Raw genomic sequence first — 144,179 nt, 5'->3', positions numbered from 1 at the left:
TCCCATGAACATTAAAATCTCGTAAAACTGTTCCCAGAAGTCTCAGTCCTGCCAAAATTCATTTTCAGCTCTTCTATGTACTTGTAAAATCAAACCCTATATACATTATAAGTATTGTAAATCTCAAAATGTTGGTAATTTGTGATGGTGAATTAAACATTAAAAGCTCTTCTTGATTTGTGAGTAAGAGACCTACATCACTCAAAAATTTATCTATTTTTTTTTTGTTTCTGAATTTGTTAGCTTTTTAATGTACGACATATACTCAGCTTCTAATATAATCCTTACCTTAGGTCCAAAAGGAGACCAAGGGGTCAAAGGAGATCCAGGAGTCAAAGGTGACCCTGGGGTCAAAGGTGATACGGGGGTCAAAGGTGACATTGGAACTCCGGGTGCTCAGGGACTCATTGGACCAAAAGGTAAGAGCGGATCTGGGAGAAATCTTGTATAGAAAGAGTTCACTTATAAAATCCTCAATGACTGAGGTATATTTGAAGACCGTTGCATAAGAATTGAGTAAATGATATTTCTAAAATATAATGTGGTACCAATCTTACTTTTAAATCTCTCTCATACGTTTGGGCGTTTAGATATTCTGTCAAATAAATTATCTGATGATCTGTGATCATTATAATAGAGTTATAATAGGCTCGACTGTGGAACCCTCAAGTAGATACGGGGACGAATTTTGTTTCAATACCTATGATATGTTTACCACTATTGAAGGGTGAAAGGTTTACAACCTACTAAGCGTTTTTTATTCCTTTCCTCAGTCTAATAATCGCTAGATTCGTAATCCGGATAGTTTGTGCTTGGAACGAAGGTGTCCGTATTCTCGAATGTCGGCTGTATTACATTTTATTCTGCTAGGAGATACAGGTCTGCCGGGTCCTAAAGGAAGTAATGGACAAAATGGCGCCCAGGGACCTAAGGGAGACAATGGTTCTGTAGGGCCTATGGGATCGGCTGGGCCTGCTGGTGCAGCAGGTGCAAAGGGCGACATTGGAAGCATGGGCCCAAAAGGGGAAATGGGCCCTGAAGGCAGACAAGGACCGACTGGACTCGCAGGACCTCCAGGGCCACAAGGCATTCAGGGATTAAGGGGACTGCAGGGTCCTGCTGGTCCCTCGGGTCTCGATGGGGCTATAGGCCCAAACGTAAGCTGATTTTTAACCATTCTCTATCTAACTGTCCAACAGGATAAATAACACAAACTCTTGAAAAGTATTTTTAGAGCGACAGAGGCACTGACTGAATCAAGTATATTGTTAATTGAATTTTAACCATCAACTAAATTAAAAATAAATATCCCGTAATGGTTATCACTAGAGAGTATAAAGCTGCAATAATTGATAATAACAAATATCATAAATAATTCATTGTTTTATGGATTAATGATCGATAACGTAAATTACCATATCTATAAAACTTTATTTATTATATTTGCGTTGATTTGATTATACTATTATAAAAAAATAACCTGATCGTAACTTGTTATACCCCTCAACTACAATGCTCTTCGTTACGCTCCAATACAATTAATATAATGGAGTTGGAATGTATTTTAAAATACGCTTATCAAGAATGCTCTTCTGGTTTTTTTTTTTTTTTTTTTTTTTCTTGTTTTTTTTTCTATGACTTCATAAACCCAAAATATATTGAAAATAATACCTTTTTGATTGTATTATGGATCGAATTTACTTAAAGGTTCTTCTAATTTTTAGCAGTCAAATTAAAATTGATTTTTGTTTTAACTTATTCCACTGAAATAAAAATTGATTTTATTTTGAAAAATGATATTTTATTTATACTGATTTACAGGGAGAAGCCGGAAGTATGGGACCACAAGGAGCAAAGGGTGAACCTGGGAACATGGGACCCATAGGACCTAAAGGGGAACCAGGGGACTCCCGCCAAGTACCAATCGGGGATAAGACTTCATGTTGTGAAAGCCTAGGTAGGACGTTATGCACCCTCGATACCCCAATGGTTACTATCATTGACATTATCCCCACCCCTGGACTACATGTATATCATAATAATACTCAAGTCAGTTCAGGAGAATAAACTGACTAAAAACATGATTGCAGAGACTTCCTATGAAAATTACAGAAAGCGACACTCAAATTCAAAGTCACATTTAACCACAGTGTGCCGTTTTTATATCTTTTTTATATATATCAAAGGACAAAATTATTTCTGTATTCCAGTTTTACTATGACACATTCCAGGGATGGATATAACGCCAGCGATAGTAAGCCGTGGATTATCGAGATTGGGCGTTATGAAGCGACATTCTTTTCTGTCATTTGCACAAAAACAAGATAATTTAAATAATACTTCCCAGTATAAAACCAAAACACTCAGTGCACATTTACAATAAACATAGAACACACGTGTACAACTAAATATGCGGCACACGTACACAACAAAACATGGAACATAGGTGTACAACAAAATATGCGGCACACGTACACAACAAAACATGGAACATGCGTGTACAACCAAACATGGAACACATGTGTACAACAAAATATGCGGCACACTTACACAACAAAACATGGAACATGCGTGTACATCCAAATATGCGGCACACGTTCACAACAAAACATGGAACAAAGGTGTACAACAAAATATGCGGCACACGTACACAACAAAACATGGAACATGCGTGTATAACCAAACATGGAACACATGTGTACAACAAAACATGGAACACACGTGTACAACTAAATATGCGGCACACGTACACAACAAAACATGGAACATAGGTGTACAACAAAATATGCGGCACACGTACACAACAAAACATGGAACATGCGTGTATAACCAAACATGGAACACATGTGTACAACAAAACATGGAACACACGTGTACAACTAAATATGCGGCACACGTACACAACAAAACATGGAACATAGGTGTACAACCAAACATGGAACACATGTGTACAACAAAAATATGCGACACACTTACACAACAAAACATGGAACATGCGTGTACAACTAAATATGCGGCACACGTACACAACAAAACATGGAACAAAGGTGTACAGCAAAATATGCGGCACACGTACACAACAAAACATGGAACATGCGTGTACAACCAAACATGGAACACATGTGTATAACAAAACATGGAACACACGTGTACAACTAAATATGCGGCACACGTACACAACAAAACATGGAACATAGGTGTACAACAAAATATGCGGCACACGTACACAACAAAAATGGAACATGCGTGTACAACCAAACATGGAACACATGTGTATAACAAAACATGGAACACACGTGTACAACTAAATATGCGGCACACGTACACAACAAAACATGGAACATAGGTGTACAACAAAATATGCGGCACACGTACACAACAAAACATGGAACATGCGTGTATAACCAAACATGGAACACATGTGTACAACAAAACATGGAACACACGTGTACAACTAAATATGCGGCACACGTACACAACAAAACATGGAACATGCGTGTACAACAAAACATGGAACGCATGTGTACAACAAAATATGCGGCACACTTACACAACAAAACATGAAACACATGAGTACAACAAATAACGGGGCACATATATGCCACAAAATACGCAACACACATGTACAAAAACATGGGACACACGTGCACAACAAATCACAGAAAATACGTGTACAACAGTACATGTGTCATCCAAGATGATGTTTTCAACTGCTTTCATATAAAGAATGCTACCTTGCCGATGAACATATGATATCCAGACTTATAAGTATCAGATACCATGTATTAAATCTGATATGATGCCGATATCTAAGGAAGTTGATAGGGATGAAACTTCGTAAAAAATGTTTTGCCCTCCTGCAAAATTATAGAAATTGCTTTCCCAATGTGCCATCCCTCTTACACAATATCTATGTATAATATGACAAATATTATAATATAAGTCGACTTCACTCGACCATATACATCTAAACTCTATGTTTAAACTGACTGCAATCGTTAAACTCTCCATGCTATGAATTTCCGTTAGCATATCTAGTACTAGAACGAATATACGTACCTTTCGGCCGGGTACGAATTGGTCCCTATGTGTCGTAGTGGAGCATTGCCTCCGAAAATCACTCGGGCATAGTTTTCTAAACGTTTTTGTATGTTTCTAATTATTTTATGCGTATACATGCATTTACATATTGTTTTTGTCCAAAACAAACATAACTACCATTCTTAATATCTACCGTACCGCTCACAAGACGTCAAATTCACAATTTGTGGACTTGCCGTATAAATTCCCTTCAGAAAGACCTGCATATGTATTATGTACAAAAATAATGCCTCGATGAGAATTTGATATTTTATTTCGTTCAGTTTTATTGCCTAGTAGGTAAGCGATATCAAACACGTACGATAAAAATGCTAACAAACGTTTTTAAATGGTTTGCATAATCATTACTTTGCTCCATTAGCAGTAATAGGCACCAATTGTAGCTCTAAAGACGACACCATTTTCTGTCTAAAAGTCTTTTGAGCTACAATATTGCAGCTAATCTAGTACTGGAATTGGTATTTACTATAGAATGAAAAACAGTGAATGGATTGTGGCGATCACTGGCTCGATCACTTCTTTATTGAAGTGGACGCATTTATTAAAAATTTCTTTTAAAAATTTACATCAAAATTACCATAAAACAATCTTTCTTTAGACATAAAAATAACTTAACATATAATCAAACTAAATATGTAAAGATGAGTGGATTATTCGCCTATGTTAAACCAAAATATACACTTAAAGGGACATGGACCTTAAATAAGTTGTTCTGTATGCTTAGATATGGTTTTCAGATGTTTATTGAATATTTTATTACAATGATTGGTTATCTAAAACGACAAGAAAACGTGGGGAATACCTACCTCAAAAATGATAAAAATAGACGGTCATATTCTATTTTTGGAACACAAAACGAAAGCTGGCCGAAAGCGAGGTTATACTGAACAACAAACTTGCTGACATGACAAGGAATATTAGTTTTCCACATTTTAAGATTATTTTCTAATTTACGATGGTTGACAAATGAAGTTTAAGCCATATTTGTTATAAAACAATTTGTACTTAGCGTAAGAATTATAAGTCAAAAGTCAAACGAGACTTTTCATTCGACAGGGCACCGCGAAGGGAGGACTTATTGCACATATGTACATCACGCAAGTATAAAGTGGGGAGTTGCTTCTGTCTCTTGCATTTCAGCGATCCATTTATATGTACTTACTTTCAAAATCGCGCACGTAACTGATTCTTGACGTACACTGTTTTCTATCAGAATTCGTTTGTGTTCCCTTGTTCGCTTCACCCACGTTTTTGACCCACCATTTTGTTTACATTTGTGCAGTGCATTGTGGGAGGTCACTAAAGTTCAACACTTCTATACTATCGTTACAAAATTCGACCGGGCCGGTTCAAAATACAGAAAGATGGAATTTCCATTATAATTATTTTATTTGACACATTTGCACAATAACTGATATATATTACTTAGTAAGGTATCTGACAGGTCTTAAATATGTATTTTACTCAAATTTACATGGTTTATTTAGGTTCATGTCCCTTTAAACAAAAATGTAATACACTATTGAGTGTCAAGCAAAGATGGCGATCATTGAAATTATTTTCTTCTTGTGACATGATGCCTGTGGTATTAAATGAAAATTGACCTTTAACTTATGACCCGGATATTGATACCTTTATGGCATGTAGGGGGCGCGAAATTCAAACTGGTTAAGTGGTATGCAGTTTACAAAAATACGTTGGTTGTTACAAACTTCAATAACTGCCATGTCTGTTTTTTAATTTATAGCGATCCCTAGCTTCACATCATCTAGTGAGAATATCAAGGTCATTGAGGGCACTCCAGTCATTCTCCGTTGCAATCCAAACGGTCTACCAACTCCCACTATCAGTTGGACTCCGTCAGTTGCAAACCTTGGTACCACCCATGCGCAAATGAACGGAAATGACATCATCATTGGTAGTGCCAGTAGTGCAGACAGCGGGACGTATACTTGCACGGCAGGAAACGTTTTAGGCAGTACCCAGAAGCAGATCATGCTTGATGTGTATAGTATGTTGTTTCGTATATTATTAATTGCAAACATATTCCGTCTTTGCATATTTCAGAGTTAGCTCCCTTGCGGGTAGGTATCGATTGTTACGTCATTATTTTATGAGCGCAATTTACGTCGTTTTCTCCGAAACGTATGACGTTGCGCTCCCAAACACATGACGTCACAATCAATACCTACCTGCAAGTGCAGATAACTCTATAATATGCAAATTCGGAATACGCACGTTCCTTTTGCAGATTAGCAACAGTGGTACAGAGTTGATACGGCACCGCTTAAAGCCACACTATACGTAACTATCAACAAAATTTCAAGTTAAATTCGACTCCGATATTGTTAGTATTTGTAGTTGAAATTAAGATATATTAAAGAATATTTGTAATGATTTTTTTAATAACTTTAGTACAGCAGTTGCTGAAAGTCGATACATGTAAACATGCCTTCATTTTAAACTGGTCGCCATAGAAGTTACGATTATTACCGAACGGAAGTCGGAAAGTTCATGACCCGTTTTCGGAAGAGTTCGGACAGACGTTACGTAGTAACGGTAGTCACATGACGTTCTCGGCAACGACGTTACAATGTCGGCTAACTTCGGCTTGTTTGACTAAGTGGGACCCACCTAGCGATGTTTAATATTTATTTGATTTTTATCAAAGTATTCCGAATCATAATCGCTCATCTTGACTTCGATTTAGTCCTGTCTCTGCATGATTTACAACAGGATTTTTTTTCAACATTCTCCTAAATCATGAAAAAAATAAGAAAGATGCGGATATTGGGCCTTTAATGAAACGCCGGCGTTTGGGTCTTTCCAATATGGCGGCGCCCATATAAAAGATACGCTTCGAATAGAAAAAAACACCAGTTTCTTTTTCTTAATACATGTAGCATTTCTGATATAGAAGCAATATCTTAAAAATTAATAATGCATACGAATACATAATAATTAAAATAGTAACGAATACAAATTCACTACGTCTTGTTTTTATCAATTAAGCGATTTCGATGACAAATGCATTACATCAGGTCCGCCATTTTGGATTCAAGTGGTACGGTTCAATGAACATGTACCGGTTCGGCTGGTGCAGCGCGTTCCATCACAGATAAAGTTAATATGTACCTGTGCAAGTCGGTAACTGATCTAAGTGGACCCCCGATAATCAGAACGCCGATAATCCGGAAAGTTCAGACAGAAGTGTTACGGAAATTCGGCAGTCCGGAAAATTAGTCATCCCAATGATTTAAGCTCGAATCGAAGGTGTCCGAATTATAGAGGGTTCACTGTACAAAAATGATGACAGCAATTCTAAATAATCATTTAATAAAAATTACAGAGCATATTAAAATTGAGGAGCGACCACTGAACCACACGGTGCTGAACGGAGAGTCGGTGACACTGGAGTGCAAGTTTGAGGGGACACCAACGCCTTCTGTCACGTGGTTTCACAAGAATCTCGCGGGAGTTTCTGAAGCTGTGACGTCAGGGGTCACTACTATTGTGAATGGATCACAGCTCCATCTTGACCACATTTCCCAGGGGGATATTGGGGAATACATCTGTTACGGATCGAATGGAGTGGAAACTGTAGACTTGCATGCTTATCTATATTCTCAAGGTCAGTAAATTCGCGAATTTAAGACTTGGAATAAGTTTCAGATTAGAAAACGCGAAATTTAGACTTTGCGAAAACTTACGTAATTTATAGGAACCTAAAATTGGATACTTTGAATATGGTCAAAATTTGGCTTATTTGGCGTATGACACGAAAATAATTCGATAACATTAAGAATATTCCTTGTTTCTTGACGAATAACAATTATATTTCATCAAGTGGGTGGGTGAAATCTTGGCAAAGAATGAATGAAAAAAATCAAAGCTGCCAACTCACGAGATGAAATATAACTGTTGTTCATCACAATGATCACAATGGAAAAAACTTAATAAAGCTAGTGTATTAATAATCCTTAATAAAAGGCCAAACAAAATTCAAATAAGATAAAAAATTATTTTTATGGAATATAATCAACCACTATAGGGCCATCTTCAGGCCAAAATAACACTATCACAACGTGTTCATCTACATGTTTGTTTACATCTATTTTGCACATCTATTGTGTACTTATTTAGTTCCACACATAGGGCACAAATTTCGTGGAAAAATAATCTTCTTGACAATCTAATGGAACAACAATCAAATATGAGAAATTAACAGGCAAAATGCACTTGATATCATATTTTTGGTTTAATATATCAAAAACTGGTATTCCCGCCAAAACGATATATATTTCCCTCTGAAAAATGTAGTATATCTTACCTATATATATATATATATATACCGAGTTTATTACTCATGTGAACAAATGCTTTCGGGTACGATATTTAGTGTTATTACGTAATTATGAACCGAAAAATCACCGCTACCTGTGTCAGGTCGTTTTTCGTATGTGAACATACGTTGATAGGTTATCAATCCTATTGAACACTAGGGTCCGGTTGTTCAAAGCATGATAAGCTTAATCAAATGATAAGTGAAATTTGCATTTCTCATTTACTGCAACATTTGTCATTATATATTCACTAAACTGAGTATGTTAGTAAAGAATACAGTTTTTAAGATTCTTTTAAAATTTTGTAAAATTTGTTTTACCAGAAATTATGTTATCTTGATGTTAAAACTGTCATTACACTATGATAATCCTAATCATGTTATGAAAAGCATGGCCCAGGGCTCGGCTGTTCAAAGGAAGATAAGTTATTTCGCATTATTAGTGGAATACTTAATTTTGTTTGCTGCAAAAACATGAAATTATATCATTACTCAAATTATCAAGAAGGTAACGAATGGAGTTCTTAAAGTTATATGTGTCGCAACTGGGCTAACATTTTGACATGTTATTTTTTCATCATTATTCTATTGAAAGCCATACGGTTTAATGAATCAAGCCATGAAAATCATTCAAATGGCTTAAGATACCTTATAAACATTAGTTAAAACACAGAGATTATGTACTGTAAAATTGTTTTTTTATGCCTTAAGAATGTTTAGATGGAAACTCTCCTACAGAAACCACTCTACAATTACAAATACCACTGTGGTAATATGAAATGAATTTATAGACCACAATTTGGCTTCATGGTCTGACCGCAGGTACTCATTTCGCTTAACTATATATATATACATTTAATGATTTTTGGCAGAACTATGCTAAAATTATTTTCTGCTCTTATTTGTGGTTGTAAAATTAAAACCAATGCATTGAAAGTACTGTAAATCTAAAAAAATGTTAGTAACCTTTGGTGATGAATAACGTATTCAAAGCTTATTTTATTTACACAGTTCCAACAAATATCATCAGCATCCTTGTTTATATGAGAGAAGTAAAATAGGTGAAATAATATATTTTACACAATTCTACAAAAAATATCAACAACCCTGTTATATTGAGAGAAAGTAAGCAGGTAAAATAATGTTTTTTACACAGGTCCACCAAAAGTCATCAACATCCCTGTGTATTAGCTAGAAATAAAATAAGTGAAATAATGTTTTTTACACAGGTCCACCAAAAATCATCGACGTCCCTGTGTATCTGAGAAAAAAAATTGAAATAATATATTTTACACAGGTCCATCAAAAATCATCAATATCCCTGTGTATCTGAGAGAAATTAAATAAGTGAAATAATGAATATATTTTACACAGGTCCACAATAAAATCATCGACATCCCTGTGTATCGGAGAGAAATAAAATAAGTGAAATAATATTTTTTACACAGGTCCATCAAAAACAATCATCATCCCTGTGTATCTGAGAGAAATGAAATAAGTGAAATAATATTTTTACACAGGTGCACCAAAAATCATCATCAACACTGTGTATCTGAGAAATAATAAAATAAATAAAATAATATTTTTACACAGGGCCACCAAAAATAATCAATATACCTGTGATGACAGCATTTGTTGGCCAGACACTTAATCTTCGATGTGACGCACAAGGCAACCCGCCGCCAACCAGTTCTTGGCTTACACCGGTATTTTCAAGTTTCAATCAATTATCTATCTATAATTTGCATTTTTTTCCAAAGACAACATATCTTATAATAAAGTGTAATACAAAAAGTCGCCATTTCCAATTTCTCGGATATGTAGTCGAGGAAACTAGTAAGATGATGACTTTAAAAGTAGTTAATTGTTTTCCAGACTATGATAATGCAGCTGAAAATTTGGATATAGAGACTCTTTGTATTGTATATATTGACAATGCGACTAATTCACATACCACGTGATACCCAATAACGTTTGTGCGCGACTAGTATCTCCAGAGGTGATGAAAAGTGGCCATTTGTAAACTTCCCGCTTAAATGAGGTTAGCGTGAGATATCATATTTTCACTTCATTTCATCATCAATAAAAACAATAGTCCCGCACAAACGTTATCAGGTATCACATGGTACGTGAATTAATCCCGATGTGGTCAGTTGTGTGTGTTTTTACACCTTGTTTATGAATAACAGTTTTATATTTCATCAAATAGGATGTAAACTAAATGTTTCCTCCTCTCGAGATGAAATGTAACTGTTATTCAATATATTTACATATTTCACCCTAAGAGCATGTATCTGAATCTGCCACGATTTCACACCACCTCCCCCCCAGCCTTTAATTATTTTGCTTACTAATTTTGTTCCAAACAAATTTGATACACATGCACGTATCATATAAATATATTGTCGACATTTTCGCTTAAATTCCGTGCTCTGATTGGTCAATATTGAGTGACATATCTGAACTGATGTCTTCTACTCAGGTGGAAAATATTACATTTCACAATAAAACGCTTACGAAGATTAAGATGGCACTCTGGCGCTAAGTGTCATTAAACATAGTGACTTTATAATTACCATTTTAGCCCAGTGTAAACAATGCATACGAAGATAAAGACGGCACTCTGGTTATATTGAGTGTCACTAAACTGGACGCTGGACCATACATCTGTAGGGCGACCAACACTTTCGGTACAGATACAGCAACTACAACACTGGTCGTCAAAGGTAAAGCGACGAGATCACTCGAATAGACACTACACAACCATACTGATAAAAAAGAGGTGTTCTAAAAATAATTAACGTAAAACAATATAACAGTAGTGATGGAACATTACAGATATGTTCCGATTAACAATAAACTCAATTGATACTGATAGGAAAATACTGATATGTTCCGATTAGATATAAAATCAAGTACGGTGATAGTGAAATATAGGTATATTTCAAATAATCAAATTTTTTAATAAATTATCAATAATGATCGCAATGATTATGATGTGTTGCAAGTCATGAGTTACCTCCCTTTCGGGTAGATATTTTTGTGACGTCATTATTTTGTGAGTTGTGTAAATGTGAGGGGTTTTTTTTTGGTGAAAAGTATGACGTTACACTCGCACAATTAATAAACCTTTCTAACAGAGCAGATAACAATAACTAATATAATACAGAAATGACAGGGGTTTTTAAGTGATTTGACTTTCGATTACAGAGGCAGCCAAAGCAGAGATAAAGACGCCGATGGTCGGAGTGACACAATACGCCAATAACTTCGCTTTGGATTGTAAGGCGTCTGGGGAACAGCCTCTGAGTGTCACGTGGTACCACAATGGACAAATTGTCTCCCCTGATCCCACCCACGTGTTAATGCCTGACCACACCCTGTTGGTCCTCAATATGGCTAAACCCCAGGAGTTTGGCCGGTACACGTGCAGAGTCACTGATCCTAATGGATCTGCCAATCAAACAGCACTAGGTAAGATGTCACTTTACAAGGATATCTAGTCAAACTATCCCATTTATGATTTTAATAACTCATTTCACTGTAATCTGAGTTAATGACCAGCTACCAAACCGTTGAATATTTTAATTTTCCTTACGAATAAATATTAACGAAGTTATTTGGTAAGTGAAAGGTTCATGGAAATTCTACCATTCTAACATTCATCCTCGAAACACATGCGTCTCAGAGGTCTTAGCTGAAGTCATTTGGTGGGTGAAAAGTTCATGGAAATTCTATCATTCCATCATTTCAAATCTGTATTTGCAAAATAATAATTATCTGCCCTTGCGGGTAGGTATTGATTGGGACGTCATCTGTTTTTCCCGCGTAACGTCAGACTTTTCAGAGAAAACGACGCGAACTTTTCTGACAAAATGATGACGTCTTAATGGATACATATCCGCAAGGGAGGTAACTGTATTATGCAAAGACGAAATTAAAGTGTAGTTCTCGTAGATTTATTTTTGAAAATTAAGATTTTCCGCGAAATTTCATTATACGCGAAAATCAGTAGGTTTATAGTCATATAATCGGAAGATGATCACATGCTTATATCATTCCGCTAATGCATATTACAGAGTTATCTCCTTTGGGGAACAGTTATCCATTATGACGTCATTATTTTAAAAGGTATTATTAAAGTGAATGCGACTCACCTTGGTTTCTTTGAAGAGTATAAAGTTACCCTCGCGAACACACGACGTCATAATCAATAATTACTGCAAAGGGGAATAACTCTCTCATGGACAAATGCAGAATAGATTACACTCTGCATTATGGTTGGAGGAATCTAGATTAATTATCGGTTAAGGATTTTATGATGCAATGGATGCAAATATTTGTGGTCATTCTCCATGAGGGAATGTATCTCAATACATTGAAATTTTATATAACAAATATCAGAAACTTCAATAATATGACATATGTGTTTTTCAATTTTATTTCATTTTATTCAGTGTATGAAGATAAGGGTTCGATGTCGTGTTCCTCGCCATTCACTACATGTGAGGTTATATGTGGGTAAGGTTTGATTTCTATCGTCATGGGATCTATTTAATGGATTCATTCCCTACCTTATCACAAAGAGGTAATGTATGAACCTCCAAACCGAGGCTTGCTTCATTAACGAGGATTTCCATTGGCTTAAAATAGCGCTTTATCAGTCCATAAAGGAACAAAATTGCGTCGCTATTGATAACGCCGCTTCTGGTTGGCCGAGATAACGGCGCAATGATTTTATGATTTCATAAGGAAAACAAGAAATTTGAAGAGGTTTTATGTTGTAAATTGAATGAACAGGATTAAATGAAATATATTTTTGTATTTTAATGTAAACATAGCACAAAAATCTGTGTACTCTCGTGTTTAGCGATTCAACGTTAAGTCTACTCAGGTTTTTATGTTACATGTATATCTCCATACATGTACAAAGAAAACAAAACCCATTCAATTAATAATTAAATAATACATGCTATATTCCGAATTCTTAAGATTTGTTGAAATAATCTATCATAAAATGTTTTTATCTTAAAAGAAACGCTTTTTCAATATTATTGTTCATTTCCATATTTTGAGTTGACATATTTTGCGTTCTTCAATCTGTTTATAAACCACCATCGATAATCCAGAGACCTCCGATCCCAGCCTAAATCGTCCGTATTAGGATTTTTCCGGACCGCAGAATTTTGTGTTCTTATTCACTATCTAATGTTATGGTAATCCGTTTGTAACCGGATTGAGAACTTTGCGGACTATCGGCGTCCGGATTTTTTGGGGTCCACTGTCCATATTTTCCTTACAAAGAAAACAATTTTGCCCTAGAACACAGATATTTGGATGGACGAAAAGTTCATAGAAATTCTACTATTTTAACATTCGACCTCGAAACGAGATATTATTATTCAATTCTGTATTTGCATATTACAGAGCTATCTGCCCTTGCAAGGATGTTTTGATTGTGACGTCATGGGTTTTCGAGCGTAACGTCAAATGTTTTTAGAGAAAATGAGCAGATGAATTTCGCTCACAAAATAACGACGTCAAAACGGATACCTACCTGCAAGGAAGACAACTCTTTAATATACAAAAACGGAATATAAAACTCTTGATTACAGTTACTGTATGTTCATTTGTTTAATTCATAGGGCTACCTGTCCGGCTAACTGTGTCAGTGATCCGTCCGCCGTGTACGGTACTTCGCGCTATGATTTGGTGAGTATAAACTCTACCATCCTCGATACTCCAGGGGTTACTATCACTAACGTTATACACACCCATTGACTATCTTGTAGTAAAACTAGAGGCAACAGATCAGAAAGGGTAATGAAGTCATTCGATGTACATCAAAAAGGAATTTATAACTGTACACTGTGGTTGATTGTTGCTTTAAAGTTGGGCGTCGCTCTCTCTGTAGTCTTCAAAGAAAGTCTTTGCCGGCCTGTGATTGGTCAGATTTTTTTCTCTTTATCCGCCTTCACTATGAGATAGTCCATGGGTGCATATAATGTCAATAATAGTAAACCCTGGAGTATCGAGGATGAAACACCACGAATAAAATAACACTTTCGTATATCGATAAAACATTTTACAGGATAAAATAAAGGTACAAGATATTAAACAATACATACGGTAGGATCCCTGTCCTGGCCGTTTACAGGAATGGTACATCAATAAAAAACAATAATTGAGCGTTTTTATTAAAAATGATGTAAACTGCTACAGTCTAAATGTACACGATCCAAACAAAACAGAAAAGGGAGTAAAGGGACCACAACACATTGTCGTAAAAGGCAGTGGTGTAATGGGAAGAGTTCAGGAATTAAACTTCAATAAAATTTATTAATTTTAGATTATGAATGTATCATTATAGAACTTATTGCCATATTAACATTTAATTTGATCTGTCTTATTCTATTATTTATAAAGTTCATTTAATAGGCATAAGTCACAGTACTTTCGGTACTTTGATTATTTTAATTAATTTTCAGGTTATATCTTCTTTAACATATTTAATTCTGTTTTGGGGAACAGATCAAAGCTTTTGTATGGAAGTAAGACATCGCTAGATCAACACTAGCGTAGAAAAAATGAAACGTTAAAGGGGATGGGGGGGTTGGCAAAGGTCCTCAAGATTTTCTAACACCCCCCCCCTACTCCCACTCCACTTGGTGTTTTTGGGGGGGTCCTGGGGTCTCCTCCGTAGAAAAAAACGCTTTAGAATGACTGAGATGGGTTTTACGGTGTATTTTTTTATTATTTTAAAGCGTTCTTAACATGGTAATTTTTCGATTTAAAGTAGCCTGCATTTGGAAATGATAATTGTGAATGTCGTCATATCATTATCATCTTTGTTCAAATTGAATAATAAGCAAATAAGGCATACGTTCGTCTTTTCTCCCATCTGAAAAAGCAACCCTGGCACATTGATTGTGGAAACCGGTTGTAACTCAACAAATGCCAGAGATAATCAAGGTGATGTAAATGATATTTTCCAACTATCGATCACCATGTCATAAAATGAAATTACCCTACGACATGCCTTTGATAGACATTTAATTAAATTAGAAACTTATGGTTTTAAAGCGGAAGATTATTAGGGTGGTTTACTAAATTATCTTACTGATAGAGGGCACGTGTTTTAAAACGTTTTCTCTACATTTAAAACTGTTAACACATTATATATAACGACAGAACATAATATTTGTACTAGCCGAATTGCAAAATTGTTTGCAGATGACACATCGGCACTTTTCTGATTGTTGTATGCTGATGTAACTCAAAATAAATTAATTGTATTGTCTTGCTAAGACATATAAACAAATTATATAGTAGAATACCTTGATAGACATTTTTAGTTCGTTCGTACATTTGTTTTTCATTATTAAAGGTTTGAACACGATGTGTTTTTTTTCTTTCAAAATGGGGAGGGGGGGGGGGGGGGCAAAAAGACATGTTTGTCCTCTCGTCATGGGGAAGGGGGAAGGGGGCAATTGCCCTCCTCTGTCCCCCTCCCCCCTGCCCCTCGTGTCCTTCGCCCCTAATTAATCTTATTAAAATAAAGATCCTTATAACCACTCCGTGAAATAGAGGATCTGACATCACCCCATAAGGGGTCATGTTCAGATGACCTTTAAACAACCTGTACTTCAGATCACATACATTTTCTACACATTGCTACATCAATTGAAAACGTTGAAAGCTTTTTTGCGCTATTTGGGCGATATGACTACATACACGAAAATAATTCTGACAGGTTTTTCAAAGTATTTCGTCCCCTAAAATTCGCATATAAGATTCCGATGGTATCATTTTGATTTGCCATTTCCAAAGGTCACCTGGATATGACCTCTAATGGGATGTTTTCAGAACCTCTAACCAAACGTAGTGATAATAAGGATTGTTGCTAGATATTCTTGTGCTATAATGATGGCGTTAAGGTATAAGACCCTGTTTAAACTAGTGATATTTTGTATTCCTATAATCCCTTCTTATGTATACTTGAACATAACTAAGTTGATAAGGCCTAACCTTAGTCGTAGATTGTTGTGTTGCTTGTAACTGTTGGCAAAATATGCAAAACCCCTGTATATCTTAGTTTGATAAGTCCACAGGATTCGGAACATATTTCTGTCACCACATAACCATACTATTACGTTTATAGTACATTCTATGTACAAGGAGAACGTGTTTGACCAGATTCGACTTTACAAAACCATACACATCGAGTCCTTTGACCTTGTCATGCAAATGTTTATTATCCGTGCGTTCCATTTGCGGATTCGTACCAGTTGTACTAACTTGATACGGCACAGCCAAATGGAACGCGTTTGGATTTTTCCATGATGGCGGCACCCATATGAAAGATACTTTTCGAATATAAAAGCCAAGTATTTTCGATGTTAACAATAAAATGGATATAAAAGTAATACCTAAATTGTTTCGACATAAATTGAAATAGATAATTCATGTTATTTTATCGAATATAAATATCCTCTATCTTGTTTTCAACAAAGAAAACATTTCGATCAAAAATAACAAAAAAAATTCGAGTATGCCATCTTGAATCAAAGTGGTACGCTTCTGAAAACGAACCAATTGTACCGGTACAGATCTGCTGGTACGGCGCGTTCCATTTGAGAAACAACAGATTCGTATCGATACAACTGGTACGAATCTGCAAATGGAACGCACGGATAAGATGATGAGAATAAAACCTTAAAGGGACAATTCAGTCTAAGAGTACATATTTATACAAATGTACACATATATCGGAAACAGAAATTAGATTAGTTGGTTTTACTATGATATGTCAGAAAAGCACACTGTAGTGAAATGTTCAAACTCGCATTACTGTCCGCCATTACACATAGTGGACGGATGTCTTGTATGCCAAACCCTGGCCCTTGCCAATGTAGTAAAGAAATGTTTGCCTAGAACTACTCAAATTGCTCTTACAGTAGCGTGTTACCTTATTAGATGCTTGTTCTTGTTTAAAAATAATTTTTTCATCTCCTCAGTGGTTATGCATTGCATTTGTTTAACGTGCGTGTTTTTGGCTCGGGTTAGGGTACAGCGTACATGTTGTACTTGCTCAACGATTTCGAATTTCAACTGTGTCAATCAAAATACTTAACAATGTCGTGAAATTTGGTAATAGTTCTTGTTATATGTTTCATAAGGAATATGGAACAATACATTTTTCGCCCCTCACCTTTTTGAGAGCACAACCTCCCTCACACTTCAAATTATATGCAGACTGAAAATATAGACATCATATTTATTGATTTGTCTCCCTTTGAAGAGCTCTTCATTGTGTAAGAGTGGAATCCACAGTGGATACGTTCAACCGGTTGGTGGGACCGTTGTCTGGCAGACGACACAGCAACAGATGCCATCTTACAGTGGCTCAACTAAATATGGAGTGACAAGTCAGAACCTGGGGTAAGTTCAACGTCAAAAGAATCTGAATATGATACTGCAAATCTACTCATGTTAGTGGTAGATTTATTTTAGTGCTTTTTGCGTTGTTTTTGAAGCGCTAATTCATGTAAAGTGCTAAATTTTAAGAGGTATTTCCGGTTTTGAATCTTCAAATTTCGCTAATATATACTCGTGTTAATAAATAATATTTTACAGCTTTTCCACATTTGCGCTAAAATTTGACCGCGCTAAAAAGTACATTTACAGTAAAATGAATAACATAATTTTGTGTTGTAAAACATAAATTAACATATTTCAAAACGTATTGCTGGTGTTACGGTTCACGTGTAATAATACTTTTATTATGTATCATGTAGTTGTGACGTCATCATCTATATATGACGTCTCATGGTTGCTTTTTAGTGGACGAGAAGAACATCACATCCGACTTATATAAAGCCGAAGTTAAAATTTTCATTTATATTTCTTTTGATAAACGTTACGTGGTAAAAAGAATATTATACTCGTGACTATGTAACTACAAGCCTTTGGCATATCAAATTATTGAACTCGTTTGATTACTTTCATATCACATTGTCACTCATGAAAGATTTTCTATTTAAAAAATGCCTTAGTGGCGTAATATGTAGGTGGTCTTTCAAAAGAGGTGGTCTTTATACAGAGGTGATGTTTATACAGAGGTGATTCTTATACAAAGGTGTTCAATATACACAGGACTTTATCAGAGTTGGTCACTAAGGCAGGTTTCACTATATTTAGTCAATCTTAAATGTCGATGCTTTCCTAAAGCTCATCTGCCAGTTCACATCTGTTTTCAGATCACCGACGTCAGCATTTGATGGTGTTCCAATTTCGAACCAATAACGAAGTGGTATTGTTTGTATAACCTGGATGATTAAAAGGATTTTAAATAATTTGTTTGTAATTATTTTTCTATTTCTATTTCCGCTTGCTACGAACTTCTGGTGGTTTTCGCTAATATGTTTTTAATTTTTGCAACAAGATACTTTCAATTGACAGAGGTGCTATCGCGACATGAGGAGTCACCTGTTTTCTTATTTTCTGAAATTGAAGTTTGTAGTTATCGTTGGCATAACTATGTCGATGTTAAATGCATTAAATATGGTACAAAACATCACTATGTCGATGTTAAATGCATTATATATTGTACAAAACATCACTATGTCGATGTTAAATGCATTATATATGGTACAAAACATCACTATGTCGATGTTAAATGCATTATATATGGTGCAAAACATCACTATGTCGATGTTAAATGCATTATATATGGTACAAAACATCACTATGTCGATGTTAAATGCATTATATATGGTGCAAAACATCACTATGTCGATGTTAAATGCATTAAATATGGTACAAAACATCACTATGTCGATGTTAAATGCATTATATATGGTGCAAAACATCACTATGTCGATGTTAAATGCATTATATATGGTACAAAACATCACTATGTCGATGTTAAATGCATTATATATGGGTACAAAACATCACTATGTCGATGTTAAATGCATGCATTATATATGGTACAAAACATCACTATGTCGATGTTAAATGCATTATATATGGTACAAAACATCACTATGTCGATGTTAAATGCATTATATATGGTACAAAACATCACTATGTCGATGTTAAATGCATTATATATTGTGCAAAACATCACTATGTCGATGTTAAATGCATTATATATGGTACAAAACATCACTATGTCGATGTTAAATGCATTATATATGGTACAAAACATCACTATGTCGATGTTAAATGCATTATATATGGTACAAAACATCACTATGTCGATGTTAAATGCATTATATATGGTACAAAACATCACTATGTCGATGTTAAATGCATTATATATGGTACAAAACATCACTATGTCGATGTTAAATGCATTATATATGGTACAAAACATCACTATGTCGATGTTAAATGCATTATATATGGTACAAAACACTCATTGTGTGTAAGCATTATCAATTGTCAAACCACTAGTCGATGTTAAATGCATATATATGGTACAAAAACATCACTATGTCGATGTTAAATGCATATATATGGTGCAAACATCACTATGTCGATGTTAAATGCATTAATATATGGTACAAAACATCACTATGTCGATGTAAAATGCATTATATTGGTCAAAACATCACTATGTCGATGTTAAATGCATTATATATGGTACAAAACATCACTATGTCGATGTTAAATGCATTATATATGGTACAAAACATCACTATGTCGATGTTAAATGCATTATATATGGTACAAAACATCACTATGTCGATGTTAAATGCATTATATATGGTACAAAACATCACTATGTCGATGTTAAATGCATTAAATATGGTACAAAACATCACTATGTCGATGATATATGCATTATACATGGTGCAAAACATAACAATCGACAATAAATCAACCACAAAGTGTATAGCTCGGTATTACTTGATCCATATTTTGTAATGAAATATCTGTTTGGGATAATTCAGTCTTCATTTAATTGTTTTAAAAGAAAGCAATATGATATATACGAAATATATTAATTATGATGACAAAATAAATGATAGGACGAAGTATATAGAAAGATAAATATGAACAGCCATGGTCATTTAAGGTCGTGCCAGATTTGTTGGTGAAGGAAAGCCGTAGTCCCGGAGAAAATATTTGCCCCATATGGTTGTAATATGCCGGGGCATCTTCACCAATTATCCGATCATTGTAACGAAATCAATACATTAGACTCCGATAATACGAAAGTCGATAGTCCGGAAAAGACTTTCGGACAGAACTGTTTGAGAACAAATTATCGTATCGTTACAAATTGACTTAGAACACAAAATTTAGCTGTCTGGAAATTAAGTAATCCCGATGGTTTAAGCTGGAATCGAAGACGTCCGTATTATCGAGGGTTCACTGTACATCCCATCCTCGATACTCCAGGAGTTCCGATCTATCTCATAGTAAAAATGGAGGCAACAGAACAGAACAGATAATTTATTTCTTTGATGTACATCAAAAGAGTCGTATAACGCTACACTGTGATTGACTGTGTGGCTTTGAAGTTGAACGTCACTCTCTCTGTAGTCTTCAAGAGGAATATTTGCAGGCTTTTGATTGGTTATGATATTTTCCCCTGAGCTGCCTTTAGTTTTACTTTGAAATAGTTCAGGGATGGTGAGATCGAAAGTGATCGGAACCCCTGGAGTATCGGAGAAAAGGTCCTACACTTGTGAAAAAAACCATGAAAGTTTCCACCCCCACGCAATGCAATATACCCGTTATTCTTGAAGAAACTAGGACAATCATGTTTATATTGATTAACATTTCTGATTCCTTATCTTATTCTGTTAAAGCGATATTTGTATATTTTATTCATGAAAACAAAGAAAATAATTAGTTTAGGTCTTGCTTCACCAGTTTGCTCGCTATCCATTCCATTTGATCTTGTGTACTGTTTATATTCCAGGACGGAAAGACAAGTTTCCACAGAACCTAGCTGGGATGTTTTTATTAAACATTCTCTATTTCGTTCAATTTTACATACATGGACTTGGTGCATCCTCATTTAAACGTGTTTTGCATGTGAATATGGGATATGACGAACATGCTGCGATTGGTACGTTTGTCGATAAAACAAACCTTGGTGAGTGTGCCAAAATGTGTTCCTCCGGCTGCTTGTCATTCGCCTACACCCAAGACACTGAGGAATGTAAGACATTTTCAGAAAAGTTCTGTGCTACCGCTGTATCACCGATATCCTCAGCTACCATGTATTTTACAAAGATAAAAAGCAGTAAGTTCAAATCGGCTTTTTTTCATTATTTGAGAATTAACTTTAATGAATAGATTTTTTATGTTATGGAATATAAAACAAAACTCTGACTGTAGTCTAAATAAACACCGAACCGGTTTATGATGTGAGTGTTATTAGATTTTGAAAAAAAAAATCTTATAGTTCAATTTATTCAGATAATGTCTTCAATATTTAAAATTAATTTTGGGATTCTTTTGTCTCTGAAATCATAACGCCGTCATCTTAGCCAATCAGAAGCGACATTACAAAGGCGACGCATTTTATGCCCTTATGGCTGATAAAGTAAAGTTTTAAGGCATTGAAAATGCTCTTTACAAGCAAAATTGAATTATATCACACGACAGTGCACTTGATGTGGTATGTGAAATATACTGTTACTGAAATTATCAAAATTGTATATGTGCTATAAGGGGTTGAAATTTTGACGTGCAAGTTTTTCTCTAGTAATCAGTAGTTTAATGCATTCATATGGACAGACAAACATATGTATGGTGTCCTCTAAACATTAGTTACAATACATAATACATGGACTGTAAAATTCTTGTTTTTATGTTTGTTGTATGTTCTGGTGGAAACATGTTTGTAATGTTGAAATCACTAGAATTACCAATAACACTATAAATGTGAAAGAAAAAACAAAACCTTATACGGTCTGGCCGCATTTTGTTTTACTCAGAATTGTCTCCTATTCAAAACATTCAAAAGAAATAAAGATAAGGCATTGAAAAAAGAACAGTTATCTCTTTATGTCATATTTCGTGCCTTTGGCACGGAGCCATTTTACTCCTATATAGATTTTGCCTAACTTAAGCTATGATCTGCGCAATATTGCGACCATTAAGAAGAATTATTTTCACTCAAGAAATTGAAATTTGAAGTAATGTATGCTATATATTGACTATTTCTAGACCCCGCCGACTGCAGTGACCTGGATAAATGTGACCCTCCAGGTGTCTACCGAATCACTCCCTTAGCAGGAATCAGTTTTGACGCTTACTGTCACATGGACTCTCCTGGAGGACCCTGGACGGTGAGTTATCTCCCTTTTTGTCATGGATATTTGTCAATCTTAGCTGCCTAGTTTAGTTGACTTAAAAACTGTAAAAATTGATGCATTAAGTTTTTTTTTTAGTTTGATTTGATTTTATTAGTTTAACGTCCTATGACCAGCAAGAGTTATGTAAGGACGTACCAGCTTTGTTGGTGGAGATAAGTCGGAGTACTCTTAGAAAAACCACCGACCAGCGGTCAGTACCTAGCAACTGTCCCACATGGGATTCAAACTTGCGACTCAGTGGTGGAAGGTTTACGGTAATATGTCGATACATCTTAACTACTCGTCCACCACGACCCCATGTTGATTACAGATGACCTCAATTTATGTCGATAATTTTCTTGCTGAAAAAAAATGAGTTTTTGATTGAACAATTACGTGTGACTTTTTTATAAGTGTCATTCTTATATGTTTTTGATGTAATAACTGTGTGAGCACAAATTACGCCGAATATTCTAAAAGGTATGAGTTGACAAGTTATTTCTACCCACAAGGAAAACGTACTTTGTACTATGCAAATACAAATTATGCAATCTACATGTACTAGTCTGAAAAAAAATATTGAACTCATTAGTTGATTGGCCTAAGGATATCCACACCAAAGACGTCAAGTATATTTCAGCTTACCCTACAACCGGCTAAAATATTAAAAGTTTGACCAATCAGAAGCCGACATTTTATTGCCGTGTCAGCATATGTTATTGGAAGTAGAATTATTCATACTGATTTCTGCTTTCGACTAAACAGATACTATTAAAAATTTGTTACCGTGGTTATGAAGTATATGTATTAATATGACTGAAGGCAAGGCCTTAAAGGGCGCAGCCAGACGTTTCAGTAACATTTGATTATGCAATGTTAAAAAGTGCAATTTATGGAAATAACGGAGCCGAATTTTGTGTTTATTTTTTATTCATATATTCGCACTCTATCCTTTTCCCAAAACCCTCTGAGAAGGAAACCCTCATTTAGAGAAGAAATTTTATTTCCGTAACGAATATTCCGATTTAGGTCAGCTGATTATATTGAAAGGTGGTCTAAATCACTTGAACATTTGCAAATAAAGACCGATAGCACTGAGCCTTTGCCGGATGAATATTACGTTTGTCCGATCATAAGAGCGTTTGAACCGCTCGATTACATAATGAGCTTACTTCAAAGCATCAATTCCATGGTGATTACCCATAATTCCCCTCCCCATATGTATACAGAAATGGCGGCCGCAAACTGAAGCTGTCAGTTTGTAGGATTAGATTTTGAAGAATGTTTTTTTTCTTATATTTTCATGTATTTGTTACCTTAGAAGTGCTTCACACTTCGTGCGCTGCGCCCTTATGATAGTATTCGTCATTGTGAAAAATCTGCGTAGCGCTTAAAATTCGCGGGTTCAATATTTCACGGTTTCCTATATGGAGATTAAATTAATGTTTTTAGGTACGCTGGTGTTTGAAATTGTAAACCGTGAACATAAACCATTCTCGAAATGTAGCCGTTATCCAGTACACAGGCAATGTGCCTTCAGGTCCATTTGACCTGAAAAAAATCTTGACCTGAAAATGACATGAAATTCACCTGAAATTGAGGTCAATTTTACATGAAGATTGTTCAGGTCAATTTCACTTGAACTTTACCTGAAAGATTCTTCATGTGAAATTCAGGTCAATATCAGATGAATTTCATATAAATTTCAGGTCAATTTCAGGTTAAGGTTTTGACCTGAAATGACTTTTTATTGCTCTTTTCAAGTAAATGTTCCCTAAATAATTTCACCTGAAATTCACATAAATTTACCTGAAGATATTATGCCTGTATATGTACATGTAATTTTTCACTGAAATCAGAAAATATCTCAATTTGTTCCAATCAGATGCCTGAAAATAGTGACCATGCAGTTTGACGATTCGGAGAAATATATATTGCATGCACACATACTGACCGTGCAGAATCTTGATGCCGGGTTTCATTAAGTTCCATTCAATGCCAGATTTTTCTCTTGCTTGGATGAAATCAGTGGAGATGGAGATGTGTTTTATTCTAATACCCTATTTCATGGGTAAAACATATTATCCTTAAGATTGATTGTCAGTTATTTGATTAAAAATAGACAAGGACAATTTCGAAAAGAAATAAAACATATTGATCATGATCGTTAATCGAACTTTGGAAAATCAATGAGCAGTTCTTATCTAAATTACCTGGTAAATACATTTTATATTTGTATGATAACATTCTAGAATCGAGGAGATTATTTTTTCTGGTTATTGAAAAATAGTTATTTACTGTCGTTTAATCCACACCTTTGCGGCAGTATCACTCAGTAAGTCAGCGCAACAGGAAAATTATCCAGGTTCAAATTTTAGTGAGCTTTGTGGATATAGTGAAAAAGATTTCAGACAATTCGATTCTCCTGTTCCGCACGACTGATTCCTCGTTAGAGTATAGCTGGATGTTTTCGCGAGTGATTACTCGCCCCCCTCCAGTATATTACCTATTCAACGTTCGATCCTTATACATATAAATACTATATGTGTATTGATCTGCCAATCACATAGTCAATCATCGTTTGTAGTCATTTACAACTTTTTAATAATTCACAGAACCAGGCACTTAAACTTGGTCTCAGAAAGTACCGGTAATTAATCTTCGGTACAAGTCGTATAGATATTATACGCTCTGATGAAAAGCTCATATCGTAAAAAGTAGGAATAATTATTAAATTGTGTTATTAATTGATGACGTCTAAAAATAGAATACAGATTACCTCCGATTATCCTGACATCGATAGTCCAGAAAGTTCTCAGTCCGGATGAAAATGTTTGGGAACGGGTTACGGATGATATTGACTTAGAATACAAAATTCGACAGTCCGTAGATTTCATAATCCGGACGATATATGCTGGAATTGAATGTGTCCGGAATATCGAGGGAGCTTTTTATTCTGTTTAACGTTTACTGCATATCGAGACATAGTCACTTCCGATATTACCATAATTACTTATATGTATCTTTGTAGGAATTGTTTTTTGAGATTTTAAGAAAAAATTGAAACTTTTTGACCTAGGATAAGCTGAGCGCAAAATAATTGTCTTTGAACTGCGGATTGCAAGATATTTTATCCGAAAAAATAACATGATTTTTCAAATCCATTATCACGCGTGTTGGCCAAAGCGGGAATAAATGTGGGGGGGGGGGGGGGGGGGGGCGCTGCCAACCCTACATGCGTCTATATGGTTGTTATATATTATTTTCCAGGTCATACAAAACAGAGAAAATGGCCAGGAGAATTTTTACAGAGGATGGCAAGACTACAAAAACGGATTCGGGGATCTGAATGGAAATTTCTGGCTAGGTATTTTAAGTTTGTACTATCTAATCTATCATGACGCAAGCACTTCGCCACAATATTTTTCTACAGCAGGAATATCGGTCACATTTTATTCACCAAAACGTTATAAATTGTAACCATTTGCTGATGGTGGGTTAATAAGTCATCTTTCAAGATCAGAAAATTCAATAAAATTATATTGACGGCGTATCTACTTGAGTTGCATGAATGCGTAGATAACGAGTTCCTGTACAATGCTGCAATATTCAGTTTACGTAACTTTGGATGTGACCGTTACCCGCACAGTTCTTAGTGTGACCGCGTTATCACTTTCATAATTTCTAATTAAGCACCATCTATGTTTCTCCAATAGAAGATATAATGAAGGAAACGTTTTCTTTCAGCATACATACATTGTATATTACATATTAGTAAACGGGAAAGTTTTGTGATAGTAAACTTTGTTTGTATACAATTTAAAACGTTTTGGTTAATCATATGTGACCGATATCCATGCTGTCGAAAAATATTGTTTGCTTTATCTGAGCTAATTTGACGATATTAAATAGCTCCATAGAGTCTCTAACAATAGGAGATTTCAGAAAAGATGGCGTGACGTCACAGAAAGTTTACATCCGGGTCCTCAAAGGTACAAACACAGTATGGCGACTGATAAAGACAATAACAGATACGTACATCCCTGCTTCATAATCGATACTTTGTCAAAAGTTTACACTTTCATACTTGCAAATTCTGATTTTGAAATGGTTTCTTATTGTTTCACAGGTTACGGATGTTAACATTTTTATATTTTCATTTGTTTATTGCTAAATTTTAGTGTCGAAGCCACCTATCGAAGCGCTGCCGGGCCATCACACGTAGGCCTACCCGATTTTGTTCATACGTATAAATTCAGGTTGTGAAAAGGTGTATGATCTATTTCAATGTATAATGTTTCTGTTATACGTGAAAAACTGTTCACAATACGATATGATATAAACAAAACGTGAACCACCTGACCAGACTACGGCCGCTCGTGTATGGCTTCGTCGCTCGTAGATCACCGCAGGCCACAGCATTGTTGGGGAAATAAATCATATTTATAAATACCAACACTTTTATCTCAAAAAGTACTTGTTTAAGATATATATTCGTTATTTAATATGTACATGTTGTTTTAATGGAATACTCTTGTATCATAACAAAATTACGAATAGTAATTAAACTACTGTTTTACACGTACATTTGTACACGTATGGCTGCCGATCTCGTAAAATAATATGGTGAATTTCATGCTGCAGATTTCATTTTCAATATTTCATTTTAAACCGCTTTTATGCCATGGACTGCTATGTTAAGTCTCAAACTGAAGTGGTATTACTTTTAGATAAATGGAATACATATTAGGTAGACTTCATTTAAATTGATATAAATTACTGATCGTAGTACTGTAAATGCCGATACATTGAGCACGGCTTCGAGAATCCTAAATACTCAAAGTTTTAATTAAAAATATGATAAAAAGAACCTACAAACTGACTCATTTGTATGTTATAAACTAAATCCCAAAATCGATGACAAAAAAAAAATAACCAAAATACGTAATTTAATGACACTGAAAATGGACGAAATCGGGTTCTCGGCTGTACTGTAATGGCTGCCGTGGGCTTGGGGTAATCTACGAAAGCAAATGTTTAATTTTGCACTAATCACACATCGTAAAGTGTTTTATCAAGAAACACTTCGAAAACAGTGATTGCTTATAATTATATTTTGAGGGACTTTGAATTTGATTTGTAATTTCAAGTTGATATTTGCAATATATCTGTCAATGTTTATACGTAATGGCGACCGTGTGTTCTCGTAGCGGTAGAAAATGGAGTATAAACAGAGTAAAATATATGAATACTATATGTTTAAATTTGTATATTATTGTAAAATATTTTTATTTACACTTTTTGAAATGTAAATAACGCAATAGTTCTCGGATTGGCGTACTTTTTATTACAATAAAATGTAAACAAACATCACAAGCGGCTGTGTTCACACAATGTTTATGTGTACAGATATATAAGAGTTGTACCTTTGAGCGCCCGGATGTACCTTTGTGTGACGTCATCGCCATCTTTTCTGAAATCTCCTATACGCTGTCTTTGACGAACGATAGATTTAGAAGATGTGTTGCTTTTACGTCATAATTTCAGCAAATTTTCATCTTGAAGCAGGCGGTTTTTCATTGTTTTTGTGTGTTGTACATTGTCCCTATTGTTCATAGGGAACCAAAATACAAGTTGTGTGGGAAAAAACCCTTATTTGACCTATTTCAGTAGGTGCATTTCCCTTTGTTCTCAATAAAACATGGGGCAATCAAGTTGATACACATGTGTTAAATGAATTTCAGTTAATATTTGACAAAACACTGAAATTTCGGATGGGAACTTGAGGACTAAGGGAGAGGGCATTTATATAACGCCTCATGCTTTACAATTGAGGCGAGGTGCTTATAGGGGGAGGGGCGCTAATGAAGGACAATACGGTGTAATGATCGAGCCGTCATTCTTACAGTCTTTCAAAATCTTTCGTCGTTCTTCCCAAAGTAAATCACAATACATTTTTTATTAAACTCTTTTTACGCGGTCACCTGTTTTACGTGGCCACCTGTCCTACGCGGTCACCTGTCTTACGCGGTCAACTGTCTTACGTGGCCATCTTTCTTACGTGGCCACCATTCTACGCGGTTATCTGTCTTACGCGGTCACCTGTCTTACGCGGTCACCTGTCTTACGTGGCCACCTTTCTTACGCGGTCACCTGTCTTACGCGGTCAGCGACTCTGAAATAGTATCAAAACAATACCTGTTTCTGAAAATGAGGTCAAAGTTTGGAAATTGAATAAATCTTCTACTTTTTTACGATTGTAATTGAAACTCATATACGTATGCATATGACAAATGTTAAATATTGCAGACCTTTACTTAACATTACATAAAAGTAGTAAAGAATTTGAGAATATATATAAATGTGTGTCTTTCTATTAGTGGTATCATTAGACTGCAAGTATATGTATGAAGGAGCCTATTATTGTCAGACAGTCCGGAAAATTCGTTATCCGGAAGGTTTAGGCTGAGATCGAAGGTATCCGGATTATCGAAGGTTCAGTGTACATTCGACCAGTAGTTTAACTTGCATGGCTTCGCCTGACTCATATCGGGTATAGTCACTGAACTTGAGTGAAGACTGTTGAGATATTTTATAAATGAGACAATTGTAGCTATAGAAAACTACTCTGTGATGGTAGCCAAATCGCATAAAAAAATCAGGAATCTGAGTTACGGGACTTTAAAATCGTTAAAACAGACAATTTCTTGGTTTCCGTGCGATAACATTAATATTTAGTATCCGATTTTAACCAAATGTTGTATGTTGCTTGATATCAATGAGATCTTGGATGGGTTTGATACTGGTCAAAACCCGTCAATATTTGCAAGAGTTACGGGACTTGATAACTTCACATAGTTATTAACAATATTTTCAAATGTAAATAACTATTTTTGTGATGTTTAAACTGCTGTACAGGCGACGCATCCACTTCCGTGGAATTATTGTTTCTCAACGGGGTATGTAAGAAATTTTGTTTGCAAACTGTGTGAATCCGCGTTATTAATTTTTCAAACTACTTGATAAAATCAAATACATTTACATGTACTATTCCAGTGTTTGTCCAAGGGAATATTTTTCCAAATCAAAAAGCAAAGTAATATTCGTGCATTAGGCTATAATGACATAACTTAAAATTTGTTATTCAATTGTTTAGGCAACGACAAAATCCACCAACTCACTGCTTTCCCGGCTGTACTCAGAATTGAAATGACCACGTGGTTAAATGATATTGGACATGCGCAATACTCCACATTCAGCATTGGAAATGAGGCTAAAAACTACAAACTGACAGTATCTGGATACAGCGGTAACGTTTCTTGTAAGTATGACGTCATAAGACAATGGTATGAAGAGCACACTGACCATATTTTTATATCGACAATGGTGTTAAGTTGATAAAGGGCCTAGCTTATATTCTATCACAAAACAAACTTCTTAATGCTAACACGGGTTTTACATCATACCATACAGTGGACACCTGAAGATCAGAAAATCCTAATTTTAAATTTTCGTACTTTCTTTTAAAGCTAAAAAAGGCGACATTTTCAATGGTTTTGTTAGTGCAAGGGGCAATAACTCCGTAAATTATAGTCAAATTAAGCTGATTTTCAACTCATCAGAGATCGTTCCACTGTTAGTCTACATACAAATTTTCATTAAAGTTTGTTTTACATACCAGAAACCTTTCCAAAACAAAAATTAAAAGGTCCTTAAAACGAAAATATTAATCAATTACACCAGACGAGATTACAACACCAAAATGCAGACGATTTAGTTTTTTTCTTCAGTTTCAAAAGTTACTTACTTTATACCATTAGCGCCATAGAAAAGTTTGAGCTTCTTATTTTACTTCAAGATAAAAATATCAAAAATAATCAATTGCATCCCGAAAAAAATTCGCGCGGCACTATGTCCTATATGGAATGCATACTGATTGGCGCATGCACCGAAACGAAAAATAAATTATTAAAAATTACTTTTTTTATGTGTTAAAAGTAGTCTGGTAGACATAATATACCACGATTAAACACGGCACAATTATTGTTCAAATGATGAACGTCATTTATGCGGTGCATTGATTCAACTAATGCAGGGTAATTAGTTAATGGTTTATGTTGGAAGCATAACGGACAATACCGCGTTAAAAATGTAAAGAATTTTTTAACTTCATTTACCTGAATAGTAGCAAACGTTTTTTCGGTCCTCTATAGGTTCTGTGATCTCAAAACGGGGCGTGTAGTTTTCTCAAATGCGCGGTGTCACAGGTGACATTCACACAATAAAAGGTTTTTAAACCTGTCATTTTGGGTTTGTGCATTAAACAATTTTGAATCAAATTTGTTTGTTTGTTCAAATGTACGTCCTATTAACAGCTAGGGTCACGTAAGGACGGCCTCCCATGTATGCGGTGTAGCTACACATGTACGTGTATTTACGCAAACATGTGTACATTGTTCATATATACGTGTACATGTAGAACTTAAAACATCCCGAAACTATTCAAAACTAAATGAAAAAAGACCTTCGAAACGGCCCGTGTGTATATAAGATTGAGCCCAGGACAGAATTTTAACCCGGCCGCTGATTGGCTGGCTTATTATGAATTTCAAAATTAAAAAGTTTTCTGACAGGTAATTATTCCTTGATAACCGTGATATAAATTTGGAAATTCAGATAATGAGATTTAGGTTCAAAATATCAATTTTGATAATGAATAGGTAAAAGGCACATTAGAATTTCAGGTTTTTTTAAAGTGCAAAAAATTACTCCTTTTCGTAATGGAGATCCATTGGACCAATGCGAATAACTCGTACAGTTAGAGTTTTAGTATTAGATACGGATTATCTGTCCCTTTGGCCACATGCCACATCAATGTAATCACAAACTCAAAATCGCTGAAAGTTCTATACCTCCGCCATTTTGAATCATATGACATTGAAATTGGTCATTTTATGTGTCTGAAAGCATGATCTTTCACATCCAATTGAAAACATTTCACCTTTGAATTTTCATGAATTACGCTAAAATTTACGTTAAAAAATGAACGAAACGCCATATTCGGAGGTCTATATTTCCGCCATTTTCAAATTCATGTCTTTGAAATTTTAAAAACCTGTACAGACAATAGGCTAAAGCTTACATTTACAAAAAATTCAACACTCAACATGAGATGATAAAGGCCCTACGAGCTCACAAATAACGGAAAAAAAATAAGAAAATGAAACAAATTGCCATATTTGGAGAGCTATATTTCCGCCATTTTTCTATATAACCCCTTAAAATTAAATAACTTTTGAAGACAAAAGTTAATACAACACAGGTATGAAAAAATCAACACTGTACATACAGGTTTAAAGGCGCTGAAAAACGTCTCGTGCAAGGACAAATATAAACTAAAAATTCGATTTTCGATGTCCTATATCTCCGCCATTTTGAATCTTATGACCTTGAACTTGGTCATTTTATGTGTCTGAAAGCATGATCTTTCACATCCAATTCAAAACATTTCTCTTTGAATTTTCATGAATTACGCTAAAATTTACGTTAAAAAATGAACGAAACGACATATTCGGAGGGGAACTATATTTCCAGCCATTTTCAAATTCATGTCATTGAAATTAAAAACCTGTACAGACAATAGGCTAAAGCTAACGTTAACAAAAAGAAACAATCACCCTAACATGAGACGATATAGGCCCTACGAGCTCACAAATAACGGACAAAAATAAGAAAATGAAACAAATTGCCATATTTGGAGAGCTATATTTCCGCCATTTTTCTATATAACCCCTTAAAAATAAATAACTTTTGAAGACAAAAGTTCATACAACATAGGTATGAAAAATCAACACTGTACATACAGGTTTAAAGGCGCTGAAACGTCTCGGGCAAGGACAAATATAAACTAAAATTTCGATTTTCGATGTCCTATATCTCCGCCATTTTGAATCTTATGACCTTGAACTTGGTCATTCTATGTGTCTGAAAGCACGCTCTTTCACATCCAATTCAAAACGTTTCTCTTTGAATTTTCATGAATGACGCTAAAATTTACGTTAAAAAATGAACGAAACGCCATATTAGGAGGGCTATATTTCCGCCATTTTCATATTCATGTCTTTGAAATTAAAAACCTGTACAGACAATAGGCTAAAGCTTACATTTACAAAAAATCAACACTCTACATGAGATGATAAAGGCCCTACGAGCTCACAAATAACGGACAAAAATAAGAAAAAGAAACAAATTGCCATATTTGGAGAGCTATATTTCCGCCATTTTTCTATATAACCCCTTAAAAATAAATAACTTTTGAAGACAAAAGTTAATACAACATAGGTATGAAAAATCAACACTGTACATACAGGTTTAAAGGCGCTGAAACGTCTCGGGAAGGGACAAATATAAACTAAAATTTCGATTTTCGATGTCCTATATCTCCGCCATTTTGAAACATATGACCTTGAAATTGGTCTTTTTATTTGCCTGAGAGCATGTTCTTTCACATCCAATTCAAAACATTTCACCTTTGAATTTTCATGAATTACGCTAAAATTAACGTTAAAAAATGAACGAAACGCCATATTCGGAGGTCTATATTTCCGCCATTTTCAAATTCATGTCTTTGAAATTAAAAACCTGTACAGACAATAGGCTAAAGCTTACATTTACAAAAATTCAACACTCTACATGAGATGATAAAGGCCCTACGAGCTCACAAATAACGGACAAAAATAAGAAAATGAAACAAATTGCCATATTTGGAGAGCTATATTTCCGCCATTTTTCTATATAACCCCTTAAAAATAAATAACTTTTGAAGACAAAAGTTCATACAACATAGGTATGAAAAATCAACACTGTACATACAGGTTTAAAGGCGCTGAAACGTCTCGGGCAAGGACAAATATAAACTAAAAATTTGATTTTTGATGTCCTATATCTCCGCCATTTTTGATCATATGACCTTGAAATTGGTCATTTTATGTTCCTGAGAGCATGATCTGTCATATGCGCTATTCAAAACTTTTCTGTGACAAATTTCGTTTTTGACCTTTGTTTGACCCCTTAGCGAACTCTTGACCTTGACATAATCTCTGATAACATGGCATGGGAAAAGCACGCGCAATGTCAAGATCTGTCTGCATTAACTAATCGTGAATCATGTACAGCGTACGGTAATGAAGTAATGAGCGTTTAAACTTCGTTCCAAAAAATTTGTTTTTTACGTCTGTGACCTTGAACCTTGAAACCTTATCGTACAAAATCGAACTTACGTTTCAAGCACTCATGTACATACATATAAATTTGAGCGTCGTACCTTGTTCCGTTCGTGAGAAAAAAAGTGTTAAGAAGGTTTTCGTGGAAATAATAAAAAATAAGAATAAGAAAAAACAGAACAATAACAATAGGGATTTTCCATCCTTAATGGAAAGCCCTAAAAATTTCAACACTCTACATGAGATGATAAAGGCCCTACGAGCTCACAATTAACGCACAAAAATAAGAAAAAGAAACAAATTGCAATATTTGGAGAGCTATATTTCCGCCATTTTTCTATAAACCCCTTAAAAATAAATAACTTGTGAAGACAAAAAGTTCATACAACATAGGTATGAAAAATCAACACTGTACATACAGGTTTAAAGGCGCTGAAACGTCTCGTGCAAGGACAAATATAAACTAAAATTTCGATTTTTGATGTCCTATATCTCCGCCATTTTTGATCATATGACCTTGAAATAGGTCCCATTTTCTATGTTCCTGAAACAAAATGGTCTTTCATATGCGCACTTCAGAACATTTCTACGGTAAAGTTCATATTTTGACCTTTGTTTGACCTCATTTATTTGACCCTCTAGCGAACTCATGACCTAGACATAATCTCTGATAACATGTAATGAGAAAAAAACTTTCAATATCGCGATCTACCTGAATAACTAAACATGGACGATGTACAGCGTATAGTTATGAAGTTATGAGCATTTAAACTTCGTTCGAAAAAAGTAGTTTTTTATGTCTGGTGACCTTGACCTTAGACCTTTATCGTACAAAAATCGAACGTACGTTTTCAAGCACTCATGTACCTACATAACATGTCCAAATTTGAACGTCGTACCTTTGTTGCCGTTCTTGAGAAAAAGTTGTTAAGAAGGTTTCGTGGAAATAATAAGAAGTAATAAGAAAAAACAGAACAATAACAATAGGGATTTCATCTGAATGGAAATCCCTAATCATTGCATCCCGAAAAAAATCCGCGGCACTATGTCCTATATGGAATGCTAGTGTAACTGATTGCGCATGCACCGAAAGCAAAATAAATTATTTAAAATAACTTTTTGTGTTAATTAGACATATATATACACGATTAAACACCAATTAATGTTCAAATGATGAAACGTCATTTATGCGGTGCATTTGATAGTCAACTAATGCGCGGTAATTAGGACGACGGTTGGAAGCATAACGCGACCCGCGTTATGAGAAAATTAAAGATTTTTTTTATTTATTTGAATAAATTTTTTCGGAAATGGTGATGATAAATGATATTATTAAACGGGTTAAGCTAATCAACTCTACAAAATTATAAATTTCGTTTTACAACCCATTTTAGAGAATCAAAAGCTGTTACGTAAAGGTAGTGAGCATTTAAAGTGCATGATTCAAGATATTGTACGAATAAATTGTTTAGAGGGGTCCTATATATTGATTTATTTTATGTTCTAAGAGCTAGTTAAAACAGGGATTTGAGAATTGTGTTACAGATTATATCATTTTGGACCCACTAGAGTGCCCTTACCCTATTTTAGAGGAGGGCCGTTTTAAGGGTCTAGATGAAAATTAGTAAAAACTCATACTCTACTAAATCATGCTCTACGTAGTAACTATGTAGTGCTATGTAGAGTATTATTTTTTACGCGACTTTTGATCTGTGTCTGAAAAAGGTCTTAGGGCACGGCTGGGGTGATGCTTGATTATATAATCTGTAAACTAATTCTCAGTGTCCCTGTGAATCTACTTAAAGGGCCACTACCTTTCCGAAATGGCTTTTTAATTTTCTAAATGGGATTATTAATACGAGATCGATATTTTTGTAGAATCACAAATGTTATTAATCTTATTCTGTAATACTACATTATTATGGGCGTTCTGAAACAATTTGCTTAAACAATCCCGCCCGTCGTCCTATAATACCGCGGCGGGTATTGACTATCAATCTGCGCAGACGGCAAAATATCGCTGAATATGACTCTCTACTGTTATTCATATTATTTCGATTAGAAATTTTGCATTTGTTTTGTGTTGTTAGCTACGGCATCATCTTATTTTCTGACTGCTAATAATATGTTTTACTGTGGAACAGTAATGTTGGCCCCTAAAGTAACTTGCGTTTTCGGGAAGCACACGATCGATAGCAACAACACTTAACATAATAATGAATAACATATCCTAGTAGGCCGCTGAAACCTGCCTATATTATTAGTTATTTTTATTTTTTTTGCCTAAATCTATATATTAGGCAAACAAAAATAATAAAAAAGCCTAATAACTAAAGGCAGGTTTAGCGGACTTCCATCCTCGATACTCCAGGGGTCAAACCCTGTCTTGACAAATTGAAAGCTCTGCGCATGACCACAAATCGGTAAGTGGTATGACGGTACAACAAAAGAAAAATAATAGTAATAACAGTATACTGTATTTGACTGAGTGGCTTTCAAGATTCAAACAGTTTCGTCCTTGTCAAGATTCTGGAGGCAGCAATTTGATTTGGACATTTCCAAAGGTCACCTAAACGTGAACCCTAAATGAGAGAATTGTCATAATTGACATTGTTACCTAATCAATGTTTCATCTTTTAGCTGATGCTATGGCCAACCATAATGGAATGAAGTTTTCCACCTTTGACCGCGATAACGACCTGTATATCCGCTCCTGTTCTGAGGACTTCAACGGCGCATGTGGTACAAGTTTTGTTTATGGCGCTAACCTGAACGGGCGTTGTACACGTCAGAACCTGGCAATCTTCAAAGCATGGTGTGGTGCCGCTTCTACAACCACACTTACTATACAGGGCTACGACAGACACGTATGATGGTGAAACGTCAAGGGAGGTAAATTCTGTAATATACAAAGAGAGAATTCAGGGCTCCGACAGACAAGGATGATGGTGAAACGTCAATTAGAGGTAACTCTGTAAAATGTAAAGAGGGAATACAGGGCTCCGACAGACACGGATGATGGTGAAACGTCAAGGTGAGGTAAATGCTGTAATATACAAAGAGAGAATTCAGGGCTCCGACAGACACGGATGATGGTGAAATGTTTCCATTCATAAACAAGATCATTCTGACAAGTACAGTTAACCCTCGATAATCCGGATATCTTTGATCCCAGCCTTAACCGTCCGGATTACGATTTTTTTTTCGGACTGCTGAATTCCGTGTTCTTTAGTCAATATGTAACGTTACCGCAATTCGTTCCGTAACATTTCCGTCCGGACTGAGAATTTTCAAGATTTTCGGCGTCCGGATTATAGTAGGCAATTTTCCACGAGCATAATATTTTCGAGAAAACGAAAATTTAAAAACCACTAAAATCAGATTTTTTCGTTTTTAGATCCAATTAAATTTTTAAATAACGTGTTTATGTGGTATCACATAGAACCAAACAAGGTGTTTTTTTAATTGAAAAAAGGTAAAGTTTTTCTAAAGACATGATAAATTGACGATGTAAAATTAATTGAAATGAATGAAAACAACTTTGCTTGGATTAAAAGAAATGTTTCTTTAAAAATTATCTAGATTTTGTAATGAATTAGAAAGCTAGTTAAAGTAAAGACAATTTAGGAAAGAAGAGCTACTGTTCTGTAGAATGATTTGGGCAACTCAAAGATGTTTTCCTGGTTAGAAATAGGATAACCTAATATCATCATCATCATCATCATCATCATAATCATCATCATCATCATTTTCATCATCATCATCATCATCTTCATCATCATCATCATCTTCATCATCATCATCATCATCAACAACAACATCGTCATCATCATCATCAACAACATCATCATCGTCATCATCATCATCGTCATCATCATCATCAACAACATCATCATCATCATCATCATCACCAAAATCAGTAGGTCTAAAAATTATCAAAGTACTCCGAGAATTAGTTGATTATGTATATTTAGACCCATTAGTGTGTCCATATACCAGTTATAGATGCATAGGGGGTCGAGATCAAAAATCATTTAATTCCAGAGTCTTAATAAGAAAAAGACAAAAAATAAACGAGCCTTCAAAACTTTATTTAAGCTCTTTACAAAATACATTATAAATAGAATGCCATTATAATGTACCACCCACATGTGTGTAGAGAATATGCCATTATATCATTTGTCCACCCACATGTGTAGAGAATATCATTATATGTGTCACCCACATGTGTAGAGAATACCCACTTGTCTGTATTTCATAATGTGTGTTGGTCAAATATACACCCACATGTGTAGAGAAATATCATTGTATTGTACCACCCACATGTGTAGAGAGAATACACTTTACATGTAGTCACCCACATGTGCTCTATAATATCATTGTACCCACAATGTGTCACCACTACCCACATATGTACCACTCACATGTTGTAGAGAATACCATTGTAATGTGTCACCCACATGTGTAGAATTGAATGAATACCATTCTATGTGTCACCCACATGTGTAAAGAATACCATTGATGTGGTCACCCACATGTGTAGAGAATATCATTGTATGTGTCACCCACATGTGTAGAGAATATTGTTATGTTTGTCACCCACATGTGTAGAGAATATGTGTCACCACACAACATGTGTATTGTATGTGCCACGCCACATGTGTAGAGAATACCATATGTACCACCCACATGTCGTAGTATCAATTGTAATGTTCCACCCACCCATGTGTAGAGAATATCATTATAATGTGTCCACCCCACATGTGTAGAGAAATACCATTGTATGTACCAACCCACATCGTGTTAGGCAGAATACATTCATTGTATGTACCACCCACATGTGTAGAGAATATCATTGTATGTGCCACCCACATGTGTAGAGAATACCATTATATGTGCCACCCACATGTGTAGAGAATACCATTATATGTGCCACCCACATGTGTAGAGAATACCATTATATGTGCCACCCACATGTGTAGAGAATACCATTGTATGTGTCACCCACATGTGTAGAGAATATATAATATGTATGTACCATGTGTAGAGAATATCATTATATGACCCACCCACATTGTGTAGAGAATAGTATGAATACCCACATGTGTATAACCATTATATGTACCACCCACATGATGTAGAGAATATCATTGTATGTGCCACCCACATGTGTAGAGAATACCATTATATGTGCCCACCCACATGTGTAGAGAATATCTTATATGTGCCACCCACCATGTGTAGAGAAAACCATTGTAGAGAAACCATTATGTACCATTGTAAGAATACCACCCACATGTGTAGAGATCATTATACCATTGTAGAGAATATGTCACCCACCCACATGTGTACCCAGAAAATATCATTGTATGTGTCACACCCCACATGTGTAGAGAATACCATTGTATGTGGTCCACCCACATGCTGTACCCACATGTGTAGAGAATAAACATGTGTAGAGAGATATCCACCCCCCACATTGTAGTAAATACCATTGTATGTACACACAATGTACATGTCCACAAGTGAAAAATATCATTGTATGTTCCACCCACATGTGTTAGAGAATACCATTATGTATGTGCATTATTAATGTAACCACCCACATGTGTAGAGAATATCATTGTATGTACCACCCCAATCCATTATGTGTAGAGAATACCATTATATGTGTAGAGAATACCACCCCACATGTGTAGAGAATACCATTATATGCCATCCACATGTGTAGAGAATTACCATTAATATGTGTCACTCACATGTGTAGAGAATACCATTGTATGTGCCACCCATGTGTAGAGGAAAATCATTGTATGTACCATCACATGTGTAGAGATACCATATATGTACCAGCCACATTGTAGAGAATATCATTGTGTCACCCACATGTGTAGAGAATAATATATGTTGCCATTGTTAGAAATATCATGTATGTGCCCCACATGTGTAGAGAATATCATTATATGTGTCCACCCACATGTGTATAGTATCATAGAGTAAGTACCCAACCCACATAGAGAATATCATTATATGTGCCACCCACATGTGTAGAGAATTTACATTATTGTACTCGCCAGCCACATGTGATAGAGAATAACATGTGAATATCACCCCCACATGTGTAGAGAATACCATTATATGTGCCACCCACATGTGTAGAGAATATCCATTATATGTGTGTAAAGAAACCACCCCACATGTGTAGAGAATATCATTGTGCCATATGTGCCACCCACATGTTTTGTAGAGAATACCATTATATGTGTCACCCACCACATGTGTAGAGAATATCATTATATGTGTCACCCACATGTGTAGAGAAAATAATACCATTAGAGCAATATTCAATATTATTTGTCACCCACATGTGTAGAGAATACCATTTGTATGTGCCACCCACATGTGTAGAGAATGGTAAGAGAATACCCATGTGTAGAATATATATGTGGACACACACATGTGTACCAATAAATGTGTCCCCACATGTGTAGAGAATATCATTATATGTGTCCACCCACTAAGTGTATAGAATATCATTATAAGTGTCACCCACATGGGTAGATAGAATACCATTTATATGTGCCACCCATGTGTAGAGAATATCATTTGTATGTAGAGCATACCACCACACATGTGTAGAAAATACCGATCATTGTATGTACCACCCACATGTGTAGAGAATAACGATTGATTGCATAAACTGAGTCACCCTGTGTATGAGAATATCCACCCACATGCACATGTGTAAGAGAATATCCATTGTATATGTTCCCACCCACACATGTGGTAGAGAAGACCATTGTATGTACCACCCACTGATGTGTATGAAAATTATATTGTATGTACCACCCATAATGTGTAGAGAAATATCATTGTATGTTTCTCATCCCACATGTGTAGAGAATACTCATTGTATGTATCCATCCGACCCACATGTGGTAGAGAATATCATTATCATGTGCCCACCCACATGTGTAAGAGAATACATTATAAGTGTCACGCCACATGTGTAGAGAATATCATTGTATGTGTCACCCACAATGTGTAGAGAATATCATTGTAATGTACCACCCACATGTGTAGAGATATACCATTATATGTACCACCCCACATGTGTAGAGAATACCATTATATGTGCCACCAACCACATGTGTGTAGAGAATACCAATTTGTTATATGTGCCACCCACATGTGTAGAGAATACCATTATATGTGCCACCCACATGTGTAGAGAATACCATTATATGTGCCACCCACATGTGTAGAGAATACCATTATATGTGCCACCCACATGTGTAGAGAATACCATTATATGTGCCACCCACATGTGTAGAGAATACCATTATATGTGCCACCCACATGTGTAGAGAATACCATTATATGTACCACCCACATGTGTAGAAGAATACCATTGTATGTACCACCCACATGTGTAGAGAATACCATTGTATGTACCACCCACATGTGTAGAGAATACCATTGTAATGTACCACCCACATGTGTAGAGAATATCATTGTATTGACCACCCACATGTTAGAGAATATCATTGTATGTTCCACCCACATGTGTAGTGGGGGAGAATACCATTATATGTACCACCCACATGTGTAGAGAATATCATTGTATGTACCACCTCCACATGTGTAGAAAATATCCCATCCCATTGTATGTACCACCCACATGTTGTAGAGAATATCATTATATGTAGCCATCCACATGTGTAGAGAATACCATTGTATGTGTCACTCACATGTGTAGAGAATTTATTTTACAAAGACCTCATTGTATGTGCCAATATAATGTTTGTGCCCACAACATGTGTAGAGAAAACCATTGTATGTACCATCCACATGTGTAGAGATACCATTATATGTACCAGCCACATGTGTAGAGAATATCATTGTATGTGCCCATCCACATGTGTAGAGCATACCATTATATGTACCAGCCACATGTGTAGTAGAGAAATACCATTATATGTACCAGCCACATGTGTAGAGAATATCATTGTATATGTGCCACCATCCACATGTGTAGAGATACCATTATATGTACCACCCACATGTGTAGAGAATACCATTATATGTGCCATCCACATGTGTAGAGAATACCATTATATACCATCCACATGTGTAGAGATACCATTATATGTACCAGCCCACTGTGTAGAGAAATCATTGTATGTTGCCATCCACATGTGTAGAGAATACCATGTGTATGTGTATGTTGCCATCCACATGTGTAGAGAATACCATTATATGTACCACCAACATGTGTAGAAAATACCATTATATGTGCCATCCACATGTGTAGAGAATACCATTATATGTACCAACACACAATGTGTAGAGAATACCATTGTATGTACCACCCACATGTGTAGAGAATACCATTATATGTGTCATCCACATGTGTAGAGAGAATTATACTGTACCAATACCACATGTAAGAGAATATCATTATATGTGTCATCCACATGTGTAGAGAATACCATTATATGTGTCATCCACATGTGTAGAGAATACCATTATATGTACCATCCACATGTGTAGAGAATATCATTGTATGTGCCATCCACATGTGTAGAGAATACCATTATATGTACCATCCACATGTGTAGAGAATATCATTGTATGTGTCACCCACATGTGTAGAGAATATCATTGTATGTGCCACCCACATGTGTAGAGAATACCATTATATGTACCACCCACATGTGTAGAGAATACCATTATATGTGTCATCCACATGTGTAGAGAATATCATTATATGTGTCACCCACATGTGTAGAGAATACCATTGTATGTACCACCCACATGTGTAGAGAATACCATTGTATGTGTCACCCACATGTGTAGAGAATATCATTATATGTGCCACCCACATGTGTAGAGAATACCATTATATGTGTCACCCACATGTGTAGAGAATACCATTATATGTACCACCCACATGTGTAGAGAATATCATTATATGTGTCACCCACATGTGTAGAGAATACCATTGTATGTACCACCCACATGTGTAGAAAATATCATTGTATGTACCACCCACATGTGTAGAGAATATCATTATATGTACCACTCACATGTGTAGAGAATACTATAATATGTGCCACCCTGCTATAGCCAGATCTTAGGACCAGTTTTATATGGAAGCATTGTATGTATGGAGAAAGCCACCTATCGCACGAAATGTGACGAACTTTTAGAAAAGTTGAAAGTTTTAGATTGTGATAGAATTTTAAGTGTCGACTGTATTGGATGGTGCAAAGTTTCGTTTTAATTATAATGTATAAAAAACATGTTCAAACGATTGTAAATAACATATACACCATTGGTGTTGTATCCTTTCTCTATATCTGTCTATCTCTTTCTTCTCTCTTATCTTTTCCTCTTTAACAAAAATGAATATGATATAATATTTAAAATATAAAGCCATCTGGTGATGTAAATATTATATGTATAGTCAATTTTAATGGAGAGGGCGTTTGTAAATTATATTTAACTTGTGCTCAATTCTGTTGCAATTAAAGGAATGAAAATATGATTAAACTAAAAATAATAACACATATTTTCTTTCTTTGGTAAAAAACGGGAACTTTAACAAACAATAAATCCATCACCTATATCATTGGTATCACAATAAGGGCAAACTCTATTTTGATAATCATATTAATCTATTATCAGATTCCACGGTGAATTTATGGTTACTTTACAAAATAATCTGCCCCACCTAGCTTAAAGATCACGTTTCTAGTGAGTCGTGGAAAAAAAAACCGGGTACTACTGATGGAAGGAGCGATACTTTTCATTTCAAAATCATTTTAAACTAATATATAAAGTGTTGATGTCGATAGTACCCGCATTTCAACAAAAATGACACCAAAATTGTATTTTGTAAATCTTTTAAATCACTTTAAATTTACTTGTTTCTGATGAAAATAAACAGTTGCGATAAAGCAAAAGTGATTTCATAACTGATAAAAGTTTTTTTTTATTTTGTAAAAAGTCTTTAAAGGTGGTCCAGCGCCAGCGAATTATGTTTTTCTCTATGAAAAACCGGAACAGTCGAATTGGTATTCTTCTTCAGTTAAAAAGTTACTTACTTTACATCATTACCACCATTGAAAAGTTTGAGATTCTTATTTTTTTTTCAAGATAAAGTTATTAAAAAGAACTAATTGCGTCCCGAAAAAAAATCCATGGCACTGTGCCCTATAAGGAATTAAGTACTGATTCCCATGCAACAAAACAAAAATTATATGCATTTTTGTGGGACACTTATAAACACGATTATAAATCAGTTATTGTTTAAATGATGAGTATAGTTCACGCTTTGTTGACAGTGGGGCATCTTTAAAGTAATATTTAGCACAAAAATATATTGAAAATGATACATGCATTAACGAAAATGTATGTATATACACTGTATGTATGTAACAAGTGTTGGTCAATGTCAATATGATATATATGTATATAACTTTTCTATTGCTGTTGTGAAGTTTACAATAAAGCTGCATAACGTAGTGGCAAATATATTGGGTTTTTTTTATTTGATCTGATTGAAATATTTTTTTGTATAGATCCTCGAAAGATAATCCGATTACCGAAATGTCTTATTCCAAAAATGTTTATGAAAATAAAAAACACAACAGCCGTTTTTAGAAAGCGGACACAAAAGCTTGACAGACAGACAAATAGAAAAGACAGACAGACGGATATACATACAGATAGAAAGACAGACAGACGGATATACAACCAGATAGAAAGACAGACAGACGGATATACATACAGATAGAAAGACAGATAGACGGATATACATACAGATAGATAGACAGACGGATATACATACAGATAGACAGACAGACGGATATACATACAAATAGAAAGACAGACAGACGGATATACATACAGATAGAAAGACAGACAGACGGATATACATACAGATAGAAAGACAGACAGACGGATATACATACAGATAGAAAGACAGACAGACGGATATACATACAGATAGACAGACGGATATACATATTGATAGAAAGACAGACAGACGGATATACATACAGATAGAAAGACAGACAGACGGATATACATACAGATAGAAAGACAGACAGACGGATATACATACAGATAGAAAGACAGACAGACGGATATACATACAGATTGAAAGACAGACAGATGGATATACATACAGATAGACAGACGGATATACATATAGATAGAAAGACAGACAGACGGATATACATACAGATAGAAAGACAAACAGACGGATATACATACAGATAGACAGACGGATATACATATAGATAGAAAGACAGACAGACGGATATACATACAGATAGAAAGACAAACAGACGGATATACATACAGATAGACAGACGGATATACATATAGATAGAAAGACAGACAGACGGATATACATACAGATAGAAAGACAAACAGACGGATATACATACAGATAGACAGACGGATATACATATAGATAGAAAGACAGACAGACGGATATACATACAGATAGAAAGACAAGACAGACAGACGGATATACATACAGATAGAAAGACAGACAGATATATACATACAGACAGACAGACGGATATACATACAGATAGAAAGACAGACAGACGGATATACATACAGATAGAAAGACAGACAGACGGATATACATACAGATAGAAAGACAGACAGACGGATATACATACAGATAGAAAGACAGACAGACGGATATACATATAGATAGAAAGACAGACAACGGATAGTCAGACAGATGGGCAGACAACCCGACGGATAGACCGATACATGTAGAAAGGCAAACCGATGTACAGATAAACAGAAAGAAAGACAGACATATGGATGGACAGACAGACAGACAGACGGACAAAACCAAAATAAATTGTTTCAAGAAGGTAATGACAAGATCCCGAATTAAGTCATAATGTATGTATTTGGGACAAATATGTATGATTCTATGGTGGCATATTTCTGTCATCGAGTTGCCGACTTACGACTTAATGATGTCGACATAATTAAGACATTATGACGACATCATATAGGAAGTTGTCGACATCAACAGATGAATATGTCGACTTATCACATGTACCTGCCCATATAATGATTCCAAGATAATTATGTAGAAAGTCGGTATCTCGGCGATTAATCGTGTGTATGCTCGGGTGTGACACCGACTTGTCAGGTATTGATGTCGACATCTAGTCGACATCTGGTCTTGAAAGTGGAAATCAAAGGCCACCCTTTCATAGAGCACTGTGTATATGCAGCAAGACACCATACAGCAGAGATCGACGTTGATTTTGTTAATTCAGGTTTTTATTTATTTGATTTCAAAATTAAAAAATGTGATCCTGCACATCCCGGCCATGCAGCTGCAGCTGCGTGTTCGTAGCTGTTAGTCCGAGCTGAGGAAGTTAGGAGTGCACAAGGACTCTACTTTGTACAACGAATTTCCATCCTCTTGGCCATAACCATTTATAATTCGTTTAAAAGCTGTGTGTGTGTTTTGTGGATATTTACATCCCTGGATACACTTATATAAAGGCACAACAATTTTTGTTACGGTCTTAATGGCCAGATTCAACCTTTGGGCTAAAAATCCTCCCGGGACGCGGTTTTAGCTCCAAATTCGGGATATATTTACATCTAATTTTTGTAGTAAAACCGTAGTAAAAAAGTCACGTGCTTATACCTCATTCATGCCATTGGCCGGAATATACGATTGTATTATGGGTAACTAGTGATCACGTGATTGTGTGTTTACTTCCAAATATAGTGATAGTTTGCTTGCCATTTCTTCGGGAAAATTGATTTATTTGAAAATATTTAGACTCCAAAATGTTATTAATATTGCATGCATATCGTTTTGACTTGCACATAAGTACTGTTTTAGTATAAATAATGAACTAAAATGAGCTATAAAACTGCCATTTCCACGTTTTGTAGATAAATGATATAATGCAAATTAACCAATTCAATAGGTCTAACCGTCTAATCTAGGGTCAGCGAAGATCGGCTACTCCCGGCTAAATTCGTAGAATTCTTAATTAATATTTATATATATTATTACATGTACCTGCTTTAGGTTTCATAACAGATACATATAACACAGAGAAATATATATACTAAATACCTGGTCAGAGAAATAACTATATCTGGAAGTAAACAGACACTTATGTGATCACTAGTTACCCATAATACAATTCCATATTTATTTCGGCCAATGGCATGAATGAAGTATAAGCACGTGACTTGTTTTAATACGTTTGACAACAAAGAACGCCTGTATTTACTACAAAAATTAGATGCAGATGTATAACGAATTTCGAGTTTAAAACCGCGTCCCGGGAGGATTTTTAGCCCAAAGGTTGAATCTGGGCCATTAAGACCATAACAATAATATTTGTTGTGCATTTATATAATTATATCGAGGGATGTAAATATTAATGTACATGTATATATATATATATGGACAGGGCAAGCTAACAAGTAAAGCTAGTTTCCCAATGTGTATTTTGTACCTGTATTGTGACATTTATGGCTTGTAAATTACGTAACTGGTATTTTTCGTGATTCTGTTTATGTCGACATCTTCCTATATGATGTCGACATAATGCCTTAATTATGTCGACATCATTAATTCGGCAACTCGATGGCAGAAATATGCCACCATATGATTCTGAGAGAATAAGGGTCTTTCATTTTAGCATTAAACTGCATTTAGTTGGCAGTTATTGGAGTATGAATACCAACTTGATAACGGTAAATTCAATGAAGCGTGCTAGCCATTTATGTTGAATTTGCTGTTGATTAAGTTGCCATTCATAATTCACAATTATCAATTGAATGAAGTTCAATGCTTATAAATTGAAATATCAGGAGATTTTACATCTGTATTGAATAAACAATTCAGTATCGTCAAGGACGGGTCAGACATTTCAACAGCCATCTTCCGTGATCACTGGCACGACAATAGTGGTGTCATTATGATATGACGTAAAAATAAGTGGGTGGTAGTTCATAGACTGATGAATGCCAAATGCGTTTGGTAAGGTTATAATATGACAGAACGCAATGCCTTAAAGGGCGCAGCCAGATGTGTCAGTAACCATTAATTATGCAATGTTAAAAAGTTCAATTTATGAAAATAACGGAGCCGAATTTTCTGTTTGTATTTATTCATATATATCCACTCTATCCTTGCCCCCCCCCGAGAAGATTTTTTTATTTCCGTAACAGATATTCCGTTTTGGGTCAGCTAATTATATTGAAAGGTGGTCTATCACTTGAATACTTGGAAATAAAGAGCAATTGCACTGAGCTTCTACCGGACGAAGATTACGTTCGTCGGGTCATAAAAGCGTTTGAACCGCTTGATTATATATTGAGCTGACTTCAAAGCATCGCATTCACGCTCATGGGATTTTTTTACAGTGGGTAAAAAGTGGCGGCCGCAAACTGAAGCTGTCAGTGTGTAGGATTGAATTTTGAAGATTGTGTTTTTCTTATATTTTCATGTATGCGTTACCTTAGAAGTGCTCAATCGGATCCCCTCGGAGAAATTTCCGGTAATCTTCGAAGATTCACGGAAATTACTCCGAGATGTCGCGATTGTAGAAGTGCTCAGCACTTCGGGCACGAAGGGTTTCGCCCTTATAATGCGTCTGCAGTGAACATGCACTCGTTACTAGATAACGTTGGCGCAATCGCAGCACCTCGTAGATATTTCCGGCAATCTTCGGAAATATATCAAGTGTTAAAAAACATGTGAAAAAATTAAAGACGGCTAACTGCAGCGGACGGTATTCAAGGCTGATGGCTATAGACCACAGATGACCATGAAAGGTAAGCTGGGAGCTATTCTGAGTGTATCGGGGTCACTTCGTATAATTTCCGAATATTGCCGAAAATTTCTCAGTGTTACATAAACGAAGGGAGATCACTCTGATGAATCAGGATGCATGGGATCATCAGGAGATGTGCATATAACATTTTAACAGTATACACTACATGTAGATAATCATGCTGTTAAAGATGACACTTTTTCAGGGATTTTTTGTTTGCTTAGGCAGGAGCAGAAACTACCACTAATAGACTTTGGTGCGTCTCGGCCAGGGGACAGAACCCAGAGCCTTCCTCACAGGGGCGAACGCTCAACTCAAGGCCAAAAGTGAGGCGGTGCCAAGGAAGGCATTAGGAAACAAAGTCAGTTAGGAAGAAGAGAAAAGATAATATCCTAAATTTAGTCGCCTTTTACAATAATGCAATAGGGGCAGCAGGTACATAGGCTATACAGGGGTTCGATTGTGAGAATTATGGACTAAAAGTTGCCATTTATCGATATTATATATATATTCTACACAGGGGCTCAATAAACGGGAGGTGACATTTATAGATGGATCACAAACATAATGTCTATTGCATTTGTAATTTATTCTACTACATGCCATTTATCGTATGAAGTACGTATACCCGTTCATCCCTCATAAATGGACTAGTCCATCATGATCAGTGAAGCATACCCGCACGGGTAATGGACCGCTCCTGCACGGTTTGCTGAGGCGTCTTATATGAATGATATAAGTCAGTGCTGGATTAACCTCGAGACAAGAAGTCGTTACCGGTTCCATGTCTATAGGTAAGACCGTTTTTCCTTGTCGTTATACTATAGACCATACTCATGCTTGTAATCTTTCCTGGACTGTTTTCGTATACAGCTTGACTGGTTGGACCTAGTTATTCGTTTATGAGTAAAAGACGGATCTGGTGATTTTATTTTGTTTTAGCCTTGACAAAGCCCTCATAGGCCTGTATGAAAAATGAAGAAAAAAAATGCAGGTCCGTCAGTATTTATACTTTAAATAATGACTTTAACAAACGGTCGAACCGGTTGTCCCGAATACATGTAAACGAAAACGGCTCAGGACTCACAGGGACTTGATAGCGAGAAAATGGCATTGGATAGAAGTTGGGGTGTCGGTATATGCAATATGTACATTTATCTGTTGATATCTAAACAACCTGTTCATGTACATTAATACGAGTATATGTTTTTGTGACCGTACATTATCGGCTGAATTCATGTGTCCCGATTTCGAGCATCCTCGATTCTCCAGGGATTACTATCACTGACGTCATATCCACCCCTAGACTATGCCATAGTAAAACTGGAGACAACAGAAGATTAATTTGATCCTTTGACGTACATCATATGTGATATTAACTGTAGTAGATAACTCATCAAGTGACCGCAAAGTTGCGTCACTGTGTGGTTTTCGACTTTTTGTAGGGGTTTTCCCGAATTAAAATCCATTTTTCATTGAGCGCATCAGAGGCATACTTCTACAATGGCTCATTTTATTCAGTGATAAAATTAAAATTTTAATCATATAATTAAAATTTTAATCATATCCCTTAAAAGTCGTGCTCCGATGAGCTCGTATCGAAAAATGAGAATATGTATAGTTGATGAATGTTTGGATTAAAATTAGTGAGATTGTGTAGGTATCAAAATCCGAACACATCTAACAATAAGGTCTCAATGAAGTTAGGGAACACCACTAATATGCGTATTATACGCAAACTAGCCTATTATAGCCCAATAAGAGTATGGATTTGTTATTAAAAATAACCTAAATCGCCGAAATCTCAACTTTTCAATACTTTCCGACATGCCAATAAATCTAATTTTTACATTTGTATAATGTTTCATTGTTAAATAAATATGATCTGTGAAAATATTTGGGAAAAACTCATCATAAAGTATTTTTATTTGTTTTAAGTAACAAACCCATACTCCAATAGGTGTATAATACTCTAGTTTGCGTATAATGCAAGTGGTTTTCTCCAATCTGTCCATAGCGCATGTGGTTGAGATGCCGCGCTGTAACTAGAGGGACCGGAGTTCAAAACCAACATGTGTCTATATCAAATGAATAAAATTGGAAGTAAAGGTATAAAAAAATATCCGTGAAAATGTCATCATGTCAACGATACATCATCTTTGTGTCTATCCAATACACATTGCAAACATTATGCCAAGTCAACCGTATAAGTAGGATATAAATTCCATTTGGTTTTTGTTCCGTCAGCAGTACTGAAGGAAAGTTATTGTGATACAACTGTTTGCATTTTGATCTACCAGAATGGCGGAGTCGAACGAAGGGAAATAGTAACTCTGTAAGATCTCCGTCAGTACCAACTTCGCTAGCCAAGGGCATTAGTCCGATTAAGAGAATCGGACTAATACCCTTGGCTAGCGAAGTAGCGTCAGTACTGACGGAGTGAAACGAAGGGAAGTAACTCTGTAAGATCCTCGTCAGTACTGACGAAGTGAAACGAAGGGAAGTAACTCTATAAGATCCCCGTCAGTACTGACGGAGTGAAACGAAGGGAAGTAACTCTGTAAGATCCTCGTCAGTACTGACGGAGTGAAACGAAGGGAAGTAACTCTAAGATCCCCGTCAGTACTGACGGAGTGAAACGAAGGGAAGTAACTCTGTAAGATCCTCGTCAGTACTGACGAAGTGAAACGAAGGGAAGTAACTCTGTAAGATCCCCGTCAGTACTGACGGAGTGAAACGAAGGGAAATAGTAACTCTGTAAGATCCCCGTCAGTACTGACGGAGTGAAACGAAGGGAAGTAACTCTGTAAGATCCCCGTCAGTACTGACGGAGTGAAACGAAGGGAAGTAACTCTGTAAGATCCCCGTCAGTACTGACGGAGTGAAACGAAGGGAAGTAACTCTGTAAGATCCTCGTCAGTACTGACGGAGTGAAACGAAGGGAAGTAACTCTGTAAGATCCCCGTCAGTACTGACGGAGTGAAACGAAGGGAAGTAACTCTGTAAGATCCCCGTCAGTACTGACGGAGTGAAACGAAGGGAAGTAACTCTGTAAGATCCCCGTCAGTACTGACGGAGTGAAACGAAGGGAAGTAACTCTGTAAGATCTCCGTCAGTACTGACGGAGTGAAACGAAGGGAAGTAACTCTGTAAGATCCCCGTCAGTACTGACGGAGTAAAACGAAGGGAAGTAACTCTGTCAGATCTCCGTCAGTACTGACGGAGTGAAACGAAGGGAAGTAACTCTTTAAGATCTCCGTCAGTACTGACTGAGTGAAACGAAGGGAAGTAACTCTGTAAGATCCCCGTCAGTACTGACGGAGTAAAACGAAGGGAAGTAACTCTGTCAGATCCCCGTCAGTACTGACGGAGTGAAACGAAGGGAAGTAACTCTGTAAGATCCCCGTCAGTACTGACGGAGTGAAATGAAGGGAAATAACTCTGTCAGATCTCCGTCAGTACTGACGGAGTGAAACGAAGGGAAGTAACTCTGTAAGATCCCCGTCAGTACTGACGGAGTGAAACGAAGGGAAATAGTAACTCTGTAAGATCTCCGTCTGTACTAACAGAGTGAAACGAAGGGCAGTAACTCTGTTAGATCTTAAGACTTGTGCAGTATGAAGCATCTACATTTGATATGTCTTGGATTGTTTTGTAGACGCTTGGATAATCAAACTGACCCCTTAGGTCCCTATTATAAGATCGGCCTAGGCTCGCCAGGTATAAGCGGAGTGCAGTAACGTGTGTCTTTGTCACAGATCGAGAACAGAAATAAAGTCATCAGACCGTAACCGTAACCTTAAGGATCGACCTACATGTATATATATATAGTAACAGAAACTGACCATATTGTGATGAGGTCATGGTATTTGATAAAAAAATATTTATCTTCTTGTTGCCTTTCAAACTTGCAATGTGAGAAATTTTAACTTAATTTCCAAAACCTATATTTTAACTCATCGAAGTATATGAATGGAATAACACATTATGTCAGTATAATTGATAGTAATTCTGGGAAATTCACAAAATGTCGGTATGAGAACTAAAGAATAGAGCTTTATATGTATACTCTTGACCTTGTAAATACATGGATCGAAAAAATGTAGAAGAAAATTGAAAATTCGTGTGGATAAGAATATGATGGAGGAAAGACGTAATATTTTTGTGGACCCAATATATTTTCATATCGCCCCTGTAAAACATTATATAATGGATCAACCCTATCAATAGCCCGATAGACTCGATAAACATGTATAGACCTAAATGAAATATACATGTACATGTATGAATCTGTTTTCTAGTTCAAGATCATGCAAAACTGAGTTGACGCTTCTTTGTTTAACAAAGAAGCTGAAACTGATTAACTTACAACGGTACTGTAATATGGAGTTGTATACTCCAAAAGTCACATTCTATCTTTTCAATGAAACATCTCGCCATTGAACGTCTTACAGTTGGCATTCATTGCTAGACAGACGAATGCCAACTGTGCTTGATAAGATTACATATTGGAGCTGCAGTGAAAATGTAAATATTATTATATAATTATATACCAGACTCGCGTACTTAATTGAACATTGCTTTAAAAAGCAAAAATTGTCTCACCTTGATTACATTATATCCACTTTGCAAAACAAACCGCCTGTCAGACATATGTTAACAACATCACGACTTCTAAAATTGACGTCATCATGATCATCATTCATCAACCATGACGTCACATTCAAAAGATCCGCGTTTATGCCCAATATAAAACTAATAGTATGTGGGTAGCTATATATCTAATAAAGAATATGTGTTATACTTCTCGACCAATCAAATTCAGAGTTATTTGCCGGATATGGGATATATTTTCGTATCATCCTTGCAATAAAAAACCTAACTATTAATATTGGACATGAAGTAACGAGATGAAACGAAAGTGAGAAAGAAATGATAAAAACCCGGAAGTGGAAAATAGCAAATGACCGGAAGTGGGAATGAAAATGAGTTGCTGCGCGTACGAGAACAATATCTGAAAACAAAATTGAACTGAAAAGAGTTGGTTGAAATAGTTGAACATGGAAAGGGATTAAACCACCCAATAATTAAGTGAGTTTGGACAGGAATTGGAAATAAACTGGAAGTCGTGACGAACCGGAAGTAGTTATTATTGACAATGATTTGGCTTTTTATTTGTTTACAGTCATGTTATCGCCTTTCCAAGTTGAGAAATTGGAGTATTTTTTCAAGTTTTACGGTGAGTAATTTAAACAATCGATCATACTAAAAATAGTTTTCCCTCTGTCCTCCCGTCTGTATTTTCCCTGTCTTAGTGGGAAACTAGAACGAAACAGTTCCATGAAAGAAGTATTTCCACATTGAAACATAGCCAGATACATCATAGCTGATACATTCTCGATATTCCAGGGGTTCCATTCACTTACGATCTCTACACCCCTGCACTATCTCTCAGTGAAATGGAAGGCAGCTCAGCGGAAAACATTTGACCAATCACAGGCTAGCAAAGATTTCCTTTGGAGACTACAGAGAGAGAGCGACGCCTAACATCAAAGCCACACAGTCAACCACAGTGTACCGTTATACGGCTCTTTTGATGTACATCGTATGACTAAATTACCTGTTCTATTCTGTTGCCTCCAGTTTTACTATGAGATCGTCTAGGGGTGTAGAGATCGTAAGTGATCGGAACCCCTGGAGTATCGAGGATGTAGCTGATATGTTACAAAAATGTTTTCACTTCAATTGGTATATATATATGTAGATGGAAGGATCTGTATTGGTTAGTATGTTTGATATTTTACTACTCGTTCCACTTCCATACCCCCTCATCCCCAACAAGGCTTACATGGTTTTACAAGGTTCTGTCCGTTGGTCGGTGATTTTCCTCTGGGTTCTTAGAAACCTTGACTCGTCTTACAATGATTCAATAGGGCAATATGATGTGACAATGATAAAGAGCTATACAACTTAATGGGGTGGATGTGTTACTGGAAACTTGGATCTACATTTGATTTTATTTTTCAGATTCTGACGGTAATGGCTACCTCACTATGAAGGACCTGACTGTGCTAATAAAGGTAACCCGTTATTAGGTCATCTGAGACGAAGTCTCAAGTGAACTATTCTAATCGCCTTTTGTCCGTCGTCGTGCGTCGTCCGTCGTGCGTCGTATGTCCGTAAACAATTTACATTTTCGACTTCTTCTCAAAAACCACTAAAGCAAATTCAATGAATTTTTGCACAAAGCTTCTAAGGCATAAGGCCAATCAAAATTGTGAATTATATGGTTCCCACCCTCCTGGGGGCTGTGGGAGGGGTAAAATTGACTATAATTTCAAAAATCTTCTTCTCCACTTACAGATGTGATGGAATCAAATACTCTTCACAAATAGAAAGGTCTAAAGGTCCTTTATAGAAATTGTGAATTATATGACCCTGGGGTCTCAGGTTTCCCCTTGGGGGGGGGGGGGGGGGTTGGTGGTTAAGTTTGCTATAGTTTATATAGGGAAAACTCATTTTTGAACATTATTTGGTCATTTGTAAAAGGAAATGAGTCGAATAAATGTTGTCAGAATTATCTTTATGAAATGGCCATTGAATCCTTTTAACAAATTTTCCATGACTGACTCCCAGGGACCTAAGGGGTGGGGCCAAAAGGGGTCAAATAAGCTAAAACTTCAAAAATCTTCTTCTGAAATTCTGGAACTGGTAGAATCAAATACTCTTCATAGATGGAAAGGTCTTAAGGTCCTTTACAAAAATTGTGAATTATATGACCCTGGGGTATCATGTATCCCCTGGGGAGGGGGTCAAGTTTACTATAGTTTATATAGGAAAAACACATTTATGAATGTTATCTGCTTATTTTTCATAGAAAATTAGTCAAACTGGGTTCGAATTATTACCCTGAGATAGCATTTTATCGTCATATCAATATTGGTTCCTGGCCGACCCCCAGGGGTCTTAGGGGCGGGGCCAAAAAGGGTCTTATAGGCTCAAACTTCAAATTCACATATTTGATGGAACCAAATACTCTTCATTGATTGGAAGGTCTTAACGCCATTTACAAAAATTGTGAATTTCATCTCCCTTGGATCTCAGATTTTCCCCTGGGGAGGGGGTCAAATTTACTTTAGTCTGTATAGGAAAAACACATTTATGAACATTATTTTCTTAGTTTTAATAGGAAATGAGACAAACTGGGTTAGAATTATTAGCCTGAAATAGCATTTTAACACTATATCCATTTTGGTCCTGACTGACCCCCAGGGACCAGAGGCGGGGCCAAAATGGTTCAAAATGGCTAAAATTTCAAAATCTTCTTCTGAATTCACAGGTTTGATGGAACCAAATAATCTCCATAGATTAAAAAGTGAAATTTATAAAATCACTGACACTGACTGACTTCTAGTTTGGTTTTGTTGTTTAACGTTAGCAAAACAAATTGGAATTTTAAGCATAAGGTTTGGTAACATAATACACTAACTATCAAAATGAAAAAAAAAAAAAAAAAAAAAAAAACCTGATCCGAAAGTTCAACTTAAAAGTTTATTTTAATTCGTAAATAATTTTTATAGATTTGAACCAACTTTGCAATATATACAGCACTCCGGTGACCGTCAAGGCCTCTTGGGCCTCTTGTTAACTATCCCAGATATGTTTGTATTAGGCGTAGTCACAATTAATTAATTACAAAAATAGTTAATTAAATTGAAATGTTAAACAAATGTACAGGAAAACTTCAGGTTTATGGCGAGATACCGTACTCGGGTAAACCGTCTATCATTTCCCTGCTCTTCCACCTGTTTTCCCCATGCCCTTCCGTCTGTCTTTCTCTCTCTATCCGTCTGTATTTCCTCTCTCCTTCCGTCTGTTTTCCCGTGTCTTTCCGTCTGTATTTCCACTGTCGTTCCGCCTGTCTTTCCCGTGTCCATCCGTCTGTATTCCCACTGTCCTTCCGTCAGTCTTTCCACTGTCCTTCCGTCTGTCTTCTTCTGTCTTTCCGTCTTTATTTCCACTGTCCGTCCGTCTGTCTTCCCCCTGTCTTTCCGTCTGTATTTCCACTGTTCTTCCGTCTGTCTTTCCCGTGTCTCTTTGTCTGTATTTCCACTGTCCTCCCGTCAGTTTTTCCTTTGTCTTTCCGTCTGTCTTTCCCCTGTGCCCCATCTGTCTTTCCTCTGTCCTTCCGTCTGTCTTTCCCCTGTGCTCCGTCTGTCTCTGTCCTTCCGCCAGTCTTTCCCCTGTCCTCCGTCTGTCTTTCCCCTGTGCCCTATCTGTCTTTCCTCTGTCCTTCCGCCAGTCTTTCCCCTGTCCTCCGTCTGTCTTTCCCCTGTCCTCCGTCTGTCTTTCCCTACATGTATTACCAATGCGTGGAGTTGATTTATACGTGTAACTAATGTTAGCCCTTCAATGTACAAAGATCAATGTTGCTATACATGTAATTAGTACAAGTTAACTAAAGTCTGGTGAAGGCCAAGTCTGTGAGCACGGTCAGACAGGGAAATGTATTACGTCAGGAATAATTCTGAACTCTAGCACGTTTGTAAATTAAACTTTGAACTGACGAACCGTATATGTGTACACTCAAGAATCCATGAACTGGGACAAATTCCTTATTGATTACAGAAAATTATTGAATTCACCGGATGGAACGAAGAATCGGCAGTCATTAAGGAACTATTTGAGGTCCATGTCGCTTTCTTCGAGACGCTTCAGGAAAAGAAAGTTACCAAAAAAGGTATGTTCGACCAGACGCTTGATTCGTATACCAACTATGTACATGTCTATACTCTGTAGTAACGTTCCTATTGCCGATTATTTTCGCTTGTTATTGATATCAACATTATTCGCTATCAGGCTTATTCAGATTCGTCCATTTTATATATCTGATTAATGGGTAGCGAATTTTCTTGATCACGACCATATACCACGAATTCATGAATATAATATAAACATGGCCAGAGCTACACTGTCACAAGAAGACACAATACTAACATACACACCACATTGAATACATTGGAGGCCGTCCTCAAATGGGTCATGATTGTTTATATTTAAGAATTAATTTAAATATGTTTTAGGTTTATACATGTATTAGTGTCAAGAAGCATATATTAAAAGAATGTCCGTCTGTCTGTCGTACTTCAGAACCAGTATGTATTGAGAAAAAATCTTATATTTGAACTTGCTTGGGGGAGCCTTGCTATTTTATTTACGGGTCTTGAAAAAGAAACTTTACTGTATTTCAAAGTTACTAGGTATACGTTTTACATATTTTAGATACTTTTATTTTCCTTTTCTCTATTTTAGATCAAATCGAGCGCAGCGATTGGATGTCGCTATGGCAACATATTCTACCCGGAAGTATGGGGATGCAAAACTTCCCAGTTTGGCTCCGCCTACTGCCACGATTCCTGTTTAGAGTGATTGACACCAAGAACGACCGACTCTTGGATACAGAGGAAATAAAACAATTTTATGTGACGTTTCTTAAGGCCCTTCCAGAAGCAGTCGATGATCTATCTGTTTCTGCCTTCAATGAAATGACGGACGTAAGAACATTAGAATTTCTATCCCTCTTGGTTTTACATATGTTTTTAATTGCATTAAGTTCATTGTTATTCTTATTTTGCTACATACTCGATACTCCAGTGGTTCCAACAGGTAATTCAGTCACTTACTGCACATCAAAAGAGCCGTATAACGGTACACTGTAGTTGACTGTGAGGCTTTGATGTTAGACGTCGCTCTCTCTGTAGTCTTCAAAGGAAATCTTTGCAAGCCTGTGATTGGTCAAATGTTTTCCGCTGAGCTGCCTCCAATTTCACTATGAGATATATTCCAGGGGTGTTGAGATCACAAGTGATCGGAACCCCTGGAGTATCGAGGATGATTTTGCTAAACATATGTATAGTGTTTATACTAGTATTTGATAGGTAATCAAAAGAGAGATGTGGGAATTTACTATCCAAAAGAACAGATAATATAAACATCCGCTACTGTTCACCAACTCACTTTTGCAGATACTACATGTAAATCGTGCGATTTCCGTTTCAAAGCATTTTCACGGAGATTAGGGTTTCACGGATTTAAAACGGAACGGAAACACCCTTGAGTTTAATTGTACAAGAATAGTAGAAAATATTAATTCACGGAGATAAACTTTCGATAATTAATATTGATAGCGAAATTCGCGAAGATAAATCGCACGCGAAAGAAAGTTGATTTAAGTTTAGTTTAAAGAATCTAATATGAAAAATATATTTCCTATCCATTTTTGACCATATAACTTTCAATGAATTTTTAATTAATTAAAAAAAAAATACAACGTCATGTTACCCAAATTGGCACGCTACCCAAAATGGCACACTTTTTGATAATAATGCTTTCGTTTTAATTCACTTTGGAAATTTTCTTTTAGCTGTTGCTATAATTATTCCCTGATCATCATGAAATATTTTAATGGTGATATTTCCACATGACCATTGCAAGGAGGAATGATAAACTTGAGAAAATACCTGAAATCAAGTGTTACTGTAAATATTGCCCCGTGCGATGACTCTAGTTTTCCTCTTTTCGCTCATGTAATATAATTCTACATGCGTAACAGAATGGGTTAAACTGCAAGTATTTTTGTTTTGATTACTGATATATCATCGAGATTGCAGTATATAATATTATTTTATCTCATGTTCATAACAGTATCTGTGATAAGTTGAAACGCAGCACATAACAGGGAAATAAAACGTCGTACAGTTTCACTTGGGCGCGTGCCCCTATGATGACTTCCCGTCATTCATATGGAGTTATCTCCCCTTTCGATTGTACAACAATGACGGACAAAGCGTAAAACGTCATTTTTTACTCATTGCAAAGTTAAGTAATATTTAACCCAGAGTAACGAATCGTGAATTTTCGGTATAATAAACCATTTATTTCCCCGGTGGCAAGCCCTCGGGGAGGAAATATCACATCTTCGGGTAATTAAACCTTCATATCACACTGCCAACAGGGCCATACATGTATAATATTACATAGACCCAAATACAAATATATTTTGTCAGAACTGAAATTATTTTCATTTAATTTTGATGATGAAAAATTGAATCATTAAACAAGTACTTTGTTATTTCAGTATGGACGATATCCTTTGACTCTGGAAGGTTATGAACAGATGTTCGCTAACTTCCTTTTGGGACGGACGAAATACGGACCAGGTCGCCATATTTTTGGCTGCTTCAAACATTCTGCCGAGGAGAAAACTGGACTTATTTCCTGGCCGTCAAAGGAAGAACCCATTATCGAAATCACTCCAAAAATACTTCTGAGAACAACAGATGCAATCAGATCCCCGATGGTCTCTTACCGGAAGGAATAGAACGGACGTGACGTAGCAAGATGGACATTGAGCAGTCGGGGAAATTGTTAGATGGTGGATTTTCAGTCTTTCCTGTATTGGAGTCACTTGATCCAATCATGAGTCATAAACTGCCATTCTGTATTACTTTATTCCATCGGAAATCGTAAGCATCTGCCGTTAACAATGTTCACGAGAAGTACCGAACAATTCCGCTGATTTGCTGACACAGGAAGTAGTGAAACAGTAACTATTGGTATAAGGAGTGAACATTATAAAAATAGACAGTTGATAGGCAATGAACTAAATTCACGTTGTTTTTTGATGTCTTTAAGCAAATGTTTCAAATCTAAAATATGCATCCATACCGAGATATACGCTAAAAAGGAACAAGTCTCTTGATGCAAATATTTGATGCGCATTTGACCAGAAATTCTACCAAATCATTGTTGATATTTTAAGTTTTGTTGTTGTTTATCTTATCATTTTTCTGTTACAATGTATTAAAGCATATTACGTACGTAGATATAAAGCCTTTTGATTGGTTTATTTTAATATTTTGGTTTTCTCGGTAATGTTCGATATACAGCACTAACACGCCAGTTTCAAGATACAATGTACATGTACATGCCAGAAAATGACAAACTGCATGGGTTCTATAGTTCTCAACTTCGTTGTCAGTTTTGACGTCAAAAATATCGCCATTAAAGGACTTGACGTTCATTGACTTATGAAGTTTAAAACCCTTGACACACTCAACACACCGCATCCATGTCAAAACACAACAAAGGTCTTGTTGCCAAAGATACCAAAAACACAACTATGACTTATTGTCATAGATACCAAATCACAACTATGGCTTAATGTTCAAAGATACCAAATCACAACTATGACCTTATTGTTAGAGACAACAAATCACAACTATGACCTTATTGTTAGAGACAACAAAACACAACTATGACCTTATTGTTAGAGACAACAAAACACAACTATGACCTTATTGTTAGAGACAACTATGACCTTATTGTTAGAGACAACAAAACACAACTATGACCTTATTGTCAAAGATAGCAAATCACAACTATGACCTTATTGTTAGAGACAACAAAACACAACTATGACCTTATTGTTAGAGACAACAAAACACAACTATGACCTTATTGTTAGAGACAACAAAACACCTTATTGTCAAAGATAGCAAATCACAACTATGACCTTATTGTTAGAGACAACAAAACACAACTATGACCTTATTGTTAGAGACAACAAAACACAACTATGACCTTATTGTTAGAGACAACAAAACACAACTATGACCTTATTGTCAAAGATAGCAAATCACAACTATGACCTTATTGTTAGAGACAACAAAACACAACTATGACCTTATGGTCAAAGATAGCTAATCACAACTATGACCTTATTGTTAGAGACAACAAAACACAACTATGACCTTATTGTTAGAGACAACAAAACACAACTATGACCTTATTGTTAGAGACAACAAAACACAACTATGCTACCTTATTGTTAGAGACAACAAAACACAACTATGACCTTATTGTTAGAGACAACAAAACACAACTATGACCTTATTGTTAGAGACAACAAAACACAACTATGACCTTATTGTCAAAGATAGCAAATCACAACTATGACCTTATTGTTAGAGACAACAAAACACAACTATGACCTTATTGTTAGAGACAACAAAACACAACTATGACCTTATTGTTAGAGACAACAAAACACAACTATGACCTTATTGTCAAAGATAGCAAATCACAACTATGACCTTATTGTTAGAGACAACAAAACACAACTATGACCTTATTGTTAGAGACAACAAAACACAACTATGACCTTATTGTTAGAGACAACAAAACACAACTATGACCTTATTGTTAGAGACAACAAAACACAACTATGACCTTATTGTTAGAGACAACAAAACACAACTATGACCTTATTGTTAGAGACAACAAAACACAACTATGACCTTATTGTCAAAGATAGCAAATCACAACTATGACCTTATTGTTAGAGACAACAAAACACAACTATGACCTTATTGTTAGAGACAACAAAACACAACTATGACCTTATTGTTAGAGACAACAAAACACAACTATGACCTTATTGTCAAAGATAGCAAATCACAACTATGACCTTTTTTTTTAGAGACAACAAAACACAAACTATGACCTTATGGTCAAAGAGAGACAACAAAACACAACTATGACCTTATTGTTAGAGACAACAAAACACAACTATGACCTTATTGTTAGAGACAACAAAACACAACTATGACCTTATTGTTAGAGACAACAAAACACAACTATGACCTTATTGTTAGAGACAACAAAACACAACTATGACCTTATTGTCAAAGATAGCAAATCACAACTATGACCTTATTGTTAGAGACAACAAAACACAACTATGACCTTATTGTTAGAGACAACAAAACACAACTATGACCTTATTGTCAAAGATAGCAAATCACAACTATAGCAAATCACAACTATGACCTTATTGTTAGAGACAACAAAACACAACTATGACCTTATTGTTAGAGACAACAAAACACAACTATGACCTTATTGTCAAAGATAGCAAATCACAACTATGACCTTATTGTTAGAGACAACAAAACACAACTATGACCTTATTGTTAGAGACAACAAAACACAACTATGACCTTATTGTTAGAGACAACAAAACACAACTATGACCTTATTGTCAAAGATAGCAAATCACAACTATGACCTTATTGTCAAAGATAACAAATCACAACTATGACCTTATTGTTAGAGACAACAAAACACAACTATGACCTTATTGTTAGAGACAACAAAACACAACTATGACCTTATTGTCAAAGATACCAAATCACAACTATGACCTTATGGTCAAAGATACCAAAACACAACTATGACCTTATTGTCAAAGATAGCAAATCACAACTATGACTTTATTGTTAGACAACAAAACACAACTATATGGCCTTCACGCATAGAACAAGGATCATTTATCTCGTTTAATGCCAAATAATGTGACGACGGGACTTTTAAATGATAAAAGTGTCAGTTAAAATACTGTTTGAATATATTATCTGTGTACGTCTAACCTGCACTGTACACACTGCTTTCTATAATGTGTTGGTGTCCTTTTCTACGCTCCACCGCTGTAATCCGAAACGTCAATCAATCACAGTTCAGTACAAGTAGAGGTCAAGGCTGGTGAGGCCGGGCGATAGTAAACAATCCGGCTGGACAGTGGTGAGAGATAGACCAGCGAGTGACCAACACAACAGTGCAGTGTGTTAATGAGAGTAAACCGACGTATTCGAAAACATGAGAATTGAAACGCCTTCAGTGCGTAAGTATAGTTTTTTTTCTTTTCTTTATTAAACTACATAACTAATTATACATGTACACGTATACATGGCTTTGTGATGCAGGATAGAAAGGACGATATCATCACCTGTCGTATTTCAAAGAATGGAGTAGATTTGCGACACGTGATGCAAATCAAGATGTCGACTTTTACTAGAACTGCTGATGCTCATTTCCATATTTGGATGTCGATTTGTATTGGAATTGGTGTATATATATAAGAACTTCCTATCCGATGTTTATTTCTATCGGAACTGTTGATGTTTGTTTCTGATATGATCTCTATGTCAACTATAAAGGTGTTGGTCTGGTGAATTCCCCGGGAACTTTGGTGTTGAAAGGACACAAATCACTATGAATAATATACAGAATTTATCTTGTACTTGCAGAACGGGGTTCCACTGTTCTGTCGCCATTTCAAAGAGAGAAACTAGAGTACTACTTCAAATTCTTTGGTAAGTAATGGTTCATTATGATTATTATACATTATTAATTATTATAATTGTTATTTTGTTAGTTATGTTACTCAGCGAGGGAAATCTGGAAAGTTTTATTAAAGTTACATATCTGCTGTACCATGTACGGGAAAGTGACACATGCTTCACGATACTTAACAGTTACCGTTGAACTTTTGACCCCGTAGCGTATAGTTTGTTTATATAAACATATAACATGCGCGTATTTGTTGACTGGGACAGGTTTGATTAACATTTATTTACTGTTCACGTCATAAACAAAAGACGGGTAGGCTTTATTACGTTTATTCAGTGTTCACAATAGAAATACAGCTCGCAAAATTCAACTTCGTGTAGCAACGAAAAATTAAGAATTGGACACCAACAAGCTCAATTTCACATAACAAAAATAATATTTCTTCTTCTGTATATGACTGATATATAATAGACTGCCTTATTAGACGATGTGTTGTGTATTAGTTTTGTCCGACACACGTTTAGCTGACCTGTGTCCCTACATACTATACCGTTTATTGACCGATGGGAGAACGTTAACCTTGACACAATTTTACGGCTGACCGCAGCGTTCGGTCGAGCGGCGCCGTCCGACGACAATATAAACTTATAATGTACACGACTAAATGGCTGACTTTGATAACTCGGTCCTGGCTTTACTTCGTCCTGAAATCAGCCACAGGGGTATGAGAATATGTTACAGTTTATATCAATTTGGACCCACGTATATCTGAGCGACCATAGACCATATTTAGACGTTTTAGGAGTCTAAATATATCGTACTATGTAGGATACGAATTTGACCGAATTTTGACGGCTAGACCACTAAAACGTCTAAAATGGACTATAGACACTCTAGTTGGTCCAAATTGATAAAAACTGTAACTAATTCTCATACACCTGTGAACTCTAACTAATTCTCATACACCTGTGAACTCTAACTAATTCTCATACACCTGTGAACTCGAACTAATTCTCATACACACTGTGAACTCTAACTAATTCTCATACACCTGTGAACTCTTAACTAATTCTCATACACCTGTGAACTCTTAACTAATTCTCATACACCTGCGAACTCTTAACTAATTCTCATACACCTGTGAACTCTAACTAATTCTCATACACCTGTGAACTCTAACTAATTCTCATACACCTGTGAACTCTAACTATAACTAACTTTCTCATACACCTCATACACCTGTGAACTCTTAACTAATTCTCATACACCTGTGAACTCTAATTCTCATACACCTGTGAACTCTTAACTAATTCTCATACACCTGTGAACTCTAACTAATTCTCATACACCTGTGAACTCTAACTAATTCTCATACACCTGTGAACTCTAACTAATTCTCATACACCTGTGAACTCTAACTAATTCTCATACACCTGTGAACTCTAACTAATTCTCATACACCTGTGAACTCGCCCTCAGCCAATTTGCCAAATTTACGTGTTTCCGAATACATAAGAAGCCCCGAGTCTCGCCAGACCCCAGCACCGAAGATTTACAATGTATTCAACGCCTAGCATTTCTTAGGTGTACTTAAACATACCTACAATGATAACAGTGTAATCAAAGTGACATGTTTATTTGGTGACATACACATTTTATCAAAATTTGCAAGCAACAAAACTATCTACTAGTTAACAGTAACACCTCATATTAGGCCCGATATGTGTACACACTTTTTATCAAGTATTTATTTAGCTATGTTCAAGTACACCAAAGACGTGATATATAAGCATACAAAATATCACTTTTATTAAAGATGCTCCACCGCCGACAGAGAATAAATGATATTCATCATTTGAACAATAATTGGCGTTTAATAGTGTATATATATGTCTAATTAACAAAAAAAAATAAACAAAAATAAAAAAGATTATTTTGCCTTTGGTGCAGGCGCAATCGGTACTTCATTCCATATAGGATATAGTGCCATGGAATTTTTTCGGGATGCAATTAATTATTTTTCATATCTTTTACTTGAAGTAAAATTAGAAGTTGAAACTTCTCGATGTTGGTAATGGTGTAATGTAAGTAACTTTTGTAACTGAAGAAAAATACTGAATCGTCTGCTACTGTTTTTGATAGTGAAAAAATACTATTTGTCAGCGGTGGAGCATCTTTAAACAGGGGAAACCCCCTTTAGTAGTTACTAGACTACAACTTTATATGTGGAATTTAGTGGAAATTTCTTCAGTCCCCAACACCATGTTTCTTAGTCCTCTTAACTTGCCTATATTATTATTAGGCTTTTAAAAAAACTGATTTATATATTAGACAAAAAAAATATATTTAAAAAATATTAATATAGGCAGGTTTAGCGGACTACATGTTTCTATACCAATCTGCCGCCAGGTATTGAACTAGAAACCTCTGGATTATTAGCTAGTCTGACGCACGCTCAAACGATGGAGCTAAAGACAAGGCCTCTCTCTCTCTCTATATATATATATACACAAATGTATATAGCTAGCCGAGCGGTCTATATAATATTGCGGCGAGTATTGACCAGGGTTACATAACAAACGGAGACCACGTAGTAGATAATGAACAACGGTCAATTTCTTCTATCAGTTTATTATATCACAAATTTTCAAATACTTATCCTCTAGAGGGAGAATATTTACATAAAATTCAAACAGTATATATGTAAATTTTCGGCCTCTGGGCCACCTTCAGGTACAAAAAAGCTAGGTGAAATCCATCTTGAACCTTTTTGATATGATACCCTGGCATTATCATAATGATATCATTCATAAGCAAGAATATCGGGGCTGGAGCATGGATGTTTCCAATCTCGCCACCGTTGAATTTCCGGCAATACTCGGAAATATCCGAAGATTGCCGGGAATTTCTCCGACATGTTGCGATCTCAAATAAATTTACTTAATCATCGTAATTTTTTGTAGGGTCAGATGTCGGCAACCTTATAATTTAGGAAATAGATATTTCCGAAGATTGCCAGAAATACTCGAAGATGTTGTAATTGCATAGCTCAAATGACAGGGTACGCGCATCCGAATTCGGAGGTCCCGTGCTCGAATCCTGGTCAGGCCACTACAGTCTGGCGCCCAGCAAATACCTTCGGCTTAGTATTTAAGGGCCGTGCATGTCTTTGAGGGCCTCGGAATGCTTACCGTATATGTTACCATAATCCCTCGAGCCACCCTGGGTCGCGTGTTCGAATCTCACATGAGGCAGTTTTCAGGTACTGACAACTGTACAGTGGTTTTTCTCCGCGTACTCCGGCTTTTCTCCACCAACAAACCTGACACGACGTCCTTACATAACTCTGACTGTTAATAGGACGTAATCTAAAAAAACTGATATCAAACTTTGAGAATGGACGGAGGAGTGTAACGGGATTGGACTGGGCCGATCATTGGTGACAAGATCGTGATCGGTACCCAAAGCGTGTTCGAAGGCCAGTAACCGGGTTCGAGCACTAGTTTGACAGCTATATTTTCACAAACAATTGATTATTTATTTTCCGTTTAATAACAGATGTCGATGGCGATGGGTACTTGATGAAGAAAGACCTTCCACTTCTATTCAAGGTAAATACATAACCATCCTTGATACTCCAGGGGATACTATCACTGACGTCATAACCGCCCCTGGACTACATTGTATCTCATAGTAAATCAAAAAGCAACACAGTCATAATGTCAATCACAATGTATTATTTGAGGTAGTTGCCAGGTACTGACCGCTGGTCGGTGGTTTTTCTCCGGCTACTCCGGTTTTCTTCCACTATTAATTATTAGTATCATTTCTTTACTTCCTCCAAATATGAGGTAGTTGCCAGGTACTGACCGCTGGTCGGTGGTTTTTCTCCGGCTACTCCGGTTTTCTTCCACTATTAATTATTAGTATCATTTCTTTACTTCCTCCAAATATGAGGTAGTTGCCAGGTACTGACCGCTGGTCGGTGGTTTTTCTCCGGCTACTCCGGTTTTCCTCCACTATTAATTATTAGTATCATTTCTTTACTTCCTCCAAATATGAGGTAGTTGCCAGGTACTGACCGCTGGTCGGTGGTTTTTCTCCGGCTACTCCGGTTTTCCTCCACTATTAATTATTAATATCATTTCTTTACTTCCTCTAAATATGAAGAGCATAAAATAACCTAAAAAGCACATACAATTCAAACAACATAAAAAAGATAAACTGTTTATTTTGTTTTAGAAAATCCTAGACTACACGGGATGGGAGAAGAACTCGGCAGCAGCGACTGAACTATATGAAGTACATACGACGTTCTTCGAGGTGTTACACGAAAAAACAGACATTAAATCAGGTAAGTTCACGGGAAAGCACGCGCATAGAAATCAAGAAGTGTACAAAATATCGATTAAATAGCGAAATTTGAAAGTTTTTTTATCGATATTTTGTACACTTCTTGATTTCTATATGCGTGCTTTCCCGTCAAAAAATGTAAAATATCGATAAAATAGCGAAATTTGAACAGAACGGGGGCCACGGTGGTCAAGTGGTTAAGATGTCCCGACATATTACCACAAGCCCTCCACCTCTGGGATGCGGGTTCGAATCCCATGTGGGGCAGTTGCCAGGTACTGACCGCTGTTCGGTGGTTTTTCTCCGGGTACTCCGGCTTTCCTCCACCAACAAACCTGGCACGTCCTTACATGACCCTGGCTGTTAATAGGACGTTTAACTAAACAAACCTAACCAAACCAATTTGAACAGATGCGATTTGTGTTGGTATATTTATTAGCTTTCCTATCATAGGGACTTGGCACATATTTGGCAAGACGACACAGAATGAAAACAAAGTAGCCCATGCGGATTATTCTATACCAGTCGGTCATCTTGAGGGCTGTACATGTACATGTACATTGTACTTGCACGCACTAGGATATATACAAATGTAGTTACCAAGTTCTGGTCGTTGGACCCACTATTAACATCCGTCCGAACCATGACTACTGACAGCATGAAACGAATGGAAGTGTCTCCACTTTTAGGGACTTTACACGAATTTCCAGCCAATAGTCAATATAAATATAATACACTATCAATAAGTCGGCCCCATGGCCATCCTTAGATACATTGAACACAAAAAAAAAACAAAGTACGAAGGGTCGTATCAAGAAGTTCGAGATGGATTTTACATAGATATGTTTTTTGTTCCCATGCACCTTAGCATGGCCAAGAGGCATACAGAAAAGATATCTGTACAGTTAAAATTATATATTTTTTCTCCCCCTGAATGGCGATTGTTTGAAAATATACAGATTTATATTGGCCGTTATTTGGAAACTCTTGCCAAGTCCCTGTGTCTCAACCTTCACTGGCTATTTTGTATCATAATGATTTTGACACATATCTTTCCCTTCAGATCTGATTGGTCTCGATGCATGGATGTCGCTATGGGAACATATGATACCCGGATGTATGAGTATGCATAATTTTCCGATCTGGCTCCGACTTCTCCCGAGGTGTCTATTCAGGGTTATGGACACAAAGGATGACGGGAAACTTGACACACTAGAAATCCGGGAATTCTACGAGTCCTTTGTAAAACTACCAACAGATGAAGCCGGTGCTCTGGCCACTCAGGCCTTCAACGAAATGACGGATGTAAGTTCCATGATGTTATGTACTGTTTCCACAATATCCGTCTGGGTCCGGTTTCATGAATATTCCTCAACTTTCTGGAATCTCTTATCTTAAAATTCCCTTAACTATTGAAGTTTAAGGAATGTTCATGAAATTGGTCTTGTCGCGGCCCGATTTAATATATATATAAATTCAGGGGCATCTATATTTCTTTCAGATACCACAGGGATATGAGAATTGGTTACCATTTGTAATATCAATTTGTACCTACCGGAATGCCTATTGACAATTTTAACACGATTAAGGATTCTAGATCAAAAATCAGAATTTAAAAATTGGTATTCTACATGTGCTATAGTTAAAGGCCCACTACCTTTCCGAAACGGCTTTTAATTTTCAAAATGGGAATGTAAAACAAGATCGATAACTTTGTAGAGTCTTAACAATTATTAACTTACCGTTAATACTACATTTATCATCACATTCTGAACGATTTGATTAAAATAAATAAAATGTTTATTTTCATAACGCGGGTCGTATTATGTTTCCCACCGTCGTCCTAAATACCGCGCGGTAGTTGATTATCACTGCGCCAGACGGCAAAACAGCTAATGGACTCTCCACTGTTTTCATATATTACGCAGGAAATCTTGCATACGTTTGGTGTCGTAACCTTATTTTAGGTCATCGGTATGCATTTTCTGATGTTATTAATGTTCTTTAAGAAACCTTTATATTTTGCTCCGGAAAGGTTATGGGCCTTTAAGGGGTCTAGACCCCGAATCGTCTAAAATGGTCAAAATAATTTATACTACTTAATTGATTTAAAGGCCCACTACCTTTCCGAAACGGCTTTTAATTTTTAAAATAGGAATGTAAAACAAGATCGATAATTTTGTAGAGTCGCAAAAATTATTAACTTACCGTTAATACTACATATTCATCACCTTCTGAACGATTTGTTTAAAATAAATAAAATGTTTATTTTCATAACGCGGGTCGTATTATGTTCCCGCCGTCGTCCTAAATACCGCGCGGTAGTTGACTATCACTGCGCCAGACGGCAAAACAGCGAATTTACTCTCCACTGTTTTCATATATTACGCAGGAAATCTTGCATATGTTTGGTGTCGTAACCTTATTTTAGGCCAACGGTATGCATTTTCTGATGTTATTAATGTTTTTTAAGAAACCTTTATATTTTGCTCCGGAAAGGTAATGGGCCTTTAACCTTCTTGGTAATACATGTACATGTAAACTACCTTTCGCTAACGACGAGTATTAGGGGGATGATGATGATGATGACGATAATGATGATGGTAATGATGGTGATGATGATGATGATGATGTGATGGTGATTATGGTTATAACGATGATGACTGATGATGATGATGGTGATGATTGATGATGATGATGATGATGATGATGTGATGGTGATTATGGTTATAACGATGATGATTGATGATGATGATGGTGATGATGATGATGGTGATGATTGATGATGATGTGATGATGATTATGGAAATAATGATGAAGATGATGATTGATGACGGTAACGATGACAACATGGTTATATTGATGATGATGATGAATTGATGATGATGATGATGATGATGATGATGATGATGATATGGTTATGTTGATGTAGTCCGCTAAACCTGCCTATATTATTAGGCTTTTTTTAAAAAAAATTTGGCTTAATATATATATTATAGGCAGGTTTAGCGGACTGATGTTGTTGATGATGATGATGATGCAATATCCATATGTCAATGAAGATATCTGTTGAACAAGGTAGATAATTTAGTTTCTGTTTTCATTGTAGTATGGTCGATATCCACTTACATTAGAGGGATATGAGCAGATATTCGCTAACTTCCTCTTGGGTAGAACTAAATATGGACCTGGCCGATATATATTCGGCTGTTTTGAACATTCTGTTGCTGACCAGTCGAGTCTTATTTCCGGTCCACCGAAAGATGACGATGTACCGGAAGTAACTACAAAATTCCCACGGAGGCCAAGTGATGCGATAAGAGCGCCATTGCGCACGTACCGGAAGGAAAAAAACTGAAACAGGAAGTAATTCGATCCTTCCTGGAGTAAAATGACAGTTATTGGTCAGGTTTCACTTGTGTCTGCAGCTCGTCAACTATCTTTTAATCTGTTTTCAATCTATCGGACATATTACTACGCAGTGTTTTGAACTGGGCCAAGATGCTTACTGTTTACTCATAGTTAATATATTCTCATCCGCAACATAATCCCACGAAATAAGATCTGAGTATTTTATATCGAAATTTCAGGATTAAAATGTACTTGATAAGAATCTCTAATCTGCACGTTTCTGTGGACAAAGATCTGGATATACGTGTAAAGTGAAGAGCCCAGGGACTTGGCATGAATTTGTAACCATTGTAATAGGTCTTGTGTGGAGGAGAACGGTTCTAAAAGTTCTAAATAAGGAAAGTTTAATGCACATCCATGTACATTTTCCACGGTAAACATGCCTATTTTAATGGTAGTTTTTTTTTCACCACTGCTAATAATTATGCGCTAAAATAAGCGCGTTTACAGAATAACGTTGTGTTTTATGTTGTAAATTGACGACTTTTAGAGGTAGTTTTGTTTTAGCGCTTTTCATGCTGTCTTTGAAGCGCTAATTCGTGTACACCGTGAAAATTTGTAAAAACGAATTTTCGGTATTGAATCACCGCATTGTGCTTATTCATATCTGCACAAACGAATATTAATTAACGTTGTTGTTTTTTTTTTTTAATTTTTTTTTTTCTTTTTTTTTTTTTTTGCATTTGCGCTATGATTTTACTGCTCATAATAAGCTAGTATGATTACAGAATACACTGAGTTTGTTCATATAATGTATATTTTGACTAGTACTTATACTGTACATAATGGAAATGTTGGTTATGGTGAAAAGTATACAAATTAAATATTTGTAATATGTACACGTGTTGTAGTTTTATCAAAACTATATAAAACTAAATAGCTTTGCGATGAATTATGTTTTTTTAGAAAAAATATACCTCTCCTCTAAACAATTATGATATATCAATCGATATTGCTAATTTGATATGAACTGACCGATCGCTAGGCTACGCCCTCGGTTATTGTTGTATTATACCAAGGCGTTATAACACCATGTGGACCGAAGCACAGGTCATTAACGTTTTTATTATATACAAGGGGCATTGTATGTCGTTTCTTTAACACAATGCTAACAAAACAATCTCTAGGAGAGAATGTGTATAGGCTAAGCCTGTTGTTCAATCCTATTGACAATACAACACCAATATGTCAATAAATTTGATGAAATGAAATGAAAATGAAACAATCTCTAATGTGTATATTAATTACCAAAAATATATATAATAATGTTGATTTAAAAAAAATTAAATAAGAGCGCAGCTCTCTGCGCGGCCGAAGGCCGCGTAGAGCGAAGCTCTACTAACCATAACACGTGTGTGAACATATAGATTCAAATACATTCCAGTACCCCTTGGACTTTGAAATTGTGTCCCGCGGGAAAAGTCTCGCGCCTCCATGTAGGCAGCCATGTTTTAATTCTCGTTATCAGCACGACGAGATTTTAAATTTTCTCTGTAGGCAAAACGTATCACCAGGATACACTTTGAAATTACTTTAAGTAGTTTTAGATAACTACACAAGGACAAGAACGACACGATAAATGTACTGGTCAAAATGATATACTGTCTGTGTGTTGTCAAGCGCACGGCACCGTCAGCCGTGACGTCAGGAAGCTTGGTGCTAAAGATGACGCCACATATTCCCGCGCATTTTTGATACATGACATGGAGAAAAACAAGATCGAAAAAATTGAAATAATCCAGTTGAATATTTCTTTCTGATCTGTATATGACGACTGCTAGACACAAATGTTGAAGAATATCATTTACTATAAATCAATGATCGTTTAAAACAGTTTTAATCTCATTCTGAGATTATAATTCTAACTATATTTACATTTTTTTTATCGTCATCGTGATTTGTCCGTCGTCGTCCGCCGTGCGCCGTGCGCCGTCCGTCGTGCGTTAACTTTTTCCTTTAAAACGCTACTCCTCCTTAACCGATAGGCGGATGTCATGCATATTTGGTGTGAAACATTATTGGGGAAGGACAATCATATTTTATATAAATGAGCTTGGTCCGACCCCTAGGGGCTGAGGGGTGGGGCCCCAAAAGGGCAAATTTTCTTAATTTTAGCTTTAAAATCCTACTCCTCCTTCATCCTTGGATGGATTTCATCCATATTTGGTGTGAAACATCATTTGGGACGGACAATCATATTTTATATAAATGAGCTTGGTCCGACCCCTAGGGGCTGAGGGGTGGGGCCCCAAAAGGACAAATTTTCTTAATTTTAGCTTTAAAATCCTACTCGTCCTTCATCCTTGGATGGATTTCATCCATAGTTGGTGTTAAAACATCATTGGGGACGGACAATCATATTTTATATAAATGAGCGTGGTCCAACCCCTAGGGGCTGAGGGGTGGGGCCCCAAAAGGGCAAATTTTCTTAATTTTAGCTTTAAAATCCTACTCGTCCTTCATCCTTGGATGGATTTCATCCATAGTTGGTGTTAAAACATCATTGGGGACGGACAATCATATTTTATATAAATGAGCGTGGTCCAACCCCTAGGGGCTGAGGGGTGGGGCCCCCAAAGGGCAAATTTTCTTAATTTTAGCTTTAAAATCCTACTCCTCCTTCATCCTTGGATGGATTTCATCCATAGTTGGTGTGAAACATCATTGGGGACGGACAATCATATTTTATATAAATGAGCGTGGTCCAACCCCTAGGGGATGAGGGGTGGGGCCCCCAAAGGGAAATTTTCTTAATTTTAGCTTTAAAATCCTACTCCTCCTTCATCCTTGGATGGATTTCATCCATATTTGATGTGAAACATCATTGGGGACGGACAATCATATTATAAATGAGCCTGGTCCGACCCCTAGGGGCTGAGGGGTGGGGCCCCAAATGGGGAAATTTTCTTAATTTTAGCTTTAAAATCCTACTCCTCCTCCATCCTTGGATGAATTTTATTCATATTTGGTGTGAAACAACATTGGGGAAACACAATTATATTTTATGTAAATGAGTCTGGTCTGAACCCTAAGAACTGAGGGGTGGGGCCCCAAAAGGGCAAATTTTCTTAATTTTAGCTGGCCCACTTCCTGTTTTAAGGTTTCAGTCTCCGATCTCAATGAAAATTGGTCTATAGGGGTTTTAATTGATGCCGAACAACATGCAAACATTTTCGTAAAGATTTTGGTATTCCAAGATGGCCGCTGGCCCACTTCCTGTTTTAAGGTTTCAGTCTCCGATCTCAATGAAAATTGGTCTATAGGGGTTTTAATTGATGCCGAACAACATGCAAACATTTTCGTAAAGATTTTGGTATTCCAAGATGGCCGCTGGCCCACTTCCTGTTTTAAGGTTTCAGTCTCCGATCTCAATGAAAATTGGTCTATAGGGGTTTTAATTGATGCCGAACAACATGCAAACATTTTCGTAAAGATTTTGGTATTCCAAGATGGCCGCTGGCCCACTTCCTGTTTTAAGGTTTCAGTCTCCGATCTCAATGAAAATTGGTCTATAGGGGTTTTAATTGATGCCAAACAACATGCAAACATTTTCGTAAAGATTTTGGTATTCCAAGATGGCCGCTGGCCCACTTCCTGTTTTAAGGTTTCAGTCTCCGATCTCAATGAAAATTGGTCTATAGGGGTTTTAATTGATGCCGAACAACATGCAAACATTTTCGTAAAGATTTTGGTATTCCAAGATGGCCGCTGGCCCACTTCCTGTTTTAAGGTTTCAGTCTCCGATCTCAATGAAAATTGGTCTATAGTGGTTTTAATTGATTCAGAAGGGGGAACTTTAGGTAAGGACAATCATATTTTATAAAGGACCGAGGTAAGACCCATGGGGATAGTATGACCGAGGTCCAAAATGGTATCTTTGCTGAAATTTGGCTTTAAAATCTGACTCCTCCTTATATTAATCCTTGAATGGGTTTCGACCATATTTGGATGAAGGGCTACCAAGTTTGTTCAACAAATGACATTTACCTTTTTCAGAAACTTACATATTCAACTAAGGAGTTCCTTGTATTGTTTATATTAATCGTTAACCAATACTTTATACTGTGACTTTGTTGTTTTGTGCCATGAGTCAGATGACCGTTAAGGCCCATGGGCCTCTTGTTTTATATGTAGCTGCGCTCTTCTGAGGCTTTGCCTTAAATTCATATTAACGTTGGTTAAGTTAAAGAACACCACCCTGAAGAATACAGCGTTTTGGCAATACCTACGGGTGAAATACTCATTTTTCTTTCATACCTAATACTGGCTGTTCTAGGCTAGGGCAATAATACACTCATGTCGCCTGAGGCTGTATATTGCATGGCTACCCATGCAATAAAGCCTCGTGACGTCACGGCGTCAACAAAATTTCTATTTCCTCATGTATGGAAAATTAACTTTCAGTCGTGGATTTCTTCGAATTTATTTAGAAATGGCGGGATATTATAGTTGTAAAATTGCAATAAAACGTCGACGCATGAAAGAAAAATACTCTTTCATAACTGGATATGAAGTATAGGGATATTCTACCCTCGGGATCACAAAATGTTGCAAAACCCTCGGCGAGCCTTGGATTTTACTACATTTTGTGACCCTCGGGTAGAATATCCCTATCCTTCATATCCACTTAATTATGAAAGAGTCTTATAAACTCACACAATTCTATATCGTGACGTCACTGAGTCATAATAACATTACAATTTTCTCGGTAAAATTCTAACGTTATTTTCAGAAAACTATGCTGGTTTGAATGAAAAGAACACAAACAAAATCAAATAACGGGAATTTTAAAGTGTGGATAATTTACTTGCATTTGTGATTGTCTTCGACCCTTTTTCAAAATGGCATGCTAGGGTATCATGATTGTAAATTTGTGAGAGAAAAAAAGAATAAAAAATGAAATAAAAATACGTCGAGGTGTAAAAGATAAGTATATTCTACCCTCGGGATCGCAGAATATTGCCATAACTACCGGCAAGCCTCGTTTTTAGATCGCATATTCGAAGAATAGGGGGAGCTAATGTTGTCACCCCGGCGTCGGCGTCAGCGTTGGCGTCCCATTTCACGTTAAAGTTTTTGAGCAAGTTTCTGTTTCGTCAATTGTTTAAGCTTAAGTCATCATAAATGTTTATGATTTTATTTTCCTAATGTGTATGGATGCTGAACGTGATAATACAACCAATTTGGGGCCCTTTAGGTTTTTTTTGAGTCTGTTAATTTGTCATATTTCCATGTTAAAGTTTTTGAGCAAGTTTCTATTATAGGCAAAATAATATAGACTGAGGGCACTGCTTGATATTTTTAAATAGTAAATACTTGAACATCAACTTCTTCTGAATAGGCGAGCTTTGCTGTTCTCCAACAGCTCTTGTTGTACAACTTGTGACCCTCTGGTAGATATGTATGGAAGAGTCTAATGATGCATGTAAATAGTGATACCATCTGTGAATGCATGTTTATCATAATTCAAATATTGGAATTTTGTATCATGATATTTCATTTATAAAACTAAAATTTCCAGTGAATTTGAGTTGTCTAAAAATGTAAATGTATGAAACTATAGGGACTCTAATATTGACTCTTAAGCTTGTTGTTGTTGTCTCCATAAGAAGATTCCTCAAATTACTTCCGTTTTATTTGTATTATCGGTATTCCATTTAAAGATGTTCCATCGCTGACAAATGGTTTTTTTTCACTATGGAAAACAGGAACAGACAATTTGGTATTTTTCTTCAGTTGCAAAAGTTACCTACTTTACACCATTACTACCATTGAAAAGTTTGAGCTTCTTATTTTACTTTAAGTTAAAAATATAAAAAAAGAATTAATTGCATCCCGAAAAAATTCCGTGCCACTTTATCCTATATGGAATGAAGTACCGATTGCACATGCACCAAAGGCAAAACAATTTATTTTATATTATTTTTTGTGTTAATTAGACATACATATACACGATTAAACACCAATTATTGTTCAAATGATGAAATTTCATCAATTTTATAAAATAAGATTGCGGTAAATTTTAAATGCCTGAAGATATCTTACTGTTAATTAATTAAACAGAACGTGTAACTTTTAATCGAACATCACGTGTAACTTTTAATCGAACATCTACACAAGGACTTGACACGAATTGTCTAACCAACAGCTAATTCACATTATGCATTATAGATACCAAAACCTGTACATACATTCTGTTTGTATATTGACTATTGGTTGTCAGTATAAAAAATATACTGAGGTCTCCCGTATCTTGTTTGTTTGTTTGATTAATTAATTAACGTCCTTTTAACAGCCAGGGTCATGTAAGGACGACCTCCCGTATATGTTGTGTGTATGTCGTGCGTGCTGCGTGTTTTGGGAAGCTGCGGTATATTCGTGTTGTGTCTTCTTGTATAGTGGAATCATGCCGCCGAAGACACTACACAACACACCCCACCTGGTCACATTATACTGACAACAGGAGAACCAGTCGTCCCACTCCCTTTATGCTGAGCACCAGGTATCTATATCTTTACAGCCAAAGACCTGTGGTCTAGTCGCTAAAAACCATACATATTACGAAGGAAAGTAAAACAATACAACCAAATGTAAGAAGGAGCCTGAAAGCGTGGAAGTATCCCTCGCGCATGGCATTTAGTATGAAAACCCAAATACAAGTATATATCAAGATAAAAGAGTTATAAAGTACAATTTATTATTCATATACATAATTTTTAAGGAAGTTTCGATCCATGTTGAGTTATTGGGGACAGAAACACTATCAAAAATAGAAGGCCTGTAATAGCAAAAGGCACAACTAGGGCACTTGTCTGATATAAACAGAAAGTTCCAAGGAGCTGCATAGAAAGGTTTTGGAGTTATAGCCCGGAAAAAAAATCTCGGATGGACAGACGGACGGACAGACCCCAATTTAATATTCCTCGCAAACACGTTTCGCTTGGGAAAATAAATAACTACAACAAGCTATCAATGAATCCAGGTTTATTAAAACATTCGATAGTCAACAAAAAATAAAGGAAATAAACCCATATACCAGTTCAATACAGATTATCCAATGTCCATATTTTAAATAAGGAAATGTGATACACTTGATAAAAAAATAAATGCAAGATTAATTGGTTATACAATATTTTACATTTTCGTATTTCGCGATCAAGTGTTTAACTGGCAATCATGCATTCATACATAACTTTCATACAATTTTTCAAAGAAAATTTTAGAAAAATTCACGGACGGGCTCTCTCGTGACGTTCCGATAAAATTGATATCTCAAACAAATATTTACAGTACCAATATTGATGGCGGATATGCACCATGCAAATAGAAAGTTGAAATATCATCAAACTGTTCTGTCTTTGCATATTACAGAGTTAGCTCCCTTGTGGGTAGGTATCCATTGTATGACGTTAAGCTCACAAACACAAGACTTCACAATCAATACCCACCCACAAGGACAGATAACTCTGTAATATGCAAATACAGAATAGACTAGTCTGCAGGAAGGCACTATGTCATAACTTCAAAAACCATAACTCACTATAGTCTTAAACAATCTAAATTCCAGAGTTTACAAAGTATATAATGAACATCAAATTTCAATAAGGTTGTTTAATTAAGTCTACATTAACGAAAAAAAAATTGATAAGAACATGTGGTAGAAGAAGTCTGTACCAAAGCTAAAGTGGGGGTACATTAAATCCATTTTAGTCAATCAAATACTCATTCAATTCTCCATTGTGTTTGTGAAAGATAGATTGATCTCCTCTCACATATTACATCATATAGCCATTTTTAGGAAAGAAATATGCCAGAGTATTCAAATCATTAGCTAGAAAATGTTTAAAACACAACATTACAAAATAAAGGGAAGACAACTATACTACAAGGGAAGACAACTGAAAAGACAAACTCTGAAACAAGAGAAGACAACTCAAACAAAAGACAACTCTGAAACAAGAGACGACAACTCTGAAACAAGAGAAGACAACTTTATAACATTTGAAGATAACTATGAAACAAGAGAAGACAACTAAAACAAAAGAAGACAACTCTGAAACAAGAGAAGAAGAGAAGACAATTCAAACAAAGGACAACTCTGAAACAAGAGATGACAACTCTGAAACAAGAGAGGACAACTCAAACAAAAGAAGGCAACTCTGAAACAAGAGAAGACAACTTTATAACATTTGAAGATAACTATGAAACAAGAGAAGACAACTAAAACAAGACAACTCTGAAACAAGAGAAGACAACTCAAACAAAAGACAACTTTGAAACAAGAGACGACAACTCTGAAACAAGAGAGGACAACTCTGAAACAAGAGCTGTTGGAGAACAGCAAAGCTCGGCTATTCAGAAGAAGTTGATGTTCAAGTATTTACTATTTAAACATGGAAATATGACAAATTAACAGACTCAAAAATCCCCTAAAGGGCCCCAAATTGGTTGTATTATCACGTTCAGCATCCTTACACATTAGGAAAATAAAATCATAAACATTTATGATGACTTAAGCTTAGACAATTGACGAAATAGAAACTTGCTCAAAAACTTTAACGTGAAATGGGACGCCAACGCTGACGCCGATGCCGACACCGAGGTGACAACATTAGCTCCCCCTATTCTTTGAATAGGCGAGCTAACAAGTGAAAAAAATACCACATACAGGTATATTTCCGCTATCTAAACCTTTCACTGTCACAAAAGTAATAAATGATTATGCTAACACATACAAATAAAATGAATACTCATGATCAATTCAAAATGACACAATATGCAAATTGTTGATTTGAAAGCTATTGACATCAAGCAATATAATCAGAAATCCATGAAACAAGACAACCAAACAATGACAGGTCAAAATTAAAAAAAAAAATTCTGTTAATTGATATCTGCTAATATGAGTAGCAATTTAAAAATTCTCCATCACCAACTAACAGCACTTTTCTCAATCAAAAACAGGAGCAGACAAAATTAGTGGGTTTCTTTTATAGCTTCAGTTACAAAAGTTACTTGCTTTACATAATTATCACTATAGAAAAGTTTGAGCTTTTTACTTTAATTTAAGATAAAAATTAATACCCCTACTTAATAGCTTAATTCGATGGCACTGCATGTATGCCCTTTATGGAATTAAGTACTGATTGTGCATGCATCAAAAGCTAAATGATTTATCTTATATGCGTTTTTGTGTTAGTTAGACACATATAAACACAATTATACATCAATTATTGTTCAAATAATAGGCAATGTTTATGCTCTGTTGGCGGTGGAGCATCTTTAATTAGTATGAGGTATAGTAATTGTACACATACATATTTGGTTAAATAAATAAGAGCATCATTTTTAATGTAGCACCAGAGCGTAGAAAGAAATTTGTTTGTATTGAAATAGTGTTACCGTATTTGACCCAATAAGCGCCCATGTCCTTATAAGCGCCCCTCCCTTTTTTTAGAGCTCGATTTCAATTGCACAGACATAAATAAAGACCAAAACTACACAATAATGTACAGTTTTACAATAATTTTGTCTGAATAGTACCCTTTCATTTTTTCAATTTTTTTAAACGCCCTGGGCGCTTATTGGGTCGAATACGGTATTGACAAAATGATTAATATACCAAATACATAATAAATTGAATACAACTGATTATAGTAAATCCTTGCATGAAAAAAAAAATTAATACATGTAGTAACACATCAAAATATCATTCTCTAAACTCTAAATTCCTTAAAGTGAATATTCGAGCAAACGAAGGCTAAAAAAAAAAAAAAAAATCGGTAACAATTGTGTTAATATATCCGGCGTAATTTCTTACAAAATAGAAAAATGAAATTTCCTGTCAAAATCACTCTGCATCGGAAGAAGTTCCTTCTTTATTTTAGGAATCCTAAAATGTCTCCTGGAATCCTGAAATTTCCACACAGCCTCTTTTTCAAAGAGTTTGGTAAATTTAATTTTAGAACTGTGCTGAATTTCAAAGAGACTTTTCCATTGTTACTGGACTATCTCATAGTAAAATTGGAGGCAACAGAACAGAACATTTCATCAAAAGAGCCATATAACTGCATGTACACTGTGGTTGGCTTGTGGCTTTGAAGTACATGTAAGGCGTCGCTCTCTCAATCTGTAGTCCTTCAAGAAAATTTTTACAGGCCTGCGATTGGTTCAAATTTGTTCCTCTGAGCTACCTTTGGTTTTGGTATGAGATAGTCCAGAGGTGTAGAGATCGTAAGTGATCGTAACCCCTGCAGTATCAAAGATGTCTTTGCCCAAATATTCACTTTAAAGTAGTTTAAAGATGCTCCACCGCCGACAGAGCATAAATGATATTCATCATTTGAACAATAATTAGTGTTTAATCATGTATACATAAGTCTAATTAACACAAAAAATGATATAAAATAATTTATTTTGGCTTTGGTGCATGCGCTATCAGTACTTCATTCCATATAGGATATAGCGCCACGGAATTTTTTCGGGATGAAATTAATTATTTTTCATATTTTTATCTTGGAGGTAAATTAGAAGCTCATAGTTTTCAATGTTGGTAATGGTGTAAAGTAAGTAACTTTTGTAACTGAAGAAAAATAATAAATAGTCTTCTGTTTTTGATAGTGAAAAATACCATTTTTCGGCGGTGGAGCATCTTTAAGTAACTGCATGATAGTGTTTTCTATTTTATAGCTAAAACATAATGTACATGTATGTAATGCTACGTAAGTAAACCGTCGTTACATAATCCGAACATTTGAACACTGGTATCTAATCAACATAAACTCCGTTTCCTTCCATTGCAGAAATACTCTTCATTTCTTCTATATAAATGCAGTGTTAATGTAAACTTAGCAAAAAATTCGAACAATAAATATCAAAAGGTTTAAAGAGATACAAAAAATAACTGCGTAGAAAATTATCGATTATTCTAATTTCACTTCCTTCCTTCTACATGGACAAGTGACGGCGACAATAGCCAGGACAAGGGAAACAACCCCTAAAACAGTACCAAGACCTAAGAGAAACTTTCCTCGATTCGGGCCCTGCATCAAATCCTGGAAACAAAAATAAATGTTATATTATTTTAACGCATTTACCCCTGATATTTCAAAAATAGAATGTCCCAGCTTTAGTTTTTAGAAGGGTTCAAATGCGTTCTTAGGAGTAAATAAGTAAAATTATATATAAAACTTTTTGTTATTAGATTGACATAGCAAAAGTGTGAAACAAGTTATACAACTTAAAATATACAAATCGCTTTCGCTAGAGAGTCCGGAGAAAACCCACGTGATCAGGTAAGTGACACCTGTAAGACCTTTTCACGTCCATGCAGGGAATCAAACCCCAACCAGCTAGTGATTAACCACTACAGCACCCGACCACCCCAAAAATAATTTCATAATTTTAAAAAGGTTTATTTCTTATTTAAGTGTTTATTTACATATTTAATTTATGTGTTTAATTTTAATGAAGTGTTAAGAGATTCTGCTAACCGTAATAGTCAGTTTTTAAGAACATGAAATTTGAAAAAAATAACAGCACAATATAAATATTTCGAAAGTATGACTTAACAAATAGTGTGCCTATGATATAGTTTGGAAAACTTGCAATTCGGACAAGTATCAAGGAACAATGACTATGTTAAGATCATCCGACAGTCTAGAAAAATTCACAATATGGACCGTTTGGGGTGGGGACTATCGAGGGACCAGTTCACAGGACCATGCATAGACAGATATAACTTTACATAATTACAGGGATACATACAATAAATGGTCATATATGTATTGCAAGGGAGCGACCATTATTCTGAAAAATATTATATATTTTCTATTTTCACATTTTGAATATTGAATCTAGGATGAGTGTCAATATAAAACATATCATTATCTCTGCAGGAAGGCTACCCGCTCAATTGAATACACATAATCATTGAGTGGCTGTCATGTATATTGTACCTGTGTCACAGTGTCAATTGTGTGATACCTGGGTAACAGGTAGTATTGTATGGCAGTGTGTTTCATTGTACATCGGACAATTGATATAATGAGAAAAAGAAAATATAGAATGTTTTATAAATAATGGTCGCTCCCCTTTCAATTCGTACCCATCCATATATATGTATTCATATACATGTATCGCTAATTGTAAGTATATCCATTATAAATATAAACCTACCTTTAAATAATCAGCAATGCCTTCAGTCAGTGCGTCACTACAACAGATAGAAAACTAAAGTAATTTACAGTGATCACAAACTGCTTTAATTTTTGGTATTAAAACTATTGTTAATACCATAGAAGTGAAGATTGACTTGACCTGCAACATTCTTCTTTTGGAAATCATATTCCGTGCACTCAATTTACACATTTACTTTTGAGCCTTCTGCAGGAGAAAGAGTTAGATAGAAATTATCTGGTGACAGAGCATCCTCGACACTCCAGGGGTTACTATCACTGACGTTATATCCACCACTGCACTTTGCCAAAGAAAAACTGAGGGCAGTTCAGGAGAAAAATACTGACAAAGCACAGGCCTGCATAGATTTCTTTTGAAGACTACAGAGAGAGCGATGCACAACTTCAAAGCCACACAGTCAATCACAATACTGTATACTGTTGTACAATTTCTTTGATGTACATCAAAGAATCAAATTACCTGTGTCTTCTGTAGCCTCCAGTTTTACTACAAGATAGTCCAGGGGTGGATATAAAGTCAGTGATAGTAACCCCTGGAGTATCAAGGATGATGACGTAGCAGATTAAAAAAAATTCTAGTATTGAATCATTGAATTTTATTCACACATTTGAATTGGAAGAAAATTTCTAAATAAATCTATAAATCTTATTTTACTTTATAATACTTATCTTACTTTAACCATCACCGCCATGTTCATTTTTCTCTCACATTGCTTCTCGATTTTACATATCGTGACTACATTATGCTTGTCTGTAAAATCGGGAAGCGTTCCGAAGAACAAATGAACATTGCGGTGATGGTTAAAGTCAGTGAGCTACACAATGTTTAAATGGAGTTTCTACAAAGTATGGCATATGACACCTCTAAAGGAGATTGTGGTTGAACACAGTTATGGGTACTGTTTACCACCACAAGCGTAGATTTTGTGATTTTGGCTTGGTTTTTTGAGGTACCAATAAGAGGCAAGAAGACATTTCGACCGGACAGGGAAATGTCTACCTAGCATTTTTTCGTAAATTTCCCGATTCATCAAGTCATAACTTTGTCAATACTTGGCCAATGGAAAGACAAATTATTTTCGAGTTCATGTCCTTGATACTATAATATATATATATATGTATACTGTTAATTAAAAAAAATTATCTGTTGTTCCTGGCAAGCTGCTGGTTACTGGACGTAGTTTGTATTATGTATAGTGTACCTGACTAGTTTCATTTTCTAGTGAAAACTCCTCATAGGTAGTGAGGGAGTGAATGTATCACTTTATATACCCATAATTGGTAGCTGGTAGCCATAGCCTGTAGCGGGGGCCTGGTAGCTGACAGCTAAGTTGGTAGTAGGTAGCCGATTTATTTCCATGGCAGTTTATAGTGTGATGCATATAAGCCATGCCCAGAACTTTTTATAGTGATTTATTTCCACAGTTTCTATCGTCCGACGAAAATGAATCGCTATGAATATAAATATGTTTGGTGGTAACTTACAAAGCCGTCAGTTCTATCAGAACACTCTCGGCCTTGACATTTTTATACCACAATAAGTTGTTATATTGATAACTTACAAAGCCGTCGGTTCTATGGGAACACTCTCAGCCTTGACATTTTTATACCACAAAAAGTTGGTATATTGATAACTTACAAAGCCATCGGTTCTATGGGAACACTCTCAGCCTTGACATTTTTATACCACAATAAGTTGTTATATTGATAACTTACAATGCTGTCGGTTCTATCGGAACACTCTCGGCCTTGACATTTTTATACCACAATAAGTTGGTATATTGATAACTTACAAAGCCATCGGTTCTATCGGAACACTCTTGGCCTTGACATTTTTATACCACAATAAGTTGGTGTATTGATAACTTACAAAGCCGTCAGTTCTATCGGAACACTCTTGGCCTTGACATTTTTATACCACAATAAGTTGGTATATTGATAACTTACAAAGCAGTCGGTTCTATCGGAACACTCTCGTCCTTGACATTTTTATACCACAATAAGTTGGTATATTGATAACTTACAAAGCCGTTGGTTCTATTGGAACACTCTCGTCCTTGACATTTTTATACCACAATAAGTTGGTATATTGATAACTTACAAAGCCATCGGTTCTATCGGAACACTCTTGGCCTTGACATTTTTATACCACAATAAGTTGGTATATTGATAACTTACAAAGCCGCTGGTTCTATCGGAACACTCTCGGCCTTGACATTTTTATACCACAATAAGTTGGTATATTGATAACTTACAAAGCCGTCGGTTCTATCGGAACACTCTCGTCCTTGACATTTTTATACCACAATAAGTTGGTATATTGATAACTTACAAAGCCCTCGGTTCTATGGGAACACTCTTGGCCTTGACATTTTTCTACCACAATAAGTTGGTATATTAATACCTTACAAAGCCGTCGGTTCTATTGGAACACTCTCGGCCTTGACATTTTTATACCACAATAACTTGGTGTATTGATAACTTACAAAGCCGTCGGTTCTATCGGAACACTCTCGGCCTTGACATTTTTATACCACAATAAGTTGGTATATTGATAACTTACAAAGCCGTCGGTTCTATGGGAACACTCTTGGCCTTGACATTTTTCTACCACAATAAGTTGGTATATTGGTAACTTACAAAGCCGTCGGTTCTATGGGAACACTCTCAGCCTTGACATTTTTATACCACAATAAGTTGGTATATTGATAACTTACAAAGCCGTCGGTTCTATGGGAACACTCTCAGCCTTGACATTTTTATACCACAATAAGTTGGTATATTGATAACTTACAAAGCCGTCGGTTCTATCGGAACACTCTTGGCCTTGACATTTTTATACCACAATAAGTTGGTATATTGATAACTTACAAAGCCGTCGGTTCTATCGGAACACTCTCGGCCTTGACATTTTTATACCACAATAAGTTGGTATATTGATAACTTACAAAGCCGTCGGTTCTATGGGAACACTCTCGGCCTTGACATTTTTATACCACAATAAGTTGGTATATTGATAACTTACAAAGCCGTCGGTTCTATCGGAACACTCTCGGCCTTGACATTTTTATACCACAATAAGTTGGTATATTGATAACTTACAAAGCCGTTTCTATCGGAACACTCTCATTGACATTTTTATACCACAATAAGTTGGTATATTGATAACTTACAAAGCCGTCGGTTCTATGGGAACACTCTCGGCCTTGACATTTTTATACCACAATAAGTTGTTATATTGATAACTTACAAAGCAGTCGGTTCTATCAGAACACTCTCGGCCTTGACATTTTTATACCACAATAAGTTGTTATATTGATAACTTACAAAGCCGTCGGTTCAATCGGAACACTCTCGGCCTTGACATTTTTATACCACAATAAGTTGGTGTATTGATAAATTTACAAAGCCGTCGGTTCTATGGGAACACTCTCAGCCTTGACATTTTTATACCACAATAAGTTGGTATATTGATAACTTACAAAGCCGTCGGTTCTATGGGAACACTCTCGGCCTTGACATTTTTATACCACAATAAGTTGGTATATTGATAACTTACAAAGCCGTTGGTTCTATCGGAACACTCTCGGCCTTGACATTTTTATACCACAATAAGTTGGTATATTGATAACTTACAAAGCCGTCGGTTCTATCGGAACACTCTCGGCCTTGACATTTTTATACCACAATAAGTTGGTATATTGATAACTTACAAAGCCGTCGGTTCTATCGGAACACTCTCGGCCTTGACATTTTTATACCACAATAAGTTGGTATATTGATAACTTACAAAGCCGTCGGTTCTATCGGAACACTCTCGGCCTTGACATTTTTATACCACAATAAGTTGGTATATTGATAACTTACAAAGCCGTCGGTTCTATGGGAACACTCTCAGCCTTGACATTTTTATACCACAATAAGTTGGTATATTGATAACTTACAAAGCCGTCGGTTCTATTGGAACACTCTCGGCCTTGACATTTTTATACCACAATAAGTTGGTATATTGATAACTTACAAAGCAGTCGGTTCTATCGGAACACTCTCGGCCTTGACATTTTTATACCACGTGGAAACAAAACTGATGAGCTGATGGACATGATACTGGTCAGGATCCTCGGAGAAGTAGTGATACATACGTCCCAGCCGGAAACTGAAAATAGCAAACAGGTGTTTGATTAATGTGTAATTATTTTAATGTGGCAAACAGAGAGATATTCCTGCACTATTAGAATGATAATTAAGATTTAAAAAGTTTAGAGAGCAATGTAATGCTTAGCAAGCAAAGGCCTGGAGAAGTCGTTAAACCAAAGGGAGATAACCTTTGAACAATGAACATGTAAGGCTGTCGAGGTATATAATTCTTGGCTTGCAAAGGAGAACAATCGCTCAGTTTTAAGTTAAAGGGAGATAATCTTCTGTAACAGAAGATATTACCTTCACTAATCAAATCTTGTTGGTAGGATCATTGTAAGATTTTAAATCTCGTTAAATCGAGTTTGGCAGAACTTTTTCATGATTTGAAATAATCTGAGCATTCAGTTTTTGTGTACATATTAGTTTGATCACGGCTAACTTGTAACTTTCAATTCATGGTAGTAATTAAGGGTTGTAAGAGTTAGATTACCAAAATGGAGGCTAGTGGTAGAATGTCAGACACCTTAACCAATCAGCCACTGTGACCCAGAGGTGGAGGTCTAGTTGTAGAATATCGGACATATTAACCACACAGTCATTGTGACCTAGAGGGGGAGGGCTAGTGTCAGACACCTAATAGGTGAGGGCTAAGAATGTCAGACACCTAATACAACCCACTCAGCCACTGTAACCCAGAGGTGACCGAGGGCTAGTGGTAGAATGTCAGACACCTAATACAACCACTCAGCCAATGTGACCCAGAGGGGGAGGGCTAGTGGTGGATAATCTGATATCTTAACCACTCAGCCACTAGTACTGTGACCTGCAGGTGGAGGGCTAGTGGCAGAATGTCAGACACCTTAACCACTCAGCCACTGTGACCCAGAGGGGGAGGACTAGTGGTAGAAAATCTGATATCTTAACCACTCAGCCACTAGTACTGTGACCCGCAGGTGGAGGGCTAGTGGCAGAATGTCAGACACCTTAACCACTCAGCCACTGTGACCCAGAGGGGGAGGACTAGTGGTAGAAAATCTGATATCTTAACCACTCAGCCACTAGTACTGTGACCGGCAGGTGGAGGGCTAGTGGCAGAATGTCAGACACCTTAACCACTCAGTCACTGTGACCCAGAGGTGGAGGGCTAGTGGCAGAATGTCAGACACCTTAACCGGTCCACTCACCATGACCCATAGGTAGAAGATGACTCTTTCACAGTTCATTCATTCAACATAGCCTTTGGTCTTTATAGAGAGTTGTGAGGCAGGATACCTTTTATTTTCACAGAGAGAAAATATTTTACTCACAAATAAGTTGTAGGGCATTCCTTGATTTTGAAACGTTTTTCAAGACGCGGACTTTCATCTAGATTGATTTTTGCAACATTCATCTTGTGTCTCAACCTGCAAAATAAAGTGATAATCAAATTTAGGAACAGGGAAGAATTGGACAGGGCAGAATTACCAAGCAATTGTTTCCTGGACCAAAGTATACACCATATCACTCAAACGAAGATAAACATCATTTCATTATAAAATGTTTACACTCTTGGTATTTAAACTGATTTTAAGGCAATCACTAGGAGCTGTAACATACATCTTGATATGATACCATATTACAGTATGTATGAAGATTATAGATGAATAAATGAACAGCCCAAATATCCCACAGACTCAGAAGTGTGAACCCTCCTTTGCAAGCCCTCTCCCCTGTAAGTGTTCATCCTTTAAAACCACCCCTACTCTACAACACCTCTCCCCTGTATGTGTCCATCCTTTAAAACCACCCCTCCTCTACAGCCCCTCTCCCCTGTAAGTGTCCATCCTTTAAAACCACCCCTCCTCTACAGCCCCTCTCCCCTGTAAGTGTCCATCCTTTAAAACCACCCATACTCTACAGCCCCTCCCCCCTGTAAGTGTCGATCCTTTAAAACCACCCATACTCTACAGCCCCTCCCCCTGTAAGTGTCGATCCTTTAAAACCACCCATCCTCTACAGCCCCTCTCCCCCTGTAAGTGTCGATCCTTTAAAACCACCCCTCCTCTACAGCCCCTCTCCCCTGTAAGTGTCGATCCTTTAAAACCACCCCTCCTCTACAGCCCCTCTCTCCCTGTAAGTGTCCATCCTTTAAAACCACTCCTCCTCTACAGCCCCTCTCCCCTGTAAGTGTCCATCCTTTAAAACCACTCCTACTCTACAACCCATCTCACCCCTGTAAGTGTCCATCCTTTAAAACCACCCCTTCTCTACAGCCCCTCTCCCCTGTAAGTGTCCATCCTTTAAAACCACCCCCCCTCTACAGCCCCTCTCCCCTGTAAGTGTCCATCCTTTAAAACCACCCCTCCTCTACAGCCCTCTCTCCCCTGTAAGTGTCCATCCTTTAAAACCACCCCTCCTCTACAGCCCCTCTCCCCTGTAAATGTCCATCCTTTAAAACCACCCCTCCTCTACAGCCCCTCTCCCCTGTAAGTGTCCATCCTTTAAAACCACCCCTCCTCTACAGCCCCTCTCCCCTGTAAGTGTCCATCCTTTAAAACCACCCCTCCTCTACAGCCCTCTCCCCCTGTAAGTGTCCATCCTTTAAAACCACCCCTCCTCTACAGCCCCTCTCCCCTGTAAGTGTCCATCCTTTAAAACCACTCCTCCTCTACAGCCCCTCTCCCCTGTAAGTGTCCATCCTTTAAAACCACCCCTCCTCTACAGCCCCTCTCCCCTGTAAATGTCCATCCTTTAAAACCACCCCTCCTCTACAGCCCCTCTCCCCTGTAAGTGTCCATCCTTTTAAAACCACCCCTTCTCTACAACCCCTCTCCCCTGTAAGTGTCCATCGTTTAAAACCACCCCTCCTCTACAGCCCCTCTCCCCTGTAAGTGTCCATCATTTAAAACCACCCCTCCTCTACTGCCCCTCTCCCCTGTAAGTGTCCAACCTTTAAAACCACCCCTCCTCTACAGCCCCTCTCCCCTGTAAGTGTCCATCCTTTAAAACCACCCCTCCTCTACAGCCCCTCTCCCCTGTAAGTGTCCATCCTTTAAAACCACCCCTCCTCTACAGCCCCTCTCCCCTGTAAGTGTCCATCCTTTAAAACCACCCCTCCTCTACAGCCCCTCTCCCCTGTAAGTGTCCATCCTTTAGAACCACCCCTCCTCTACAGCCCCTCTCCCCTGTAAGCTGTCCATCCTTTAAAACCACCCCTCCTCTACAGCCCCTCTCCCCTGTAAGTGTCCATCCTTTAAAACCACCCCTCCTCTACAGCCCCTCTCCCCTGTAAGTGTCCATCCTTTAAAACCACCCCTCCTCTACAGCCCCTCTCCCCTGTAAGTGTCCATCCTTTAAAACCACCCCTCCTCTACAGCCCCTCTCCCCTGTAAGTGTCCATCCTTTAAAACCACCCCTCCTCTACAGCCCCTCTCCCCTGTAAGTGTCCATCCTTTAAAACCACCCCTCCTCTACAGCCCCTCTCCCCTGTAAGTATCCATTTTTAAAAATCACCCCTCCTCTACAAGCCCTCTCCCTGTATTTACCCCTTCCCCTATAAACATCCCATTTCTGCCCCTCCCACAATAAACACCATGTCCCTGTAAGCTCCTCCCTCCTGTATACATGTACTGAAAATACTGCAGATACTTACTTTACTCCTGCTCCTTCAATAGCCGAGAGATGGTTCTCACAGGTTGGCCGGTAACTATAGAACAATAGAAAATTTTACACAAAATCACCATATTGATGTTTGTAAGAAGACATCTATAACATAGAAACAAGCATGAAACTGCAAATCATTTAAGGACCTGCCAGATTTGATAGTTGTGAACCCAATCAGAACCTGGCAACTGCCCCACATAGTATTCGAACCTTTAAAGTGAACAGTCCGGCAAGGATGGCTAAAGTCGGTAAAAATGGTGTGAATGTATCCAGTATAAATTTCTTATGAGATAGAAAAATAAAATCTCTCACCAAAATCTGTCTGCGTACGAAGAAATTAATTTAAAGTATGGGAATTCTAAAACGTCCTCCCGGCTCACTATGTCCGTGGTTACATTTCCACGCAGCCTCGTTTTCAATGCTTTCAACTTTTCTTTACTTTAATGGTCAGAACTGGGAAACTAAGCATAACTTGACCGTCGTATTAATAAGTGAGAATTCTTGGAAGGCCAATGAACGCATTTAGACTGGTTTTCTTTGCCCGACTATTCACTTTAAAGGGGGTCAGTAGTTTTTATTATGGTGCAATATGGCGGCTCTCGCTCTCGCTTCAAAAATTTAAACATATTCACATCAACTAAATATACCATTTCATTACCATAAAATATATATATTACTTGTTAATTTTTGTGTAAAATGAACTGAAATCATTTTAATACTTCAAATTAAATGAAATGCAAGTTTATATACAAGTTGCTTCCACTACGCAAGTTTGAAAGCTGATGACGCGGCGAAAGTCCAACGTAACAATTAAAGCATTTTCTGACTTTTCTCGACTGTGGTTTTAAATAAATGGAGGGATTCGTACCTTCAGATCAATCATCGATCTACTTTTAATTTATCAGCATAACTTTTAAGTGATTATCTCAGCGAGAATGCAGAGATGATCAGTCACTTTTGTTTGTGATGCTTTTAATATACAGTCACATTGATGTTGCTATGCCCTCGCCCCCTTTAAATCTTCCTGACCCTCTTTGCCTTTATAGGGGGTCAATAGCAGACTAAATAACAAATAATATACATTACATTCAATATAATCTTGCAGTTTCCCCTATAATGACACTAATACATAAACAAGAGGCCCAAGGACGATGCAGCCTTGGCACAATTTGAATAGGAAAAGACTAAATAAGATTCAAGATGGTAAATTGATATCCATCTTGGATTTTGGAAAGACAGTGCAATATAAATACATTGTACAACACTTTTGAGGCAATGTCTTTTACATTCAAACAAATTTTTAGACTATAGCTGAAGATTTACTTTAAATCAAAATGTGTTTTTCATAATGGCGGCTGTGGTAACCATCTTGGAATTCAGATCAATTGAAAAAATAACATTTGCTCGAGACCCTGTAAAGATCAATACATGCAAGTTTCAGCCAAATCGAACCAGTATAACTTGAGAAGAAGTTTAAAATGTGTTTTTGAATGCCTATTTTGACAGCTAATTTGGGTTTTGTCTCAAACATAACAGGACAATTCTATCTATCAATGTTCAGCTCAATCCCACTAGAGGAACTTTGAGAGGAAGTTTCAAATGCAAAAAGTTTACTGACGGTTGACGAAGCACATTGAATTCCAGTCAGATGACCAAAAATAAAATCTAACAGTTTCCCCTATGGTGCCTCCCATTTCATACAATATAATTTTACAGTTTCCTCTATGGTGCCCCCATACCTCTCATTACCTACAATATAATTAGCAAGTCCCCTGTGGTGGCCCCTCCCATCACATACAATATAATTTACAGTCCCCTTTGGTGGCCCCCTATGTTGCCTCTCATTCATATGGTCCCACCCCCTATGTTGCCTCATTCATAGTCCCTCATATATAATCTTACAGTCCCCTCCCTCTCATTAATACAATATAATTAGCCAGTCCCCTTTGCCCCCTATGTTGCATTACATACAATATAATTAGCCAGTCCCCTTTAGTGGCCCCCCCCTATTTGCCTCTCATTACATACAATATAATTAGGCAGTCCTCTGTGGTGCCCCCTATGTTGCCTCTCATTACATACAATATAATTTAGGAGTCCCCTGTGGTGGCCCCCCTATATTGCCTCTCATTACATACAATATAATTAGGCAGTCCCCTGTGGTGGCCCCCCTTATGTTGCCTCTCATTTCATACAATATAATTAGCCAGTCCCCTGTGGTGGCCCCCCTATGTTGCCTCTCATTACATACAATATAATTAGGCAGTCCCCTGTGGTGGCCCCCCTTATGTTGCCTCTCATTACATACAATATAATTAGCCAGTCCCCTGTGGTGGCCCCCTATGTTGCCTCTCATTACATACAATATAATTAGGCAGTCCCCTGTGGTGGCCCCCCTATGTTGCCTCTCATTACATACAATATAATTAGCCAGTCCCCTGTGGTGGCCCCCCTATGTTGCCTCTCATTACATACAATATAATTAACCAGTCCCCTGTGGTGGCCCCCCTATGTTGCCTCTCATTACATACAATATAATTAGCCAGTCCCCTGTGGTGGCCCCCCTATGTTGCCTCTCATTACATACAATATAATTAACCAGTCCCCTGTGGTGGCCCCCCTATGTTGCCTCTCATAACATACAATATAATTAGCCAGTCCCCTGTGGTGGCCCCTGTCGCGGCCTGTGTCAGGTGCTCAAAGCTCTCATCATTGAGTGTCTTCATTGCCACTTGTTGAGATTCCTCCACAAAAATCTCCACGTCCATTGTCCTAATCTCACGAACATCCTGTGGCGCTGCAATTCAAAAGTCATCATTTATTTACTGAATTGTCTTTCCTATCTATATATCCAAGGGTTTTGAGGATTGGTGTAAGAGAGATACCAACATGGGGGTGGGGGATGAGATTCCAAAGCGATGTGGGTAAGGTACAATTTACCGTCGATTAGTCCCACCCTCCGGTGATTAATTGATTCTTTCCCATCTATAGGGTATAACCACCCGAGGGGTAATTCATGAGGCTTGTCGAGGGTTGGACATTCATGAATTTCCCCAAGGGATGTAATTCATTGTAAAGCCTTCATAGGTAGGTAGGGAATGATTCTTTTTCTCCCATATATAAAAGAAAAAGTTGAGATAATAGCCATAAATTTACACGACATGAACATTGTTCGGTCGACCACATCTCAATATCAATGAGGTCATCGATAATGCACGCCACGGTTACACCGTATAATGACGTCACGTAATTGTTTTGCCAGAACCTATCATACTTTAGGGATTGACAGAGAAATCTCTCATGGCTAAAACTGGTGACAAATCAGTGAATAGTGGGAGAATGTGATGTCATCATTGGTCGTGAATTTTGTGACATCATATTATCCAAAATTGGCGACCAGTCGACGGTAAATTTAAATTGTACTTTACGTATATATGTTCTTTTGGGATCTCGAAATACATGTATTTCGATATACCATATTACCTATTATTTTTATAGGGATGATATGTTCACGATTTCGCCGGTGATTGCTATGGTAACGAAATTTGGATCAGTGAAATATCAAGATTTGGTTGAATTATTTCAACCTTTTAAGTAAACTGGAAATCAGGAATGCAACTTATACATTGTACAATGGTGCACCTTATACATATACGTGGACAAAAACTAAGGTCATGATGCTTTGAAACTGTAAATACATTTAATTAAAATGAAGAGATAAATTGTAAAAATTCGAAAAGGATATGATTATGATGTGACCTCTGAAATTAAAACTCAAATAGGATAAAGTTTTCAACCTTTGACATTTACTATTGTGACTTTTGACATTAAAATTGCCCCATTTGACATTACAATTGTGACATCTGACACTAAGATTGTGAACTTTGACATTTAAGATTGTGACCTTTGACATGTAAGATAACTGTTATCTTTGACATTAAGATTGTGACCTTTGACATTAAGATTGTGACCTTTGACATTAAGATTGTGACCTTAACATTACCCTCAAATAATGCAGGTACGCCGTCCCTGAAGTACACGACCTGTGGCACTGTGGTTATGCCGTATTTCACAGCTGTTTCTGGATCCTCACATTTTATTATCTGTATTGCTAAAAAAACATGACATACTTTAATTGTTTGTATTGCTATTAATTCGATAAAAGACAGAAATCATGTGATCCTTTTACGATGGCACCGGTGATGTTTCATTTCAACAGATCCATTATCAAGGGATCCGGAAAGATCTCTTAATCAAAAGACATGCCAAAACTAACATTTACAAGGGTTCCAATTACATATATTTAAAAACAATAATAAACTATTTTCACTTTACAAATAATACCATATCTTCCAATTTACCAATGTATATGGGAACCTGTACATAAAGGACATTTTTGTGATACATGTAAGATGACTGTATACAGTAAAACATGTTTATTACGAACATGCTTACAACAACTTTGTGGTTATATAACATAGTAAATAATTTCATTACCTGTCAAGATTCCTATACAATGTCTTTAAAATGTGTATAATTGTTATTAATATAATGAATCATATTTAATAACAAAGTGATTTTGATGGTCCCTCAGAAGTTCGTCCACTTGACAGCTAGATCGATCTCGACCCATGTAAGATTTTATTAGTCTATCACGGATTGGAAGAATATAGCTATATTATTCCTTTCTGAAATATTTTGTTTTGTAAACATTGTATGACTTGCGTAGATTGGTTATAATTGCAGAGCAACAACAGGACTAGGCTTATAATGTTTTTACTCAAACTTGACAATGTCAGACATATTACAACTACTATATCAATTATAAATGCTGGCACATTCTGCAGATAGAATTTAAATTACAATATATGTGGTTTCAGTAATTTTTTGTAAGGGGAGATAAGTCTTACCATGGTCATATAGATCTGGCATAGTGTTAACCTGAAGGAGTTCCTTCTCAGCTGCTGCACATCGAGGACAAGTCTCCATGTCATAAACTGAAACAGAATTCAAACATTCTCAATCACATCACACCAGGAACAAGTAGGTCGTACATGTTGTGTTTTGTGCGGTGCTTCGATAGCATGACATGGCTTCAAGGTGAATCCAGCAAAACAGAATGAAAACAGCTGGTAATAACGCACATGGTTTTTCTTAAAAATAATAATAAAAAAAAAAAAAAAACTAAAAAAAATACAAAACGTATACATCAGCTAACTTCCTCTAATAAATTAATAAATATCTATACAAATATAAGTGTGTGTTTGTTTGACATACAAATTTTATGGTGTGACTTAATATTGTACCGTAAGCTACTCAGATTTTTAAGTCAAGATTTTATGTTTGGATTGCCTCCCTTTGTACTCTCAAATAATTGACGAAATTAGTGCTAAAACATGAGTAAAAATAACAAACAATTAGAAACACACAATTGTAACATACAACAAAGCTACATTGGTGTACTACTCTATAACTAATTATGTATAGGTTCAATCCAATTTCACTTCGGTACCCATCGGCCTGTTTACGCTAGGCCGTACAACGTCCACATATAACATGACTAAATGTGTAACGATTCACACCGATGCATCAGTGATATTGCAATCTTTTTGGCGGGTGCATCGATGCATATTGTGCAATTTATTAGTATCGCGATACCTGAAAATAAAAAATTGAACATTGGATTATCTCCTTGGTCAACATCAGCAGAACATTTTTTAGTAACAAAATAAAAATGAACGGAATAATCACACGAGGAGCAAAACACTAAACTTGTGTCAGCGTCTGTGAGCTATAAGAGCGCTTGCATTGCTGGTCTTATTTCAAGTTTCTGTTTACTAAATCTAATAATGGAACATGGGAAATGAATAAAAGTCGCATCTTTGGTAATGAGTACATGTAAGCAAAAGCTAAAAAAATATCCATACATGTACATACAACCAACCTAACAACACATTTACAATGAAACCACAACATTTGAAATGTTTATCAAAATATTGTGATACGTATCGTATCGTGAACACTGTATTGTTACATACCTCGCGATACACAGCACTAAACATGTCTGGTTATAATTACACAAGTTAGTGGTATTCCCCGACCTATACATTGTATATTATTGACAGATCGTCATCTTCAAGCTCATGTGACTTTAGACACAAGTGACAAGAAATATAATACAAAACAAGGACGTATATGAGAAGGATAAGTCACACTGGGTTTTGGGGAAGTCCAAGGCAGGCGCTTTTGTGTTTGTGGACTGACGTGACGTTGGGCGACGACTGATTTTCCTTTGATATCCGCCGGTGCAGCCTTTGATGTAGATTGCGGGTGCGAGGGTTACCGTCTTACTTTCTGAAGTGGGCCGTCATTTCATGTGCTGTCGTATTTTTTAACGAAAATTTAAGACATATCCTCTAAATCTTCCTTCCTTAAAGCAAGTGATAAACGTTGTGAAATTTAATAAACTTTTCATTGGTGTTTCGTTTGATTCGATAAAACAAGTATTTGTTGAGAAAAATGGTTTTTTATTCCCGGTTCATAGGCGTCTCGTGTGGTGTTTAGTAATGTAAATTTAGGGACAGGTCACGAATCCTTCTCACTTATAAATCCTTGTACAAAATAATTAAACTCCATATAAAAGTAATTTTCTTGAAAAAAATATTTTGGTAGGAATTTCAACACTAATATATGCAGCCAATATTATGTCATTACACAGTGATTTGTACAGTGTATAAGGCAGCTGTGTAAGATTGCACTGTTGCAAACGTGTCATCTGCAAAAACCTATCATTTTCTGTAATTTTTGATACTTACAAAATAAAACGAGCACATATTTCGTGTCCTTGATTATATCCTGGAAAACTTCTTTAGAAACCACTTCCAGTTGTTGTGATCTGCATGTTGATGCGCCAATTAGCAATATAAACAAACATTTTGTCACAACCTGTTTAACCCACGTGTCTCCCATATTTAGTTTTGGAAAGATATAAGCGACACGATAAACATTATCGATGACATAAGCGACACTGAAAATCTTTAAAATCTTTGAGTTTAGATTTAATAATTAGTTATTCAGTATAGATATACAAACATAACATTTTATTTCTTATTTAAATATGATTAGTTTTTAATGATATGAATGTCATTACGTAAATTTTAATTAAAAAAATATGTATTTCACTGTCAAACTCAAAATTCACTTCCGGGTCAGGTCAGTGAGAAGGAAACTGTGAAGGACCTTTTTCCGGGACGAAGTTATGCCGAACTTTCACTACAATGTCTCACAATGTGTATGATTTTGTGTCAGAACTAGGGAGGCTCCAGATTAAGAATTTCCTGTGGTGAGTTTGTATATCCGGAGAAGGCACAAACCCGAGACACGGAGAGAATTAAGTCTGTCGATAAACAACCAGGTCGCCATTTTGTTATAACCAGTGATGGTGGATTACTCATACTATTACTCGAGGTTATCATCTTAATCGGGTGACGAAAGGAACATATTTGGGCGTTGGTTCTGCTCTCCTGGATAAGTGAGTTCTATCACATCATACAGATCAGACAGCAGGTAAGAATCAGTATTGATATAAACTTCAAGCCGGTACCTCTTTCTCTCATTTTTCTTACCTTTCCTTCGATTCACACCCTATACGTATTTTCAAGTATGTTTTTGAACTATCACCATTTCATTTTTATCTGAGTATTATCAATTTTTATATTGTATATGGTTTATAATTGAATTTTCAGCTATTAATTGAATAGACTATATTACACTGTTATATATAAATACATCAAAACCAGAGTGCCTTTTCACCTTACCAACTTCGACCCAATAAATACCATGTCGCTATATACACGCTCCTCCCCTATTTGAGGCCTCATTTCAAATGCCCTGTCATAAGACTAAAACAAAAAAAAACTGTTTAAGTTTTGCAATTATTTTGTCTGATTAAGCAGTTTCATTTTTTGAAACATCCTGGGCACATATTAATTTTTTTAATGCGCTGGTCGCGTATTGGATCATATACGGTATTTTTATTCTGCCACTCTAGGTCTGGCTTACAAAACACACAGTCATGTTTTGTTTCTGTCACCCTGTCACAAAAGTTTATGTTTTATCCAGAGCTTAACAGGGTAATCATGAATCTGAAGATGTATTCTGATCATCATTTGGTTTAAATTGACAAGGCCATAGCCTACAAGTACAAATGTAAGCCACATATTTATGGCTGTCTCATTGTCATAAAATAGAACAACCTGATTGATCAATAAATAGTGATTAATAAATTTAAGATATATAGATACATATAACATACAACTGTATGAATATATGATTGATTATATGCTTATTTAATATTAGAATTATTTATATAGATTAAGAAGAAAAATACACACATTATTCATATTTATAGATTAAGAAAAAAAATGCACACATTATTCATATTTATAGATTAAGAAGAAAAAATGCACACATTATTCATTATTTGTAGATTTAGAAAAAATTACACACAATTCATAATCTATATGTATACATATATCACATTAATTAATAATTAATTTTAGAGCCCTTGATTAGTGAGTTTATGCAATACACTTGCATGGATATATCTCATTATACCAATGTATATCAGGTTAATGTCACGGCATATATCATATCACAAGTTATGTCTGTATTACTGCTATCATAAACAACTGTTGCTTGATCATGACTGACTGGTAACTGACATCACTAGCTCCATATTGTCTGTAAACATCTGTATCAAATACATCTGTGAATGTTCGGAATATCAGCCCATTCATTCACTTATCGCAGTAAGAGTCAATTTTGACTCCCAGTACCATATTGTCCATATGTTATATATATATATATAATATGTAACCAAATTTGTGATTTGCGGCCCATCTTTAATAATAATCCTTATGAAAGCTGGAGTAATAGGTGTGATTTTGAACAATGAGAACAGCAATGTTGATGAAATATTGGAATTTTTATAATTGTCTTCAATTTAAAACATGGAAACAACAATGAGATGATGACATAATTTGTTATCAAGCCTTCATAATCACTGATGATTATTTGTAATGTATCATAAGTTGTTGATGTGATTTGTACATGTATTACAGTGACTTACGGGACTCACCTATAGCTAGACGAGTCCTGGACTCACGATTTTCCTGTGGTACTCACAAAAATTTTGAGAACCCTCTGTCATTCTTTATACATGTACTGGGACTCTCCAAAATCTGAAAATTAGTGTTCTGGACTCGCCTTAAAAAAATTCTGCATAGAATGCTGATACATGTGTACATGTATATATATATATATATATATAAAAACAACAGTCAACAACTTTCCTCTTGTACATTCACCATTTCATGATATATAGTCTCGCACTCTGTCACTCAGCTTTTTTTTTAATGGCTATAATATTATCAATATCATAGGTTATTCAAATCATCATCATATATATCATCATCAGCCATCAGGATATTCCTTTGCATAATTATCTTTTAAATTTTAAAAGTGTTGGTCTTAAACTTAAATTAACATATATCCCAAATTGGTACAGATAATAAGAGATCTATATGTAAACTTATAAAACTTATTCACCCCTGAAATTTCATAATGGACTGGCCCAGTCTCTGATTTAGAAGAGTCTAAATGTGTCCCCAGGGGTGTTTGAGTTCAGTACCAGTCTTATAGCAGTAGTGTACAATCTATTGCCACTTGCAGGCTAGGGTGTTATATAGAAACAAAAAACCTGTGGTGGGCCTACCATTCAAGTCTTATCAGATTTTTTGGGTGAAATGTGGGGAAGGTGTGAGGATAGGGTCAGTAACTAGCTTCTGTTTGAGCTTTGGATATCTGTAGCAAAAAGCCTTGTTAGCATACAACAGTCAAACACATTCACATAAAAGTAAGTTCAAATTTTACAAACTATTTATCATAAAACATTTATTTACAATATACATGGAGTATATACAAGGTAGTGATTCAGAAAAAAATAAACGATACATGGTAATTACATGAATCTAGTCATGCGAGCACCTTTAATTACATGAATATATATATATATGTCTTCTTAAGAATATTATTTCATATTGATATTTATAATGTATAAGCTTTCAGGATCAATTCAATCATATTGATATTTATAATGTATAAGCTTTCGGGATCAATTCAATCAGTGTAAGGCCTCTGCATAATAATTATTATATAAATATTAACTGCAGTTTCCTGAAGACAATTCATATAATCATAGTTGGGTCTCCGTTGTTAGGTCTGGTTAGCTTTATATATATTACACAGTCTCAGGTTTCCTCCAACACTAAGATCCCTTACACACTTCCATCCAGGCCATCAAAAGTGAGATTTGCATAAGTTGTTTGACTTGTTTCTCAATTGATGTAAAATAAATGAAGTTTATATTTATTTATATTTGAGGAAAAAAAGTATCATGTACAGGATATATATAGGCCTTAACGTTATCTGTTTGAGTTCCTGGTATTAACGTCTGGTTAGCTTGCATTTGATTATCCTCAGTAATCTAGCAACCATTTATGATCAAATTAAAGTTAAACTGTGTAGCAGATCCAGAATTCTACATTATAAGAACACATTTTAGCAAAAGCATTGTTAGCTTTAATTGAAGTGTAACTATATGCAGATATAAAAACATATTGTTACCAAAGCATTGTTAGTTTTAACAGAAGTATAAGGAATATATAAAAACACATCTTTACCGAGCATTGTTACATTCAGTTTAAAAGCTTCTTCAACCAAACTGCATTAAGATCATAAAACATATATAACATTAGAGAGATAGCTAAATAAGTGATAGAATGATAGACTGAGGTTTTCCATCTGATATTTCACACAGACTGGGCTATTTCACGACAAAACATAGCATTCATTATCTGCTTAAAACTACATAAATTTCAAGGATATATTTAATTCACACTTGCTACTTATTCAGATCAGTTTAACCCTTCTCTGTTTCCCAATTAAATTGTTGTTGAATGTTTAACTCTATTTTACTGTATAATGTTTTAATGTAACAGGTGCTTGATCTTAACACACTGTCTGTAGATTCTCATAGCTCAGTGTTAGGCCTGTATTACTCCATATCATAGATCTAAAACATGTACAGTATTTATGTTCAGTTAAAATCAGGGGGAAAATTCCTGTATATATTCACAAGGCCTGGATCAGAAAAACCATAAAGGAGATTACACTGTAACTGAAACATGTAGATTTATACTATGATAAACTAACTTAATATGATGTGATAAGTTCTGTAAGTTTCTTAGTGCACTATTCCATGTTTGCATATTACAGAGTTATCTGCCCTTGTGGGTAGATACCTCAACTATCATCAATTCAAATATTTCATAAGCGATTAACCTTAGCTTATAATATTACAGTACTGTAGATAAAGAAAATCTTCTCTAGTGTTGTGTTTACACCGCCCCATATAATTTTAAAGCATAGAAAATCAAAAGGACTCCACTTTTTCTGAAGCTCCATTCTAATATTAATATTATGGGTTCCCATTTATGGAACATCCAGTCCGAACCCTGCCTCTTTAAAGATGAATATATCAGGTAGTCTGGTTCCCATGGAAAAATGATGTGTTACAACTGTGTGTTGCTTATAACTTCAAATTTGCATACCAATTTACATGAGATTTATTTATGGCATGTGAGGTGTATAATAATCGTGAGTTTTAGATAATGGAACTCAAAAGAAAGAAGGAATATTATCAATGTTTATCGTGGCAGATTAATAAAAGTGCTATGAATGCAGAAAGAGATTAAAATATGGCTGAACTTTGTTTTTAGTGTTTTTCTGTCCAGCATATACATTATAGTTTGGTTGCCTAATATTCTAATAAGCATCTCCTTTGTTAAAATAATTTAAGCACTCTGGGTACTAGTTACAGGAAGTACGGTATAATGATTCAATACATTTGTGTTTAAGCAATATCAGTATAGTACAACTCAATGGGTCAAAGAGTGCATATATATATACCATAGTATCTGGCAGGAAATGCCAAAACTATAATACTGGCCCTCAACCACCACCCTCAAACTCAACTAACCAACTAACCCTCCATTGCCTAAACAGCTACCCCCTACCGTCCCTCAACCAGCTAATAAACCCCCCCCCCCCCCCCCCCCCCACTGTCCCTCAAACAGCTTTTCCCCACTGTCCTCAAACAGCTTATCCCACCATCCCTCAAACAGCTTATCCCACCATCCCTTAAATAGCTAACAACCCCACCCCACTGTCTCTCAAACAGCTTATACCCCCCCCCCCCCACTGTCACACAAACAGCTAACAACCCCACCCCACTGTTTCTCAAACAGCTTACACCCCCCACTGTCACTCAAACAGCTACCCGTCCTCCCATTATCCTTTAAACAGCTAACAACCCCACCCCACTGTCCCTCAAGCAATTACCTCACCCTGCCACCAACTCCAACTGTCCCTTCCCAACAGTACAACCTAGGCCTACAAACATACACAGTATAACCTCCTCCCCTTTCTGTTTCATCAAAATCCCTTCCCCCACTCCCACATTCATAATATTATAACCACCATATATATATATCCCCCTCCCTTGTTCAACCAGCAGCATTGGGTCAGACTTATGATTATATTTCCATCAGCTGTAGAGGAATTCACACATGTCTGTTATACTCTGTGGAAGTACATATATATACATTAAGTGTGACATCCGTGTTCTAAAAATCTATATTTAGTAACAAGCTCAACTTCTTATAATATAAGGAGCACAAATTAAGGGACCTGTAGAATTGACCACGTATCTTCATCTCACCTGTTTTGATTAGGTTATTAACTGAAGACCACAGCACAATATGTGGTCAGTATTCCTAACCAAACTCCATCCTATTGTTTCTTCCTAACCAAACTCCATCCTATTGTTTCTACATTCATGTTTTTTTGTGTGTGTGTGTGTGTGTGGTGTGTGTGTGTGTGTGTGTACAGGAGTTTCCTTTAAAATCCTCAAAAATGAGAAATATATCCTATATGTGTTTAGAATTGGAGGAAGTACAGGTTCAGGCTGGCTGTTGGGCCAGAATTAATAAATTGTGTGTTTGCCTAAACTCTACCCAAGACTTTATGACTGGGTAGGAAAAATATTTTAATTTATTTACAAAGTTTATTCTAATTGCTTTCTCTATTTCTTTTAAAGCCAAATTTATATACATCACTTACTATGATTCACTACATATCCAATGAGTGTCAAGGATAAGTAACAAGACAGGCAAATACCATTGTAAAAGATATAAAGATCTGTTTCATCAATGAAAACAAGTTATAAAAATATGTCAATAAAATGAAAATGAAAGTTTGAAACTTCAATAAAAATAATTTGAGGAGGGGGTGGTTTCAAATGAGTAGGTAGGGTTTAGGCAAAACAAACATTTTTTACCTTGCCTATTCGAAGAATAGGGGGAGCTAATGTTGTCACCCCGGCGTCGGCGTCGGCGTTGGCATCCCATTTCACGTTAAAGTTTTTGAGTAAGTTTCTGTTTTGTCAATTGTTTAAGCATAAGTCATCATAAATGTTTATGATTTTATTTTCCTATTGTGTATGGATGCTGAACGTGATAATACAACCAATTTGGGGGCCTTTAGAGGGTTTTTGAGTCTGTTAATTTGTCATATTTCCATGTTAAAGTTTTTGAGTAAGTTTCTGTTTTGTCAATTGTTTAAGCATAAGTCATCATAAAAGTTTATGATTTTATTTTCCTAATGTGTATGGATGCTGAACGTGACCATACAACCAGTTTGGGGCCCTTTAGGGGGGTTTTGAGTCTGTTAATTTGTCATATTTCCATGTTTAAATAATTTGTCATATTTCCATCTTTAAATAGTAAATACTTGAACATCAACTTCTTCTGAATAGGCGAGCTTTGCTGTTCTCCAACAGCTCTTGTTTAGTTTTGGCCTGGGTTATAAGTATAAATGTTTATTATACATTCCACTTCACAAAGTATAAATGTTTATATACATTCCACTACACAACGTATAAATGTTTATATACATTCCACTACATAAAGTATAAATGTTTATATACATTCCACTACACAAAGTATAAATGTTTATATACATTTCACTACACAAAGTATAAATTTTTATATACATTTCACTACACAAAGTATAAATGTTTATATACATTCCACTACACAAAGTATAAATGTTTATATACATTCCACTACATAAAGTATAAATGTTTATATACATTCCACTACACAAAGTATAAATGTTTATATACATTTCACTACACAACGTATAAATGTTTATATACATTTCACTACACAACGTATAAATGTTTATATACATTCCACTACATAAAGTATAAATGTTTATATATATTCCACTACACAAAGTATAAATGTTTATATACATTTCACTACACAAAGTATAAATGTTTATATACATTCCACTACATAAAGTATAAACGTTTATATACATTCCACTACACAAAGTATAAATGTTTATATACATTCCACTACACAACGTATAAATGTTTAGATACATTCCACTTCACAAAGTATAAATGTTTATATACATTCCACTACACAAAGTATAAATGTTTATATACATTCCACTACACAAAGTATAAACGTTTATATACATATTCCACTACACAAAGTATAAATGTTTATATACATATTCCACTACACAAAGTATTAATGTTTATATACATTCCACTACACAAAGTATAAATGTTTATATACATTCCACTACACAAAGTATAAATGTTTATATACATTCCACTACACAAAGTATAAACGTTTATATACATTCCACTACCCAAAGTATAAATGTTTATTATACATTGTACTACATAAAGTATAAATGTTTATATACATTCCACTACATAAAGTATAAACGTTTATATACATTCCACTACACAAAGTATAAACGTTTATATACATTTCACTACACAAAGTATAAATGTTTATATACACTCCACTACACAAAGTATAAATGTTTATATACATTCCACTACATAAAGTATAAATGTTTATATACATTCCACTACACAAAGTATAAACTATTTATATACATTCCACTACACAAAGTATAAATGTTTATATACATTCCACTACACAAAGTATAAACGTTTATATACATTCCACTACATAAAGTATAAATGTTTATATACATTCCACTACACAAAGTATAAACGTTTATATACATTCCACTACACAAAGTATAAATGTTTATATACATTCCACTACACAAAGTATAAATGTTTATATACATTCCACTACACAAATTATAAATGTTTATTATACATTGTACTACATAAAGTATAAATGTTTATATACATTCCACTACATAAAGTATAAATGTTTATATACATTCCACTACACAAAGTATAAACGTTTATATACATTCCACTACATAAAGTATAAATGTTTATATACATTCCACTACACAAAGTATAAACGTTTATATACATTCCACTACACAAAGTATAAATGTTTATATACATTGTACTACACAAAGTATAAATGTTTATATACATTCCACTACACAAAGTATAAATGTTTATATACATTCCACTACACAAAGTATAAACGTTTATATACATTCCACTACACAAAGTATAAATGTTTATATACATTCCACTACACAAAGTATAAATGTTTATATACATTCCACTACACAAAGTATAAACGTTTATATACATTCCACTACACAAAGTATAAATGTTTATATACATTCCACTACACAAAGTATAAATGTTTATATACATTCCACTACACAAAGTATAAATGTTTATATACATTCCACTACACAAAGTATAAATGTTTATATACATTCCACTACACAAAGTAAAAATGTTTATATACATTCCACTACACAAAGTATGAATGTTTATATACATTCCACTTCATATTTAGTATAAACGTTTATATACATTCCACTACACAAAGTATAAATGTTTATATATATTCCTCTACACAAATTAGAGTATAAACAATTATGTATATTCCACAACACATATAGTATGGATGTTTAGATACATTCCACTACACACAAAAAATGTTTATATACATTCCACTACAAACAAAAAGTGTTTATATACATTCCACTACACAAAGTATAAATGTTTATATACATTCCACTACACAAAGTATAAATGTTTATATATATTCCACTACACAAAGTATAAATGTTTATATACATTCCACTACACAAAGTATAAATGTTTATATACATTCCACTACACAAAGTATAAATATTTATATACATTCCACTACATAACATATAAATGTTTATATACATTCAACTACACAAAGTATAAATGTTTATATACATTCCACTACACAAAGTATAAATGTTTATATATATTCCACTACACAAAGTATAAATGTTTATATACATTCCACTACACAAAGTATAAATGTTTATATACATTCCACTACATAACGTATATATGTTTAAATACATTCCACTACACAAAGTATAAATGTTTATATACATTCCACTACACAAAGTATAAATGTTTATATATATTCCACTACACAAAGTATAAATGTTTATATACATTCCACTACATAAAGTATAAATGTTTATTATACATTGTACTACACAAATTAAAGTATAAATGTTTATATACATTCCACTACACATAAAGTATAAATGTTTATTATACATTGTACTACACAAAGTATAAATGTTTATAAACATTCCACTACACAAAGTATAAATTTTTATATACATTCCACTACATAAAGTATAAATGTTTATATACATTCCACTACACAAAGTATAAACATTTATATACATTCCACTACACAAAGTATAAACGTTTAGATACATTCCACTATACAAAGTATAAATGTTTATATACATTCCACTACACAAAGTATAAATGTTTAGATACATTCCACTACACAAAGTATAAATTTTTATATACATTCCACTACATAAAAGTATAAATGTTTATATACATTCCACTATACAAAGTATAAATGTTTATATACATTCCACTACACAAAGTATAAATGTTTAGATACATTCCACTACACAAAGTATAAATGTTTATATACATTCCACTACACAAAGTATAAATGTTTATATACATTCCACTACACAACGTATAAACGTTTATATACATTCCACTACACAAAGTATAAACGTTTTATATACATTCCACTACACAGAGTATAAATGTTTATATATATTCCACTACACAAAGTATAAATGTTTATATTCAATTCCACTACACAAAGTATAAATGTTTATATATATTCCACAACACAAAGTATAAACGTTTATATACATTCCACTACACAAAGTATAAACGTTTATATACATTCCACTACACAAAGTATAAACGTTTATATACATTCCACTACACAAAGTATAAATGTTTATATACATTGTACTACACAAAGTATAAATGTTTATATACATTGTACTACACAAAGTATAAATGTTTATATACATTCCACTACACAAAGTATAAATGTTTATATACATTCCACTACACAAAGTATAAATGTTTATATGCATTGTACTTCACAAAGTATAAATGTTTATATACATTCTACTACATAAAGTATAAATGTTTATATACATTCCACTACACAAAGTATAAATATTTATATACATTGTACTACACAAAGTATAAATGTTTATATACATTGTACTACACAAAGTATAAATGTTTATATACATTGTACTACACAAAGTATAAATGTTTATATACATTGTACTACACAAAGTATAAATGTTTATATACATTCCACTACACAAAGTATAAATGTTTATATACATTGTACTACACAAAGTATAAATGTTTATATACATTCCACTACACAAAGTATAAATGTTTATATACATCCAACTACACAAAGTATAAATGTTTATATACATTGTACTACACAAAGTATAAATGTTTATATACATTCCACTACACAAAGTATAAATATTTATATACATTTCACTACATAAAGTATAAATGTTTATATACATTTCACTACACAAAGTATAAATGTTTATATACATTCCACTACACAAAGTATAAATGTTTATATACATTCCACAACACATATAGTATAAACCTTTATATACATTCCACTACACAAAGTATAAATGTTTATTATACATTGTACTACACAAAGTATAAACGTTTATATACATTCCACTACACAAAGTATAAATGTTTATATACATTCCACTACACAAAGTATAAATGTTTATATACATTCCACTACACAAAGTATAAATGTTTATATACATTGTACTACACAAAGTATAAATGTTTATTATACATTGTACTATACAAAGTATAAATGTTTATATACATTCCACTATACAAAGTATAAATGTTTATATACATTCCACTATACAAAGTATAAATGTTTATCTACATTCCACTACACAAAGTATAAATGTTGATATACATTCCACTACACAAAGTATAAATGTTTATTATACATTGTACTATACAAAGTATAAATGTTTATATACATTCCACTATACAAAGTATAAATGTTTATATACATTCCACTACACAAAGTATAAATGTTTATATACATTCCACTACACAAAGTATAAATGTTTATATACATTCCACTACACAAAGTATAAACGTTTATATACATTCCACTACACAAAGTATAAACGTTTATATACATTCCACTACACAAAGTATAAACGTTTATATACATTCCACTTCACAAAGTATAAACGTTTATATACATTCCACTACACAAAGTATAAATATTTATATATATATACAAACATCCTACTTCACAAATTATAAACGTTTATATACATTCCACAACACATATAGTATAAATGTTTAAATTCACAAAGTATAAATGTCTATATATAATACATCCCTCTACATACAGTATAAATTACACATAATATAAATGTTTATGTACACAAACTATGAAGTATAAATTTCACAAACAGGGCAAGAAACTTATTTTGAAAACCACTTGCCCAAATTTGTGATATTAGCCTAATTTAACCCAAAACAAGGTAATTAACATTAAAACCGGGAAGTTTACACCAATTTTCACTTGCCCGGGAGCATATTTTACTGGTTTCAGGCCATCGGACCCGGGATATTTCTTGCCCTACACAAAGTATAAATGTTGTATACGTATTCCTCCCTTAATGACTTATGGAAATAATTGTAGTATTATGGTCCAGTGGTTATACAGCGAGTTTATAAAGATATATATTTGATATTAAAAACATGGGGAATGTGGGTAAGGGGGTAAGTAGTATATATATATATATATATCAACACCATCATGATCAATGTTGACAGATAAATGTGGTAGATGCTTTAAAACCCATGATTATATCTAAAGCTAGTTCTGTTATACTGTATAAAAAAGGAAGTATAAAGGGGATTATAATTTTAAAAGGACAATGGACACAAATTATGATGAACATATGGTAAGCTTCATTAAATTGCAGACAGATATCTGTTTATAAATACGTATACACAATTACAGTGTAACTATATATATATAGCTATTAGTCTGTACACACATGTACACAAACTTTGTTTGTGCATTACACTATATAGTCTAAACTCTGTACCAGACAGCTAGCTCTGGAACATCTCATCAAAATTACATCTAATTGTCATTTTTGCATCAATCTGCTAAAGCTATAGAAGTGTATATTAATTTTGTTTATTCAACTCTAACAGAAATACACTAACAAGAAGTGAAGTTTAATTTCGAAAAAGTAAATCTGATTTGCAAATTCACTTAAAAATTATTTGTGAACAGTTCTGAACACCTATAGGCTGCATGGCCCTTCTATACTTTAGTATATGTAAAATGATAAAAAGCAACATCAATAACACAAGAAACTTTTCTGTGTGAGAAATTGTTGTCCTGAATGTGAAATTTCCTGTTTACTACAGCTAGTTGTCATGTGCATAAAGAAAGTTTTACGTAACTATACTGAACAGTTATTTCCTATGAATCATAAAGGGGTTTTTAGAGGTCAATAAGATCAGATTTTATTATAGTCTACCATCTTGTGTGGACATCATCATGCTTGCCAACCCTCCCTATTTTGTAGGGAGACTCACGATTTTGAACCTTTATTTGAGGCCATTTTAACAAGTTCAAATTCTTTAATATTCAAAATGTCAAAAATCTTACTATACCATTAGAAAAAAGAGGTCAAAATTTGCAAAATTCAACCTTTGATTTCTTCATAGGGGGTTACTAAATAGACTTTCTTGAGGTTAAAAGTTTAAACATGTGAAATTACCCCCATGATCAGACTTTCAAAATGTAGGCAAGTATGCATCATACTTGATATCGGCAGGTGATCCCAGAGGGATCTTGGCATAATCTATGCCAGTTATGGAAATACCATTTTGTCTCTTTTTTTTGAAATATTGAATACACATAAGGAAGCTTCACATCAAGTCTACATAGCAGCAAGACAGTTGTGTCGTCATAAAATATGGGCAATGTGCACGATGTTGTGGCAAAGACTTCAGTGCTTTCTGAGAAATAGCGATAACAAACTTTGTTGAAGTTAAAATATAGTTATATAATTACCTGTCGGCCATCTTGTTGAATTATCAGTCCCAATTTTCTCGACTATGGTTCTAGGGGAAACTATGCAATAAATTTGAGATATGTCCCTTTAGTGGAATTATGGGAAATAGTGGTAATATGAAATGAAGAAGGGCCAGATAAAATTGCACCATGGACGACAGGTGATTTGTATACATGGTGCCTTCTGTCTTTAGGAATAAAGTGGGCTGATATTGTTAAGATTGATAATTTGATTGATGGAATGCGCAATATGGTATATATATGTAGAATGATTATATATAAATTATTTAATTTTATAGATTATATATAGATTATTTATAGATTAAATACAGATTGTTTGTATATTAAATATAGATTATTTATAGATTTTATATACATTATTTATAGATGTTATATACATTAATTATATATCATTTATAGATTTTATACATAATATTTATATAGATTATTTATTTATTATTTAGATTATTAAAAGATAATATATAGATTATATACATATTATTTGTAGATTATATATATATATATTATACATATTATTTATAGATTATATATACATCATACACAGATGATTTATAAATTTCCTATATATTATTTACAGATTTTATATAGATTATATATATAAATATCATTCATAGATTTTCAATATATTATTCATAGATTATTAATATGTTATTCACACATAATGTATAGATTATTTATATATTATTCAAAAATTATATATGAAGATTTTATATAGATCTCATATAGATTATTCATATATTATTCATAGAATTTATATAGAAGATAAATATATTATTAATAGATTTTATATAGATTATTCGTAGATTATATATAGATTATTTGTAGATTTTATATAGATTATTTATATATTATATATGTAGATTATTTATAGATTATATGCAAATTTGTTTATAGATTATATATAAATTATATATAGATTAGTCGGTGGTACACTGGTACGATAATAATACAACTTTTCAAATTTCAATTTATCCACGAATATATATATATACATACATTGTATAATCATCAACGAAGTACAATTTCAACAGGAAATTCAAAAAAAACCTTTGGATCAACAAAGATACATTGTCTTTAAAGATGCTCCACCGCCGACAAATGGTCTTTTTTCACTATCAAAAAACAGCAATAGATGATTTAGTATTTTTCTTCAGTCACAAAAGTTACTTATTTTACACCATTACCACCATTAGAAAGTTTGAGCTTCTCATTTGACTTCAAGTGAAAATATGAAAAATGATTAATTGCATCCCGAAAAAATCCGTGGCACTATATCCTATATGGAATGAAATACTGATCGCTCATGCACCAAAGGCAAAACGAATGACTTTATATTAATATTTGTGTTAATTAGACATATATATACACGATTAAATACCAATTATTGTAATTGGTGGAACATCTTTAAGTAATTGGACATATCAAAGAAACACAATTTTACAAAGGATGACAATTTATTGATTATTACTAGTGCTATTTCCGAATTTCCACAGTGACCATGTCAGCATATCGAACCGACTATCAGTTCGTCATTGAAACGTCTTTTTTTAGGAGGAGGTAAATGTGGCGCGATGGTAAAAGGCGCAGGTATATCTGTTTGGCTAGGCGATTTGGTGCCGTAGATCGTGAGTTCGACGACCGGATAGGGCACGAGTAATCAATAAATTGTAATCCTTTGTTAAATTGTGTTTCAACAGTTTGCAAGAATCAAACAAAATAAAAAGGTACTTTGAATTGAAATTCATCTTCTAGTTACAGGATTAAGAGTTCACAATGTTCATTCAAACTCCATGGATATTGACAAATGTTTAGAGTAAAGCTGGTTGGTTTAACATGCACAAGACAGGTTTTTGATATATGGAAGATTTGTTTACGATATATGTCGATATATGATGCACATGAATGATTTAATACAAATCTTGGTCTACGTTACTTAAATTATTCAACCATGAATGTTCAGTTATGCTTTAGTTCAGTTTTACTTTTTAATAAAGTCATATATACTTACCGCTAAATTTAATTTCCTACAAAGTATTTGGGGTTTTCTCTAGATCTGTTCATTTCAACAGCTAAAACATTATAAAATCATTTGAAGATTGTATGCTGTTGGATATATTTATTTGCCTCGTCTCTTGGTAAAAACTATTTGGAACCCAAATAAACCAGGGCTTTTTCTCACTTTCCAATTTGGGATGAAAAATGATGAATTAGGAAAGATTTTTCAAGAGAAATTTTAATAATTCGGCTAAAATATTATATACATTTGTAATTTCAATTGGGGCCAATTAACATCTCCAAAAAACCCTCAGGAAAAAACCCTTCAACCATCTTCACAAACCTAAATCGCAATTTCAGAAGACAAATTTTGTGACATAATCTCCTTTGAATTAGAATTACCTGTATGTCCTCTCATGTATAGCCACACCCAATTTTATATACACATTTACCTGCATGTAACTCGCTATGATTTACTGCATATATATGCGTGTATATTAGTTACCTGGACGAGACAATTTGATAATTACAATACACACACAAATTCACTGACGTAGATCAACATCTTCATTGTGAGCTTAGTCAGATCTCATTCATTTTATTTGAGATAGGTCGACCCCGGGGGTGGGGATGTTCGACCAGAAGTGCAACAGGGGTACTTGGCAGGGATTAATTTTCACAATGTAGAAAAAGATGTAACAAAAGGGTATTTCCAGATACAGGGCATCCTTTTACATATCTCACCACACCCCGGGGCAATAATGATCAACCTGTAGATCCTAACACTGCATTTGATAGCACAGAGTCTGATGTACAGACCTTTACGGTCACTAGCTCAGGCGATATAATTACCAGATAGTTACCAATCGTTCTATCACCAATTATCTCTGTACATCCCCAGACAATCACGTTGGTTATACAGACCTTTACAACCAGGTACACATGCCATACACCACAGCGGTCACCTTCCCCCTGACCAATGGACCAGATCTACCACCCACCATTAGGCAATTATACAGATACATTCTGGTCATCACATCAATTTTATCTATAGACAAGTGTACTATGTAATAAAGCTGGACAACCTCATTTATGGCATCTGGCGTGTACCGAGTCACTGTATTAGTGAGACCTATAAAAGCCTATCAGAGCTTTTACAAGAGGATTTGTATAATTATATCCAAGGTATACACCAATTGCAATAGACACTAGTGCGACACACTTCTCATTTCAGAAACTATCCGGCCTTTTTAATCCACCATCATCAAACTTTGTAATATATTTAATTGAATATACAATTGTGAAGTGTAGGGCTGGTTATAAGTAATACTATCTTAATGATACGTGTCAAGGATTGAGTGTGACTGTAAAGAGGAGGAGGGATTTGTACCATAGATCTTTAGCTCACAATTGAATAAACAAGAACAAATACAAAAATGAATAAATAAAGTCTGCGTTATATCGTGATATGATTTAAATACTCTTTTTTTTCGTTAAAGAAAACACCTCTACCTGTGGATTTGCATTCTGCAACATTTAATCATTGTGATAATTAAAACATATCTATAATAATTCATTACAGATATGACACCAATTCAACGTTTTTATATATATATGACCACATTTCCCTGTTTCACAAGATATTACTTGATTTCTTTTAGTCATTCTCCGTAGATCCGTACATCGATTGTACAAATTTCCTCTTTAAATTGATTTCTCAATATATGTTTTATGTTTCCAGATTGCCAGGAGTACTGAGATGGGCGACACTCTCTTTTGTTTCACATGTTGTATTGCAGAACAACCTCAACCGGTAAGTTACATATAGTCTCCTAGGTTAGGGCCTTCAGAAACATGGAAATGGGGGCGAGTCTTGGTTAACATGTACTCAATTAAATATTGAGGATATGAAACTATATCTTTACCAATATGATAACGATGAGAAATATATTTTCTGTTTTAAATCGTTAGCATTCAAATCCTGAATATCACTGATTATAATGATGATGACAGCCATACCGAGTCTATCGCTGAGAGGGAATGAGCTTCCTAATACTATATTTATCGTCCTATTTACATGTAATGCAATGTGGATAAATGAGTTGTGATGGAAGGGAGATAAATGCAAAATATATATAAACTTGATCATCAGAGATATAGTCCTTTTATAATTTCAGCTATAACAATTGGAATGAGGAAAAACGGTATAAAGCTAGTATATTAATAATCCGAAATAAAAGGCCAAAATAAATTCAAAGTAAAATCAAAATCATTTCTATGGAATATATATTCAGCCACTATAGGGCCTTCTTCAGTCCGAAAAATAACAATTGGGGTCCGGATATTATGCAACCAATTGACTTTCATTGTAATGGATCAACCGTATATAGTTGAAAATGATAATAAATATATTTTAATTGTGTCTGATTAATGATATATTCAGTAAACGGCAACAGCATTATATCAATGTTTGGTTGAAGGATATAGAATTTCATGTACACTTTGAGAACATATCAAATTTCATCAGTATTTAGTGGTAGGGAATCGGTACAGGAGCATGGGATTTCTATGCTTCCAGGGTTATGGCAAGTCCATTAATAGTTGTGGATGGTAATAGAGGATTTATCTTTTACTTGTGTTTGTGTATACCAGCAGAAGCGACGACGTAGAATCGACCCCAGTATGATTGGCCAGCCAACAGACTTCCGTCATACCGGACACATAGGATCACGGGATATTGGAAATGGCATATCATCGTCAAACAGCACGGTAAGACTGAGTCCCACCATCACAGTTAGACATTTACTTGTAACAACACATGTGATTTGATCCTTAAATAACCTATCTGTTGACTGGGCAGGAATCAAAATAAAGCAAAACCCAAGTAAACTGCACAATTTCTCTGATCGTCACAGTTATCCCGAATCGCATATATTATAATCCACTTGAAAAGGGTAACGTTATATATATATGTATGTATACATAATTATCTAGGTTCATTTTGTTCATTACTTGAACCTGTTTAACTTTTATATATATATATCATGTATTTTTATACAGATGAGTGAAGTACAGTCACAGATGTCCTCTAAAGGCGGTTACGATCACGTGTCTCCGGTAAATGTACATCTCAATGTGATAGATCTACCCCACAAACACAATGGTAAGGGACCATTTCAAGATACAAACTTTCTGATTTAGTGTTGTGCATTCAGTTGTTTTTTATTTAGAAAAAAAAAGTTTGATTACTGAATGCGTTAATGCAAAAGTTCTTAAAATTGCAATGGCAAAAATGTGTATTCACAAATAAATTTAAATGAATTAGTGCAATCGTATATTTAAGAAAAGAAAGAATTTTATTTTACCGAAAAAAATTAAATTCATCAAAATGTGTATGAAAGAAAAAAAATTTGATTTATATGTATATAATTTTTGTTTTGCAGGCACGGAAATACTGAGTTAGTATGCTGAAAGAGAGCGACTTTTAAACTGTACAAAGTACTAGATATATTGTGTTGACCTATATATTGTACATATTTGATAGTAAGAGAATGAAACGAGAGAGATGACACTCAGAAAAATGAGAGATATTATGAATATTTTGAACAAATTGAGAAGGATTATCAGTGAATTTTAGAATGTTGGAGCTTCTTTGCTGGTTTGAAAGAATGCGATTTATCTACGTTAGAAGACAACGAGTTGTATGTGTATAGTGTATTAAACACCAGACCAAGAAACTCACTAGTGTTCAAGGATGTAAGGATGGACAAAAGAAAGGGGATATCTTCAATGTGCATTGCTACAGAGATGGTACATCATTGTCAGTCAGGAAATCTTCAGTTTTCAACCTTCTTAAGTGGAACACGACCGAGCTTTCATGACACTGAATGATGCAACGACTATTTCATCAAGGATATTATCAGTGTCCAGGGATTCAGAGATGGATGGTTCAAATATGTTCCCAGTGATGGCACATACTGCTGGGTTGATTGGGCTGCTATTGGTCCCGACCTCTGGAAGCAATATGGGGAATATACAGTTAGTCAGATAATTCCATTATGAAGGTGATGGCTATTCAGACCTAGCACACACTTTATTTACTAAAACTATAAAGATATTTTGATATTCCAAGCCCTCCATCATTTGTGGTTGCATGGTACCTCAATTTGTATGGTGCCAAGTTTTTTTTTTTTTTTATGCTGCAAGTTATTTATTACGAGGAATAAGCAGAGAGAGATTTTTAAGGAACCATATAGATTTCATCCATTAAGGTGAGAGAGAATGACATTCATATTATGTTTGTGTAATTTTAAGATGAAGACATAAATGGTTGATCGTTATAATGTTAAACATTTAGATTTAATATATATTGTGTATTACTATAGTCCCGTAAGGAATAAAATTAACTTCTTTTACGTTAGAAAACAATGCTTTACCGTCGGTGATACAAAGACGTAATTCAAAGAAAAACGTTGTTTTTTTATGATTGGAACACGTCAGTTGATTATGACCTTTGTTGTGTCGTTGTTATAACTGAACATGCACATTATATCACCATCAGGGTCACTTTCAGACGACCTTTGACCTTTGTAATTAGCCATCCAGCAGACGACCTTTGAAATACGTGATTGCCTTTCATACTGTTTCCATCATTTGTCATTCTATGGAAGCATCAAAAAGTTATCATAACGTGACACTGGAGTTATCTGCCCATGACCCTAATCGCACTACCTTCAGATATATAGACCATATACATATGCCAAGAACTTAAATACTGCTTTTAATAATTAGTGCATAAATTAATAGACAATCTTAAAAGAAATGTTATGATAATTGCGTTCTTTTCCATGAGCAATATTTTCCGTTTGTCTTCCTGAATTATATTGATCACGTTAATTAATAACGGCGCTTTTACTGGGGTAAAATATCACGGGCTGTATACAAATTATTTTTTATTATTTCAAGAGCCTAATGGGAAAAATGTACTCGCTCATAAATTTGCTGTTCTCAAACGGTTTATGTTTTTCATGTTAATATTTCAAAATATGTGTAGATATTGTACATAGTTTTTTTAATATGTTATAACAAGTGCTTTCATGATATTTATCATATACAAACATTTGCATGCTATGTATTTTTATTAGTCAGTGACTTGCTGTATCATCCTTGTATAAACAATGGACTGTTCTTTAGTTTTGTTACGGACCAGTCCATTAAATGTTACAGGGAAATCATCATTAGTCAGTATCTATATGTCTCTCTACAAAGATCTTTTTAAATTATTCTATTTTATAGAACAGTCACATAATTCTTATACATACAGTTTTTTGACAGCATAGTCTTTCTCATGACATATTTCCTTTGATAGTTTGACTGCATGCAAACGTTTCCTAAACAATCATATCAACGATTGCGAACCGTTGCTGAATAAAGAATGACATTTCTACGACGGGTTATGTTTTATAGTTCATGTGAAGATACACCACTGAATTACGTTATGGGGTTACTGATACTAAATTGTTGACATTTACAAATTTTAAGGATTTTTCGCCGTCCTAATTTTTGTCTTTCTTTCACTCTGTTAACGTTTGCATTACAATTTCTTGTTACTATTTGAGATGGAAATCTATACTTGTTAGATGGAATTATGTTATTGGAGGAATGTTGTTACATACATCAGTGTAGATGTAACATTGTTAATGGTGTCTATTTTATTGATATTTTATCAGACTTGCATCCTCGATACTCCAGGGGTTCCGATCACTTACGATCTCTACACCCCTGGACTATCTCATAGTGAAATTGAAGGCAGCTCAGCGAAAAACATTTGACCAATCACAGGCCAGCAAAGATTTTCTTTGAAGACTACAGAGAGAGCGACGCCTAACATCAAAGCCACACAGTCAACCACAGTATACCGTTATACGGCTCTTTTGACGTACATCATATGACTAAATTACCTGTTCTGTTCTGTTGCCTCCAGTTTTACTATGAGATAGTCCAGGGATGTAGAGATCGTAAGTGAACGGAACCACTGGAATATCGAGGATGTCAGACTTGTGGCAGGAAATGTAAGTAAAAATCGGAATTGAAAAATAATTGCCGGGGTTCTGTTAGATTCATCTGTTGCGTGTGTAACAGCGGCGTACATGTTCGGTGAATTCATAGCTTTTTCTCCTCTATTGAGAAGTGTATCATAGTTATGGGATAATCGGAGTTCTTCGTTATTAATTTTCAAACTTTCTACGTTATTGTTTTAAAGAACTGCTTTTGTCTATTCTCCATATCTTACCTCTTTGAAACATGCTCCCATCATCTCATTAACTCTGTACAACTCCGCTATTATAGTACATTGTGATCATAATAGTTAGATATTATCAGAATTACATATTAAATAGAAACCCTTAATATATTGCTGTTGACTTCAATTGTGCCTTGTAGTTATAATCCATCATGTGATACATCACGTGGTTATTTTACTACGTACGTCATGTAATTGCTATATGCTATGCTGCAATGTGTTTTCGTGTTTGTGCAATATTAGCGCCAAGGTGCTCGTGTAAGCGGTATGCTACACTGGAGTTGTCCCGTAAGTACGACAGATGTAATGCTAACTGGACAAATGATAGTAAGCCTTTGTACCCGTATAGTCATTCTCTAGCTGAACTAGTTTAGGCAATAGCATTATTGGATATGGGAATGTTATGTTTCAACTTCAGATATTTGAAGTGATATTCAAGGAAACATTAATGTAAGATACTTGTTTGTATTGCAAAATTTCAAAAATAACAAAACCATGATTACATAGTTTGTTTCTCCAGTACATGAACTGTAAACTAATGCTTTCGCCGTGTCGCATGAAATACACGCTCATTTCATCATCTCTGTGATATTATATTGTCATCAGCTCATATGTGACGTCATCAATACAAGTGTAGTACGTCATTTGTACGACTGTTTACAGTCAGGAACATTTCCAATAAAATGCGTCTCTTGAAATTCTTGCTTGAGTTCTTATTGATTACAAAATGCATTGCCGTCTCGAAATAAATGCGATGAAATCGGTCTATCGACACCTATTGCTGTAGTACGGACAGCCTGTTTTGTATGCATTTCTTTGCGTGTTTGGGCGTCTACATTTTGGGAGGCTGTGGAATATTTGTGTTGTCTCAATATGCTATCTCAAGACACAGGACACAATACGCCCCCACAAATCTCATTATACTGAAATCGGTTATTTCTCAAAGATGAACAATATCAACGGATACATTATATAAGTCTTCCAAACAATGCTTCACTCGAAACTGGGTCTGTGAAATAAGCACACGTGCTAAAATCTCACAATACGACACATTTATATGAGATATGTGTATACCAGCGTTGCCTGTATGCCTATTGCAGGATAAACAGGGTTACGGTAACATAGACTTCATGTCTGTAAAATCAACGGCTTGATTCATGCATATGTATCATGAACAATGAAACAAGGTTCGAATAAGTAGTTTTAATATCACTGTTTACAAACAATATTTGTATTTCTACTTCATCTTAACCAACTAAAGGGTGTACAAGAACAACTCCGATGTATAGCAGTTTTCCAAGGAAATATATCTGAGGCTGCTTCTAATTTACGCATTGAGGACTGAGATTTCCCCAATCTTTGGATATTTCAATAACATCATTTTCTGTCATTTTCCTTCCTCATTGACTTGTTTCTACAAGCGGACTCTATAAAGATATTTGGTCTTTGCATATTACAGAGTTATCTGCCCCGTTGGGTATGTATCCATTGTAACGTCATTATTTTGTGAGTAAAATTCACGTCGTTTTTACTCTCAAAGGTATGACGTTACGCTGACAAACATATGACGTCACATCCAATAACTTCCCACAAAGGCAGATAACTATTATGCAAATACAGAATTGTCTCAGTGAGAAATTTTCCTCCTGATAAAGCTGTTATTTTACAAACGGACACTGAAGAAATAGGTCCGAAACATTGGTCTAGTAGTTTAGCATGCATTGCACGATTTCTGACACCAATGTCTATAGTGCGTACATATGACCATTTGGTGCAGGTACACGTTTGAGTGACACCTGGTCGATATATCATCACAGTGATGGTGGTGGTAGTGATTGGAGGTATGGTCGTGGTTGTTATGGCTTCTCGGAGTTGTCGTTCTTGGCGAGTGCGTGTGGTGGAGGGAATGGTGCGTTACACTTGTCGAAATCGTAGGTGGCGCATGTGTATGGTGGTGTGGTTTCTGCGTCGTAGTCTTTATCGCATGCGTATGATGATTGTGATGGTGTGTTGTCTGAACCGACCTTGTAGTCATTGGCGTCCTAGGTTTTTCGGTTGTCGTTCCTGCGTCGTAGCTTTCGTCGTATGCGGCTTTGTAGTCGTTGCCGTTGTAGATTTTTCGGTCGTCGATGTCTTCGGTGAAAATGTAGAGATAAGCATTTTTGTCGATTTTGTCGTCATTTCTGTGTCGCTGTTTAGTTTGGAAGGCGTCGATAACGTTTCGTTAGGGTTAACCTGGTGATTAGTGTGAAACTGCGCTGGAGGAGTGGTCGGCGGAAGTAGTGAGATATCTGTAAAACTTCTACATTTCAATTTCAGATCAATGTTTACATATTTTCATCTGTAGAACTCAGCATTTAGTGTTTATGTACGGCTAATCTTCATACATGTTTATATAGTAACCATTATACAATATCAATCTACGTAAGATTTCTTTTTCAAACAACTAAGGTAATTTAACAAGAACGTTACCCCTATATGTTTAATGCAATTATGAGTTTTGGGAGATTGCGGTGCTTCCTGTGTGATTTTGCACCATCAAAAATAATGCCAAACGCTTAGTGTAACAAACAACATCAAAATGTAATATGATGTATTTTCCCCCATACCTAAGTTATTTCATACATGACTACCCGTGCAATACAACTTCGTGACATCACTGCGTAAACAAATCACTATTTTCTCGGTGAATGGTCACGTTAAGTTTAGAAACTATTCTGTTTTAGTTTAAACAATGCAAACCAAATTATTTGCGTTTAAAATATCAGACAATTGTCATAAAACGGCGGGTGATCATAACTGTAAAATTAAAATACCACGTCGAGGTATGAGGGAAAACTACTTTCATATAAATATGAAGGACGGGAATATTCTACATTCAGAAAAACAAGCCTCGCGTTCTACTATATCGTATGACCCTTTAGTGGAATAAAAGCCTCGCGTTCTACTATATCGTATGACCCTTCAGTAGAATAAAAGCCTCGCGTTCTACTATATCGTATGACCTTCCAGTAGAATAAAAGCCTCGCGTTCTACTATATCGTATGACCTTCCAGTAGAATAAAAGCCTCGCGTTCTACTATATCGTATGACCTTCCAGTAGAATAAAAGCCGAGGGTTTTACTATATCGTATGACCTTCCAGTAGAATAAAAGCCTAGGGTTTTACTATATCGTATGACCTTCCAGTAGAATAAAAGCCTCGCGTTCTACTATATCGTATGACCTTTCAGTAGAATAAAAGCCTCGCGTTCTACTATATCGTATGACCTTCCAGTAGAAAAAAAGCCTCGCGTTCTACTATATCGTATGACCCTTTAGTGGAATAAAAGCCTCGCGTTCTACTATATCGTATGACCTTCCAGTAGAATAAAAGCCTCGCGTTCTACTATATCGTATGACCTTCCAGTAGAATAAAAGCCTCGCGTTCTACTATATCGTATGACCTTCCAGTAGAATAAAAGCCTCGCGTTCTACTATATCGTATGACCCTTTAGTAGAATAAAAGCCGAGGGTTTTACTATATCGTATGACCCTTTAGTAGAATAAAAGCCGAGGGTTTTACTATATCGTATGACCCTTTAGTAGATAGAATAAAAGCCGAGGGTTCTACTATATCGTATGACCTTCCAGTAGAATAAAAGCCTCGCGTTTTACTATATCGTATGACCTTCCAGTAGAATAAAAGCCTCGCGTTTTACTATATCGTATGACCTTCCAGTAGAATAAAAGCCGAGGGTTCTACTATATCGTATGACCTTCCAGTAGAATAAAAGCCTCGCGTTCTACTATATCGTATGACCTTCCAGTAGAATAAAAGCCTCGCGTTCTACTATATCGTATGACCTTCCAGTAGAATAAAAGCCTCGCGTTCTACTATATCGTATGACCTTCCAGTAGAATAAAAGCCGAGGGTTTTACTATATCGTATGACCCTTTAGTAGAATAAAAGCCGAGGGTTTTACTATATCGTATGACCCTTTAGTAGAATAAAAGCCGAGTGTTTTACTATATCGTATGACCCTTTAGTAGAATAAAAGCCTCGCGTTCTACTATATCGTATGACCCTTTAGTAGAATAAAAGCCTCGCGTTCTACTATATCGTATGACCCTTTAGTAGAATAAAAGCCTCGCGTTCTACTATATCGTATGACCCTTTAGTAGAATAAAAGCCGAGGGTTTTACTATATCGTATGACCCTTTAGTAGAATAAAAGCCGAGGGTTTTACTATATCGTATGACCCTTTAGTAGAATAAAAGCCGAGGGTTCTACTATATCGTATGACCCTTTAGTAGAATAAAAGCCTCGCGTTCTACTATATCGTATGACCTTCCAGTAGAATAAAAGCCTCGCGTTTTACTATATCGTATGACCTTCCAGTAGAATAAAAGCCTCGCGTTCTACTATATCGTATGACCTTCCAGTAGAATAAAAGCCTCGCGTTTTACTATATCGTATGACCTTCCAGTAGAATAAAAGCCGAGGGTTTTACTATATCGTATGACCCTTTAGTAGAATAAAAGCCGAGGGTTCTACTATATCGTATGACCTTCCAGTAGAATAAAAGCCTCGCGTTCTACTATATCGTATGACCTTCCAGTAGAATAAAAGCCTCGCGTTCTACTATATCGTATGACCTTCCAGTAGAATAAAAGCCTCGCGTTCTACTATATCGTATGACCTTCCAGTAGAATAAAAGCTGAGGGTTTTACTATATCGTATGACCTTCCAGTAGAATAAAAGCCGAGGGTTTTACTATATCGTATGACCCTTTAGAAGAATAAAAGCCGAGGGTTTTACTATATCGTATGACCCTTTAGAAGAATAAAAGCCGAGGGTTTTACTATATCGTATGACCCTTTAGAAGAATAAAAGCCGAGTGTTTTACTATATCGTATGACCCTTTAGTAGAATAAAAGCCGAGGGTTTTACTATATCGTATGACCCTTTAGTAGAATAAAAGCCGAGGGTTTTACTATATCGTATGACCCTTTAGAAGAATAAAAGCCGAGGGTTTTACTATATCGTATGACCCTTTAGTAGAATAAAAGCCGAGGGTTTTACTATATCGTATGACCCTTTAGAAGAATAAAAGCCGAGGGTTTTACTATATCGTATGACCTTCCAGTAGAATAAAAGCCGAGAGTTTTACTATATCGTATGACCCTTTAGTAGAATAAAAGCCGAGGGTTTTACTATATCGTATGACCCTTTAGTGGAATAAAAGCCGAGGGTTTTACTATATCGTATGACCTTCCAGTAGAATAAAAGCCGAGGGTTTTACTATATCGTATGACCTTCCAGTAGAATAAAAGCCGAGGGTTTTACTATATCGTATGACCCTTTAGTAGAATAAAAGCCGAGGGTTTTACTATATCGTATGACCCTTTAGTGGAATAAAAGCCGAGGGTTTTACTATATCGTATGACCCTTTAGTAGAATAAAAGCCGAGGGTTTTACTATATCGTATGACCTTCCAGTAGATAGAAAGCCGAGGGTTTTACTATATCGTATGACCTTCCAGTAGAATAAAAGCCGAGGGTTTTACTATATCGTATGACCTTCCAGTAGAATAAAAGCCGAGGGTTTTACTATATCGTATGACCTTCCAGTAGAATAAAAGCCGAGGGTTTTACTATATCGTATGACCTTCCAGTAGAATAAAAGCCGAGGGTTTTACTATATCGTATGACCCTTTAGTAGAATAAAAGCCGAGGGTTTTACTATATCGTATGACCCTTAGTAGAATAAAAGCCGAGGGTTTTACTATATCGTATGACCCTTTAGAAGAATAAAAGCCGAGGGTTTTACTATATCGTATGACCCTTTAGTAGAATAAAAGCCGAGGGTTTTACTATATCGTATGACCCTTTAGTAGAATAAAAGCCGAGGGTTTTACTATATCGTATGACCCTTAGTAGAATAAAAGCCGAGGGTTTTACTATATCGTATGACCCTTTAGTAGAATAAAAGCCGAGGGTTTTACTATATCGTATGACCCTTTAGTAGAATAAAAGCCGAGGGTTTTACTATATCGTATGACCCTTTAGTAGAATAAAAGCCGAGGGTTTTACTATATCGTATGACCTTCCAGTAGAATAAAAGCCGAGGGTTTTACTATATCGTATGACCTTCCAGTAGAATAAAAGCCGAGGGTTTTACTATATCGTATGACCTTCCAGTAGAATAAAAGCCGAGGGTTTTACTATATCGTATGACCTTCCAGTAGAATAAAAGCCGAGGGTTTTACTATATCGTATGACCTTCCAGTAGAATAAAAGCCGAGGGTTTTACTATATCGTATGACCCTTTAGTAGAATAAAAGCCGAGGGTTTTACTATATCGTATGACCTTCCAGTAGAATAAAAGCCGAGGGTTTTACTATATCGTATGACCCTTTAGTAGAATAAAAGCCGAGGGTTTTACTATATCGTATGACCTTCCAGTAGAATAAAAGCCGAGGGTTTTACTATATCGTATGACCTTACGGGTCATAGAGAATAAAAGCCGAGGGTTTTACTATATCGTATGACCTTCCAGTAGAATAAAAGCCGAGGGTTTTACTATATCGTATGACCCTTTAGTAGAATAAAAGCCGAGGGTTTTACTATATCGTATGACCTTCCAGTAGAATAAAAGCCGAGGGTTTTACTATATCGTATGACCCTTTAGTAGAATAAAAGCCGAGGGTTTTACTATATCGTATGACCCTTTAGTAGAATAAAAGCCGAGGGTTTTACTATATCGTATGACCCTTTAGTAGAATAAAAGCCGAGGGTTTTACTATATCGTATGACCCTTTAGTAGAATAAAAGCCGAGGGTTTTACTATATCGTATGACCTTCCAGTAGAATAAAAGCCGAGGGTTTTACTATATCGTATGACCCTTTAGTAGAATAAAAGCCGAGGGTTTTACTATATCGTATGACCCTTTAGTAGAATAAAAGCCGAGGGTTTTACTATATCGTATGACCCTTTAGTAGAATAAAAGCCGAGGGTTTTACTATATCGTATGACCCTTTAGTAGAATAAAAGCCGAGGTTTTACTATATCGTATGACCTTTAGTAGAATAAAAGCCGGAGGGTTTTACTATATCGTATGACCCTTTAGTAGAATAAAAGCCGAGGGTTTTACTATATCGTATGACCCTTTAGAAGAATAAAAGCCGAGGGTTTTACTATATCGTATGACCCTTTAGTAGAATAAAAGCCGAGGGTTTTACTATATCGTATGACCCTTTAGTAGAATAAAAGCCGAGGGTTTTACTATATCGTATGACCCTTTAGAAGAATAAAAGCCGAGGGTTTTACTATATCGTATGACCCTTTAGTGAATAAAAGCCGAGGGTTTTACTATATCGTATGACCCTTTAGTAGAATAAAAGCCGAGGGTTTTACTATATCGTATGACCCTTTAGAGAATAAAAGCCGAGGGTTTTACTATATCGTATGACCCTTAGTATAAAGCCGATTTTACTATCGTAATAGAATAAAAGCCGAGGGTTTTACTATATCGTATGACCCTTTAGTAGAATAAAAGCCGAGGGTTTTACTATATCGTATGACCCTTTAGTAGAATAAAAGCCGAGGGTTTTACTATATCGTATGACCCTTTAGTAGAATAAAAGCCGAGGGTTTTACTATATCGTATGACCCTTTAGTAGAATAAAAGCCGAGGGTTTTACTATATCGTATGACCCTTTAGTAGAATAAAAGCCGAGGGTTTTACTATATCGTATGACCTTCCAGTAGAATAAAAGCCGAGGGTTTTACTATATCGTATGACCCTTTAGTAGAATAAAAGCCGAGGGTTTTACTATATCGTATGACCCTTTAGTAGAATAAAAGCCGAGGGTTTTACTATATCGTATGACCCTTTAGTAGAATAAAAGCCGAGGGTTTTACTATATCGTATGACCCTTTAGTAGAATAAAAGCCGGGGGTTTTACTATATCGTATGACCCTTTAGTGGAAATAAAAGCCGAGGGTTTTACTATATCGTATGACCCTTTAGTAGAATAAAAGCCGAGGGTTTTACTATATCGTATGACCCTTTAGTAGAATAAAAGCCGAGGGTTTTACTATATCGTATGACCTTCCAGTAGAATAAAAGCCGAGGGTTTTACTATATCGTATGACCTTCCAGTAGAATAAAAGCCGAGGGTTTTACTATATCGTATGACCCTTTAGTAGAATAAAAGCCGAGGGTTTTACTATATCGTATGACCTTCCAGTAGAATAAAAGCCGAGGGTTTTACTATATCGTATGACCTTCCAGTAGAATAAAAGCCGAGGGTTTTACTATATCGTATGACCTTCCAGTAGAATAAAAGCCGAGGTTTATATCGTATGACTCAGTAGAATAAAAGCCGAGGGTTTTACTATATCGTATGACCTTCCAGTAGAATAAAAGCCGAGGGTTTTACTATATCGTATGACCTTCCAGTAGAATAAAAGCCGAGGGTTTTACTATATCGTATGACCCTTTAGTAGAATAAAAGCCGAGGGTTTTACTATATCGTATGACCTTCCAGTAGAATAAAAGCCGAGGGTTTTACTATATCGTATGACCTTCCAGTAGAATAAAAGCCGAGGGTTTTACTATATCGTATGACCCTTTAGTGGAATAAAAGCCGAGGGTTTTACTATATCGTATGACCCTTTAGTAGAATAAAAGCCGAGGGTTTTACTATATCGTATGACCCTTTAGTAGAATAAAAGCCGAGGGTTTTACTATATCGTATGACCTTCCAGTAGAATAAAAGCCGAGGGTTTTACTATATCGTATGACCCTTTAGAAGAATAAAAGCCGAGGGTTTTACTATATCGTATGACCTTCCAGTAGAATAAAAGCCGAGGGTTTTACTATATCGTATGACCCTTTAGTAGAATAAAAGCCGAGGGTTTTACTATATCGTATGACCCTTTAGTAGAATAAAAGCCGAGGGTTTTACTATATCGTATGACCCTTTAGTGGAATAAAAGCCGAGGGTTTTACTATATCGTATGACCTTCCAGTAGAATAAAAGCCGAGGGTTTTACTATATCGTATGACCCTTTAGTAGAATAAAAGCCGAGGGTTTTACTATATCGTATGACCTTCCAGTAGAATAAAAGCCGAGGGTTTTACTATATCGTATGACCCTTTAGTGGAATAAAAGCCGAGGGTTTTACTATATCGTATGACCCTTTAGTAGAATAAAAGCCGAGGGTTTTACTATATCGTATGACCTTCCAGTAGAATAAAAGCCGAGGGTTTTACTATATCGTATGACCTTCCAGTAGAATAAAAGCCGAGGGTTTTACTATATCGTATCGTATGACCGAGGTTTTACTATCCAGTAGAATAAAAGCCGAGGGTTTTACTATATCGTATGACCTTCCAGTAGAATAAAAGCCGAGGGTTTTACTATATCGTATGACCTTCCAGTAGAATAAAAGCCGAGGGTTTTACTATATCGTATGACCCTTTAGTAGAATAAAAGCCGAGGGTTTTACTATATCGTATGACCTTCCAGTAGAATAAAAGCCGAGGGTTTTACTATATCGTATGACCTTGTAGAATAAAAGCCGAGGGTTTTACTATATCGTATGACCTTCCAGTAGAATAAAAGCCGAGGGTTTTACTATATCGTATGACCCTTTAGTGGAATAAAAGCCGAGGGTTTTACTATATCGTATGACCCTTTAGTAGAATAAAAGCCGAGGGTTTTACTATATCGTATGACCCTTTAGTAGAATAAAAGCCGAGGGTTTTACTATATCGTATGACCCTTTAGTAGAATAAAAGCCGAGGGTTTTACTATATCGTATGACCCTTTAGCAGAATAAAAGCCGAGGGTTTTACTATATCGTATGACCTTCCAGCAGAATAAAAGCCGAGGGTTTTACTATATCGTATGACCTTCCAGTAGAATAAAAGCCGAGGGTTTTACTATATCGCATGACCCTTTAGTAGAATAAAAGCCGAGGGTTTTACTATATCGTATGACCTTCCAGTAGAATAAAAGCCGAGGGTTTTACTATATCGTATGACCCTTTAGTGGAATAAAAGCCGAGGGTTTTACTATATCGTATGACCTTCCAGTAGAATAAAAGCCGAGGGTTTTACTATATCGTATGACCCTTTAGTAGAATAAAAGCCGAGGGTTTTACTATATCGTATGACCCTTTAGTAGAATAAAAGCCGAGGGTTTTACCAAATTTTGTGATCAAGAGGGAAGGATATTCTTATCCTTAATATCCACATGTGAGAGAGCCGCAGAGGTGCGACATAGCCAAAGGACAGAACCAAACAGCATGTTCCCGATGGGAGACCATATAAAGTGGATTCGTTATATTAAAGATGCTCCACTGCTGACAAATGGTATTTTTTCACTATCAAAAACAGAAGGAGACGATTTAGTACACTATTACCACCTTTGAGAAGTTTGAGCTTCCAATTTTACATCAACTTCAAAATATGAAAAATAGTTAATTGCATCCCGAAAAAATTCCGTGGCACTATATCCTATATTGAATGAAGTACTGATTACGCATGCACCAAATGCAAAACAAATTATTTAATATTATTTTTTTTGTGTTAACTAGACATATATATACACGATTAAACACCAATTATTGTTCAAATGATGAATACCATTTATACTCTGTCGGCGTTTGAGCATCTTTAACATTAGTTATCGCACATAATAATATTGTCATTGATATACACAGTCGGACCAAAGAACAATCGCAAACAACCAATAATAGTAAGGAATGTGGGTTATAGTTCGAGTTTTTTCAGCTTATCGTGCTGAACCCTCAGAATGTTTTGTATGTTGGATTTATATATGTATCCAATCCACATCAGTTAATGTTTTTTTTATGTTTTAATTGACAATGCATATATGTAAAGATCCTCTTTCATGACCACTGTTAACCTACTCGTTTTCGCGTGCGATTGAATTTCGCGTATGTGGTATGTAGAAACCATGTCACGAAATGGTGCTAGGCACAAGTACACAGTAGAACATTTTAACTATTTTCACTCGCAAAATCAAGTTACCACGAAAAAAAAGTTTACATAATAATGCAGCAAGGGAATACTTTCCATATAAACCTTTAGTCTGGACGAACATACCTACCGCATCTGGAGCAGGTCTTGTAGCAGCCAAATTGTTCTATCAGGCCATTGTCCTCACACAGGTTAAATACCTCTTTCAATTTTGGACAGGAGTCATCTAGGTCAACACACGCATGTGCAGCCAAGGTTGTCGACTTTCTGGTATTGTTCGATGGAGCAAATTCTACCCAATGACTATTCCCATCACCTCCGATGTCACATAGACCACACAGAATTGGACAGATAGGGGCACTTGAGGAAACGTCAGACACACAAATGTTTAAATTCGTCTGCAACGTTTCACAGTCGACATCATCCTGGCAAAGAAATGGTAGCTTGGTTGTGTGGGTGGGTTTGGTTGTTAGAACCGGACGGGCAGTTGGTGTGCACATCTTGCAGGAGTATGGACATATTTCCTTTGCTGAATGTGAATCACTACATATATCAAGGAAAGTTAGCAAATGTGCACAAGTAGGACTATCCATACAGCCCAGGCTGGGAGGTCCCATAGTAGCAGAGGTTGCAGATGGAGTGGTGGTAGTTGTGGGGGTGGTTGGAGTGGTGGTTGGAGTGGTAGTAGTTGTTGGAGTGGTAGTTGTAGATGTGGTGCTGGTGGTTTGCTCCACCTGTCCACAAGCCTGACAGGTCTGTGGACATAAAACTGTCCGCGTGTGCTCCTCGTTACACATAGTGCTGGTGAAATGTAAAGCCAGCACTCCACACTCCGGACTGTCCTCACAAGCAGGGGTAGGGGCGAGGGTTCGTGGTTTACAAACTTCACAGGAGACCGGGCAGATTTGTCTGGCCGAGGTGGGGTCCTCACAAAGGTTAAATGTGCTCGTGAGATATGGACACTGGGGTCCCTCTGTACACGTGTCGGGGACGGGAGTGGTAGTCGGCGGAGTGGTAATCATTGGACCTGTCAATCAAAATATACCACGTACCACAAGAGGAATGATGACGGAAAGAGTACAGTTTGTTTAATATCTAAGGTGAAATTTGTCCTGTATATATTCTGTAATTGCATATTACAGAATTATCAGCAATAAAGGGTAAGTATTGAGTATGACGTCATGTGCTTACGAGCGAAAAAAATGACGTTAGTTTCGCTCATAAAGTAATGACGTCACGATGGATAATATATTGATGAGATAATATACAAAGACAGATTATGATTAAGTGCCAATGTTATATTGTTACATCCATGCTACCACACAGAAGGATTGCCTTATTGATGTGATATTGTCTTTTCTCAATAGCATTATTATTGGAACATATATCTAATTGGCTATAATGTTACGTTTAATTGACTGTCAGTCCTTTGAGTCATACTTACTATTTAAAATAAGATATATTGGATTGGTTGACTGCCAGTTCCTCATTACTATAACTTCAGTAAGTGACTTATTCCTGCTTTGTATATTACAGAGTTATCTCCCTAGCGGATAGGTATCCATTTTGGCGTCACTATTTTGTGGGTGCAATTCACGTCGTTAGTTTGGCGTACCGCTCGCATACACATGACGTCACAAACAATATCTACTCGCAAAGGCAGTTTACTGTAATATGCAAATAAATGATACATTACCAACGTGACACATGGGTAATTTTTTGTAATATACCACTGGTGAAAATGTTCACGTGATTTGGCTTTCTAAAACATTAGCTGGTTGACTTACCCTCGCGACACAGTTTGCCGTTACAATTGGTCGTGTTACAACATTGTAGACAGAAGTCACTCCCTCGTACGTTCCTCCCAATCAGCAAACTAGAGGTAGCCACTGCGTCACACACCTGGGCACAGCAATGTGGTAAATTTAAACTCAATTCCACCCCTGACATTTTATAATGGACTGGTCTAGTCTTTGATTTAGACGAGTCTAAATGTGTCTCCAGGGGGTGAGTGAGTTAATGCATTCTTAAATTTATTTTAGATATGCTCTAGAAAGAAAACACGGCCGATCTTTTAAACGTTTGAACACTTTATAAAGAGAACAGTATAGGTTAAAAATACTGCTTCAACGTGTGCAGTTGTTATTATGCATGTTGACAATTATTGAACTAATACATACTATTTCCACTTAAGTAATGTTTATCTGTGTTCCTAGTGTTCTGTTTTGAATGTACTATGCTTGGTTACCTCGATAGGTATGGAAAACATTACTTGTACACGAAGTGAAACCAATAGCGGATTCTCGTAAAAAATAGCAAAGCACATTTGACATTTTTCATAACCCGATCAAATTTGGAAATAACAAAATTATTATATTTTTTCCCATTTGTTTGATACAATAACATAGTTTCAATATACGATTTTGGTTTTCCATCAAGGTACCAAATCAATTCCAATTTCTAGATTAATTTATGACGTCATTGTCTTTATTGTGCGTCACTAAAATGCGTTTTTCGCGCCATATATCGTATTTTTATATACAAAAATAATCGGCCAAGTTTAAAGTAAGATTTAGTAAGAACAATTATTACAAAATGGCAAAGTGGAAGCGTACTTACCGTTTGATGACGGCAGCCGAGAGAGTACCTAATTTCTCCATTTACATTGAGTTGTTTCTGAGTGTAGCAAGTCTGGATACAAACATTAAACTAATGGTTAAATAATGAGGTACATACTTATATGCTTCCTCGATACCCGAAGGGTTACTATAACTGACGTTATATCCTTCTCTGGACTATATCATGGTAACACTAAAGGCAGTTCATAAGAAAGAAAAACCAATGACAGGTCTGCAGAGAACTCCATTGAAATGTATAAAGACAACGACACAGAACTTTATAGCGACACAATCAACTACAGTGTACCGTTGTTCGATTCTTTTGATGTACATGAAAGATAATATTACCTGTCTCCCGTTGCCTTTGGTTTTGCTGTGAAATAGTCCAGGGGTGGATATTGCGCCAGAGATAGAAACCCTAGATAATCGAGGATGACTTACATGTGAACCTGCAAGTCTTGAATGTAGATTGTTGGAATTATGTGATAAAAAGTTTCCGTCTCTAGATGACGTTGTTTCATTTATGTGAAAAAAAGTCTGCTTGTACTGAGTGCTCATTTTTTTCGCGAGCCTTGGAGAGTAAACATAAAATCTTTGAGACAAGTTTCATATAATTTCATATGAAATGCACACTCATTTCACATACCTTTTTATCACATAATTCAAGCTATATATATTTTAAAGAATCTCAATGTCAAAATGAGTTGCGAACATCTGCCAATTTGTCACGACGTCCTCGAATCCTTCCATGACGTCATGGCTTGCTGACGTCAGGTCATGACGTCAAAATAGATTTCCAGACAATGAAAAGCGTTCCAGGCCCCATGATCATGAAACAGTGTAAAGTTTTGACAAATGATGTTACAAAACGTTACGTCATTTTTGACTGGCTAACACTTATGTCTAGGACTGCTTCTTGATTCTGTTCCCAAGTTATACACTAGTGACACATGAAAAAAATATATTACATGGGATAAGTCAGGCATATTACATGATATCTTCAATACGTTATCGGCTACACCACAAGGACACATACCATACTACTGTGTGTAGTCTGTACGTAATCGCTATATTCCGGCATTGTATCTCAAATTCAATATTTATGTTGTACCTAAACGACAAATTGTGCTCAAATAAATTTTGAAGAATCATAAAATATTGACCTCGTCCGCTGTACATGTAGTCACAGTCTCACAGTTGGTAGGGTCGTCGATCCCTGTGCAGTGTAGACACCGTTTCAGGTTATCTGTTGGTGCGAAAACATAATATGACATGACAGTGATTTTTCTTCGGGAACTCTGGTTTTCTGTCACCAACCAACCTGTCACGTCTTTAAATGACCACGGCTGTTAACAATTAAGCCAGAATAACTCATTTGTATTGTTAACTACTGTTTTCCTTAAACATCTTGTCACTGTGATTGTTACCAAGCCTATTCAGTCTCATTATAGAATATTAGATACAATGTATTGATGTCATCAGCAATGCAAATATCAAGGTTAAGAGTTAAAGATGTTCAACCGCCGAACTAATTGGTGTTTAATCATGCATATATGTGTCTAATTCACACCAACGCATGGTGAATGCGCAATCAGTACTTCCATACCGAATATAGTACCACGGATTTTTTCGGAACGCAATTAATTATTTTTAATATTTTTATCTTGAAATAAAATTAGAAGCTAAACTTTTCAATGATGGTAATGGTGTAAAGTAAGTAACTTTTGTAACTGAAGAAAAATACTAATTAATTCGTCTGTTCCTGTGTTTTATTGAGAAAAAATACTATTTGTCAGCGGTGGAGCATCTGAAAAGTACTATGTAGCAATTGTAAAACGAAACTAAACATTTTGTATACTGTAACTAAACTGGTTTCGTGTGCAAATTACTTCCGTGAATTTCATGAATAGATATCATCCTCATTTATATTGATAGGAATCCCTATTCAAATTATAAATCTGCGAATGTTAAAGATGCTCCACCGTTGACATATGGTATTGTTTCCTCTATCAAAAAAAGTAGCAGACGATTTCGTATTTTTCTTCAGTTTAAAAACTTAATTACTTTACACCATTACCACCATTAAAAAGTTTGAGCTTCTTATTTTACTAAAAGATTAAAAAAAATATTGAAAATAGTTAAGTGCATCACGAAAATTTCCCTAGCAAAATTCCTTCCTATATGGACGTACTGATAGCACATACACCAAAAGTAAAATAAATTATTTTAGAAATTACTTTTTGTGTTAATTAGACACATATATATACATGATTAGACACCAATTATTGTTAAAATGATGAGTATCGTTTATGCTCTGTCAGCGGTGAAGCATCTTAACCTTCGTGAACTTTGAAGATTTAAAATGGAAATCGCGAAATATAGTAGCCGCGAATGAAAGTTACTTTACCTAAAGACCAAGATACATCTTTGTCTTTGGAACAGGTAGCATAGCGCTAAAACTTTTAAACAATTAAACAACTATTAAGAAGGGTATCAATACCATTACCCAATTTATGTTTGCTGTATACAAGGTTATACGAGATAATTCGAAAGCTAATTAAAATCGCTCGTGAATACTTAACAAAAGCTATGTGCATGTGGAGGAACGGTTGTCAGTTAGAGTACCTGTTAGCGAATGTATTTCAAGCGCGGCCTATTTTCAAGATACATTTGGATGAATCCGAGGCTTACTCAGACTTATTATTGAGATTTATCAGAGTATTGACGAAGATACGACATATTGTATTCGCAAACATAAAGCGTTTTACAGAAGTACAATATGACCAGATATGGTGACATCTTATGATTCTGAATTAATCACGATTGGCTCTATTTGTATGTATACATGTATTTGCATAAATACAAAACACAAATACATAGTTACACGATGAGGTATTATCAAATTGTCTATATAAGCGATAAACATGAGACAAGAAGGATCATGTAAATACAAATATACTTATACATGTATATGTTATCATAGTATATTTGTGGATATATAAACATATGGATGTGGCGCAGTGGTAGAAGGCGCAGACATTTGGCTAGGCGATTGGGTGCCGTAGATCGTGAGTTCGAGGCCCGGATAGGGCACGAGTCAATAAATTGGCATGCTTTGTTAAATTGTGTTTCTTTGATACATAGTATATTTATATATATATATTGTTTATCAAAGAAATGATATCAAATGAGGCCGAGAAGCAAGAAATATCATGTAAATACATGACACAAATATACGTACATTATATGTATGCCATCATATTATATTTACATATATATTGTTTATCAAAAAATAATACTCCGTGAGACCGAGAAACAAGAAAGGTCGTGTAAAAGATACCGTTTATATAACACTTTTAGCACAATAAGCTTTTAGCTCTGATTTAAATTCCGTTAGAATCTCGGCTGGTTTTTTTTTCTTTTCTTTTTCAACTCACTTGTTTATATTTCCTTTAACATCTTCGTAAATAGACACAACACACACCGTTTATCTTAACACTTTTAGCGCATTAAGCTGACTTACTCTGTTTTCGTCGAGAGAGATGTAATAACATGTATAATAGAAATCTTAAGTTAACCTTTGCCAATATATCGAAACACTGTTAAGGTTCATGTAAAGGCTTTAAACAGTGATATTTTGCAAGCCTAAAACTCATTACTGTGCTGCAATTGAACAGAACTAATTTCCTTAATTGTTGGTATATACCTTGGCTAACTGTCAGTCTTACTGAGGATATGTAATTTGTGAAACTGCTTGTAAAATTCAGTAAAATATGAGAAAAATGTATATTTCTGGAGAAGACATAGAACTCGTGTGAATTGCATTGATGGAACCAAATAATCATGGCATCGTGTTCAGTTGTGAATATGCCAGGTACTCCAACAGTTTGTTTGGCAAAATCGGACCAGCAAATAGCGTAGGAGCCTATTGTAGTAAATGCAAATGGCTGCTCTAAATGGCGGATCACAAATATCGCATATAAGAAGCCATCTCAATTGAAGGTACTCTGAACATGACAAGAAGACTCTTCACGAAAAAAATAGTTCAACCGACCTGTTTGGGGAGAAAAATGCAAATTTCTGGAAAGAGCCTCAAAGTCCACATTTTAACTATTTTTTTTCGTAAATAGTCTTCTTGTCATGTTCAGAGTACCTTATAGTGTATATAGGAGCACTTGTATCAATTAAAATGTCTTCTTATATGCTATATTTGTAATCCGCCATTTAAAGCAGCCATTTGCATTTACAACAATAGGCTCCTGCGCTATTCGCTGGTCCGATTTTGCCAAACAAACTGTTGGAGTACCTGGCATAGTCACTACTGAACACGATAGCATGTTTATTTGGTGCCATCAATGCAATTTACACGAGTTCTATTTCTTCTCCAGAAATATACATTTTTCTCTTATTTTACTGAAATTTACAAGCAGCTTCACAAATTATATATCCACAGTAAGACTGACAGTTGGCCAGGGTACATACCAACAATTAATGAAGTTAGTTTTGTTCAATTGCACCACAGTAATGAGTTGTAGGCTTGCAAAATATCACTGGTTAAAGCCTATACATGAACCTTAAGTGAAATTTGCAACGTTTGAAATATGCTTTTCCAATCGCCAATATGTGTGTGTGATATATCACACAAGAATTCATGACGTCATGACTTACTGTTGATTTGGTTGGCCGAGGGATCACACAAGTTTAGGTTACAGAAATCAGTCTCGCAGCACGTGCTACATATTGGGAGCTGTACGGCGTCCCAAGCATAAGGGGGATAATTAGTTGGAAAACTGGTTTCTTCTTTACGTTTTGAATGGAAGCCGGAGCAAAACTGAAATCAAAACAAGAACGTGTTAATTTAATGTCATAATCTTAAAGAAAATGACCTCTTTTGCTTACAAATGACTATCGTCAGAATTTGTACCTTCCCGCAAGGGGGATAAGTCTGTAATATGCCGTAAACTATTCTACATTTTGTGTACCGGTTGAGATAGGACTTAAAATTCGCGGGTCAATATTTCGCAGAGCATTTTCACAGAATCCCGTTCACCGATTCCTACATCTCTTTGAACTAATTTTCTTAAGTAAGTCAATGAATTGATATATATTTCACTAGTGATTAAAATTTGCAGATTTCAGTGAAAACATGAATATAGCAAAAATAAACGACCAGTGAAATTCACAGTATACATAGCCTGTTTTGCATAGATCAAAGCTTTAATATTAAATATCCATATCCTTACCAACACCTTGATGTATCAAACAAATTACACGAGGTGAAGGCAATGAAGTACTTTCTCTATGATACAAGCATATGGATTTATCATTTGTCCAAGACATGCAGTCTGTAAAGATACAAGGATCCCGTTCTCGATCAAACAAAGGATCAAAGAGGGATCGTGGTGCCTGCTAAAAAATAATCTATGCCAGACAATGGAAATAAAAATCTTTATACTGCTAAGCAAAAACACATTTTAATTTTCAATATGACCGCTATTTTCCATGTTGTACTTGGCTTTGTTCCAAAATGAATATGTGGAACTGAGAACTAGGAAGCAGGACTAGTTTTATTTGAAGACGCTAAACCTGTTCAGTACATTCTGAGAAAGTGACAAAATCGCAGATGATTGTTTATCAAATGGAAATTGCGCTTTGCGCAACTAGGGCCCATGGAGATCCTACATTTGGCATTCGAGACAGAATATTTGTGAAAGATAGACACAGAGAAATGGGCAGGCGGGCAGATGCAGATAAACTAGTACTGTAAACTACATACACACTTTTATACAAATCTCTTTAGTACTTTCTGAAACATAGCGATAACTAACTATCAAAATTCAAGATGGCTGTCTGTCGGCATCTTGTTGACGGATTGGTCCCAAAATGCAATATACACAACTAGGGTCCAAGGGGATCACACATTTGAAATTTGAGGAAGATCACATCAGGACCTTATAAAATAGTGGTAAACAACTATCAAAATCCAAGATGGCTGCATAACGGCCATCTTGTTGACGAATCAGTCGAATACAATGTTTACAACTAGGTTCCTAGAGAAATATATATATGAAATATGAGACAGGACCCCTAAGAACTTTCTGAGAAATAGCAATAGCAAACTTCGGCTATCAAAATTCAAGATGTCTGCCAATTGGCCATCTTGATGAATGAGATGAAATCTTGGGACCGCAATGAATTATGGGAGAGATTGGTTTTGTCCGTCCAATGACAGCTGGAGATAACAAACGTATTGATAATAGTAAAACATATGTAATATCTTACCGCCTTTGATTTGCAGCCGGAATTGTAGGTTATGATACCATCGTCACTAGCGTATCTGTCTACTGAACATACCTAAAATACAGGGAAGTATGACACTTTATCCTGCAACTGTCCCACATACTGACCCCCCCTGCAACTGTCCCACATACTGACCGATAACTACTGCCGGATAAACTTGTGCTTTATCCGTCAATACGAAATGCTTTATCCGTCAATACGATCACGTGAATTTGTTCCATATCTGACGGAACTTTTTCAAACTTGACCCAGAACTTGAACCTTCTGGTGAATGAAACGTCATTCAGTCCCGCTAAAACGTGACGTCACATTCATCGGAATGACGTCATTTTTACGATATCGAACATCTGGTATAGCGGTGACGTCTTTTTCTTGGCTCATGGCAAAGGTATGTATTGTAAAGTAATTCTTTAATGGATATTTATTGTTTTTTGAGTATTTTCATTTTGTTTCAGTGATATATCACTGTGAATAGAATTACGGATACTATTTGTGAATGCGCTTCTTTATTTCCCACGGCAGTAAAAAGGAGTACAGTCTCATTCGGTTTAATGAATGAATCTTTACCTCCGCATCAATGAAGCGTCTCGCTTCGAGCAAAACCAAGTAAATAACTGTCAATTTGCTTTTGTTTTGAATGTCATGATGGTTGCAGGATAAACAGAATACACGGTTAGTATCTTACAATACAAGTTTTATTTTGGTGCTCGACACGGAAAGCCGAGATGACTCGGCAAAGCCTCGTCATCTCGGCTTTCCTAAGTCTCGCACCAAAATAAACCTTGTATTGTAAGATACTAACCATGTATTCTCTATTTATCCTGCAACTGTCCCACATACTGACCGATAACTACTGCCGGATAAACTTGTGCTTTATCCGTCAATACGATATGCTTTATCCGTCAATACGATCACGTGAATTTGTTCCATATCTGACGGAACTTTTTCTAACTTGACCCAGAACTTGAACCTTCCGGTGAATGAAACGTCATTCAGTCCCGCTAAAACGTGACGTCACATTCATCGAAATGACGTCATTTTTACGATATCGAAAATCTCGTATGGCGGTGTCGTCTTTTTCTTGGCTCATGACAAAGGTATGTATTGTTAAGTAATTCTTTAATGGGTATTGGTTGTTATTTGAGTATTTTCATTTCCTTTCAGTGATATATCACCCTGAATAGAATTACGGTTACTGTTTGTGAATGCGCTTATTTATTTCCCACGGCAGTAAAAAGGAGTACACTCTCATTCGGTTAAGTGAATGAATCTTTACCTCCGCATCAAAAAAGCGTCTCGCTTCGAGCGAAACAAAGTAAGGAACTGTCAATTTGCTTTCGTTTTGAAAGCCATAATGGTTGCAGGATAAACAGAATACACGGTTAGTATCTTACAATACAAGTTTTATTTTGGTGCTCGACACGGAAAGCCGAGATGACTCGGCAAAGCCTCGTCATCTCGGCTTTCCTAAGTCTCGCACCAAAATAAACCTTGTATTGTAAGATACTAACCGTGTATTCTCTATGTCTTTACATACATTTAAACTAAAGCAGTAATCATGAATTAGTCATTGTTTCGTCTATGGACAATACCTCCGTTGCTATACATGTTTATGTTTTATGTCAAGAGTACAGTACTGTACGTACTCCCCTAAAAATTCAAATAATTCTTCCGAAGTTATAGCGGAACAAGAGACTAATAAGAGGTCAATCGCAAGTTTTCTTAACGGTCTTAGGTGTCAATTAGACTTAAATCGGTAAACGACTTCTTGTCATGAGACTTAAACCTGTAAACTGATGAGATTAAGGGCTACAGAGCTTGTTAATATGAATGGCAATGCCTTTCATTCAAGATCACGAGGGCTAAAATAAAGTTAAGTCACCGCCAAAAAATGTTTGAAAAATACTTGAACTCCGTAGTTAAATATTAATATACATGCACAGCTTAGCGACATATTTCAAGTGTTTTAGGCTCAGTCTACAGTTTTTTTTCTATTTAGTTAGCATGATACAAATGTTTGTACCATCACCATAAGATACAACAAGAACATACCGCAGTCTCCCAAGACAAACTTTCACTATCACAATGAAATACAGGCACATACGGTGACATATCGCAGTTTTCTAAACCAAATATCCACTATCACACAGATATTCAACAGGGATATACCGCGGTCTCCCAAACAAACAGGATCCTGCCACAGTCTCCCAAAACACCGCATACACGACAGGTTCTTCCATCAATGATCCGGACTGTGGAAGTTATTCAAACACAACCAAACTAGTCTAATTCTTACCTCGTGTGATCCACAACGGGTCAACCTAAAGCAATCCCGTGGATGGGAAACGTCTCGGCAGTTGTAGCACAGGGTTCCTAATGGACGATTGAAGAAAACATTAACATGAAATGTTAAAGTGATACCACAAAACGATTGTGAAGATATGTTTCTGTAGAATGCACAAACCTCCAAATGACAATACATCCACGTATATATTATTTGCAGCAAGCTAAGCCAGACTAGTTTTACTAGATCGCCCGATGTCAAGTTATAATGCCCGTGTAATAATTTTTTTTCATATGTCAGTAGTATAAAATATTAACCTGGAGTGATTTCCATTGAATCTGTCATGACAGAAACATTAATGTCACTTCAAGAAAAATGACGTGACGTCAAGCATTCGATGACAGCGGTACGAAATGGGAAGAAATGTAAAACGTTAAGTAAAGTGATTTTTCCTGACGTTATATTATTGTTTCTGCCTTGACGTCACAATGAATTGTCAACCAATGAAAATCGTTTAAGGTTATATTACGCAGGTGACCTATGCAACAATATAAACACGGGCAAATTAACTTGATATCGGGCAGATTATTTGATAAAACATCACCTGTTTCCAATTGAGAGTGTGATTTATCGAAATTTTCAAGATCGTTAGTAGCTACGTATCATACATATTTTAGATTGAAAACGAGACAAGTATATAAATAGAACATTACTCACCATTAGTACTACCAGTAACAAATACAACTTGTAACTGTAATACTGTAAAATAAACAAAAGATATATTTTTCTCCCATAATTCACAGGGACATCACGTGGTTGATAGGGAAAAGATATCTCTATCTTACACATGGGGTGTAAGACAACTCACACGAGCTAGACAATAACCTGACGTCATCAATACATGCGGCGTAACTGCGGCGCGTATTGTAGATGACGTCATCAATTTTGACGCATAACGACGTTCCTGCTATAATGGCGCGATGAAAAAGCTGGAAACCAAGTGGAATTGCGTCATTTTTTTTACTGAGTATGGGAGAAAAAGAATCAAACATGGATTTCTGAAGTGGACAGGGATAGCTCAACCCTCGTGAAAGATTTTGGCCGTTAACCCACGACAAGCCTCGGGTTGATCGGCCAAAATCTTTCACGAGGGTTGAGATATCCCTGTCCACTTCACAGACCCATGTAAGATTCTATTAATCCCATATCTATGTTTGTTCCACAATGGGAAAAAATGATATCATAAACTTCATAGCTGTAGTTAATTATCGTTTATGTTTACAGGGGCATA

The 144,179-nt window shown here is 35.7% G+C and overlaps 7 protein-coding genes across 11 annotated transcripts in view; 5 read left to right on the top strand and 2 right to left on the bottom strand.

Annotated features, from left to right (window-relative positions):
- Window positions 1-18,800, top strand: part of LOC138306238 (uncharacterized) — a 26,993-nt gene extending 8,193 nt beyond the window's left edge. Inside the window, exons 5-16 of the mRNA XM_069246636.1 lie at window positions 294-419; window positions 871-1,157; window positions 1,822-1,957; window positions 5,849-6,112; window positions 7,451-7,732; window positions 10,037-10,149; window positions 11,028-11,169; window positions 11,654-11,917; window positions 12,901-12,964; window positions 14,089-14,155; window positions 17,745-17,884; window positions 18,703-18,800. Of these exons, the coding sequence (XP_069102737.1) occupies window positions 294-419; window positions 871-1,157; window positions 1,822-1,957; window positions 5,849-6,112; window positions 7,451-7,732; window positions 10,037-10,149; window positions 11,028-11,169; window positions 11,654-11,917; window positions 12,901-12,964; window positions 14,089-14,155; window positions 17,745-17,884; window positions 18,703-18,748 (1,931 nt within the window). The 3' untranslated portion in view covers window positions 18,749-18,800. The remainder of the gene's footprint in view (window positions 1-293; window positions 420-870; window positions 1,158-1,821; window positions 1,958-5,848; window positions 6,113-7,450; window positions 7,733-10,036; window positions 10,150-11,027; window positions 11,170-11,653; window positions 11,918-12,900; window positions 12,965-14,088; window positions 14,156-17,744; window positions 17,885-18,702) is intronic.
- Window positions 18,801-22,716: 3,916 nt separating this feature from the next.
- On the top strand, window positions 22,717-36,859 carry LOC138305827 (angiopoietin-related protein 7-like). Its single transcript, XM_069246092.1, has 4 exons — window positions 22,717-22,758; window positions 26,035-26,131; window positions 29,921-30,085; window positions 36,627-36,859. Exons 1-4 carry the CDS (start codon window positions 22,732-22,734, stop codon window positions 36,857-36,859), a joined length of 522 nt encoding a protein of 173 aa, XP_069102193.1. The 5' UTR covers window positions 22,717-22,731.
- Window positions 36,860-49,530: 12,671 nt separating this feature from the next.
- LOC138306431 (uncharacterized) lies at window positions 49,531-60,727 on the top strand. 2 transcript variants are annotated; one of them, XM_069246891.1, is made up of 6 exons: window positions 49,531-49,635; window positions 54,027-54,080; window positions 54,869-54,921; window positions 57,470-57,581; window positions 58,154-58,395; window positions 59,979-60,727. In XM_069246891.1, exons 1-6 carry the CDS (start codon window positions 49,626-49,628, stop codon window positions 60,219-60,221), a joined length of 714 nt encoding a protein of 237 aa, XP_069102992.1. In that variant the 5' UTR covers window positions 49,531-49,625; the 3' UTR covers window positions 60,222-60,727. The 2 variants fall into 2 exon arrangements, with proteins under 2 accessions (XP_069102992.1, XP_069102993.1); XM_069246892.1 differs by lacking the exon at window positions 54,027-54,080 and having other exon boundaries at window positions 49,547-49,635.
- Window positions 60,728-63,342: 2,615 nt separating this feature from the next.
- LOC138306038 (sarcoplasmic calcium-binding proteins I, III, and IV-like) lies at window positions 63,343-72,630 on the top strand. Its single transcript, XM_069246369.1, has 6 exons — window positions 63,343-63,581; window positions 63,988-64,053; window positions 67,589-67,641; window positions 68,273-68,384; window positions 69,447-69,688; window positions 71,493-72,630. Exons 1-6 carry the CDS (start codon window positions 63,557-63,559, stop codon window positions 71,739-71,741), a joined length of 747 nt encoding a protein of 248 aa, XP_069102470.1. The 5' UTR covers window positions 63,343-63,556; the 3' UTR covers window positions 71,742-72,630.
- Window positions 72,631-78,763: 6,133 nt separating this feature from the next.
- Window positions 78,764-98,742, bottom strand: LOC138305826 (uncharacterized). Its single transcript, XM_069246091.1, has 9 exons — window positions 98,589-98,742; window positions 96,684-96,770; window positions 95,777-95,884; window positions 94,417-94,570; window positions 91,763-91,816; window positions 89,439-89,534; window positions 88,013-88,147; window positions 83,972-84,008; window positions 78,764-82,848 (listed from the first exon to the last, which is right to left on the bottom strand). Exons 1-9 carry the CDS (start codon window positions 98,740-98,742, stop codon window positions 82,717-82,719), a joined length of 957 nt encoding a protein of 318 aa, XP_069102192.1. The 3' UTR covers window positions 78,764-82,716.
- Window positions 98,743-98,985: 243 nt separating this feature from the next.
- LOC138306405 (CDC42 small effector protein 2-like) lies at window positions 98,986-121,388 on the top strand. 4 transcript variants are annotated; one of them, XM_069246849.1, is made up of 5 exons: window positions 98,986-99,339; window positions 116,131-116,202; window positions 117,045-117,158; window positions 117,450-117,552; window positions 117,833-121,388. In XM_069246849.1, the coding sequence occupies exons 2-5, from the start codon at window positions 116,149-116,151 to the stop codon at window positions 117,850-117,852; spliced, it is 291 nt and encodes a 96-aa protein (XP_069102950.1). In that variant the 5' UTR covers window positions 98,986-99,339; window positions 116,131-116,148; the 3' UTR covers window positions 117,853-121,388. The 4 variants fall into 4 exon arrangements, with proteins under 4 accessions (XP_069102950.1, XP_069102948.1, XP_069102952.1 ...); XM_069246847.1 differs by having other exon boundaries at window positions 117,042-117,158; XM_069246851.1 differs by having other exon boundaries at window positions 116,124-116,202.
- A 490-nt stretch (window positions 121,389-121,878) lies between these two features.
- Window positions 121,879-143,233, bottom strand: LOC138305825 (protein psiQ-like). Its single transcript, XM_069246090.1, has 9 exons — window positions 143,206-143,233; window positions 142,901-142,977; window positions 140,587-140,658; window positions 138,973-139,135; window positions 135,468-135,550; window positions 134,306-134,377; window positions 133,474-133,588; window positions 131,817-132,713; window positions 121,879-122,981 (listed from the first exon to the last, which is right to left on the bottom strand). Exons 1-9 carry the CDS (start codon window positions 143,231-143,233, stop codon window positions 122,722-122,724), a joined length of 1,767 nt encoding a protein of 588 aa, XP_069102191.1. The 3' UTR covers window positions 121,879-122,721.
- Window positions 143,234-144,179: the final 946 nt, after the last annotated feature.

The sequence above is a fragment of the Argopecten irradians genome, chromosome 13 (genome assembly GCF_041381155.1).
Source record: "Argopecten irradians isolate NY chromosome 13, Ai_NY, whole genome shotgun sequence".
NCBI classification, from domain to species: domain Eukaryota; kingdom Metazoa; phylum Mollusca; class Bivalvia; order Pectinida; family Pectinidae; genus Argopecten; species Argopecten irradians.
Note: the sequence above shows the minus strand (reverse complement) of the source record. Positions and strands in the feature narration are given on the sequence as shown.

Coding starts and splice junctions, on each gene's coding strand:
- LOC138305827 (XM_069246092.1), top strand. CDS start 22,732: ATGGACTCTCCTGGAGGACCCTGGACG. Junction 22,759..26,034: donor CTCCTGGAGGACCCTGGACG/GTGAGTTATCTC, acceptor ATTATTTTCCAG/GTCATACAAAACAGAGAAAA. Junction 26,132..29,920: donor GAATGGAAATTTCTGGCTAG/GTATTTTAAGTT, acceptor TCAATTGTTTAG/GCAACGACAAAATCCACCAA.
- LOC138306405 (XM_069246847.1), top strand. CDS start 116,149: ATGGGCGACACTCTCTTTTGTTTCACATGTTGTATTGCAGAACAACCT. Junction 116,203..117,041: donor TTGCAGAACAACCTCAACCG/GTAAGTTACATA, acceptor TGTGTATACCAG/CAGAAGCGACGACGTAGAAT. Junction 117,553..117,832: donor TCTACCCCACAAACACAATG/GTAAGGGACCAT, acceptor TTTGTTTTGCAG/GCACGGAAATACTGAGTTAG.
- LOC138305825 (XM_069246090.1), bottom strand. CDS start 143,233: ATGACAGATTCAATGGAAATCACTCCAG. Junction 142,978..143,205: donor TTCAATGGAAATCACTCCAG/GTTAATATTTTA, acceptor ATCGTCCATTAG/GAACCCTGTGCTACAACTGC. Junction 140,659..142,900: donor CCCGTTGTGGATCACACGAG/GTAAGAATTAGA, acceptor CCTGTATTTTAG/GTATGTTCAGTAGACAGATA.
- LOC138306431 (XM_069246891.1), top strand. Junction 54,922..57,469: donor ACCTGACTGTGCTAATAAAG/GTAACCCGTTAT, acceptor TATTGATTACAG/AAAATTATTGAATTCACCGG. Junction 58,396..59,978: donor CCTTCAATGAAATGACGGAC/GTAAGAACATTA, acceptor TTGTTATTTCAG/TATGGACGATATCCTTTGAC.
- LOC138306038 (XM_069246369.1), top strand. CDS start 63,557: ATGAGAATTGAAACGCCTTCAGTGC. Junction 67,642..68,272: donor ACCTTCCACTTCTATTCAAG/GTAAATACATAA, acceptor ATTTTGTTTTAG/AAAATCCTAGACTACACGGG. Junction 68,385..69,446: donor AAAAACAGACATTAAATCAG/GTAAGTTCACGG, acceptor CTTTCCCTTCAG/ATCTGATTGGTCTCGATGCA.
- LOC138305826 (XM_069246091.1), bottom strand. CDS start 98,742: ATGGGAGACACGTGGGTTAAACAGGTTGTGACAAAATGTTTGTTTATA. Junction 95,885..96,683: donor GCCAGATCTATATGACCATG/GTAAGACTTATC, acceptor ATGTTTTTTTAG/CAATACAGATAATAAAATGT. Junction 88,148..89,438: donor GAATGCCCTACAACTTATTT/GTGAGTAAAATA, acceptor TGCTATTTTCAG/TTTCCGGCTGGGACGTATGT.